This window comes from Lemur catta, chromosome 6 (genome assembly GCF_020740605.2).
Source record: "Lemur catta isolate mLemCat1 chromosome 6, mLemCat1.pri, whole genome shotgun sequence".
Lineage (NCBI taxonomy): Eukaryota > Metazoa > Chordata > Mammalia > Primates > Lemuridae > Lemur > Lemur catta.
Genome location: NC_059133.1, coordinates 37,742,846 through 37,887,024, shown reverse-complemented (window position 1 = coordinate 37,887,024; position 144,179 = coordinate 37,742,846). Strand labels below are relative to the sequence as shown.

General features: G+C 35.9%; 1 protein-coding gene and 1 pseudogene across 2 annotated transcripts; both read left to right on the top strand.

Annotated features, from left to right (window-relative positions):
- Window positions 1–7,482: 7,482 nt before the first annotated feature.
- On the top strand, window positions 7,483–8,084 carry LOC123640645 (annotated as a pseudogene).
- Window positions 8,085–55,448: 47,364 nt separating this feature from the next.
- ZDHHC17 (zinc finger DHHC-type palmitoyltransferase 17) lies at window positions 55,449–139,842 on the top strand. 2 transcript variants are annotated; one of them, XM_045553328.1, is made up of 17 exons: window positions 55,449–56,171; window positions 77,485–77,588; window positions 85,511–85,633; window positions 92,813–92,890; window positions 93,514–93,658; window positions 99,767–99,831; window positions 100,488–100,650; window positions 106,005–106,130; window positions 113,986–114,128; window positions 115,594–115,694; window positions 128,747–128,871; window positions 129,673–129,735; window positions 132,634–132,727; window positions 133,524–133,607; window positions 135,210–135,367; window positions 136,035–136,129; window positions 136,970–139,842. In XM_045553328.1, exons 1-17 carry the CDS (start codon window positions 56,079–56,081, stop codon window positions 137,106–137,108), a joined length of 1,899 nt encoding a protein of 632 aa, XP_045409284.1. In that variant the 5' UTR covers window positions 55,449–56,078; the 3' UTR covers window positions 137,109–139,842. The 2 variants fall into 2 exon arrangements, with proteins under 2 accessions (XP_045409284.1, XP_045409285.1); XM_045553329.1 differs by lacking the exon at window positions 55,449–56,171 and having other exon boundaries at window positions 77,489–77,593.
- The last annotated feature ends 4,337 nt before the right edge of the window (window positions 139,843–144,179 follow it).

The following is a 144,179-nucleotide window of genomic DNA, read 5'->3' as shown; positions in this document are numbered from 1 at the left end:
ATATATCTTCCAGTTTATTAATTTTCTTTTATGCTGTGTGTAGTCTTCAACTTAGCCCATCCATTGAGTTTTTAATTGCAACAATTGTTTATGTCTATATGGTTCTTTTTCAAATAAATTGTGTAGATTTATTTCTTGCTCACTTTTATGATTCCTTTCTTATTTCTTCAAATATTTTATATATGGCTTTTATATTCCATGTCTGATATTCAATAAATGGAGTCCTTAGGTCTAATGTGTGTGTTGTTTCTAATGACTTTTACTCATGGTGTTATTTTAGGGGGATTTGATTAAACTTATTGTGAGTTAACACTTGAGAGCTAGCAAGGTAGGGACTGTGCATTGAGAATGATTTCCTTCAGAGAGGATTTGTGATGTTTTGCTCAGAGCCAATGGAGTTACTTGACCTGACACCATTCAAGTTCCCTTTTGGGGTCTCTGTTTGGCTTAGGATTCTCAGCTCACTGCCCCTACCTTGCTGTTAGCCTACGACTACTTCACTCCAGTGCTGAAACTGGCATGTGCTTTCAGGGTATCAAGCTTTCCTTCCTGTATTGGAGCTTGCCAATCTTATTTTTGCCCATGGCATCTCCCCACCACTCTGCCCCATTCCCTATAATCCCAACAAGGTCTATTTTTTATGGAGGATCTAGTTGTTTTATATAGGGAAGTTCTCATAGAAAATTGAGTTCCTTCATTTTTATTCAAGGAACCTATCATAACCCAACATTATATTATCATACACAATTAGTTTATTGTTTTATGATTAGTCTCCCTTAGTAGAATGTATTCATGAGAACAGGGACTTTGGTTTGCTGCTATAACTCGGGTTACTAGAATATAGTGCTTAGTACATAATAGAGCCTGGAACTTAATAAATATTTCTTGAATATTAAAATGAATAAATTCTATTCATAAATTTATTAGTATCAGGTATTAATTGTGTTCTCTACATACAAAGATGAATCTAACAAAGTTTCTTCCCTTGAGTACTTAATCTAAATAAGGGGTGTAAAAAGAATATGAAGGTAAATAAATTGAATAAAAAACTTAATATGGGCTGGGCGTGGTGGCTCATGCCTGTAATCCTAGCAATCTAGGAGGCTGAGAGGGGAGGATTGCTCAAGGTCAAGAGTTCAAGACCAGCCCAAACAAGAGTGAGACACCATCTCTACTAAAAATAGAAAGAAATTAGCTGGACAACTAAAAATATATAGAAAAAAATCAGCCGGGCATGGTGGTGCATGCCTGTAGTCCCAGCTACTCAGGAGGCTGAGGCAGGAGGATTGCTTGAGCCCAGGAGTTTGAGGTTGCTGTGAGCGAGGCTGACGCCATGGCACTCTAGCCTGGGCAACAGAGCAAGACTCTGTCTCAAAAAAAAAAAAAAAAACTTAATATGGTCTGAATGTTTACATACCCCCAAAATTCATATGTTAAAACCTAATCCCCAGTGTGATAGTATTAAGAGGTGAGGAGGTTATTAAGTCATGAGGATGGAGCCTTCATAAATGGAATTAATGCCCCTATAAAAGAGGTTTGAGAAAATTGCCATGGCCCTCCTAGCGTGCGGGGACACTTAAAAGGTACCATCTATGAAGAATGGTCCTCACTAGACACCAAGTCTGCTTCACCTTGATCTTGGACATCCCAACCTCCAGAACTGTGAGCAAAAGTTTCTGTTTTTTTATAAATTACTCCATCTAGGGTATTTTGTTGTAGTATCCTGAATGGATTAAGACAGTACTATAGTGTACATACACACACATACATGAATAAATAATATAATATCAAGGGATATAAGCTATATAGATCCAAAGCCTATATGCCATTTTCGGTAGTTTTTACCTCGTCATGTAAGTTATTATGAGCCATTTGTAGAGGAAGCAATATGATCAATCTTATGCTTTAGGTAAACCCTGGAGGAGTATAATAAGTGGACCAGCACAAGCAAGATTGAAGACAGGGAAAGAAGATAGGAGATTACAGCAGTTCATGCTTCATTTATTCAAAAAAATTTTTGAGTGCCTGCAATAAACCATGCACCATTCTAGGCACTAAAGGAATACCTGTGAACTAGGTAATTAAGGTTCTGCTATTACAGAACTTGCTTTCTAGTTGTCTAAAACAAAATAAGTAAACAAATTAATACATGAGGTAATTGCAGATAGTGGTAGGTGCTATAAAGAACATAGAACAGGGTTGTTGGAAATGGGGCTGTCGGTGGGGCAGGGGTGGTGGCTACTCAGAGAAGGCCTCCCAGAAGAGGTAGCATATGAAGAGAGATCTGAATGACAAGAAGGAGGCAAGCCAGAGGGAAAGAACATTTTGGGTAGGGAGAACGGCAAATGAAACCCTACATTTTGTGCTTTCAAGGATCAGAAAGTAGACCACTGTGCCCCGCGCCAAGTTAAGTGATAAGAGAGCATTTCTTGAGCTTGGAGAAGTAGGCAGAGGCCAGACCACCTAGGTCCTTATAGGCCATGGTTAGGAGTTTGGATGTTGTTCAAAGTGCAATTCGAAGGTCTGGCGAGTCCAAAGCAGGGGGTTAGGGACTAGGAGGTGGGGCAGTGGGGGGGAAGCATAATATGACTTAAGTTTTTAAAAGTTCTTTCATGTTATTGCTCTTTGAAAAATGGTTGGCAGTAGTCCAGGAAAGAGGTGGTATAAACTATTGGAGTGTGCAAGATATGAAAGAAGACTCTTCCCTTTCTACACTTAACTTCTTCTATAGCTTATTCACCTCTGAATCCCTGATGCAACCTAGTGCCTGGTACACAAAGAAGATGAAGTGCACATTTGAAAAATGCTTAAGTGAACAAATGGCTACAGGAGGATTCTGTTCTTAGATTGTATCAGCTGGTAAACTCGTTACTTAAAGGATAATGTTAAGCTGTGGACTCAGTTACAATGTAGATCAATTAAATTTGGGGATGTTTCACAGTCACAAATCATGGTTACATTGTAATCATGGCAATTGTGGTAATATCATCTGCTTGTTTCACAAATGCCTTCTGCCAGAGCAGAGTTTGGGTAATTCTGTGTATATGATACAATACAAATCTGTCACCACTACTAGAAATTAATTGCAAAGAAATATGTACTGTGTTCGTTTTGCCAGTAACGTTATCATCACATGCAAGAAGATAACATATGTTTGGGGAATTTTTACTGCTAATAAGTATTAGGCTTTAGAGATGATTACATTTAGAATTGCCAATGGAATATTCCATTTATATAAAGCAAACTAAGAAACTTGGTTTCTATTTAAAAAATCATACTTCTAGGAAACAACTACTCTTCCAGAAAAGTGAGAGTATAGAATTCTAGTTAGGAATATGGCTTTGGAGTTCAACATATCTGAGATTGAGTACCAACACTGCCACTTTTGGGTAAAGAATTTCCTCAACTCTGATTTTTGGAAAATAATATCTGTGTTCAGACTTGTTGTGAGGATTGAAAGAGATACTATCGTTTCTTTAGGCTTCTCAGCATCTAAACTCTTTCTACGGTATATAATTCCCCATTTATGAGTGTTAGGTCAGACAAAGATCCTCTCACCCGATAGATGCTGATTTTTCCCAGGTTTCCTTGCAGTGAGGGCAAATACATATAACCTTGGCTTTATCATTCAGCTGTAATTAAGCCAAATTTTGATGCAGGAGTTAGTGGCACAGAAGCAAAAGGCCAGGAACTTTCTAGAAGCAGCAGTGGCAGAGGTGGTTTATTGGTTTATCTTTTAAAATGGTCCGTTTGTATCTGAATTATACCTTGATTAATCTAAGATTCTTCCCTAGACTGTAAAATCCTTGAAAGCAAAGATTATCTTGTTCACAGTTGAATTATTTTCTGGCATAGAGCCTGACACAGGTGTACCCAGCTTATTCATGAGATAGAAATACCATCTTGTGAATGTGGCTGGGGTCAGGTAGCCCTCTAGGTTGGCATTATCTCACCAAAGTAGCTTGGTCCAGGATTGGTCCTCAGCTCTATTGGCCTAAGAACTTGATATTAAACCATAGTCAAAGGTGATCAGATCACTCTGTTGGAGGTAGACTCAGACTAAATAAACTTGTAAGAGAACAATGTATAAACTGTATTTATTTTTCACTAAGTTATATTTCACTAAGAAATATTTTCACTTATATTCACTTAGAAGTATAACTTTGGGTGGTCTGAAATGCTGCTCATTTACTCATTTAATGACTATTAAGTATTTACTATGTGCTAGCTACTATTATATCTTTGTATAAACAATGGACAAAACAGACAAGATTTCTGCTCTCTTTCTCGCTAGAACTTATCATATATAAAAAACTAAACAAACAAAAGATTTCTATTCTCATGCAATTTGCAAAGCTATGTCAACAAATAAATATTTAATTGTAGATAATGATAACTGTCATAAAGAAAAATATAGCAGGATAATGTAATGAAAATTGTTGGGAAGGAGTGTGTGCTGACACTAATTGGATGATTAGGGAAGGTATCCCTCAGGAAGTTACATTTAAACTGAGACCTGAATGAAGCTGGGAAAGAATATACCAGGCAGGGTAACCATTATACACAAAGGCTGCAAGGCAGAAATAATTCCGAGGAGTGTTTGAGGAATAAAAAGTAGGCCAGTGTGTTAGGTAGTCTCTGAAATGACTCCCAGTGAACTCAGGCTACTGTGTTCATACCCTGGTAAAATTCCTTCCCCTTGAGTGTGGGCTGGATTAGTATGTAGCTTCTAATGAACACAATGCAGTAGAGATGATGGAATGTCATTGCCAACATTAGGTTACAAAAAGATGGTAGCTTCTGTCTTGGGCACCTTTCTTTTTTTTTTTTTTTGGCTTTTCCATCTTCTTGCTGTGCAGAAGAAAAGGGTTAACATACCAGTCCTGAGATTGCTATCCTTAGAAAAGCCAGCTTGTAAGGTTGGCCTTGGTTGGCATCTGGGAACTTGGCTGGTAAATAGTTCTCTACACTAATATAAAACCTTCCCTAGATGATGAGAGAGGCTCACTGTACCTCGACTGTGCAAATATATTGGCTTATGCTGAACACCTGCTTCCCTCCTGGAAGTCTGGAATTTTGGTATGTGCTAGGCAGAGGGTGCCTGTGTGACCAGCCCCAGTAAAACCTTTGGGTGATGAGCTTTAAGAGGCTACTTTGGGCAGAAGCGTCACATACGTTGCCGCATTTTTGTTGCTGGGAGAAGAGTGTGATCTCTGTTATCTCTCATGAGGGGTAAGAGCATAAGAGAACCTGCAAATGGATTCCTGAAGACCCCACCTGGGCCTGTTTCCTTTATAATTCATCTGTTTATCCTTACTAGTATACATTGCTTCGATAAATCGTAGAGTGAGTATAACTGTACAGTGGTTCCTGAGTCCTTCCAGCTCACCTCTGAAGGTGGGAGTGGTCTTGGGGGCTCTGAACACACTTGGGGACCCTGATAAAGCAAGCTGCCATGGGCTGCCCTCTGGAGTGGTCCATGTGGCCAGGAACTGAAGGAGGCCTCTGGCCTACAGCCAGCAAGGAGGAACTGAAGCCTTCACTCCAACAGCCCGTATGGAAAGAAGGTTGACAGGAGTGAGCTTAGAAGCCAGTCCTGACCCTGCTGAGCCTTCACATGAGACTGCAGTCATGGCCAACACCTTGTTTGCAGCCTTATGAGAGGGCTTGAGCCAGAGGCACCACCTAAACAGGGCTTGGATTCCTGGCCTACAGAAACTGTGGGATAATATATGTTTATTGTTTTTAGCCTCTAAGTTTTGGAGTAATTTGTTATACATCAATAGATAACTAATATAGCCAACATGGCTGGAATGTAGGAGTCAAAGGGAATGTGATAGGTGATGAGTTCACAGTGGCAGACAGAGCCCAAATCATATAGGGCTTTGATGTGTATGGGAAGGAGTTGGATTTTATTCCATTGGGGGATTTGGAGCAGGGAAATCTGATTAGCACATTGTCTCCTTTAGGCCAGAAGTTTTCAACCTTGGCTGCATTTTAGAATCACTAAGGGAGCTTTTCAAAAATGCCTCTGCCAGGCCCCACCCTCAGAGATTCTGGTTGAATTGGCCCTGGGAGAGGCTCCAGTATCGTTATTTTTTAAAAGCTCCCCAGGTAATTCTGATGGGCAGCTCAGGCTGAGGACCAGATGTGCTTTAGGGCAGCAGACCTGTGTAGGATGCCAGAGAGGCTTGCTTGCTGGATATGGTATCAGAACTAAAGGAAAGTGTCACATGTTTTTAATAATGAATTATTATTTCAAATTAAATAGGCCTGATATATCAAGGATGGTGTGCTCTCTTCTGATCAGTGCTGGAGAAATTGCCACAATCGCTAACCGCTGGATTTTCCCTTTCCGTGATAACTATCATCCATCCATTCTTTTCACACAAGGTACAACACTGTGGATTTGGCTTCAGTTTTAAAGACACCAACACAGTCATAGCAAATATAAATTTTTGGCCTTAAAACTCTTTTGATAAATTCCAACCAGTGACAACAGAATCTTTTGTCTTATATATTTTTTAAAAAAGGACAAAATTAACTCTTCAGCCAATTTAGTTTTCTTCTAAAAAAACTGGATCTAATAATCTATATTATATGGATCTATAATCAATATATACATGCAAGAGGACAAATTAGAAGACATGCCAGATGCTTCAACAAATCTCAGTTTCTCAACCCTTAATCCCCCATAATGAGAGCACAGACACTAACACACCAAAACAGAACACAACAAATGAAATGAAACAAAACTTTTCATGGGACTACAGCAATTTTGGATTTTTATGTGTATTGTATTTTCAGTCAGTTATCTTTTATATTTTGGGCCAAAGAAATTTATCTGAATCTTAGATTCTGGCACACTAAAATTCTTGATTGAAATATAATTTAAAATTTTAATGAAATTTAATTCAACTGAAATGTGAATTTAAACATCTTGATTTATAATGCTTTATATTAAAAATCTAGTAGATTTTTGAGGTAGAGATGAAAATAATTACATTTGTTTCACCTTCCCTGTCAGTTTGGGGCCTGAACAGAAGGGAGATTCAAGTGGGGAAAGTGCTGATGGGGTTCCTGGGACTGGGGAGGGGAACACACCCTTACATTTATGTTGAAAAGAAGCAAAGATGGCAGGCTCGTAAGCATTAAATCCCAATCATCCATTCATTCAGTAAACATACTGAGTGTATTGTATGCCAGGTGTCTTCCTAGGTGCTAGGGATAGCTCAGCAAATAATTTATACAAGCTCCCTATTAAATGAAGCTTTTCATTACAGTGAGGAGTGGAGAGCTGTCAGACAATAAACTAATAAATGTCAGGTAGTAATAAGTACTATTATTATAATAAAATAAGATGATGTCATTGGATGGTAGGAGAGGGTACAGGATTGTCACTTTTATTGGGTTGAATGTTCTATCAGATACAAGAAAACTGATGGTGCGCCGCGGCCTCTCTTTCTCTTCCGGTCCCAGGCTCTTCAGCAGCCGCGGGTTACGGTGTAGACATGGCCAAGTCCAAGAACCACACCACACACAACCAGTCCTGAAAGTGGCACAGAAATGGCATCAAGAAACCCCGATCACAAAGATATGACTCTCTTAAGGGGGTGGACCCCAAGTTCCTGAGGAACATGCGCTTTGCCAAGAAGCACAACAAGAAGGGCCTGAAGAAGATGCAGGCCAACAACGCCAAGGCCATGAGTGCACGTGCTGAAGCTGTCAAGGCCCTCGTAAAGCCCAAGGAGGTTAAGGCTAAGATCCCAAAGGGCATGAGCCGCAAGCTCAGTCGAATTGCCTACATTGCTCACCCTAAGCTTGGGAAGCGTGCTCGTGCGCACATTGCCAAGGGTCTCAGGCTCTGCCGGCCAAAGGCCAAGGATCAAACCAAGGCCCAATCTAAGACCCAGTCTAAGGCCCAGTCCAAGGTCCAATCTGTGGCTTCAGCTGCAGCACCAGCTTCAGTTCCAGCTCCAGCTCAGGCTCCCAAAGGTGCCCAGGCCCCTGCGAAGGCTCCAGAGTAGAGGCCTCTGTCTGCCAACATGAGGACAGAAGGACTGGTGTGACCCCTGGGCTGCTGTCTGCATGGGGCCGGGGTCCTCCTGTACTATTTGTACGAATAAACCTGAGGCAGGAAAAAAAAAAAAAAAAGATACAAGAAAACTGAGCCACAGTGTTTTAAGTATATTTTAATTGCCAATTTTTAATATTTGGCAGATTTCACAAAAAAAAAATCCAGATTTTTACCTTCTCTTGAAAAATCAGATCATTATGCTGGACAGATACTGCTATATGACAACAGTATTCTTTCAATGGGGCATAGCCTCTCCTCTTTTTCATAATCCATCCTTTCCTAACAGAGCTGCTTCTGTCCTTCACAATACCTTCCTGGCTTCAGAATCCTGAGGAAGACTCAACCCCCGGGCTAATAAAAGACTAAGGGCACAGATAGGGTGTGGAATGGGATTCAAGGCATGCAGAAAGCCATGAGCTACGGAGCTATGATGAGCAGGCCTAGACACCTACATAGACATCCAAGATCACTTTTTGCTTGGTCCCAATATGGGTTTATAATGGCATAGAGAGTCCGTATTTTAAAAGTGTACAGAGTGGACTAGAAAGTTTAGTATGGGCCAGGCACAGTGGCTCACACCTGTAATCCTAGCACTTTGGGAGGCTGAGGTGGGAAGACCACTTGAGCTCAGGAGTTTAAGACCAGCCTTAGCAAGAAGGAGAACCCATCTCTACTAAAAATAGGAAAATTATCCAGGTATGGCAGTGAGCGCCTATAGTCCTAGCTACTCATGAGGCTGATGCAAGAGAACTGCTTGAGCCCAGGTTGCAGGGAGCTATAATGACACCACTGCACTCTACCCAGGGCAACAGAGCAAGACTCTGTCTCAAAATAAAAAAAGACAAAGTTTAATATGATGGAAAGAGAAATGAACCAGTGGTCAGGGTCTGCCACTAAATAGCTATATAATTTTACACGGTCACATGCTTTTACATGATTGTATGTTTTTCTAAATTTGTGAAAGTAAGTTATTTTAACCACTATTTGTTTCCACTCAGATTTCCCATCTATTAGATTTTACCCAGCATCAGACAGCATTGGAATGAATGGGCATTTTTAACTCTAGCTCAGGAAAGTTGAGTTGGGAATATGCCACCTTTACTGCAATGTGGAAAGCCATTTTGAAATGTTTCAATAGAACTAGCCAGAAATTAGACTGCTAATTTGGAAATACATGAAGGGTAACTTCTTTTGTTAACTTTAAATTTATTTACTGAAGAACTGAGAGAAAATTCTGATTAAAAAATAAATGGAATATGAAACAAAAGGGCTAAAGAAGAACAATAGCATCAATGGAAATTATCCTGACATTGAGAGGCAAATGGCAGCAAATTTTTTTTCAGAGTACAACATAAACAGTGACTCAAAAAAGAGGAAGAAACAAAGTTCCTGGATTGTTTGATACTCCATCTAATGGAGAGGAGTTGATCATATGAGAAAAAATTTAAATTTTTCACTGATTTGATATATTAGGGTATTAAGTATGGAATGCCCAATTTCCTTAAGTACTAAGTTTGACAGTTGATATCTCTGACATGTCACTTTGACACACACACACACACACACACATATATATATTTTGTAAAGGTATATCCTCATTCTTTCAAATGCATGTTTTGGCTTATGATTATTTTTCAAAAATTTTATTGCAGCAATTTTTGTGAAACCATGTATAAGTCAAAAATTTGTGTTATTTTTTAATATGAGTTCTGTCATGAACCCAATGCAGCACAGACAGCTCAAAATATCAACAAAGTGTTTGGGAAGGATGTGGCTCATGAATGTGCAGTACATAGATGGTTTGAGAAGTTTCATTCTGATGATTTTAATCTTGAAAATGAGCCATGTGGGTGACCTGAGACCAAGGTGGATAATGATGAGCTGAAAGCTATAGTGGAAGTGAATCCATCTCAACCCACGTATGAATTAGCAGCAAGATTTGACCTTACTATTCCAACAATATTGGACCATTTGAAACAAATTGGGAAGGTAAAGATGCTGGATAGATGGGTTCCGCATGAATTAAATGAGCATCAGAAGAGAAATCATCTCAAAGCTTGCCTTTCTTTGCTGTCATGACATAAAAACAAACCATTTCCATACAATATTGTTACATGTGATGCAAAATGGATTCTTTTTGACAATTGCAAGCATTCAACACAATGGTTAGATAAAGATGAAGTGCTGAAATCCAGTCCAAGACCAAATATTTGTCCAAAAAAGCTAATGGTGTCTGTTTGGTGGTCCAGCACTGGTATTATCCACTGCAGCTTCATGAAACCTGATCAATTGATTACAGTGGATGTCTCCTGCAACCAGTTGGATGAAATGATGAAGATGCTTGTCATTAAGCAACCGAGATTGGCCAATAGATACAGGCCAATCCTCTTGCAAGACCACATGTCCCAAAAAACAATGCTGTTCAAACTACAGCTGCTGGACTGGGAAACTCTCTGTCATCCACCGTATTCACCAGACCTTGCACCAACTACCTACCACTTCTTCCAGGCTTTGGACCACTTCTTGCAAGGAAAAATATTCATTTCTCAACAAGCTGTGGAAAATGCCTTTCGTGATTTCATCACCACTCACTCTCCAGGCTTCTTCATTGCTGGCATAAACAAGCTACCATTAAGATGGCAAAACTGTGTTGATGGTTTAGGTGTGTACTTTGATTAATTGTACTGCTTCTTGTTTGAGATATAATAAACTAAACTTTTGATTCGAAATCAGACATTTCATATTTAATGACCTAATGGCTTAATAGGTGAAATATAAAGTTAAAATGTGTGTTATAACAGGGGAATGTTTGGAACTTGGAGAACATAAAGGGATATTCCTGAAAACTGAAGTAAAATCTGATGAGTTTTCTATAAGGACACCATCATCGCCACCTTGTTAGCAACTAATTTATTAATATGTAAATTGCTGTAGCTGAAAATGGCATTGTTATGTATCTGCCCACATCAGGCTATAAAATTGTAGGCATCAACAAATTAGACAAGCATAACAAGATTGTAAATGTTTTATCACCTAATGTTTAAATGAGGCTTTATAAACATGAAGGCTTTACAACTTTCTGCAAGATGAAATGTTTTGTTAAAGTAGTAAAAAAGGAAGTAATGGAAAAAGTTATGGACAGCATTATCATAGGAGAGCTATTTACTTTAGAAGCCTCAAGAGAATGAACATAGAACTTCTCCATAAGTATACGGAATATAAGAGGAAAGGAGTCATACAATTCTATTTGACCTCAATGTAAATTTTATGTTAGAAATAAAGCAAAGTTATCCCTACACTAAAATTCTGGTTTCCTTTTGAGAATAAAATTGAGAGAAACCTTGTAATGAATTAGATCAATTGCAGCAGAGACAGGCTAGCTGGGCATTTACTAGACATGTCCCAGCCTCCATTGCAACTGGATATGGCTGGGTGACTGAGTTCGTCGATAGAGTATGAGTTGCAGTGATGTATGCCACCACCATGACTGGTGCATGAAACCCTCCCATGTTCTTTCCCTTCCTCTGGCTTGATGTGGAGGAACATGGAAGTCTTCAAAGTCATGTGCTGAAGATAAACAATCCACAAGATGAGCTGGGTCCATCCTAGAGGAGAGCCATCTTCTATTAGGAACATTTATTTTGGACTTTGTATCTGTGAAAAATAGATTTCTACTGTGTTTGAGTTATTGTGCATTTTGGGGTTTATTATAGCAGCTAGTGTTACCTAAACTAATATAGCAAGGATCTGTAAATCATTTCTTAGTGATAATGGTACAGTTCAGAACAGGTTACCTCAAGGCTTCCCCACAAAAATTACTGCTTTGTCCTACCTTTATCCAAACCTCCTATACAATCCATCCCCAGTAATGGCGTAGGTCTTGGCCAAGGGTGTAATTGGGTAGAATAATATTTAATACCTTGAAGTCCTGAATTAATTAGACTGGATTGAATACTGGGTCTGCAATTACTAACTGCATGGTGTAGGGTACATTATTTAATTTCTTTATGCCTGTTTCCTCAGCCATTAAGTGAAGATAATAACCCTCAGAGTTTGTTGTAAAAATTAAAAGAGGTGATTTAAGAAAATCTCTTGGAACAACATCCCCACAAAGTATGTAATACTTTGGTTAGCTGTTATTAAGATCCTGTGAAAAAACAAAAATGTCCTTGCATTTGTCTTTTTCCTTCTTTGGGTTCTCCTTTTCTCTTTGTATTTCTCTTTTTAAAGTCTGACCCTTTTGGATTCCATGGTAGAGTTTCTACAAATTGTCTCTCTGGAACTTTATGAGGCTAGTGCCATAAATGGGGCTCAGGGGTGTCCAACTCTCTTGGTGGTCCACGGGAAAGTAGACATCTCCCAAGCTATCTAGGCCATCCTCCAATTCAGGAAAAGGAATAATCTTGATTCAGCCTAAGCACAAGTTCCAATGAAGCTTAAATACATAGCTCCAGAAAGGAATAATGAATGATTTTGCAACCTAATGATGGTTACTGTGTCTTTGGTAAGTATTTGATTCAAGATTCCGAATTTTGGCATCTTGCTATCTTTTGCAACCTAGAAGACATGACTACCACTCAAAAAATATCCATTTTTAGTCTTGGTGACCTCAACTCCAGAGAGTTAGATAAAAATGTTAATTTAACTTATAAATGTAGCTAGTACCAATTGAATACTTACTGTGTGCCAGGGACTGCTCTAAGAACTTTGATATATTCTTTATTGCTTGAGGTAAATACAAATGTTGACTTAAAATCACAAGATATTATAAATTTGGAAAAGAAAGCTTTATTTCTTCTAAAGCGTTGTGGCCTGAAGGCTGGTCATCCCACAGGCCGGAAAGCATAGCCTCCAGCAGGAACTGAAAATGGGCATGAAGGAGCAAGGGTGAGAGAGGAATTTATGCTGAACTCTTTGGCTAAGTATACATCTTCAACAGGTTTTAGGAGGAGCTATGAATATTCATGAAGGGGTGTGTGCATGCATAGTAAGCAAACATGCATTTTACATATGTCCCATGTTCACTTTGGGGTGGAGACTTAACATTTAAATGCATTAAAATCAGGCTCTATATATCAAAAGGTGAAATGGAGGACATAGAGGAATCCTGTGCACAGTCTCTGTGAACCAGCTAGAATCAGTCCTTGGTCCGTGGTTTCTTATCAGAAAGGAACGCTGATCAGTTGTTGTGTCAATACTGCAAAAAGGGAGGGGAGTCTGACTGTAGCAGCAGGTGGTTGGTTGGAATCAGCAGTGGAGCAACTCTTTTTAAAGGGCTGATTTCTGTTTAACCCTTAGGAAAGACAGTCTAATGGCATTAGTGAGGGAACGGGTATAATGAGTTGTGTCCAATCTCCCAGTCTGTCATGTCTGGGAACTCAGTTTTTAGGGTTTCTCTGGTTCCCCTTGGAAGAGGGGGTCCATTCAGTTGTTTGGGGGGCTTTGGATTTTATTTTGATTTCTCAGAAATATTTTTTCCCCTAATCCATGATCCTTCCCACTGTTCTCTGTACACTACTATTGATCCAGGTGATCAGGCCAAAATCCTGAAGGTACCCTAGATTCATTACTTTTATTACACCTTATGTCTAATTCATCAGCAAATCCTATATGCACTACCTATAAAATATGTAATTCCACCACTTCTCACTTTTTCATGGTCACCACTTTAGTTTAAGCCTCTGTATCTGTTGCCTAAGCTTTGGCCGTAGCCCCCTAATTTTCCCTGCTTCTTCTATTGGTATATTCTTTACATAGCAGTGAGAGCGATCATGTTAAAATGCGAAACAACTCATATCCCATCACTCCCCACCTCCTCACCCTTCCAGTGGCTTCCTGTGGGGGATAGGGTGGATGGGCATCCAGCATCCATTTTAGTCTTCTAATGTGCTTTCACATCCCGCAAGTGCTGGAAAATGAAAAATTGCATTTGTTAGGCTCTCTTGCAGCTATGGCTTGGGATAGGTCTTAGGTTTTACCAATTAGATTAGATACACATATGAGAGACTGGGAAGATAGAAGTGGGGTAGAGGCCATATTCTGTCTGCTTTGACTATTGTTGCAGGTAAGCATGGTCACAGAATCATTATTAGGTTGGGTTGATTAAGAGACAGTAGTGGTGGCAGTAATGAGGGCTTCCCATTCCCTGGGTCACAGCCATGGCATATGTTCTTTAGATCACTGGTTCAGCTGCAAGCTCTTCATTGCCCATTTTCCTGATGTGGCAGAGGTAGCAGCTTCTCTAGCAGCCTGGCTGGGTGGTGGTGTCCTGGATCTCATTCCTGGAGGGTTGGAGCTCTTGCAGCACTTTCAATGATTTCATAAGCACTCAAGTTCTCTGCATCAGATCTCTTTCAAATTAAATAATGAAAGTATTTTCTTGCTCTTGTGACTGAATCTTAACTGATACACTTCTAATCACATTCAGAATCAATCTAAAGTCCTTACCAAGGCCTACAAGCCCAATATGATCGGCCCTTAGCTACTCTCTTTCTCTCTGACTTTGCTTAAACCACATTGCACTTTTGCATTTTTGTTCTTCCTTGAATACACTAAGCTTGCCCCTACTTACAGCTTTTGTACATGCTGTTCTGATTCCGCTGGATCTATGACATGTCTCATTCACTTTTTTTCCTGTCTCTGCTCAAATATCACTTTCTCACAGAGGTCTTCTGTGACCACCTACCTAGACTATCATTCCCTGTCACCTTGTCCCTTTACCTTTCTTTATTTTTCTTTATTATACTTAATATCTATCATAGTGTATATTTGGTTGAAGTCTATCTGCCCCATTGAAAAATAAGCTTTCTGTTAATTGCTCTATCCTCAGAGGGTCAAACAGTTCTTGGCACACAGTAGGTACTTTATGAATATTTTCTGAGTGAATTCCCATGAGATCTGAGGCAAAGAATGATTAGGTACTTCTCCAAGCTCAGACAATAACTGGCAGAGCTGGGGTTTGAACATAGGGAGTCTGATATGGGAACATTGGCTCTTACGCAGAACACCACACTGCCTCCCTAGTGTAGCCAGTCTCCGTTCAAGTGTTCATGTACTTTGTCTGAGAAAGACCAGTAATACTGTTGGAGAAAGAAAAGGAATAAATATGCTTACAATTTTGCCTGTCCAAGAGGGGGGTGTCCTGACCCATAAACACAACTGTCTGCCTGTGAGGCAGGCACATCCCTGTGGTGGAGACAGGTGGCAGAACAAAAAAAGAGATGGCTCAGTTCCTCTGCCTGTGAGATCATCCAGCTAACTCCACCCACTTGGCCTGATTCTAAACCCATCCTTTCCTCTGCTTCCGAACCTCCAAACACACGGCCATGCCCTCAAAATGACCTTTTCCCTACTGGGCACCTGCATATTCTCGGTTGTTGTGGCTTCTTTTTAATCTCACAAGGGCTGGTTTCTATTCTTCACCCATTGTCCTTATTCATTTCCCCCTTTTCCCTTCTTTCTCTTTTTTCTTTTCTGTTCTTTCCTTACAGTTTTACAAATAAATCAGTACAGTGCTAATTTTACACACTTAAACATATTAATTTAAATCCAGAAATAACAGAAAGTGTTAACTTCTTAACAGTTCCACTCTGGGTCACCAGGGAGGGAGGTTGATGGCTTTGTATAATATCATTGGCCCCTTATGTCACCAGCCTAGGGTCAGGGTCTCCATCATTTCCTTCATACAATGCCAGCAGTGTGGCTGCCTGCAAGTCCCTGAAGCATAGTGGAGTGAGCAAAGCTCTGGAGTCAGACAAATCTGGGCCCAATACTGGCCTACCTCTTACTGGGGTGTCCTTTGCCAAGTTTCTTACCTATCTCAGTCTGTTTTTCTCGTCTATAAAATTAGAACTAAAAAAAAAATCTTCCTTGCAGAATTTTGTGAGGATTAGAGAAAATGCACATAAAGAATCTGATACAAATAATAAAACACAATAAAACTGCAAAAGGAAAGCAGCTGTTTTTCTCTTCACCCCTCCATGTTAAAGCATAATAACATGAAACGATTATTTAATGATTGCATGTGGAATTAATTTGCACAATTCACTTTCTGAACATATATGCTTCCTACTGGAGATTGTATTACTTTTAAAAATCTTTGTTCAAGTGCCTGTTGCAAGGTATTTTCATTTAAATATGATTTAAATGAACACTCTATTTTATTTTGTATCTGAATTTTCTAAAAGCTAAGACTCTTATAAAGACAAAATAGATTTTTTGCCTGAATTTAAATTTAATCACATAACACTGTGTTATTATAATCCATTTATATTTAGACTGATATGCTTCACTATTGTCTCCTCCAATAATGAAGGCAAATGAGTCAAAATATATTGCATAAGGAACTGTCCTATTCTGATTACCATGACTTCAGTGTCTTCCACAAAAAATTTTTAATTGTTAATACTCAGTGCTTATTAGGGTACAGGGAAATGGGTGCTCTTAAACATTCTGATGAAAGTATAAATTGAAGCAATCTTTCTGAAAGCTACTTGGCTTAGAGAGTTCCTTAAAAGTTCATACCCTTGATTCCAATAATTCTACTTATAGGAATCTAAGAAAATAATCAAGGTGTGCTTAAGTATTTTTGAACAAAGATGTTCATCAAAGCATCACTTTAAAATAGAGAAAAACTGTAAACATCCTGAATGTTCAAAAATGGAAGAATAATTAAGAAAAATGTTAAAAATCATTTTGGAAGAAATAATTTATGGCACAGGAATATATTGGGATATTAATTATAAGTTAAAAAGGCAGAAAATTTAATAATATGTAACAATAATATAAAATATATAAGTGTATAATAAATATAAATAAATATAATGTAATATAAAATAATAGTTATATATATACACACACACACTACAATCCCAATTGTGTAAAGAAAACACTGTACATAAAATGCACACAAAAAGGAATGACAAAAAATACAGGAAAATGTTAACTGCATATGTCTTGGGAGTAGGAATTTTATTTTATTTTCTATAATTTTCTGTATTTTGTAGATTTGCTATGATAAAAATGTTATTTTGATAATCAGGAAAAATGTTATAAAACAGAGTAAAAATAGATGTAAGCGATTTAATGTCACCTTTAACTATAGACTTTAAGCATCAAACAGCAGATTGGAGTAGCCTGCAGGCAACTCCTAAGCTTTGTGTAAGTCCTGCTCACTGTAGGTGCTTCCAGTTGCATCTTTCTGTGACTGGGAGAAAGTAACTGGTTCCTGATGTTATCACATGCGAGGCAGGATGAGAAAGGTGACAGTGCCCGTGGAGTGCCAGTCTCTTCCAGGCTCAGTAGTTCCCACCCTGCATACCCCACTGAATAGTCTGCCTTCGTATCTTCACTCACGCCTTCCTTACTCTTTCAACTTCCCTGGGATCCACTAGTGTCATGCAACTATATGGGGCGCTACAAATATGCAGACATATTTTTTGCCTTCCTGGAGCTCTGGTGGGAGAAACAGAGAAGACACCGTAAAATAACAGGCCAACTGCCACAAAGAGCTGCAAGGGCACAGAGGACACTTTAGCCCAGACTGATTACCAGGGAAGGTTTCTTGGAGGACTTGATGTATTAATATATTTCAAATTAACTCCAAATGCACACATATCTCTTACCCCTGTGGTCCCACAACACAGCTTAAAAATTATTTTACTTGTGCGTAGTCAATTCCATCTCCCATTCTGCTCAGGGTGTTCTAAACCTTCCTCACTTTCCTCACCCAGCTCACAACCTTCTCCCCTCAGCAATCAAACCCCACTTTCAGGAAAAGCTTGCACTCTTCTTTTTTGTGTGCCAATCAGAATGACATAATTGCCACTTCTCCATTTCTGCCTTTGCTACTAGGAAACTCAGTGTTAAAATTAGAGCTCAACTGCTGTTTTATCCCAGAATCTCTGTCTCCTAAATGATTTGTAGTTTTTAATAACAATGCAATTTTGCTTTTAAGACTGATGCCATCCTGTGTCAACTACCTCAACTTTTTCCCAAACCCATTACATTTCTATATCTTTAGCTTTCTTCTGTCCTATCCTCCAGTCTCAGAGGAATTCACTCAAATTTATAAGTACTGCAGGTGATCTCCAATGGAGGTTTTTGGCTTGGCTTCCTATCCTCTCTGTAATCTTGCAATTACTGTCTATAGACATACAAATAACTGTCTAGGGGGCAGACAATACTTCTCCTCCCTGCCCTAAACATCTCCATGGCAAAAGCCAGTTTTGCAGTCATTTGTTAAAATAATTTTAACATTCCTTTACTACATACAAATTTATGGTTCTCTGGTTTTGAATGGGTTGCAACATCTTTACAATTTCCTCAATAAATAATATATAATAATAATCTTTGACATGTCTTCACTTTATTTCTATGAGAGTCATGATTTTACCTGTTTAAAAAATTATTCTTCACACTTAAATGCGTTTTTGAAAGATAAAGTCTATATTTTCTAGTTCCACTTCCTCACTTTCTATTTTACTTTTTAGTTACCCATTGAAATCTACCTTCTGCACACTGCCCTCCCCCAAAAAACTATCCCTTACACTCAATACTATACTGAAACACTCTGAAAAAAGTCAAACATAGAAAACACTTCTTAGTCTTATCTTTCTCTCATTTGCTGCACTTGATGCTATTAAAACTGAGTAATATTTACTGGTAGGAAAGACAGACTGTATCTCATGGCCTCGTTTGAGCAACCAAAATTACTCCAGCCACAGATGTTTCTGACTGGTTCCTGTTTCAGTGTTTTATGTGAATTCTTTATTTTTTTCTTTTTTCTAAGTCCTGGGGGAGGAAGCTGGAATTATACAGTGCAGATGTCTATGTAACCACAATTGTCTCTCTCATTCTGTACTTAAAAAAGTGCCTCATCCTGGTAGGGAGAACTTCCTAGTTATACAGCTGAACAACTCTGAAGCTTTATATCTTCTAAAAATAGTGTAGTCTTTTCCCATACTCTCTTGCAATATTGCTCTTAAAGAAAAGGAAAAGAAAAACCCTTTAGTTTTAATGACTTTTTGCAGATGAATTTCCCCAGAGCTCAGTTCTCAAATCTATTCCCTATCTATACTCACTCTTAGGTGATTTCATCTAATCTCAAGGTTTTAAATACGGTCCCTACACAGAAGACTATTAAATGTGTATCTCCAGCCCAGACCACTCTGTCAACTGAAGAATATGATGAGGTTTATAATTGGGAAAGCAGAGCTTTATTTCTCATAAGGGGCTGCACCTGTGGGTGGTCATTCTGGCATGCTGGAAAGCTGAGCCCCCGCCCAGGGAACACTTGCTTCCAGGGAAGGTCAATGGGAACAGGAATTTACGCTGAGGAGTATGGCTAAATATACATCTTTAACAAGCTCTAGGAGTCATGAATATTTATGAAAGGAGAAACATGCACATGCGCAATTGAGCTTCATGCGCCTTCGTAGGTTGCATGTGCGAGGAAGGGTGGCCTTAGCGTAGTCCGCTGGTGGAGTTTTCGGCCCTCTGACGTCAAAAGGTGAAGAGGAGGACACGAAAACCCTTATTGTGCGTCCTCCATAGCCTGGTTAGGACCACCCCTTGGTTGGTGGCCCCTTATCAGGAAGGAGGCTGGTCAGTTGTTGTGCCAACACTGCAAAAAGGAAGAAGTGGCATTAGGCAGTTGATTGAAATCAGCTGTGGAGCAAGTCCTTTCAAAACGCTGGTTTTGTCACTCAACCTTTCCGTGCCTCAGTTTTCTTATTCATAAAATGAGGTACTGTTATGTACCTTTCTCATAGCCTCGTAGTAAGGACTAAATAAGACAATGCATATAAAGTGCTTAGAACAGTGCCTGGCGTAGAAAGTGCTCAGCAACTGTTAGCTATTCTTGTGTATAGTGGGTACTGTGGTCTTTGTTCAAGACCCCTCATCAAACACGTGCACAGCTGTCTGCTGCCAACTGCACCCCACCCTGGGAACTGCCCTTAGCTTCAGAGACCTGCTTCAAAGAAATGTTTTGCGTAGCCCCCAGCCCCCTTTCAGGATAAAGGACTGGCTAATGCAAAGATACAAGGGTTCTGCCCCCTTGCCTTAATTTGGAGCAACTCTAAGTGTCATCTCAGCCCTTTAGGATCAGCGGAGTCTTCGGGGGCAACTGCATTGCAGGTCAGCTGCAATGCCCAATCCTGCCTCCCTCCCAGATGTATCTGCCAAGAACACTCCCCAACAGACTTGATGCATACAATTTTCTGTCTCAAATTCTACTTCCAGGGAACCCAATTGAAGGCATTACATGAATCTCTCAACAATCCTTATGGGACAAATATCTAAATCTTTAGGATAGTGCATGAGGTTCTTCATGAAATGACCCCATTCTCTTTCTCTTACCCTCATCTCTCACAATTCCCATCCTGCACCTTTTTCTCTAAGGCACTTTCCACAGTGTTCACTGCCTTGCTCAAGTTTGGTACAACATACTTGTAATTTCTTCCTGGCTTATTTCTGCTCATTCTTGCAGACTCAGGTCTTGTCTTCTAGAAAATCCAAATCCAGGCTTAATCCGGTCTGAGAGTCTCTCCTCTATGCTCTTATAGAACTTCATGTTTACTTTATCAAATTACTTACTATATTACATTAAAATTGTACAGAATATTAATAATATGACAATGGACTGATAGTTATTATAAGGAGATCTACTAATTCAGCATATAGAGAATTGCTTAAAGATTTATTGTTTGGGGAGGAGGAAAAAAGAATAAGTGTCAAATTTATTTATCAGCTACAAGTCTTATTTATTTTATTTTATTTTATTTATTTATTTATTTATAGAGATACGGTCTCGCTCTGTTGCCCAGGCTGGAGTGCAGTGGTGTGATCACAGCTCACTGAAACATTAAACTCCTGGGCTCAAGTGATTCTCCTGCCTCAGCCTCCCAAGTAACTAGGACTACAGGCACGCACCACCCCTCCCAGCTAAATTTTTTTTTTTCTAGAGAGATGGGATCTCATTATGTTATCCAGGGTGGTCTAGAACTCCTGGCCTCAAGAGACCCTCCCACCTCAGCCTCCCAAAGTGCTGGGATTACAGATGTGAGCCACCACATCTGGCTTTATTTTGTTTTTAATCAAAATTAAGTCTTTTACTGGTCTTATCCACAAGAAAGTTTTGGCTCTCAGTATTACCAAACACTGTTCTCAAAGCAAGATAAAGTAGTTTCTAAGGAGTGGATCTTGGAAATAAATATGTCTTTGCTTGTGGGGGTGGTGGGGCCGGGAGGTTCAGATGATGAGATGCAAACCCCTACTTTTGATGACAAGAATAAAGTGAAGACATCGTATGAGGATGGAGTCTTGATCATTGATTTGGGCAGAAGTGGAATGGATGCTTTATGTCACCAGCATACAGGTTCTTGCTAACGTCACAGAAAGGAGTTTCAGGACGCGCACACAACCGAGTGATGGTGGCAAGTTTATTGAGTAAAAGCAGACAGGCTTAGGATAGGCTTGTGCAGAAGCGAAAGTACACTCCCCAAAAAGGCAATGGGCAGGCTTGAAAAGAGCAACTGCCCGAACCCTGAACGGTTGCTGTTTTTCTTTGTTGAAGTCAAAGAAGGCTGGGTGGTCAGTGTTTATTCTGTTCTTATTCATAGTTCCCATTTTTCCCACAAGGGGTCAAAACCACAATGTTAACTTATTACAATTGTGAAATAATGGGGGAAAGGTCATTTTGTACCTGTGCAACGCTGGGAAATTAATGGTTCTTTTCTTCTCAGGTCTGTTCATTCAACTGCTGTTTGTTCGAGCCAGTTAAGTAACTTTTCTGTTCCCTCCTCCCTTGCTCGTGCCTAACTGACTACCTGCTCTAACACTTATAGTTGGTATGCTATCTTCTTCCTTTTCTGATGATGTCCTAAAAGGTGACCTAACCTCTGTGCCCTATACAGAAGCCTTGGTGAGAATCAAAGGAGTCTAACCTTCCTTCTTTTGCCAGTCCATTCATCCTAACAAAGAATGTACAAATGATACTTTACTGCCTTGATTCCAGGGGATGGAGGATAGGGGAGGTATTTGGTAGTGCTTCCTTCTCTTTTCCTTTTCTTTTTCCCCTCTTTTATTTCTTTATTCTTTTGTATGTGTGTGTGCATGTGTCTGGTATTAATTTGGTAATTAAGGCAGATCAAGGAGGATTGGCTTGAAAAGCTTGACACATCCTTAGTCTTCTGGCTCAGAGGCACTGCAGAACTTTCGAGCAAAAATGTGACCTCCTTGGCTCTTTGCTCCAAATGGTAGAACACATCTAACAGCAAATCCAGGCACTAAGAAGCTGAATTAGCTATCTTGGTCTCCAGTTCATTGGCCCATTGACCCAAAGTGGGCCAGGTGCCCGCCTGTGGTCCAGTTAGTTATGGCTAGAGCATTGAGTCACAGAGTAATTATGGGGCAGCTCTCACTGACATAATGTAGATGAAGTCAGCAGAGACAATTTCTGAAATAAAGGGACGAGGAGCAGAGAATACTATAGGTATCCACTGCATTGTTACAATTGTTCTTGCAGAAACTGTTTGAGATGTTTCCACAATGTTTATCAGATATGAGTTAAAATGGAAAGATGTACTCATATCAAATTTATGTATTTCTGTTTCCTCTATATTTATTTTTTATTTTATATTTATATGTAGAGTCTCTATATTTAGAATATTCAAAGAGACTCTAACTTCTTGTATTTCACATGGCAAATCTTGCCCTTTGAGAAGGAATATATGACTTGGTGAGTTGGTGGGGAAGTTTTGTTTGTTTGTTTCTTTTTCTCTAGATTAAGAGAAAACTGCAGCTATAATACATCAGGAATTGCATGGTTTGGCAGCTGATGTTTCTTTATCTTTCTGCTGATTCGTGAACTTTCAATATCTGATTTTTGGTAAATGTAAATTAAAATTTGCTAATTATCTCTATGAATATATATGCTTAGTGCCTAAGTCAGCCTGGCAAGTAGTAAAAAAGCATCACAACCATAAACAAAAACAAAAACAGTCAGATTGCTCTCTCTCCTGCTAGAAAGCTTATAGATAATAAAATAAAAATAATACTCATCTTGCTCAACATGAGCAGGTGTATTCTTCCATCAAGAGTATCAGACTGGGACTTACAGTCTTTATGGTCTAGTTGCTACTAACTAACTGTGACACCACACAAGTCACAGTAGGCTTCAGTTTTCCCATTTATAAAATAAACTGATTAGAATAGATGTTTATGGTTCCTCCCAACTTTAAAAATCTCATTCCACTAATTGTGAGTTTCAGAACTGGCAGGTAATTATTTGCAGAACGAATACTATAAGGGCAGGAGAGAAAAAATAGTAAAGAATGTTTAACTCCCCAAAATACAACCAGACAAACTTAGCAAAGCAAAACTCGGTTTACTAGAAGTCACTGCAGTCAGGGAGAACAGAACCTCGATGGAACCGACAGGGAGGAGTCGGAGAATTGTATAAAATCTGGGAAGTCTGGGCTCAAGGGGTTTATGGCAGGTATTGAACAGTGAGGGAAAGATTGGGACTGGGAAAGTTTGTGACATAATAGTTTAGGGTTGATAGGCATAGTGAAGTGAGAATCTTAAAGTGAGTCTTGATACGTAGACTGTGGTTTGATAAGGGAGTTTTATCCAGGTAAGCAGACTTCTCTCAGATAATGTGATTTGCAGGGATTTCCCGAAGCAAACAGTGAAATTATTTATTGGCTTATGATCTTATCTTCTCTGGGCAAATTTTCCTGGAACAAATAACGAACTCATGTTGACACAGGTGGTCTCTGTTCTTAGGCCTTGTAGCTATAGCTATAAGGTATGGGTGCTGGTGGCTGCAGTTCTCACGAACGTTGAGTTGATATAGAAGAAAATAGCCTGTAGCAGAGAAATATTTGATGAAAGCTCCACTTCTGACCTGTTTTGAGTTCCATACTCAAATATTCTATCTCTTATTTGATATTTTCTCTTGGACATATTATATATTTCCCAGATTCCAAATAGAACAAATAACAGATTCCAAAGACAACTCCCCCTGGTATTCTCCATCTCAGTTAACCATCCACCCAGTTATTTAAATCAAAAACTTGTGAGCCTCTCCTTCCCTCATACCCCATGTGCCATAACAAGTCTTGTTGGTTGGACCTCAGAAATATCTAGCAAATTCAACCACTTAACATCTTCAGTGTTAAATCCTAGTTCAAGCCATCCTTATCTCTTGTCCCGGCACAAGAGAGTCATTATATTACAATTTGTCACACTGGTCTTTTTGTTTTCCTGGAATGTGCATATTTATTCCCACATCAGAGGTCTTGTCTACCTTGTATAGATCACTATTCCTCCAGTGCTTCCTATGGCTCCTCCTCATAGTTGAAATCTCATTATTGAAATCCTTTATTTTGTCAGAGAGGATTTTCCAGAATCGCCCTAACTAAAGTTGGCATCTCTGCCCCATCACTTTATCCCATTGCCACATTTTATTTATTTTATAGTAGTTGGCGATTTCCAAAGCTGTATTATTCCACACTTTGTTTTCTTGTTTCCTGTTTGTCTCTGCTCAGCGAATATGAACTCCATCAGGGGAGAGATGTCACCTACTATCTACCAGGCTCTGTGTCCCTGCTGCCTTGAACAGAACCTAGCACATAGCAGATTCTTAAGAAATAATTGTGAAATGATTCAAGAAGAAATTTTCAGCAAAAAATGAACGAGTGGATGGATGGAAGTATGGATTAATATATGAATTATTTAAAAAGTAATGACCATTTAGTGATAGTACAGTCAAAGATGCTAAGTATATAATCTCTCTATCCTTATTAATGGCTTAACTTACTTATCTCATTTAAATTATGTTAAATGTCACTTTCATCTGGTGAATCCCAATGTTAAGTAATGAAATTTTTTTTCATGATGGAACTGAGTACTATCAAATTCATAATATGTATTTTTATTGGACTACTTAAAGAGGCCAGAAAAGGAGAATTGTTAATGATGAGAGGCTCAGGAAACATCTGAATGTTTAACTAAGTAGCTTAGAGCTAAAACCAAAATTACCAGGAAAGCTTGCCTTAAAATTTAAAAACCTCCCCAACGTAATAGTATATATTTGTTTATTTATGCAAATGCTAAATGTTTAAATAGCTTTCTAGGGGTTCACAAGTATGTTTAAAACACTACTTCTTTATCTCAGAATAGCAAAATTGAATTTTAGTGATTACAATAAAATACACTAAGTTTCATATGCACTTTACTCGTGCAACTTAAAGGGAGTTGGTTTTCAGGTACTGGTGGGGAGAGGCTCCCCAGGTAGTACTCTGGGAAATAAACTTTGGCTTACTTAACATTTGGTATAACTCAAAGTCCTTGAGTTATACAAGCCATGAAAGCATGGTGTCACAGTGCCAGAGGGCGAATGCTAGTGAAGGTCTAGGAAATGAGCACAAGGATGGGTCTGAGAGATGATGGGGAATTTAAGAAGCTTGTCCACTTCATATAAGCTTCAATAGATTGAGAGCATGTTTTTTACTCTGCAGACCTAGGCCAGAAACTCCTTAACACATATTCATTCAGTATCTACTATCTTCTAAGCACTGAGCTGGCAATGAGAATATAAAGATTAAAAAAAAAAAAAAGCAAAGCCTTAGTCCTTGCCCTTCAAGTTTGTAGTAAGTGACCACACAATTGGAGACCTAAACATGGCCTAAATCACCTGGGGCCTCACACCCCAACGTGTAGGGTTTGAATTTTATTCTGAGAGCAATGAGAAGCTGTAGAAGGCTTTAAGCGGCAGAGTAGCAGAGTGGCATGGTTAGATTTTCATTTCAGAATAGTTGGTCTATGGGAATTTCAGAGCATGATTGTAGGTAGGAGGTTGGTAGTGGAGGTTAGAGGCAAAGAAACTGAGAAACCATTTAGAAGGCTGTTGCCATAAACCAAGCCGTGAGCTGATGGTGGCCACAATTAAAAGACCCACAGTAGATAGGGAGCTACTCCAGTGGAAATACTAAGGGTATAGAATTGGCAGAACTCAGTGAATGATTTCTTATTTTTATTTGTTTTAGAGACAGGGTCTTGCTGTGTGGCCCAGGCTGGCCTCAAACACCTGGGCTCAATCAATCCTTCCACCTCAGCTTCTCGAGTAGCTAGGACAACACTTCCAGTAAATGATTTGATAAAAGGGAGTACTAATCAGGGAAAAGGAGGAATGGAAGTTGAAGACAGTTTGGCAGAGAAAAGATGAAAGTTCATCAGGAGGATTTTGGCTTTTACTTATTTTTGAAGCTTTACACTCTGTAGTTTTTGTATTTCACATTTATTCCAAACAAACATTTAAAAGAAATCTCTACTGTAATTAATTTCTTCCAAAAAATCTTACTGCTACTGTAAAGTATGTTTGTGATTAAAACTGTTGCTGATTACAAATCTCCTTATTGTTCTACGTAACATTTTAAAGTAAGTTAATTTATTCAACAAAAAGATTGGTAAAGATACCCATACTTTACATGAGTACACTACGTAAACTCTATGTGGCCGGCAATGTGTAGTTCTCAAATTTTAAAAGAATGCTCCAAGTGTGAATTCATGGGTAGTGGTGATAAGTCCACCCACACTGGTTTTATACAGACAAACCCTAAACTATCCATATTAGAAATGTTCTAACCATAATCTTTTCTAATTACTATGTTCTTTAAAAAGTACCATTCAATTAGACAAATAATTACATTCAGACAATTCTTTCAAATTTCAGCTATAAAACAATTTAGTCTCTAGGATAAAAAATAAAATTATGACTTTTCTTCTCAAAGAAAACAAAGAAAGGAAACTGATCTTTCTATTTTATAGAAAAAATAGGTATAGAAAAGTGATCAATATTATTATTTTAAATATTTCCCAGTAGACTTTCTACACCAAGCCATGATTATTCAAAATAAATCTCTGGTCACATCTACTTACATTGAGCAGAGTTTTTACAGTGTATGAATTATTTCAGTTGGCATTTTATAATGCAATGACTTTATAAGTCCTTGTTCATTAAAAAGATTTTCTAAATAAATGTTCAGATATTTATGTAACTAGTGTATAGCTAATACATTAGGGCAATAATGAAGTGAAGCTCATAAACTTGGAAATAGGGTTGTCAGTTAATTATAAATTTATAAAATCTATAAGAAATACACTTAGACATATGCAATATCATCTTTCAAAGACTGTCTTATTGCCTGAGGAAGCCCTGGGTAGGGTCTAATTGATTGCATTAATATTTTCAAAAGATAGGCATTAATAAACATATACAAATATGACAATAAAGGCAAGCCACATCCCCAATATTTATTTAATTTGTCTCAATCCACAGAGAGTGCACAAAAGGACTCAATCTACAGCGTCCTGTTGGGCAGCTCCAGAATGTCGTGTGGGAGGACCTATGGGAGACAACCCCCCACACCACGCGGAGCTAGGAGTCTATTTTGAAACTGCATTTGCAAATAAGCACACTGATTTCATTTCAATTTCACTGTTATTTAGCTTAATTTAGGGGTGATGAAGGAGATTTGGGAGAGGCTAATGGCCTCTCAAGCCATCCTTTGGTGCTACCATTGGCTATTCCTGTGTCGTGCTGGAGAGCTGCATGTCTTAGAGATACCTTGGGGGCACTGGAATTTAGAAGAATATGCCTCTTCTAGATTAAGAAAAAGAAAAGATAAAAGAATGTGCTTTGGTTTACGACACCTGCTATAGCAGTTACTGGCATGACACTTTTACAAAATGATGCAATCTTTCTGAATTTCAGTTTGCTCACCTGTAAATGGGTATAATTATATCTCGATCAGAGGTTTAGCTATGAGGATCAAGACTCAATGTGTAAAAATTCCTAGTACATAGTATAGCAAGCACTAAATAAACGCTAGCTATTATTACAATACCTTAATGTATTCAACACTGAAGTGATTGTGTCAACCAAAAAATATTTCTTGAATACCGTATTAGTTTCCTATTGCTGCTATAATGAAATATCACAAATTTACTAGCTTAAAACAACATAAATTTATTATCTTATAGTTCTGGAAATCAGAATTCCAAAACAAGTCTTACTGGGCTAAAGTTAAGGTGTTATGAGGACTGCATTCCTTCTGGAGGCTCTATCTGTTTTCTTGCTTTTTCCAGCTTCTCCATACTATCCTTGATTTGCAGCTCCCAGCAAGGAATCATACCATGTGGACCCCAGCTTCTGCCATCAATCTTCTTCTCGGCCTCTGACACTTTTGCTTTCCTCTTATAAGGATCCTTGTGATTACATTGGGCCTACTGGATAATCCCAGATGATCTTCTCATCTCAAGATCCTTAAGTTAATCATACCAGCAAACTCCTTTTTGCCATGTAAGGTAATGTATTCACAGATGTATTTGTCATGGTTCTCCGGAGAAACAGAACCAACAGGATATATATAGGGGTGGCTGTAAAGGGGGAGGGAGAGATAGAGATGGATAGAGATGAGAGACAGAGAGAGAGAGATGGACAGAGAGAGAAATTGGCTAATGTCATTATGGAGGCTGGCAAATTCAAAATCTGCATTGTGAGCAGGCAAAATCTAGACCCAGGAAAGCGATGGTGCAGTTCCAGCCCCAAAGCCAGCAAGCCTGGACTCAGGAGAGCCAATGGTACAGGTGACATCCAAAGGCTGAAGAATTCCCTCTTGCTTGGGGAAACCAGTCCTTTTGTTCTATGCGGGCCTTCAGCTGATCAGATGAGGCCCATTCGTACTATGGAGGGCATTCTGCTTTACTCAATGTTCAATGATTTAAATGTTAATCTCATTAAAACACTCTCCAATCTGACACATAAAATTAACCATCATGACAGGTTTCAAGGATTAGCATGTAGATATCTTGGTGGGGGGGACTCATTATTCTGCCTATCCCAAATATCTATCCTTTGATACCCATATATTGAGCCTTGTGCTGCGCTCACCACTAAGACTACAAAAACAAGGTTGCCCAGTTTCTGTTTCTAAGGAAATCACATTTATTGGAGAGGATTCCTAAGTGATAACTGCAATACAATGGAGTAGGTGTAATGATGCCATTATGCACAGTACACCGTGGTAATACAGAAGAAAAGCAAGTAACTCAGCTTAGGGGTGGGAAGTGGAGGTGGGGAGGGAGGGCACGACAAAGAAAGCTTTCCAGAGGAGACGACGCTTAAGCTGAATTGTCAAGGACATGTGGGAGTTAGGAAAGGGAAAGGCACTGCAGGCAGAAGAGACAACCTGAACGCAGAGAAATAACTACTTCTCTAGGTCTGATTCCTCACTCACCTAGCAGGTTTCTCATTATAACTTAATTTTCTGTTTTCGTCTGTTTTGTGTTGCTATAACAGGATACCAAAGACTCAGTAATTAGTAAAGAAATTTATTTCTCATACTTCTGTAGGCTGGGAAGTCCAAGATGCCAGCATTTGGTGGGGGACTTCCTGCTGCCTTGTTGCATCATGGCATGGTGGAATGAAAGAGGGAGAAGGGAAGGAGAGAGAGAGGGAGACAAGAGTGGGAGGGGGCCAGGACAGGGAAGGGGGGAGAGAGAGATTAAACCTGCAGCCTCAAGCCCTTTTATAACTGGCATGGATCCATTCATTAGGGTGGGTGGGGCCCTCATGACCTGAACACCTCCCAAAAGGCTCCACCTACCAACACTGTTGCATTCAGTATTAAGTGTTCAATGCATGCCTTTTGGCAGAAACTTTCAAACCATAATACTTCTCTTGAATTTTTTTTTTTTTTTTTTTTGAGACAGAGTCTCACTCTGTTGCCCGGGCTAGAGTGAGTGCCGTGGCGTCAGCCTAGCTCACAGCAACCTCAGACTCCTGGGCTCAAGGGATCCTTCTGCCTCAGCCTCCTGAGTAGCTGGGACTACAGGCATGTGCCACCGGGCCCGGCTAATTTTTTCTATATATATTTTTAGTTGTCCATATAATTTCTTTCTAATTTTAGTAGAGACGGGGTCTCGTTCTTGCTCAGGCTGGTCGCCAACTCCTGAGCTCAAACGATCCACCCACCTCAGCCTCCCAGAGTGCTAGGATTACAGGCGTGAGCCATAGCGCCCGGCCTTGAATTTTTTTTAATAAGGAAAGAATATGTTGGCCAGAGAACTCAAGTGCCCAGGCTTTTTTTTTGGGGGGGGGGTGGCAATAATATTTCTCAGTGTAAACAAACAGATTGACATTAAGATGTATATACCAGCCTTTGTGTTGTGGTAGGCATTATTGGTTTCTGACCACACAATCATCTTGCCCTTACTCCTTGCTAAAAAAATCCAATCTTGTTCAAAGATTTGGTGACAGTATAGTCAGGGAAACTGGGTCCCTCCCTTAGCCCCAGGGGACAAATTGTGAGTGTTCTAATTCAATGGATACATTCATTCCCTTTTCTTGTGATTAGTTTATGGGAGGTCAGTGAAACAGTTATGGCCATTGAGATAAAAGACAAAAGAGAAGCCAGCTGAGCAGCTTCTGGAAAGTATTTTCCTTCTTGATAAAAAGAGAGATACATGTGGAGAAGCTCTCAGCCCTTCTTCCTTGCTTTTTGAACATGATGATGTGATGTTTGGAGCTAAGGCAGCTATTTTGTTACCATGAGGGGAACCATTATGACACACCAAGCTTGAAAGCAGAAAAATGAAGAAGCTAGAGACTAAGTGACATCATTAAGTGTGACCAAAGGTTCTGGGAAGAGGCCAATGAAGATTCTATGTTGAGTGCCTTCAGAGATTATCAACAAAATAATCAAGACTTTCCATTATCTAGATTGACCTCCTTTCCATTGTTTATGTTAAGAGAGCATCTGTCTGTGTATCTTAACATGATCTAGTATTCCAGACTCCGCAAGAATGACAGAAGAAAGAAAAGTCCATCCTGAGAAAATGTGTATTTATTTTAAACGTTTTCTAAATTTTATCTACAAACTGCTAAACTTTGGACTTAGAAGTTAAGGAAAATTACCTCATCTAACACTGTACCCTCTTTTTCCCTCTCTCTAAATTTTGGAAGTTTCTTGTTCTAATCAGGTCTTAGGTACTAACAAAACTCTTTTCCTTGTATTTTAGCACTCTCCCATTGTATTTGAAAGAGTTCAACTGCACAAAAAATTGTTTAAAAATATACAGAGATTTTCAAAATTAGAAACAATATGATTACAGTTTTCCTTTAAATTTTGGTGTATACTTATACATATGACAGTATATTCTCCCTGAGATTGTCTAAAAGTAAATTTGAGTTTTATACACATACATCTTTAAAATCATGGCCTTTACTATTTAGAGTATCACATTAATAAATAGTTAATGAGTAAAGAACTAGAGAGTATACATAAAATGAGTTTTCCTTTTTTTCCTGGCCCTTTTCTGTGAGAATAAAATGAATATCCCGTTTAGTACCCTTTCGTTTTTTAATCATTTTTTATTGCTATTAAAGTACAGTAAATGTTCGGCACTGTTACTGTGCATCCTTGCATTATATGTTGATTTATAGCACATTTAAGTAGCAATTATTCTCAGTGTTGTGAAGTGCTTGTGCTCTGCTCACTCAACATGCAAAAATTCAAATTACAGTACATTAAGATGTCAATGACAAAAGGGAACATTCTAAAAATAAAGTGATTTTTAAGCATATTATAAAATGACTAACTCCTCCTCTACCAGTGAGTACATACTCTACATTCCCTCAAATGCTTCTTAGAAATCCTTATGAAACTAAGAGGACAAAGAGGCAAACTTCTAGTTACTTTATGTTAGTGGGATCCTGATTCTTCAGCATTTGTTATCATAGCATTAGACTTACTTTCCAGGCGAGTTTGAGCCTTGCTATATCCAAAGATAAACTAACGTACACTCTGTTGACTTTCTTGATGACCCTTCATGACCATTTTAGGCTGAAGCAGAACATCTGTCCTGTATCTGTAGGCAAGTCTTATGGTGATTCTCAGTTCTCACTCATGAACGAAGGGAGTGTTCAAAAACTACTACTTCTATGTGTTGATAAAATTAACTCACCTCTTCTTTGCCCCCATTGTAGCCTTGAAAAATTTCTCTCAAGTGCCCATGTATGAGCCAGGAATTTCACTATCATTTTCACAGTCTTCTGAAGACTAAGGTATTTGGTAAAACACTCCCTTTTCTGGATGGCATACGAGAGTGTCATTTAAGGCAAGTCTGATTCCTGGAGAGCCCAGCCTTTTGGATCGCCTAACTCAGAGCAGAGCTTTATTAGTTTATTATTTTAAAAACTATTTATTGAGTGCTCACAATGAGATGGACATTAGAGATATATTAGTGATCAAGACAAAACCGGTTCCCTGTTCTGAGTCTCAGCCTGGAGGGAAGAGGACAGGGGCGAGGCAGAGTGTAAGGGAAAGAAAATAGCTAGCGTGGACTGAACGGCCACTGTGCTCGCTACTGTACTGTCCGTGTGTGATCACATTCACATCTCCTAGAAACCCTGTGGGGGAGGTTATTTTTATAATTACCCACATTTTACAGATAAGAAGCTGGGACTTAGAGGAATATGTAAGTCGCTCAAGACTGCAGGGCTTTTAAGTGGCAGAGCCAGAAATTCAACTCCAGTTTGCCTGAATCCAAATTCTATCCACTTAAACACTACACCATAATGCCTCTCTATTATCTCATGGTGAAAACTACCAACAAAAGAAAAAGGACTTTGAGTTTGTTTTTTCTTTTTTCCTTACTTGAAAATAAAATGCTTTCCTCCGTGGTTGAGTTTAAGCACTTTCTCCATGTTTAAGCACTTTCTCCAGGTGTGGCAACATCATCGAGTGTCTTTGGACCTATGTGCTACCCTTTCCATGGATAGCAAGTGGATTGTCATCTTCAAGTAAGCCAGCCAGAGAGGCCTCTGGAGCATAGATTAGATAGATACATAAATACAAGATGCAAGATATGGATGTGTATGTTTGTATAATTATATATAAAATTTAAAAAGTTGACAACATATGTGAACTGGAAATTTCAGCAAAGAAATGAACATCAAAAAAATGAAATGCTGGAAATGAAAAATATGATATCAAAAACAAAGAATTTATTTCATAGGTTTAACAGCAATCTTGGCACAGTTGTGTCAAAGACTACTGAAAAGGATCAAGGAAAGGATCACTGACCATGAAGACATTTGGGTCAGTAGCTTAAATTAGATATTACCAAATTAAAAGACGAAGGGAAATGAGAGATTAAAATAAAAAGACTACAACATCCAAGACTTTTGGAGTAATACTAATGCTCTAAAACATGTAATTGGAGCTCAAGAAGGAGAGATGGAGGAGTGGGAGAGTTTCCAATAACATCTCAAAACTTTTGAAAGACATCAACTGACTTCAAGAAGCCCAGCCAACCACAAGCAAGATAGATACAAATAAATTACACATATGTATATTATAGTCAAACTACATCTTTCAAGTGCTGAAAGAAATACAAAGTAAACCTAGCATATACCAAAATGTTTCCTCAAAAAGAAATACAAAATAAAGATATTTTCAGATAAAAAGTGAGAGAATTTGTTGATAGTTGACCTAAAGTATAAGAAATGCTGAAAGAAATTCTTTGGTCTAAAGGGAAATGCTATTAGATAAAAGCCAGATCATCAGAAGGGAATAAAAAGCACCAAAAGGCCCAATGTATCTTTTTTATACTCTTTATTTCATGTATGTGCATATATATGTTTCATATATGCTTATATAGACAGACTTCTGTACTCTGCAAAAACTGGCAGAAAAATCTTATAGAAAATAGGGTCCCATTTATAAAGACAAGAAGAAAACCCACAAAATAATTTACTCAATCCTTCTAGGAGTCCTTATGATTTCAGTTTAGGCATCAGCAGGAGTCCATTCACCCTGGAATCCTGAGTTCCAGATATAATTGGCTCAAATCCTCATTCCCATGCCCTGAATTTTTGTTTTATGCTCTGCATGATTGTGTGTATTCCTTTATCTCTGCTGTGACATTGACACAAGCTGGATCCTAGCCTATGGCTTTCTGTTTCCCTCTCTCATTCCAAATTAACTTTGAGTAAAAAGACTATCAAGTAGCAGAAATTTTGCTGAAGATAGGAAACTGTATATCCCATTTCAAATAACTGGAAATTGTAAAACATTCCTGTTGCTTGTTCATCCCACCAAGGTTTTCTCACTGGCCACTTCACCCACTCTACTGTCACAAAAGCTTTTCTTTTTGCCCTGCCACTTTTCTGATACTTTTTCTCTTCTGTTCTCGTTCAAGAGGTAAATTAAACTTTTTAAATGTTCTCATGCAGAGCAATTTAGCCACCCCTCTCACTACTTTCGCTCCTGTGAAGTTTCATCTTTTTTCTAGAGCAGCTTCGGTGCATAACTCCAGGGGACTTGCTTACACTGTAGTCCATGTTAATGGTGCATCCTGGAGTTGTGCAGTGCACAAACTGAACAGCAGTATTTGGAGGCCCTACCTCTACCAAGGCATTTTCCTAATCAAAGACTATTTTGGTACTAGCTATTATACTAATAATCTCTCACAAAAACTTTTAGAGTTTTTAGGAGATTGAAAAAAATTGAATAAGTGGAAAGCTATATTATATACTTGTACAGGAAGTCTAATATAAAAATGTCTATTCTTTTCAAATTAATCATGGGTATAATAAATTCTAATTCAGATGTGAACAGGTTTTTCTATTTCTTTGGTTTCTGACAACAATTTTGTAACATATTTGAAAAAATGAACAGGAGAGAATAGCAAAAATAAATCTTTTGGAAAAAATGAGAACAAATATTAGACCCTATATTGAGCACTAATGCATCTCTCTGTTATTGCTATAGTTATCTAATTAATCAGCTTCCTATCTATCTATTTTTGATCTATCTTTTGTGAACATCTGAAGCATTTCTTTTCAGTGAAGTTTGATGTCTTCAGAAGGGCATTGCCCCACTATGCATCCCATGTGGTTTTTGTGGAGCTGCCAGTCATAGGACTCCACACCCTGGCCTATGAGTCACCATGCAACATACAGGCTGGCCAATCAAAGTAAACCATCCTCTCAATTATAATGCTTGGTCCAGGAATAAGTAAATAACAAGTTACTCAGAGTTTTCCCTGGAAATTTTCAAAATGAAGCTGAGAAAATATACCCTCTTTTAGAAAAGATAACTGGGATGATATAAGCCCAAGCCTCCTGGCAAATAGGTTTTCTGCCAGTGGAAAAAGCCCATCTGTTCTAGGAGAGAATGAAGCCAAGCAGAAGTAAGCAAACATGAGAGGGTGAGAGAGAAAATCCTGGAGGTATTGAATTCCAGCTTGAATTTCTGAAGCCCTAGAACTTCTCTGGTTTCGAAAGATTTTCTCTTAATTCTCTAAGTTTCCCTAATATACTTCTAATAATATAGACATGGATATAACTATAGGGAGAATTCTTTCTCCCTTTTGTCCACCCTTTCCTGTTTAACACCCAAAGGAGGAAAGGAAGAGACGCCACCCTGATTGGCAGGGATCCCAGACAGGTTTTAGGATTATAAGTTACTATTAGATAGTTTCACTCTTCGCTAATGATAGTGATGGTGATGGTGGTGGTAATAGGGGTGATAAGAGTATTAGTATTTGTAATAGTAGCAACAGCAGGAGCTCTCTGCTCTCTGGGTGTGCCAGAAGGTACTTAGGCATCCTGAAATTTCTGCAGATATTACATGCCTTTAGGGTTGAAGTTGGCTCAGTGGCTCAGGAAAGTGGATGGTACAGAAACCATAATTGGTATGGAAAAAAGGATTCTGAGAAGACAAATGGCCTTATGCCAACTTTGAGGGAGTCTTTCCAAGGGTGGAACTCTCTAAAATTTGCCTTTACTAGGAACAGTGGAATTCCCCTTTGTTTTGGGGAATATCTAGACACACCCCATCTTGGCTTTAAGCTACCTGACTTCAGTTGTATATTTCTCTGGGTTACCCTACATTACCTAAGGATAATAAGGCCTCCCAAGTGTGCCATACTGTTAAGACAGCTCAAGATTCCCATTCTTCCTAGCATAGTTTTCTGTCATTCCTTCTCATCATGTCACCTGGATATTTTTTCCTCCCCCTTCATTTACGGAGTTTGTACAAGTCTCTGAGAAGTCTTTCTTGTCATTCATTCATTGATCCATCCATTTAGTCAAATCTATATTTAATGAATACTACTGTGTGACAATCACTGTGTTAATTGCACCTCAGGAGCTTTTAGCCAGGTAGAAAGACAGACGTGGAAACACTTTAATAATTATTAAACCCATCCCCATTTAGCAGGGGCTTGCTATGGTTGGTCCAGCAATCTTTCCTCAGCATTTCAGTGTTTCCTGCCCCTTCTTCCCTGTGTTATACATCTAGTCTCCTTTTAGGGATATAGCAGGGGACACTTAGCTCAACCTTCTAATCATAGGTAAAATCTAGCAACTCCCACCCTCCTTATTTCCCTGCTTACAAAGCAGGGGGAAGTACAACTGCCCCCATCATACCATATGATGCTTTCCTCTGCAGTCTTAGTGTACATAATACTAGGGCCCCTGTCCATTACTCCAGATGGCTGGGCTTCCTGTAGGGCAGAGGTAGGAAGTGGGGAAAATTCCATATCCCTGATCCTGCAAAATAGCTCTAACTGTCCTATCAAAGATGGCAATGGAAGGACAAGAGGAAAAAATAAGGACTTGAAGACAAGGTATAGAAGTAGTTTTACTATTGTCTATTAAAAATATAACACAATACATACAGTAAACTTGATCTTATAAAATAAAATTTAGTAGTTAATTTACATTCATACTAGTAGTGTCTATATAGCTTAAAAAGTGATTAACCTTCACATTTCACTTTTATACAATTTTATTTGTCCTGCTCTCTCATACTTCAATTCATTATCATCTTAAAATACCACCTATTACGAGACCAGCATGTAAGCTTTAATTACCAGTTAATTTTATAGCAGGGTTTAACTACATTTTCTATTGTTTTATGGATTGCGTAGCAATGCAAAATTGTGATTGAATTAAAAAATACTTTATTAACTAGTATATGTTTATATAAATAGAAATAATTGAGAAATAAAAAGAAATTATCCTGTTTTTTCTTCTTATTTTAAATTTCACTCCCCAGGAGTTGCTACCATTTTGTATACGTCATCACAGATGTTTAAGCATGTACATTTTTCCCCCACAAATGGGCTTATGCAACACATACAAACACAGTCTTATAACTAGCTTTCTCCACTTAACAAGCCCCCCATTCCATATAGATATTTCATAGTATGAATATACTATAGTATATTTAACTGTTTCTCTATTAAAATTCAATTAAAATTATTTTAGATTTTCACTGTTACAAACATTGCTGCAATAAATAACTGTAAAATATGTTGTATGCTTATGTGATGTATCTGTAGGGTAAATTTCTAGAAATGGAGTTGCTGGGTCAAAAAGTAGATGTATTTGAAATTTAGATAAATACTATGCAAATGCCATCCAAAAAGCTTGTAACAACCTGTGCTCTTACCAGTAGCATGTGTCTGAGAGCATCTGTTTTTAATCTTTGCCAATCTGGTAGTAGAACATAGTATAACATTGTTATTTTAATATGTATTTCTTTAATCATGAGTACAATCTAGCACCTTATCATATATTCATTAATGATCCATATTATTTTTTCTGGACTGTATTCTTTTTATGGCTGGATCTTTTTTACATTGCAGATAATTTCTGGGAAAGAGTATACATAGTTTCGAATTTGACATCAAGACTCCTGAACTTTTTAAAGGAGACAATTTCGAATTAGATTGGCACCAGGGTCAAATATTTAATATAATGAAACGATTTTTGATATGAGAAAAGATATTCGGTTCTCCTGGGTCCCCATGGAGCCTCCCCTTTTCCACAGTGCAGAGCACTCTTCTTCCTGTGTCTGCACTGTCATTCTTTTTTTTTTTTTTTTTTTTTTGGAGACAGAGTCTCGCTCTGTTGCCCGGGCTAGAGTGAGTGCCGTGGTGTCAGCCCAGCTCACAGCAACCTCAGACTCCTGGGCTTAAGCAATCCCACTGCCTCAGCCTCCCGAGTAGGTGGGACTACAGGCATGTGCCACCATGCCCGGCTAATTTTTTCTATATATATATTTAGTTGGCCAGATAATTTCTTCCCTATTTTTTAGTAGAGATGAGGGTCTCGCTCTTGCTCAGGCTGGTCTCGAACTCCTGACCTCGAGGGATCCACTCGCTTCGGCCTCCCAGAGTGCTAGGATTACAGGCGTGAGCCACCGCGCCTGGCCTGCACTTAATACCATTCTTAATACCCAGGAGCTATGGTCTCAGAGAGTCACATCCTCTTTAAATTCACATCCTCTTTAAAGTCACATCCGCTTTAAATTCACATCCTCTTTAAATTCACATACTCTTTAAAAAGCTGCACAACAATATGGTTTATTGTAGCCTTAAAGCTCAAAAATATAAAAATCATAGAGGATAGGTTGGCTCAATGCCAACAACACAGAAAGCAGCTTTTCAGAGGTTATATAAGAAAGAGGTAAGAAACAAAATGATTATGCCATGTGTAAAACTAAAAAGCTGGGATTGGCCCAGATCTCAGGTGCAGCTGTGAAAGAACCAAGAGGCAGTTAGTTAAATGCAAAGAGAAAATCACTAGTAGTGGGGAGAGTTTGAATACTGGAATGCCATTTATAAAGATGAAGTAAAACACCTATTGACTTTTGATTAAACTCAGGCTAAATAGATCTCCAACACAGAGAAGATCCTGAGTATGACAAACAGACTGTTTTTGTTTTTTGGTTGGTGGTAGCTTTTAGCTGCAAGCTCAGGGTCTGACTCAAACTAGTTCAGGCTAAAAAAGAATTCACTAGTTTATGTAAAAGGAAGCTGAGCGATTAACAATTTTCAAGTATCAATGAGTCCAGGGCTGACTCACTGGGCTCTGTCTTATCCTCCTGCTCTTGCCTGCTTTTCTCTGAGTGTGGGCTTCCTTCTCAGGGGGGCTCTCCCTACTTGGTAGAAGAGACAGCCACTGGCAATATACACATAAATAAGACATCCCCTTCATTTTTTTCAGTTAACAAAAATTTATTAAGTCCATTTCCAGAGAAATCTATTTCTATTCTCTTTACTTCAACAACTATTTCTATCTTTTCTTGGCCTATTTTCATTCACTTTCTACATGTGACCATTGCAGTAAATTCCAGAGTACGTGCAATTTTTTACCTTTTCATTTTATGCTTTTATTTGCACTCACCCAAGAATGTAATCTTTGTATTTTTATTGATGGTTGCCTATTTTTCCATTGATTCAATGTACATTTTTAAAGCATAGTTTTCATTTGGAAATTATATGGTAGCTTAGAGTGAAAGAGCTCAAATCCTAAACAGGGTGTTCTGAATTATCATCACAGGAAAAGGAAGTGCTAGATTACCTAGAAACCTGCACTTGGTTTGCTTCAGATTGTTTCTCTCCTGACTTCTAGAACATTTATTGGCAACCTACTATATAGCAGTAGGCATTATGCCAGGTGCCAGATAGATAGGTAGGTACATATAGATAGGTAGATAGAGACAGATATAGAGTCATACATATGTATACGTTCATATATATAGATAAATATCCATTTCTTTGTCTAAAATTTAAAATTTTTATTTTGACATAATTTCAGACTTTTGTTGCCATAACCATACAAAAAATTGCCACATCTTTCACATCTTCAGATTACTCAAACGTTAACATTTTAAGACTTAAAAAAAAAAGTGACAGGTTCAAGTTACCAACTTGCAATTGGAAGGAGGCTGTGAAAAACAGAAAGCCTCTAAGGCAGTATTTAAAGAGATGCTTGCCTTCTGCAACTGAAGCGCAGACTGTGCTGATAACCAGCCCCAGGATTGAACTGTGACATAGCACAGCTACAAAGGAGATGGGGCACACTGCCTTGACAAGTCTTCTATGCCAAAGTCAAGGCCCTTGTTGGGAAAGAATGGAATCCTGAGACCTGTTATGATAGTATTTCATTTAGGTGAACATGCCTGAGAATTTCCATCCCCAGATGCTTCTGAACTCAGTGTTGGCACAAGTAGCTCCCTCGGCTTTGCTTGAGGAGAATAGTCTCCGCTCATCTGGGGAGCCTGCAAATCCCTCAGTTGAGGCAACAGCATATACCTAAACAAAGAATGGTAAAACCTGGCTAATATTTACCCGGTACGGGAGTGGGTCTTGAAAGTGTTAGGCCAAGGAGCGCAGAATATAAAGCTGGGCAGGAGAGAACATGTTGACATTGGAAAACACTTGAAGTTTCATTACATGGCAACGACACGTGGAGCTGGTCCTAATATCTGCTGGGGTGGCTCCTTGAAGCTTAGACAGGATGAAGGCCTATAGCAAGTGAGGGAGATATTCTAGAAGTGTCTTGACTGCCTTAAGGAAGGGGTCTGAAGGCTCAGGGAGGTTAGAATGTTAAAGTAAACTTATAAAATGAGACCTGAAAACCCAGCAGTTGACTAAATTCCTTGGAAGGACTCAGAGTACATACCCATTTCCAAGGCAGTAAGAAATACACTGGAAATACAGTGATGCCACTGGCATCTTCTAGAAGCTCAGTGCTGCCTATCCACTGTAGTTGACAATAAGAGGTGCTGGACTTCCTAATATCAAATAGATTGATAAGAATACAAAATAGCAGAGCCCAGATGGTAGCACTTGACTGATAGAAGGAAAGTGTATATAATTACAATAATGGGCTGCAAGGCCAGAGTGGCAACCAGAATGCTTTCACCCACAGGGCTCTGTGACAGCGACTAATAGACCATAGTGTTTCTTGGGGCACGTTAAATGAACATCCACCAGGGTATTATTTGACCTATATGTATAATGAGAAAACGTTGACAGCTGGTGAGCAGAAGGCTGATGCCAGCTGTCTCAATGGGAAACTGCAACCTCTCACCGAGTTTACAGATCTATGCAAGTTCTCAGACCTAGAGCTCATCAATTCAATGGGGAAGCTGAGTAAAGACCCTGCAATAATAGCACAAGTATGTACACTACATATTCCCCAATCATTCCCCCCAAAAACATACATCCATACTATGGTTTGGATATCTGACCCCTCCAAACCTCACGTTGAAATTTGATGTGTTAGAGGTGGGGCCTATTGAGAGGTGTTTGGGTCATGGAGGTGGATCCCTTATGAATCAGGGGTGAGTTCTTACTGTATTAGCTCTTGCCAGAGCCTGTTAAAAAGAGCTTGGCACTTCCCCCACCCCTTGCTTCCACTCTGTGTGATTTCCTCTTCACCTTCCACCATAAGTGGAAGCAGCCTGAGGCCCTGACCAAATGAAGATGCTGGTGCCATGCTTCTTGTACAGCCTGCAGAACTGTGACCCAAATAAAACTCTTACCTTTATACCAGCACAGCCTCAGGTATTTCTTTATACCAGCACAAAATGGACTAAGACAACCCATTCATGGAGAAACTGTACATTGAGAAAAAGGGAACATTCAGACATTTCAAGGCTTGTTTGATATAGGGTCTGAGCTGATACTAACACCAGGAAGCTAGAAGCACGATCATATCCTCCAGATAGAGTGGAAGTCCACAGAGATCAGATGGCCCAGGTTCTTCTCACAGTGGTCTAATGGAGTCACAGACCCACCTTTTGCTTATAGCCTTAGTTTCCAAGTGAACAATTGGAATGGGTATACTTAGCAACTGGTACAACTCCTACCTTGGTTTCTTGACTTGTTTAGTAAGAACAGGAAGGACCAATGGAAGCTCCTGAAACTGTAAACCCTCACTGGCTAAGATAATGAATCAAAAGAAATACACCATCCTGAGAGGAAATACAAGGATTAGTGGCACCATCAAAGACTTCATGGATGTAGACATACTGGTACATATCATATTCCTGTTCAATCACCTATTTAGCCTGTTTGGCCACTATAGAAACCAGGTTCATCATAGCAAATGATTGTGGATTACTGTAAACGTAACCTAAAAATAGCCCCAATCACAGCTGCAGTGTGAAGCATGGCATATTAACAACACAGCCTTTGGTGCCTGGTATGTGGTCACAGCTCTGGTGAATAAGTTCTCAATCCCCATTAGTAAAAAGGAGCAAGAGCAGTTACCTCGCAATAGCCCTTATCCAACAAAGCTAAAGCAACTAAAGCCTCCAGTCCCTCCAGGATGAAGAACTGGACAACCCACCAGGTAAACAACCTGGGTCAAGTAGCGGTGGAAGAAAAAGGATGAATATGAAGTATGTCCTTGAGAACAATTACAGCATCAGGAGCTGTTGCTTGTTCCTCTAATACTCTTGTATTAAATCTTCTGTAGGAATGCTGTCAGCTACCACCTTGAAGGCTCTGTGATAGACTGCAGATAATGAAGATTACTAGCAGATCTGAATAGTTTACACTGGGGAGTATATCAGACCTCTCCTGCCCATTTCATATCCATGGCTACCAGCTGAGCCAAGATGACATCTGATAGCTGCTCTAGGTATCTTTTGCTTTTTACACTGGGGCTCCTCTACTGTGCAAACATGGAAGTATGAGGGACTGAACACTCTCTGGTACAGCCATATATCAATAGAGGATGAAATTATTCCTTCTTCCGTGTCTCAGCAAACAATTCTAATTCTGGCTCCTCAGAAGCTCTTCAGCAGGTCCGAGACCCCATCGCCTATAACGATAACCAGCTCATTAACGTGTCTTATCATGTTTTACTACTGGTCTCCTACCCACAACTCTTGCTCCCTAGGATCACTTCTCCAAATAAATGAATATGAGGAAGCCCTTATCTCAGGCTGTTCTTTTTAGGGAACCAAGACAAAGACAAAAAAAGTAGATAGAGCCCCAGACATGGTTCTATAAGGCTTTTCAGAGGAAATAACACTTGAGTTAGGTCTTAAAGCTACACCTAAGAAATTGTCCAGGTAGACAAAAGGGAAGAGTGTTCCAGAAAGAGGTAACAGTATGGACAAAGGCAAAGAGGCAGGAAAAGTCTTGGTAAATTTAGGGAATTTTAAGTGTTCATAATTGAAGGAGCAATAGAGTCATGTGCTTGAGGTAGAAGGGGATGCTGGAGAGGTAAGCAGGAGTCAGACACAGAAGTTTTTGTGTGCCATGCTAATTGGGACTTGTTTAGTAAACAACAAGAAAACAATTACTTTAATCCTTAAACCAAACTTTCTGCCTAGCTTGAAGCAATGTGAAAACAAGCTCACTTTCCAATATTGAGACATGACCTGCTATTACCTATGAACATTTAAAGATGAATCTGTTCTCAGAGAGCCGATTGAAATTTCTAGAGAAAATATGTGGTAACATAAAACAGACATTGTCGACTGACTACCTATCTATTAATAAATCCGTTTCTTCTCCACCTCTTCATCCTTGCTAGGAAGAGCCCCAGTTTTGTTTGTGCTTACTTACTGACCACATAGTCTTATATTTGGGGGGGAGATTACCTGCTTCAAGTGATAGATAGTCTAAGCCAGAGATTGGTACACTTTTCCTGTAAAGGACCAGACAGTAAATATTTCAGGCTTTGTGAACCATATGGTCTCTGTTCCAACTAGTCAGTTCTGCTGTTGTATTTTGAAAGCATCCTTTAGGAATACCTAAACTTTATTTATAGACACTGAACTTTGAATTTCATATAATTTTCTAAGGTCACAAAATATTATTTTTTAATTTTTTCCAACCTTTAAGAATGTAAAATTCATAGCTCACAGGCCATACAAAAATAGTCAGTGGGCCAGATTTGCCAACCCCTCATCTAAAATTAATCAGGGTGGTCTCATTTCCTTTGCCAAAGACTGTTTTTAGCATGGACATGTAATTAAATCCTAACCAATGTGACTTGCACATGTTCCTTAATTCAAAAAAGAGGCAGATGAGAAGGAATAGTCCTTTTATTGCCTATAGTTGCTGCTGCATGATGAATAATGCTGAGAGCTGCTGCAGCCATGTTGAGAACATGAGGTTTCTTGCCTTTATCTGAGCATAGCAGAGCAGAGGAAGGAATCTGACTGAATGTTCACATTTCCATAAACTGTTTAATTAACCTGACTCTAGACTTCTTGTTGTAAGAAATAATAAAGGTCCTTATCATGTATGCCAATTTAGTTAAGTTTTCTGTTACTTAAAGACAAAAGTATTCTGACTGACATACAAGGACCCAGGAGAATACTACGTAAGCCATTAAATAGAATAATAAATGCTGCCATGGAAAGATATCTAAAATAAATTCCTAAGTGAAAAAAGCGAGGTGTGGAACAGTTTGCATGGTTGGGATGTCACGTTTTAAGTATATCTCTGTATATATCTTAAGATTATGAGAAGACTATGATTAACTCTGATTAACTCTGGGAAACGGAAGGAATGGGGAGGGAAAAGAGGCTTTAATTGCATACCTTATTATTAAAAAATTTCAAAATATGTGCAATTATTACTTCTAGAATTTAAAAACTGATTTAAAAATATACAAAGAGATGAAAAAAATTATTGACTTTCTAGATGGGCAGGTATTTTGAATAGGATTCTATGGGAATATAGGAGTATGGCAACCCAATGCTGATGCCTAAAATGGAGTAGGGCCATAAATTCAGATAAATGATTTATCTTTTATTTTATTTTCTTCATGAGGTATCTTTAGCTATACTGCCTTCTCTCTGAGTGAGGCTTTGAAGGGTATAATCTAAAATAGAAGAGCAGGGAATATCAGATACTACAACTACAACAGTTTAGCTCTTCTTATCTCTCTGAAATACAGAATCTAATGGGCTGTCTCTGGGTGTTAGTACTACGTCAGGTCTCATTTACCATCTGCATTAATGATTTAGAAGTGGGAAAAAGGGTTTTTACTGATGGAAGTTCTTTCTAAGGTTTCAGTAGTCAGATTTAACCTGTCTGGGAATGATTTAGGTAAGGAAGATAAAGAGAATATTAAGAGAATTGAGAAAAAAATAAAAGAAGACTCACAGTATGAGGGATTTAGGATAAAAATCAGGAAGAAATTTCTGATAATAAAATTGTCACAGACAGAGAACAGAGCATAGGTTAATCGCAGAGATTGTGGACTTTGCATTATGACTGTTTAAAAGGAAATTATTATCTGTCTAGGATGGTCTTATTATTATTATTAGAATTATAGGGATGAAAGAGACTTTGAAGTACACCTATTCCAAACCCTTCATTTTACAGATGACAAAACTGAGGTTGAGAAATTAAAGTGACAAAGATCACACAGTTAATTAGCTGTAAAGCCAGAACCAGTACTCAGTTTATTATTATAGTCTTTCTTTTACACTACATTTGCTGAGAATTACTTTGTCTAAAGCAGTAGGATAAACTAGTAGATGAATTCTCAAAGTCCTTTATAGGTTAAGCCCTTTAATCAAGAACTAAAGCTATAATGTATCACAATCAGGGACTTTCACCTGGGGTCCTTGGACCATGGTCAGGGAGCCCCTGAACCCTCTGATATTTATGCAAATTTGTGCATGTACGTATGGAAATCTGTAGGTCCCCATTGCCCTCCTGTGTTGAACCAATCTGACAGCAAGTACCCCAAAAGTTGAATTTGAGATCAATTTCAGAGAATGAAATTAGAAAAAATCATGCTATGAATGAGGCAACCAGTTATAGAAAAAAAAAATCTCAGTAATGAGAGGCAGAGGAGTTAAGGGGACTGTCAGGTTCAGGGACTTGGAAATATTCTCTAGAACATTTGATTATATCAGCATATTAAAAGCTAAGCAGTTGTGGAGGAAAACTCTCATGTTTGGGGAATTTCTGAAATGTTCAGGTGGCCATCTATATCACAGATTTTCTCTACCTTAATACCTGTTCAAAAAGAAAAAAAAAGGTCTAGAAAATTCACTGAAACAGCAACCAACAAAAGAAGGGGCATACCCTGAAGTTAAGAAAAGAAAAATAAAAAAACCCTGGCAGGGACACAAAGGCATAATATTATGAAACAAAGCAGAGAAGAATGAATGGGCTTACATCCTAACTGCCCTCTCATCCACCTACCCACCTCAAGCTATACTGATAAATTCTGAGATTCACGTGATGTCCCCAAGTTTGTACAGAAGCAAACCTAGCGAGTCTCCTTAGATTTTTCGTTTTCTCACTGTACACTATTAGAAGTGGCTGCAAGAAAGGCTGGTGAAATAGGGAGAGTGATCTGTGGGGCTCTTTCTGATGAAAGTAAAGGCTCCAGGATACTCACTAAAATAGGGAAACTATCTTTTCTGTTGTTGTTGTTTTTCTTTTCTTAAATTTTTTTTCTTTTGTTTTTTGTTTGCTTTTTTAGGCAAACTAAAGTCTCAGGATATTCTCCTATGGGAGAATTCCTAGGGGAATGAGATATAATTCTCACCTAGATAGAATAAACAAAAACTTAGCAAAGAGAGCAGTACCAAGGTTTTCTAATGTAGCTTGTATCTTACTTGTCGAAACCAAGCTTCTCTCTCCCCAACCATTTCCTTGAGGTATAAAAAAGTAAACAAAAGATGAAATACTTTGTCCTTAAACAGAAACTAAGAGTGGAAACCAAACTGGACTCAGGTATGGAGGAAAGAAAGTAAAAACGTCACCCATTCCATATGACAATGAATGGAATGTCTGTCTGAGCTAGCCAAGCCTGGGCAAGATGAGAAGAAATGACATGGCAACTATGCAAGCAGAGTCCAGCCAGAGTACTTATGTAATTTTGTTCAGGTCACAGAATTAAGATGAGAGCAAATCCAGGTAGTCTGACTAGCCTGGGAAATCTGGGTAGAAAAATGTTTTGACTGACTAAACTGTCTCCTAAGTAAGCTGAGTCAACTATAGTTAGATTTCCAACTCTGTTTGATTCTTACATGTAAATAAGCCAAGGAGAGAAGAGCCCTGGGTCTTAGGGGACATAAACCAATCAGGATACATCCCTCCAATGATGGACCAGGAACTTGGGGAAGGGGTCAGGGACAGCAGTGCTAGGAAACATTCTGGAAGTGGTCTGATAACAGTCTAGGCCTACAACAGTTACTGTATACCTATATTATCCTAATGAAGTCCTGACATAAAAGTTTACTCTTAATATCCTCCTGACCAGGAGCCTTGGCAGGGGTCCAGCATAGCCAAGTCAAGGCCTCAGCACCACGATGGTTGCCCTTTCCTTTCCTAAGTGAAGCATATCTGAACCGTGAGAGTATCCTGCCCTAGAATCAGGTGACCGTCAGGTAGGTGGGGCCACCTCCTTGTTTCACACCAGCCAAATCAATAGCCTCTCTCTCTCTCTCTCTCTTTTTTTTTTTTTTTTTAAGACAAAGTGCAAAGAACACCCACTTTGTTCCAAATATGGGTTTGGGCTGGTGAAGACATGTGGAAGTTAGTCCTGTAGTCCCATAGTCATTCTGAAAACTATAATAATGTAAACTATAAGGCAGCAAACAAGGGCAAGCAGGCATAAGCAGAGGTGTGGAAAGGACGTGGAGTTCACCGAGAACACATTTTGATTTTTCCACAATTTCCCCAAATTGATACAAAGGGTTATAGCATAAAGCTTCTCTCAACTGCTTTCATTGCCTGATGGCAGCAGTCCAAAATATTTACTTTTAATATGAATTAATTTTACTTCCTCTGAAAGCTATGCATTAATTATAAGCACTATGTAGATAGCCAATTATAAAAAGTCTTCTGCAGTTGTTGAATTGTCATAGAAAAGCTAGCAAATAGTGTATTTGACATTTTATTTCAAAGGTAATCTTAAAGAAACATCTTTCTGTCCAGTCATGATACATAATCAACTAGCATGTATCAACCTTATAGCCTATTAGCTGTTGTCTGCATATTTGATTTCAGGAATTGTTGATGCATCATTAGTTGTTTGCAAACCACCCAGTGTGTAGATGTCTACAGACTCACCGGTGCAGTCTCATGTAGCCATGATGTTAACTTACAGTAAAGGGCTAACTCACTTATAAAAGGGAGATAATAGTATCTAGCTCTCAGGCTTCTCATGAGGATTAAATAAAATAATGTACATTAAGCACATGACTGGCACACACAATGTGTATCAGTCAGAGCCCCTACAGGAAACAGAATTTCCTCCACATTGTCCAAATGAAGAAGTGTTAGTGGGAGTACTACTTACCACGATGTGGTTAAGGGGACAAACAAGGGATGGTGGGCACCCAGAGATTAGCAGTACCCCTCAGGCTGAGGGACACAACATGGAGAGAGTGTTACAGAAGTCAGATACAGCAAGAATCACACAAAAAGGACTCCTAGGTAAGCACTGTGGTCTAAGAGGGATGAGGCTTCTTATAGAGATGATTTGTCAAAGCAGGGGAGACTGGGAAGAAATATCCTGATCTCTTTCTTTCCTGTCCTCCTATCTTCTGCCAGTGCTTCCTATTGACCAAGCCCAAACAACAGCCAATTTGGCAAGGCAGGTGCAGGATGCAGTCCTTGGTGATCAATCTGTGAGTGCACAGAGGCAGAAAAAAGAAAAGAATGGATTTGGGGAAACGGGGGAAGGGAGAATGCTGATTAACCAGCATATATTGATCCATTTTGTATTTTAAACCAAAACATAGTATGTTGATCTTAACAAAGTAGTTATAACTTTATCTTTTCCCCCCTAGGGGACATACATTATCTGAAATTTTGACCATACATAGGTTCATACATGCTTTCCTTTTTTCTTACCTTTTTCATTTATAATTCATTCACTGAACAAATAATTATAGAATAACTACTTTGAGAAAACAATATGTTAAGTATTATGTATAGGATTGGTATTCTTGTCCTCATGGAGATTATCATTTATAAACCACTCATATCAATTAATGTAATATCATTAAAATAATACAATGACATAGTAAAAATTCCCAGCAAAAACTTTTCATTTATGTAGAAGGAAATAGTACTTATAAAAATACAGATTTAGGCCAGGCGCGGTGGCTCATGCCTGTAATCCTAGCACTCTGGGAGGCCGAGGCAAGTGGATCGCTCAAGGTCAGGAGTTCGAGACCAGCCTGAGCAAAAGTGAGACCCTGTCTCTACTAAAAAATAGAAAGAAATTAACTGGACAACTAAAAATATATAGAAAAAATTAGCCGGGTGTGGTTGCGCATGCCTGTAGTACCAGCTATTCAGGAGGCTGAGGTAGTAGGATTGCTTGAGTCCAAGAGTTTGAGGTTGCTATGAGCCAGGCTGACGCCATGGCACTCTAGCCTGGGCAACAGAGTGAGACTCTGTCTCAAAAAAAAAAAAAAAAAATACAGATTTAACATTTTAAATGTTCCTAGATTTGAGCAGCATTTTTTGGATCATATACTCATTTGACAATCTTATGAAAACTGTAGACTTTCTCCCTAGGAAAAAAAATATACATGCACATAGGGCTTTCACTGATCACTTTCTCAGTTGGGAGGAGAGGGTCTCAAGCTTGCTTATTTGAGCCTTTCTCAGAAACTCTTCCTTTCTCCCCATTTGCAGGTACTCAGGAGGGCCCTTTGAACTTACAGTTGTCCTGGAACATGGCAGATGGTGAGAGGCAAAAGGCAAAAAGTAAAACCTAGTTGGCACTGTCTGACATGGCCACACCTTGGGTTATTTCTAAGGAGTAGTAAAATGATGCAGTGCTGGTACAAAAGAGAAATTTGCCCCCCATGCACAGAATGAGGCAAGGCTCTGGGTGCTGGGCAGTCTCTGATCCAGGAGGCTCCTGAGGAATCTTGCTCTTGCTGGGGAATCTTCTCTTCTTCTCTGAGTGCAGTCGTTATTTCCTAGAAGCAGGATGTGCTCTAAAACAAATTCAGATCCAGCAATCCACACTCTTGCTACCCAGACAATCTCCTCTCCCCACCTTTTAAATCTATACATTGTTGTTTCAAATCCTCATTATTTCTCAACACAAAGTTCCATTCTCTTCTCTTTCATAAGGATATTGATGGCCCTTGAAGGCTGACCCCCAAGTTATTAGTACCGATAATCTTTTCAGGGATGTGAACAGCTCAACCTTCAAATTTCCTGGAAAGGAGAAATTTGCACACCACACCTCCACCACCCCCTACAAAAATAACAACCAAATTAATTACACATTTCTTCTATGGGAGAAAAATTTATGAAAAAATAACCAGTTCCATTAAGTCAGGTTGAATGTTTTGATCCTGTTGGATTCTTGTAAACATAAAACTTTGTAAATGATTTTGGGAGTTTCAGGCTTTATACACTGTATTATCTGTTGTTGTATAAGAAATTATCTGAAAACTTAGCAGCTTAGGAAAATAACCACTTATATTTTACACAATTTTAGTAGATAAGGAATTCAGGTATAGTTTAAGTGGGTGGTTCTGGCCTAAAGTCTCTAATGAGCTCATGGTCAACACGTCAGCTGGGGCTGTAGCCATCTGAAAGCTTGACTGGAGGTGGAGGATCCTCTTTTATGGAAGTTCACTTACATGCCTGGCAAATAAGTGTAGGTTCTTGGCAGGAAACCTCAGTTCCTTGCCATGTAGACCTCTCCATAGAACTGCTTGAATGTCTTCATGATATGGCAGCTTGCTTCCCCCAGAAATAGAGATCCAAGAGAGAATGAGGCAGAAGCCCTGATGCCTTTTATGACCTGACCTCAAAAATCACACACCATTGTTCTGAATACCTTACTGGTTCCACACATTAGCCCTACTCAGTGTGAGAGGGTACAAAGGTATGCATATCAAGAGATGAGAATCATTGGGGGTCTTCTCAGAAGTTGGCTATCTCACATGCTAATTCCATATATTTCCTTTAATTCTCTAGTCAGGTTTTGTCTACATCACTCATACAGAATATGAATGCAGAAAAATTGTCCTATCTTAAAATAGGATTGTAGAGTACTGTTATGTGTGCTGGCTTTCTCTTGTCAAAATAGTAACCCCTTGCCTTAAGAAAACAATCCCATTTATGACTGTATCAAATAGAATAAAATATTTAGGAATAAATTCAACAAAAGAGGTAAGAGACTTGTATGCTGAAAATTACAAGTCATTGATGAAAGAAATTACAGACACAAATAAATGGAAATATATCCCATGTTCATGGATTGGAAGAATTAATACTGTTAAAATGTCCATACTACAGAAAGTGATCTACAGATTCAATGTAATCCCTATCAAAATCCCAAAGGCATTTTTTCCAAAAATAGAAAAAAAAATATTAAAATTCATATGAGAGCACAAGACCCTGAATAGAAAATCTTGAGAAAGAACAAAGCTGAAGGCATCATACTTCCTGATCTTAAAATATGTTACAAAACTATTATAATTAAAACAGTATAGTACTGGCATAAAAGCAGACATATGGCCCAATTAAATATAATAGAGAGCTCAGAAATAAACCCACATATTTATGGTCAACTGACTTTTGACAAGGGCGCAAAGACTACATAATGGGGAAAGGACAGTCTTTTCAACAAATGGTGCTGGAAAAAGTAGATATCCACATGTAAAAAACGAAATTAAACCCTTATCTTGTGCCATACATAAAAATCAACTCAAATGGATTAAAAACTAAAATGTAAAACCTGGAACTGTAAAACTCCCAGAAGAAAACATTGGTGCAGAGCTTCATGACATTGGACTTGGCAATGATTTCTTGGCTATGACATCAAAAGTACAAGCAACAAAAGCAAAATTAGACAAGTGAGATAACATCAAACTAAAGAGCTTCTGCATAGCAAAGGAAACAAAGCGAAAAGGCAACCTACAGAATAGCAGAAAATATTTGTAAATCATACATCTGGTAAGGGATTAGTATCCAAAATATACAATGAATTCCTACAACTCAATAGCAGAAAGCCCCAGGTAATATGATTAAACAATTGACAAAGGATTTAAGTAGATATTTCTCCAAAGAAGAAACACTAATGGTCAACAGATATATGAAAAGGTGCTCAACATCATTAATCATCAGGGAAATGCAAATTGAAAACACACTGAGGTATCACCTCACACCTGTTAGGATGGCTACCATTAAAAAAAAAAGATAACAAATGTTAGCAAGGATGTGAAATTGGAACCCTTGTACACTATTGGTGGGAAACACAAAATGGTGTAACCACTATGGAAAACAGTATGGCAGTTCCTCAAAAATTTGAAAATAGAACTGCCATATAACCCAGCAATCCCATTTGGTTATATTTCCCAAAGAAGTAAAGTCAGAATGTGAAAAAAGATAATATGCACTCTCATGTTTACTGCAGTATTACTCACAATAGCTAAGATATGGAAACAACCTAAATATACATTGATGGATGAATGGATAAAGAAAATGTGGTTATTCTCCACCTCAGCAAGGGGAAAAAAAAGAAAAGAAAATGTGGTGTATGTATACAATGGAATATTAAAAAGAAGAAAAGGCTGGGCAAGGTGGCTCATACCTGTAATCCTAGCACGCTGGGAGGCCAAGGCGGGTGGATTGCTTGAGGTCAGGAGTTTGAAACCAGTGTGAGCAAGAGCAAGAGCAAGACCCCATCTCTACTAAAAAAAAAAAAAAAGAAAGAAAGAAACAAGAAACAATTAGCCAGGCATGCATAGTAGCATGAGCCTGTAATCTCAGCTACTTGGGAGGCTGAGGCAGAAGGATCTCTTGAGCCCAGGAGTGTTTGTGAGGTGGCTGTGAGGTAGGGTGACTCCATACCACTCTAGCCCAGGTGACAGAGAGAGACTCCGTCCCAAAAAAAAAAAAAAAAAAAAAAAAGGAAATCCTGCCAAATATGACAACATGGATGAACCTGGAGGACATTATGCTCAGTAAAATAAGCCAGTCATAGAAGGACGAATAGTGCATGATTCCACTTATGTGAGGTATCTAAAATAGTCAAACTGATAGAAACAGAGAGAAGAATGGTGGTTGCCTAGAGCTGAGGTAGGGGGAAACGAGTTGCTGTTCAATAGGTATAAAGTTTCAGTTATGCAAGATGAATAAGTTCTAGAGATCTGTGGTACAACATTGTGCCTATATTTAATACTGTATTGTGCATTTAAAAATTTAAGAGGGTAAATCTCATGTTAATTGCTCTAACCACAGTAAAAAAATATGAAATGGACCAAATAATTCATTGAGGATAATTACAACAGAAGAAATATGGGGTAGAGGCAAGAGTAGTAGATGGGGAAGATTCAGGAGGCTTCCAGACGTGATTCTGCTACCACCTACTTCTATAACTTTAAGAGGGTTTCTTAAATTCCCCAACCATCATTTCCCCATTTGTGAATTGATAGAGTTGGACTAAAACTCTATGATCTCTAATGTTGTCTTTAAATCCAGTAGTCTCTGAAGTTACATATGAAATTGTATTTATATAACAATGCTCCATCACTTCCAATCTGTCTGCTTCTAAATCCATTTCACAATTCCTCTCTAACAAGGTCTATTTTTCTCTGAATTTTATTCTCTTTTAGCCACTATTCTGCATTCCTCTATAATTCTATGCCATTCTTTTGCCAATCTACCCAATCAGTGCACTTTCTTGGCTGTCCTTTACAGTCCCCTGAATACATTGTCTCAAATTTGAGCTATAGATAAGAGCTCTATAATTACCAAGAGGGACTCTGATTATATCTAAAGAATTTTCTGGTCCATACGGAACCCAGCCCAAGCCTCAACTTAAACATGTTTTCCCAAGAATGGCTGCTCTTGCTCTTGATTTCTTTCTTCCTTCAGTCATTCATTTAATAACTATTTATTTCAGTCTTAACGGCAGTGAGCAAGGCAGATACTGACCCTAGATGAGTTGTTTCAACTTCTTTTCAGCTACGTTTAGTATTTTCTTTATGTTTAAGTTGAAGCATTCTCAGATGTCACAAATAAAAATGTCCACAGACGCCATGCAGGTAATGAAAACAAAGCAGGCCACAGGACCAATGGATAAGCAAGAAGGCTTAGATTGCTCATGTTTTCCAGGTGAACTAGAAATCTAGATTTTAAAGTGATACCTGATTTATTGAATGTCAGTATCTAATTAAAATATATTTTGAAAACTACCAAACTACCATGGGGGCCAAATGAAACATTTTTGCTGGCTGAATTTGGCTCTTGATCCTTCCACTTTGGACCTCTGTGAACGTGGGATCACTGAGAAGGCTAAACATCTCCATTTTATGAATGCTCCTAAAGATGGGTACCCATGAAACATTTTCTCCTGTTCTCCATGCCTAGTTTCTCCACTCCTTCACTTCATTCAATACCTTAGTGATGCCATCTTTTAACTTTTTCACTAAGTTTCCTTTCTTTACTCCCATCTTCTATTTGCAGTAAATGCATGAGGGTAAGGAGGGGCAAGATTAAAAATCGAAATGTTGAAGTGAAAATGACTTCTATCCATGTTCACATGTGTCTGAAAACAATTCGGTGCTCCAAAGGCAGAACCCCACTTCTGCCTAGTTTTGCATGATGATTTCTACTTTGGGCCAGAACTAAAAGAATGAAAATCAGCTCGGACTGAAAAGAGAAAAAGCAGCTGTGCTGGGAGGACAGACACAGATAAAGCCAGCTGCAAAGTTAACAGAAAACCTTCTTTTCCCCCACTGCCATGAAACAGCTATAAAATGCCATAGCCTCTTTGAGTGATTACTGGTCTCTTACCAACGAGCCCCAGGTCCACTTTAGTATTTTCATTTATTACTGGGGTGCCCAATTATTAAATTGTCCCAGCCTCATGACAGTATCCAATCCCTCGTTAATCCCCGCTGTTCCTCATAGCGCTGCAGAAACAGCGTCCAATCCAGAACTGATTCCTGCTCTCTCTGGACCCTCCTCAGCTTCCTTTGGCGGGAACATAAACCTTACAAAGGCTTCCTCCTCCCATTCCCACTGGTATTCCACGCTTTCTCTGGAGTGACCTCCCTCCTGATTTTAAGTCTGATGTTGTCGGACCACAGGCTTCTTTGTGGTGGTCTTTGGCTGATTTGGCTTTAACAGTAGACAGATTGTTAGTACCGGGATCTCTAAGAGATCACGTTCCATGATCTCTGCTAAATCTTTCTGTGAGCTGTTTAGAGCTACAATTTTTAACAGCTAGAAATAAAGACAAATGCCTTCTAAAATTGTCCCATCACCCCATCTAGCAAGCAACCCCCCCATACTAGCCCTATAATATCCTTTAAAAAATGGCTTTAGTCATGATCTGGTTCGCATTTCAGGGAATTTAGTTTAAATAACTTCAGTTCTGTATTCCCAGGTTATACCAAAACGGAGCAGATGGCGGTGTGTGGGCTTTGAGCTCGTAAATTTTTTATGTGGTAGTAATTCAAGACCAATGACGGCAGGGTGGGATTGTTTAAAAAAGGTTTCTCTAGGAGGAAGCCCCAAGTTGCATCTATGTTTTTCCGGGTGCCCCCCGGAGGCTTAGGTTGCGGGGTGACCTTTTTGTGCGTGGAGGGAAGGGGTGTTTCTTTCGTCTTCAGGAGGGATGCACGTCTCGACTCGAGCTTGACAGTACCAAACCTTCTCCCTGGAGCCGGCGATGGCTCCGCCCGGGTCTCCGGAGCCGGGTCCTGGCGCAGGAGAGCTGGGCGTGTGGGCGTGGGCCGCCTCGGCTGCCTAGATTTGGACTGCACGGCTCCGAAGCTCGGTTCTTGCTCCCAAGTGGCCGCAACATTTCCCAAGCGGACATCTCAGCGCCCCGCCGCCTCCGCCGGGCAGCCCGAAACGCACATCTGCCTCCGGCCCGGACCCGCCCCCGAGCCGCGGCGCCCACGCCCAGAGCCGTCCGTCCGCCCCAGCGCAGTGCAGCAGACCGCGCTCCCGGCCGGGGCCGGGCCCCGCTCCCGCGCACGCGCGCAGAAACCCGCGCCCTCCCAGGGGGAGGGGGTGCAGGGGGCGTCACGGGGGCAAGGGAAGAAGGAGGCGGCCGCGTCGCCTCTGGCGGGGCTCGCGCTCGCGCTCGCCCTCGCCCTCCGCCTTGCCCGAGCCCCGCGAGGGTGAAACGCTTTCTCCCGGCATGCAGCGGGAGGAGGGATTTAATACCAAGATGGCGGACGGCCCGGATGAGTACGATACCGAGGCGGGCTGTGTGCCCCTTCTCCACCCAGAGGTGAGGAACCGCGCCGAGCGCATTCCTTGCCCTGCGGCTCTCCAACCTTTCTCCCCCCGACTCGCCGAGGGTGGCGGCCTGCGTGTGTGGGGTAGCGGGACGTGCCGAAGTTGGGAGGGTGGGGAGGCGAGTCCAGGCCCGAGCGCGGCTGCGAGCGGATAACGGGGGAGGAGATAGCGGGGCGGGCCCGACCGGGGCGGGCTTTGGGACGCAGTCCCTGGCTGTGCCCGAGGGACAGAGGTGGAGATGCTGATGGTTCTGCCCTGTCCCCGCGCTGCGTGCGGTTGCAGAGGCGCCGGGGGTCCTCGTGCTGTTTTGGAACCGCGGCTTAGCCTCTAGTCCTGCTCCAAACCTTTCGAGGGCAAGGAGGAAGCGCGTCTGGTTTTGGTTTCTTCTTATTTCCTTCGCCAGTGTGAATGACGGTATCTGTCCTTCCATTTAGCTCACCATGAGGGGACAATTTCTTCTGCATAGTGGTGTCCTTCCAGGTTATGCCACAGGCAGCACCTCGGGGCACCTTGTGTCAGTTGTCCTTCTTTGAGCATTTGTCCTTAAGCGATTAAAAAGATAGGTCAAAACTTTTGGGTATAGAACTGTGCTTACATTAGCTTGTCAAAGTACTGTTTTTTAGGAGCCAGGGGAGGACAGTGCAACACGTTTCCCATCACAACATGAGTATCTTCCCATGTAAGTAAACAGTGCCCCGCTCCAGGATCACTCACAGTCAGTACTTGTTTACCTCCTAGTTTGTAGCTGAGCTAGTGCTAGTTAAGGCCTGGAAGCAATTCTTGATGCATTCTGGTTTTTAATGATTCACAGTGATCTGTGGATGGGGCAGCGGCACAGCTTCCGTCTAGTTTTTATGAGGTTGAAGGATGAAGACAATCATCACGTTGGGTGAACAAACATGGAAGTCTCTACCTGGTCGCTTTACATTACAATGATTCTATTTATTTCTGGATTTTGGTTTGTAGCATGCTCGTATTTTTGAGTAAAATGTGAATAATGGCGATACTCTCTCATATGTTAGTACTCAGCTACCCTCCCGTTCATCACTTTGGTTTATCAAAAGCAGATGGGGTCAGTTTCTTAGGAACATATGCGTGGGCCAGTCTCAATAGAAAAGGCTACTCTGGATTTCTGACAAACAGTGTTGTACAGTAAGACTAAACTTTTTTTTTTGACCAAAGTGATAACATTATCAGAACTGGCATTGGAGATTTCTCTTTTGGTTCACACTTAAGCCCTAAAAATAAATATATCAAGAAGTAGACAAAGTTTTCAGATGATGCCTTGAAAATGTTGCTAAGGGAATATTTCTATTCTTATGGTCCTGTGGAAATATTTCGAACACTTAAATATTTATTCTGTGTATTATAACATACTATTCTTCATAAATCTTTGCTTTGTAAAATAGTATTTATGTTGTTTGCTACTTTAAGAATAATTAACCAGGGATTGCTTGGTATAATAGCATAGCCAGCAGGCTTGAAGTTTTGAGGCCAGGCTTCAAATTGCCAGTTAATGGATAGGATATTACTACAAAATCAACCTCCTCGTCATTGAAAAGTGGAAATTGCTGTTAATGGTATATTCCATTCCTTTTTACCCAACAAGCACAAGGTCTGATTAGTTTAAGTGCCTTGGATCTTAAGCTCGTAACCACACAGCTGAGATCTTTGTACATTTTTTTTTCAATTTTTTTTTTTTTTTTTTTGGGTTAGTGTCTGCACCTGGTGTAGTTCTGCTGCTGCTTAGTGTTCTTGGGCAAGATACTGCTCTGAGTAGCTTCATCATTTCTAATAATGGGATGATAATGTTTAGCTAGTAGACAATAGTGAAGATTAAGTGAGATAATGTATTTTTGTTGTCAAATAGGCAGTGTTTTCAGTCTCCTTTAGAAAGAAACCTGCTCTGTGTCTTGGTGAGCAATGAAATAATACTACTTTTAATCACTTTTTGAAGGGTCAGACAGGCTTGGATTCCAATTCTGAATCTGTAGTAACTACCTAAGTGACCTGAGAACAGGTACTTAATTTCTTTAAGCCTCGATTTGTTCATCAGAAGATGGAGATGTTAGTTAGTTTACAGGACTCAAAGGGATTAGGTGAGACTATGTGTTGAGGTTCAAGAACTGGCACATTGCAGGTGCCTAGTTAATGTTATTTCTGTTTCTTCTACCAGAAGGAGGGAATTGTTACACAATTATCTTGATTTTGGTGAGTGATTTAAAACTTATGTGGGTTTTAATTTAGTGGAATAAGGTCTTGCAGAAACAAGTTTTATTTTACTTTTTATCTTCAGATTTAACACTGTCACAAAAATAGTTTCTCATTAAATATTCGTTAAATGGATGAATTATTTGTAGGATAAAAAAATGAGCCATTGCTTAAGTCTCTTGTTAGTATGCTGTCTACTCTTAAAACCTTAGGATTATGCAATTAGGGGAACCCTTTTTAGAGGTATTTATGGTAAGAGAACCTTACTTTTTAATGAATTAAATCATTCATTCATTTAATTACATCATTTGTTTATGATGTTTGGGTCAATTATTGTGTTGGACTCTGTGTGAGACTTCAGGATTTTTTTGGTACATTCAATAAGAGGCACTGTAGGATACTGGTTAAGAGCCAAAGCTGTGGTAACAAACCAAAAATCTAGATTCTGCCGCTTACTGTTATCGTGGTCAATTGACATCTTCCTCATTTGTAAAATTGGATTGATAGTGCCTACTTTTAGAGTTATTGTTAGTGTTAAGTAGGATAATGTTTACAAAGCAGTCATCACAGGTCTAGGCGTGTAGGCTGCCGAGCAAAAGCTTCTAAAGGCCCTGGCATATAGTAAATACTGAAAGAGAAGCTGCTGTTACTTTGTTTTCTGTTAAAATGGTGATTATTTGTTTTATCCTAATGGAAGAAATTAAAGACTATTTGGAAAAAGATGAACTGATTATTAAGGGATTAGGGTGCTAGCCCTAGCTTTGTGACCTTGAGCTAGTAGATACTTAAGTGCTCTTAGTTTCTTTGGTTTTGCGATAAAGAGCCTAGACTAGATTATCTCTAAGATTTCTTCAAACTCAAGTGTTCTGATTGTAAGTTGTGATTTTTTTTCAGGATAATCACCTAACCACTAGGTACATAGCACTGTGCTAAGTTATATAGGCTAAAATAAAATAGGATAACATGTTTTCCAGAAGGTAATAATCTAGTTGGGAAGTGACATGCACATGAAACACTTGACAGAATTCAAATAGGTGCCAAATTAATAGAGTCAAGTCCTGTCATTTAGAATGGTTAGAAAAAGACTTGGGTAGAGGGACATAGACCACATGTTGGTCTACTGGTCCAGCAGACTTGCTGTAACCAGTCTTCTGTTTTACTGACTGGTACATCCTCAGTAAGTTGTCGCAGCTCTTTCGTAGAATGAGATCACAGTACCCCCTTCTGCCAGAGTATTGTGGGGGCTCTCTATTTCAGAAAGATCTGACTCAGCTTTGAACTGGATTGCCTAGATTATCTAAGGCTTTCATCTTTTGCTTTCTTCCTTTTTTCTCAATTTCAAAACTTCTGCTACTGCCTTTTTTCTCATTTTTCTCTGTCTTTTTAATGGTAATATTTTTTAGATCTCACATTCATTTTATCCATATTCATGTCTAATGGTTTTTTGTTTGGATAGTAAACCGAAGTATTACTATGTCTACTGTCTTCACAGATTTAATAGTGTCTACTTTTTGAAGCTTTTTTTAAGTGAAAATAATTTCACCTTTTTCCATTACTTTTTTTACCCTATTATGTATTTAGAGATTTATATTTGTACATATATATAAATAATTTACTTTCAGGAAGCAGATAGAAAATTACCTTGAAAGTTGTTTTTTCTTAGGTTACCGGCAACTCTTTTCTTTTCAAAGCATGTCTTTTTGAAGTCTTTAGGATCTGATGCCTTCCTTTTAAATTCAGCAAAAATGCTATAGGTCATATAATTGTAATTTACATTTTAAAATACTGTATCTTAGACATAATAACCACTGAGCCAATATACATAAAATTAAAGTACAACTAATTGATGACCTCATGGATTATGGCAAAGCCAAAGTTTAAAATTATTGACATATAGAACCAAAAAATTGTATGTGGTCTTGAGAAATGCTATTTTCCTCTTTTGCCTTTTTTGTTTTATTTTGCTCAAAATTTTTATTTAATTTGGGGGAATCATCTCAGAAGTACTTATTAAGACTGGACTGTGGGGTGAATGGATATGACAGCATTTAGGTTAAAAACGTGAACAATGGTTTTAGGATGCTTGGGTTCAAATACCAGTTCTGCCTCTTACTAGCTATGTGACCTGGGCAAGTTACTGAACTGTGTCCCAATTTTCCAAACTAAAATGGGGATATAATAGCACCTACTTTATGACTGTGTGAGGATTAAATGAGATAATACATGCTACGTTCTGTGTCTGGCACTTAGTAAACACAAATATTAGCTATTAATGTTGTGGTAAGCAGTAGTATCTCAAATTGATAAGTCAAGCAATAGTAGTATGTACATATTAGACATGGAGGCAGCTGACTGAGTGGCTAATTAATACTGGTTGTCTCTGGGCATTGAGGAGAGAAGATAGGCGGATGATGACTGTATTATTAATATGAGCCTTTTTTTCCCAATTTGATATTCTTAAAGATGTGTGCTTTGATATGGAGAGTGTTTATTGAACATCATTCAAGTGTAGTCTTGACCCTTTGCTAGACCACAAAGTAATGAGATTCACAAAATAACAAAAGAGTGACTGTAGACCTTCAGATACCTCAGGATAGATGAGGATTGAGTGTGGGTGTGTACTTTTTTAAAGTTAAAAATGAATTGTTGTCCCCTTTTCCTCTAGAGAGTATCCTAAAGGTTATAGTAAGGTAGTCAGGATTGAACAGTTAAGGCATCTTATGATGTATTGTACTTTTAACAGAACCCCCAACAATCATGTAATCTAAAGAGGTCTTTTACTATCGAGGTTATATAAAATTCTCTATCAAAGCATCATCTGGTTGTAGTATTATTTTGTGATTAGATTTTATTACAGATGAATAAGAGTAAAATATTAAATATTTTAACTTTGGAGCTTGAAAAATTGCGATTGAAAGCAATACTATATTTATAAAATATGCAAATAAAATTTTTACCCAATGTAATAATTATTCAGACCTAGGCTAAAACCTTTTAAAATTCTTTGAAAGTAAAGCTATAGGCAGCTAGTATGATAATACAGTGAAGCATCAGCCTTCTGTGAAGGAGATACTGTGAACTTAATATCCTGAGATACAGAGGGCTAAACAGAATGCTTTTTTGTTTTTATTTCAATCCCTGTTGAAAATTTGCCAAGGGAATTATCCTATTTTCTAGGGTTATACATACTAAATATTAAATATAATAGAATCTTTCTTTGATAATCAGAATATTGTATATAGTGTCTTAGGATCATCTTTATGATTAACAGTGATTGTAAAGGATATGAAGATGATAGGGCTAAATGTGCCGAAAGCAGTTTTTGTATATATGTCAAATGCCTTGTGCTTTTATCCATTATTTATTCTAGGAAAAATCAAGTGAAAAATAACTTCTGATTGAGATGTTACTATATTTACCCTTGTTTAGTTTTTTCCTCGTGTAAATGACCATAGATCTTGTTTAGTTTTTAGGAATAATTTTCTGATCGTGAACATTCATCAAATTATGAGACATAACCAAAACTGATGCACAAAACTAGTAGTGTCTCAAACTATCCCTGTTCTTGTGGAAAAAAAATAAATCCTCCTTTGAGCTGAAGACAGAAGCTGCTTGTTGTGTTAGTTAGAATCCTCTGGTTGCAAATGTCAGCAACTCTGCTGAAACTTACTTGAGCAAAAAAGGGAATTTACTGTCTCAAATAACCCAAACTTAGAATGGCAGAGATACAGTTGGATGAAGGACAACTGAGCTGAGTGAGAATGCCACCAAGACTGTCTCTCATTATTCCTCCTCCCTCCCTCTCTGCTTCATTTTCTCCTAGTGGAGAGCAGTTTCCTTGTAGTGAGGACATGGATGCCAGTATTTTTTTTTTTTTGGCCGTATATTTTAAATCTGCACTAACCATTAGAGAAGGATTGCATATCTTCCCCTATTCACACTGAAGAGTAGCATTGGGTGGTCCTGATTTGGATTATGTGTTCATTCTTATGACCATGGGTGTGTAGCACTGTAATTGGCCAAGAGGACTTGGTTGGACTTGGGGGAGGAACAGCTGGGCAGGCAAAACTATTTCTGTCTCACACACTCTAACGTGAAGAACTGTTTATTTGCTTTGTTTCCAGTCTTCTGTTTTATTTTTTTTTAAATATATTTTAAGTGATGTTGTAATTACATTGAACTCAGTTATTCTTCACAATAAGGTTCCAGTTGGACTACTGAATAGTATTGTTTGTGAATGATGTAGACCAGGAATTGACAAATTTTTCCTGTATAGGACCAGAGAGCAAATATTTTCAAGTTTGTGAATCATATGGTCTCTGTAACAACTACTCTGTGGTTGTTGTATGAAAGCAGTCATAGACAATATGGAGATGAGTGGGCAAGCTGTGTTCCAATAAAACTTTATTTATAAAATCAGTTAGTGGGCCAGATTTAGCTCATGGGCCATAGTTTGCCAACCCTTGATTTAGACAATACATAGAAACTCCAACAAGAGATTTATGTTAAAATATGTGATATCTCAACACACTGAATTCCATTAATTTCTGGTAGGGAATAACTTCGTAATGCATTTATTTAGGAGGTGGGTTGGGTGAAGTAAGAATATATCTATGTGTATATTAGAATCTTATAGGGAGCTTTGTTAGAATACATTTCCATACATAACACCTCAAAGTTTCTAATTCAGTATGTGGATTTGTGGCATGTGTATTTTGAAAAAGTACCTAGAATGATTCTGATAAACTCTCCTACACTTTCTCCCCTACTTTCTGATACCTACTTAATATGTGGGAGAAGTTGTATTGTAGAAGAAGGAAGGAAGCTAATTTGACATTTAATATACGAGGCATTGTACTGAGTGCTTTGAATGTTATCTCTTTAATCTGATAGATAATGTAATAATTGCTAACACTTATTAAATTGTAATTATGAGCTAGGCACTAACCTAAACAATTTTACATATATATTCATTTAATTCTCACAGCTTTTTATACCTATTTCACAAATGAGGAAATGGGAGCATAGAGAGATTAAGTAACTTGCTGATAAGTGACAGAACTGAATTTAAATCCAAGTTACTCCTATTTTCATAGCACAGTACAGTGTGATAGATATGATATAGAGTTGATTATTATTTGTTACACACTAGCTGGCTGTGGTTACAAATGTCCTCATTTATGTTTTGTTTTAAATTTTTTTGAATAGACTTTTTTTGGAGCAGTTTTAGGTTCATAGCACAATTAAGCTGAAAGTACAGAGTTCCCATATACCCACTACTCCTTTTTTCCATGTAGTGAGGACACAGATGCCAGCATTTTTTTTTTTTTTTTTTTTTGGCCATATAGCTCAAGTCTTCACTATCCATTAGAGAAGTACTGTGTATCTTCACTTCTTCCACACTGAAGACTGGCATTGGGTGGTCCTGATTTAGATTATGTGTCCACCCCTATGACCCTGGGTGTAGCACTGTAATTATATTAATATATTCATAACCCCTCCCGTGGATATTCTGCACCAGAGTGGTGTGTTTGTTATGATGAATGAACTTAAATTGATGCATCGTTATCATTCGAAGTCCATACTTTACATTAGGGTTCACTGTTGGTGTAATACATTGTATGGTTTTCAACATATATAATAATGCTGTCCACCGTTATATTGTCATATGTAATAGTACCACTGCCCTAAAAGTCCTCTGTGCTCTGCTTATGTCTGTCCCTCCCCCAATCCCTGGCAACCATCTTTATACTGTCTCCATAGTTTTGCCTTTTCCAGAATGTCATATAGTTGGAATCATATAGTATGTTGCCTTTCAGATTGGCTTTTTTGACTTAGTAATATTCACGTAAGGTTCTTCCATGTCTTTTCATGGCTTGATAACACATTACTTTTTAGCACTAAGTATTATTTCATTGTCTGGATGTACCACAGTCTTGTTTATCCATTCACCTACTGAAGGAATGTCTTGGTTGCTTCCAAGTTTTGTTCATTTACTTTTCACAGTAGTTCTGCAAAGTATTTATTATAGAACTGTTTACAGTTTAGGAAACAGTCTTAGGTAAAGTAATTTATTCAGGTTTACATCATTAACAGTTGGCAGAATTTGTTTTAGAACCTGAACTCTTTGACTCCCAAACCTATAATCCTCATATACACTTTGCCATATAAAGTAGTAGGTCACAACACAATTTATTTTTTACTTATATTTTACAATATAGTAGAAAAACTTTATCCATTACTATCAATTCTTTCTTGTTATTAAAGGAGTTAGAGGAGGATTCATTTCTGGCAGTTGCTTTAAGGCTACTTCTTTTAGTAACCCTTTGACTTGAAATAATAAAACTCCTTTTTAAAATTTTCTTTAATTCAATTTTTCTCCTACTTAGTATAAATTAATAAGGTAAAAGATACTTTCATTAATCCTGTGAAAGGAGGTGGTTTCCATTGAGATAATCCTAGGTGTAGATGGTGTTGGGGATGGATACTCTGGGTATTAAACCTGTGGTATTAGCTGTTGAGAGGACAGATAGTGCTGGTTTAATTTGCAGGTGCTTCAAGTTTAAGCCTTTTTGAAGAGTCCCACTGTATTATTTTTCAAACTCTTCTGAGTATTTGTTTCTGGACCACATTCTCCTACTTAATAGAGCTTTTGTGGTTACATTTCAGAGAGAATAATGTAGTTCAAATGCCACAGCCAGCAGTTAGTGACTATATGATCTTGGGCAGGTTACTTAACCTTTTGGGTGCCCCAGTTTTCTTATCTGGAAGATGGGGATAATAATAGCATCTACCTCTTAGGGTCCTTCTGAGATTAAATGAATTAATATACCATATTTTGTAGATTTTAGCATGTATATATTTTAATATCTCCGAAAATGGAATTTGTGACTTAGTTAATGGTGCCTGTTGCTTTGGCCAAGTTGCAGTAATGATTATTTGTCACTTCTTGTGCCTGGACCATCTTTGTGGTTATTCCTGATGGCATAGTTGCATACCTGCAGCCTCCATCTTAGTTAGCAATCCACTTAAGGAACATTTCAGAAAGGAGTATGATTCCTAGTTGTTTCTGAAAATTGTTGGTAGCTTCTGGTAAGATCAAGAAAATCATCCACATTTGTGGAATGTGTGTCAGTAGCTTGGAAGGAAATCCCAGAGATATAATAAAAGTGACAAAATCTTTTAAGAAAGGCTGTAAGCCAGTATTCTTGGTGGCTCATAAACAGTATTATGATGAAAAACATAGGGATTGACAATTCTAGGTTGAACAGTGATTCAGAAGAAGCTAACCTTGAGTATGAAGAAGTTTTAGCAGTACAATAACTGATTCGTTTCTCTGCTTTTGATAGATTCAAAAGAGTGATATATGATAAAAATCTGTCTATAAAAGATCTTTCAATTAGTATAAATAATCCTCCAATTTGTATAAGTTACAATTCTAATTGATAAGAAAGCATTGGATGTTCAGTTGGCAGTGTTTCTTTCTTAGTGATACATACAGTATTGGTATATGTTCCAATCAGTGGCATCTTTGAGTCTATGAAATTCTGCCTCTGAATAAAATTTAGAATAGTACCTGGCAAATAGTTAAGAGTTAACCATTATTTGTTTTATAATCTTTACTTTCTTTCTGCAGCTCAAGATTATGAGAGAACATGTATACCATTGTTAATCCTGTTTTTACTGTGGAGATTTTATCTCCACATGTACTTTCACTGAAATTATAAATATTAATCTTCATAATTCTGTAAATATAATCACGAATTATATACAGTGCTTTCTGTGGAAATTTTGCTTTCTCTTTGAACACCTGTAACTTAATTTCAGAAGCCCCCATTGTATAAACTCCCCTCCCCCCGCCGTATTTCTGTCTTTTTTCCGGTGGATAATTCAATGTAATAAAAACCAAAAAAAGGGGCACACTTGGAAAAAAAAATTTGACAAACTAGAATCTAACATTGTAGCATAGCAGACCAAATATAAACTGAAACTTTCTGAACTATTATTATACTAACATCTGATTTATTGTGTATTGTTGAATAATTTATGAATTTTCGAGGTACCAGAAATTTAAGTCTCAGCACAGTTTTTTTAGCCTTAAAAAAAGTGATGAATGATTACTGTCAAAAATTTAAATAGTACAGAAGGGTATATAGAAGGTGAAAGTCTCACAGTTCCTTACCCTCAATACACACAAATTTCTCTCCTCAGAGGTAACCATTACATTTAAGTACACTTAAATTTTCTATGCTTACACATTTAAATGTATATTTTATATACATGCTTATATACATTTGTTTTCATTACATAAATGGTATTATATGTTATAAAATTTGTATTTTTTCTGTATATAGTTTGGACATAGTTTTATTTTAGCACATAATGGTGTTTCCCATTCTTTGTAATGTCTGGACCTGCATTGTCCAATATGGTTGCCACCAGTGACGTTTGGCTGTTTAAATTAGTTAAAATGAATAAAATTTTAAATTCAGTTTTTCAGTCATATTAGTCACATTTCAAGTGTTTATCAGTCATATATGGCCACTGTTTTAGACAGCACAGAATTACATAATGTGTCCATAATTGCAGAAAGTTCTATTTGACAACATTGGTCTGGAGATAGTTTCTTTAAAAATTTGTATTTATTTTTAAAATTTTTTTCCTGCATAACTTTTTTATTGAGGCATTCAATTCATGATAAATTTTAAATATTTTAAATGTTCAAGTTGATAACTTTTCTTTAAGTTAAACTTTGTTTTTGAGATGGGGTCTTGCTCTATCACCTGGGCTAGAGTGCAGTAGCATGATCATAGCTCACTGCAACCTCAAACTCCTAGGCTCAAGCAATCCTTCTGCCTCAGCCTCCCTAGTAGCTGGGACTACAGGCGCATGTTACTGCATCCGACTAATTTTTTTTGTTTTGGTAGAAATGAGGTCTCACTCTTGCCCAGGCTGATCTAGAACTCCTAGCCTCAAGCAGTCTTTCCACGTAGGCTTCCCAAAGTTCTAAGATTGCAGGTGTGAGCCACTACTCCTGGCCTAAACTTTTTATTTGAAGATAATTGTAGGTTCACGTGCAATTGTGAGAAATAACACAAGAGAGATTCCATGTACCCTTTACTTAGGTCCTTCCTGTGGTAACACCTTGCAAAATTGTAGTATATCACAACCAGGAAATTGATATTGATACAGTCAAGATACAGAACATTTCCATCACCACAGGAATCCTTCCTATTGCTCTTTTATACCCATGTGGTCATCCCTCTAGCTCCCAATGTCTTCTTAACCCTTAGCAATCACTAATTTTATTTTCCATTTCTATTATTTTATAATTTTAAGAATGTTATGTAAGTGGAATCATGTAGTATGTAACCTATGGGATTGGCTTTTTTCATTCAGCATAATTCTTTAGAGAGTCATCAGGTTGTGTTTATCAGTAGTTCATTCCTTTTTATTACTGAATAATATTCCATGCTGTCGATGTACCACAGTTTGTTTAACCATTCACACATTGAAGGTTATTATCTGTATGTATGTGTGAAGGAAGGGTGGTTCCAGTTTTTTGTTATTATGTATAAAAACTGCTTTAAACGTTTGCGTGCAAGTGATTATGTCAACATAAATTTTCATTTCTCTGGGATAATTGCTCAAGAGTGCAATTACTGGGTTATCTGGTATAGCTATATTAATGTTTGTAAGAAACTGCCAAGGTGTTTTCCGGAGTAGCTGTACATTTTAAAGATTCCAACTAGCAGTCTATGAGTGATCTTATCTCTCTACACACTCGCCAGCATTTGGTGTTGTCACTTTCTTATGATTCTTATTTTTACAGTTTCTTTCTAATTTGGTCTTGAGGTCTCTCCAGAGAGTGTCCATAAGCCCAGTAACCTCAGCCTCTAGCAGAGCCTGGCGTAGGGTTGGGGTTGGGGGTAGAGTTAGGTTCCGGTGTGTGTGTCAGGTGAGACACTTGAGAAAGTGGAAACAAAATGCGTGAAAAAAGAAATTTATTAATTTATTACAGGTCCCAGTGAGGTTAAGATTAAGGAAGGAGGGGAAGGAGCTTGGGGAGAGGAAAGAGGGGACATCTGTGGGACTGTGCCTTTATTAAGATCCATGAGCGTGATCACTTAGGCTTTCCTGCGGAGGTTGTGGATTGGCTGCTTTAAAGCAAAACTCATGAAGGGGGGAACTTATTTACGTAACTTGGGTGTTGTCCTAGCTTTCTGAGACTTAGTTGGCAATGTGGCCAGGACTTGTGTATGGGCTGTTTGGTAAGAGAAATTGTCCTGTCGTTTGGGAGGGAAACAAGGGGGAAGGGAAAGTGACTTCCATAAGGTTATCAATCTAACTAGGAGGTATATTAAAAGAATGCTAGTCACAATCTTAGAGGTGGAGGATAAAATTGAGAATTTCAAGTGAAATATTAAATTAGACATAGACTACAATGCAAGAGTGTCACTGATTCTCACGTAGGCATTTCTACCAAAATACGGTGTTATTCATTCCCTGGAATATATTTGAATAAAGATGATTTAATTACTTTACATATAATGGAGAAACACTAAAGACGTTGTCTATTAAAAATAGAGGAAATACAGGGAAATAAGCATGTATTCTAATTTTTTTCCAGTATCACATTTGATGTTTTTGCCAACTCCATACACCATTGAAATGAAGAAAAATGCATTTTTTTTGGCAGGAGATTTGATTGTATTCTTAGACTATTCAAAGAAATCATCTAAAATCAGAGATTATATTTTAACATTATGGCCAGATATAAGATAAATTTGTGAATATTAGTCATAAAACCACGTAATAGTTATAACCACCTTCAAAATGAAAATGATTTGTATAGATCAGTTTACATGCTGTTTACCAAAATAAACAACTCTCAGAAGTAGTCGTGGTAAGCTAGGTTTTGCCACAGTAGCAACCCTAAAATTTTAGTGGCTTAGCTGGACCCAATGGCATGCACCTATAGTCCCAGCTACTTGGAAGGCTGAAGCAGGATATTCGCTTGAGCCCAGGAGTTCAAGGATGTAGTGTGTAATGATCGAGCCTGTGAATAACCACTTACTCAAGCCTGGGCAACATAGCAAGACCTCATCTCTTAAGAAAACAATGTTAGTAGTTCTTGCTACATACATTGTGAGTTGAATATAGCTACTCTGGAACTCAAGAATGATTTAGTATCTGTACTTTCAAGAAGATTGCCAGTCTCCATGGCAGAGGGAAAGAGAGAGTGGGAAATTGCATATTGGCTTTTAAACCTGTTCTCTGAAAGCAATAGTTCCCTTTTATTAGTATTCCATTGGTTAAAAATCACTTGGTCAATCACTTGGACGCACTTATCTTTCAGAAGGCCAAAGATGTACAATCCCATCATGTACCTGAGAAGAGAACTGGAAATACTTGATGAATAGAACTAATGATTGCGGAAATATTTAAATATAAAAATGGAGACCAAAAAAGTCCAAGGAAAAGATTAATATATATAAAGAGTATAATCTCTGAAATATATTGAAAGCCTAAATCAACAATTCTAACAACGGAACAGAAGTCTTTAGTTCAGTATGAAAAAGGTTGATATCTATTCTTGTACGTACATAAAAGTCTGATTCATTCAAATATATTAAACAAATTTCAGGATTTAAGTACAATGAAATGACCAAAGGATATGAACAGAGAATTCTCAAAAGATGAAATAGAATAGGACAATATATTTAAAGTTGAAATTGCAAGTATTACTTTATTTAAATAGGGGAGAATTTAAAAATAACACCAGTGGCAATGAATTCATGGAGAAATAGTCAGATATTGCTGGTGGGATTATAAATATCCTTTTTCCAAACAATTTAGATGTCATCTCAAGAACCTTAAAAATACTCATTTAATTTAAGAATCCCTGTCCAGGAAGTTTACCTTGGTTAAACAGAAGAAATGTTTAATAAATAAAGTATTTTTCATTGGTGAGGAAAAATCCATCTATTTATTCTTTCATTTCCTTTAAGGGCACTACCATTATGCCAGGCTCTGTTGTAAGTAAGCACTGGGGGTACACACAAATGATTAAAATATAGTTCCTGTCCTGTCATAGCTTAAAGTCTAGTGGTGAAGATGATGTTATAGGGGAAGACATAGACGAGGAATGCCTGAGAAATAACATCTGAGTTTAGTTAGGACCTTTAAGAACAACCTAAATGGTCAGCAATTAGGAAATGTTTCAGAACATTTCAATATATCAGTATATGCAGTGGTTCACAGCAGTACTTATAACTATGTGTAATAGCAAGAGGATATAAAGTATATGAGTACTATTAGTACAGACTATAAACATGTAAACATTTGGACAAATAAAGATTGTATAGCAGTGTGGAAAGAAATGTGCAAAAAATAAGGTTAGATTAAGAATGTTTCTTCCTCAAAACACATAACTTCAGTCTAATAATGAAAAGAAAAACATCAGATGAATCCTATTTGAGGGTCATTCTGTGAAGTACCTGGCTGGTTACATTCAAAATTGTCAAGGTCCTCAAAAACAAGGAAAGTCTGAGGTAATGTCACAGCCAAGAGGAGCCTAAGGAGACATGACAACTAAAGGCAATGTGGTATCCTGGATGGGGGTCCTGGAACAGGAAAAAGGACATTACAAAAAAACTAAGGAAATCTGAAAAAAGTATAGACTCCAGTTAAAATGTATCAGTATTGGTTTATTAATTGTAACAGATGTATCATACTGTTAGATGTTGATAATAGGGGAAACCGGGTATAGGGAATATGGCAACTATCTTTGCATTGTTTTGGTGGGGGTTTTTTTTTTTTTGCATTATTTTTGTAAATCTAAAACTTTCTAAAAAAATAAATTTTTTATTTTTAGAAAGATAGGAAGGTGAGAAGCATGTACATATAGGCATTTGCTTAAATGTTCACCAAATGTCTGTGGAAAGAAAATAGTATGCCAAATTTATATATATTGTTACATACATGTGGATTAATGCTAGAAGGAAATGAAATGATAAACAGTTTTTAAAGAAACTAGAGGTTTATGAACATTTTCCTAGTCTAAAAATTTCCTTTATTTTCGTCATGTCAAACTTTCTTGATGGAAGCAAAAAGGTGAATTTGATAGTTTGGATTCAGGCAGTGGTGATACTACAGCATAAATAGAGCCTATGTCTCAAGTTCTAACAATTTATTAGAACCAACAATCATATACTATTAGGTAGGGATTGGGACCACAGCACATGTTTTTTTTTTTTTTTTTTTTTTTTGTGGAGACAGAGTCTCACTCTGTTGCCCGGCTAGAGTGAGTGCCGTGGCGTCAGCCTAGCTCACAGCAACCTCAAACTCCTGGGCTTAAGTGATCCTACTGCCTCAGCCTCCCAAGTAGCTGGGACTACAGGCATGCGCCGCCATGCCTGGCTCATTTTTTCTATATATGTTTTTAGTTGTCCAGCTAATTTCTTTCTATTTTTAGTAGAGATGGGGTCTAGCTCTTGCTCAGGCTGGTCTTGAACTCCTGACCTCAAGCGATCCTCCCGCCTTGGCCTTCCAGAGTGCTAGGATTACAGGTGTGAGCCACCGCGCCCGGCCACAGCACATGTTATATAAGGAACCTGGTATTGACTGAAAAAATTGGTTTGGTATCTTTCCATTATATATTCCTAATTAACCAAATCATTTTTGTCCAATCTTCAAGATGGTGCATCACAGGAAGATAAATAGACCACATGTTCTCACTCATATATGGAAGCTAAAAAGTTGATCTTCTAAAAGTAGTGTGAAATAGTTGTTACTAGAGGCAGAAGAGGAGAATAGCCAGAGAGAGGTTGGATAACGGTTACAAAAGTACAGCTAGATAGGAGAAATAAGTCTTAGCTAGTGTTCTATAGCACTACAGCGTGACTATAATTAACAGATTTTGGTATATTTTCAAGATGCTAGAAGGGAAGATTTTGATTGTGCCCAACACAAAGAAATGATAAATGTCTGAGGTGATGGATATGATATGCCAATTACCCTGATTTGGGCATTACACATTATATACATGTACTGAAATGTCACACTGTACTCTCTAAACATGTACAATTATGTATCAATTAAAAATAGTAGCGAAAAAAGATGGTATAAGTAGGTTAGTAAAGGATTCTGTCTTGAGTGTAGTGCCATCTGCTGGCACTGTTAACTAATTACATTTAAAGAGAACGTTATAATTTTGTAGTGGCAACTGGTTTTCCTTGCTATTCATTGTTCACTTGATTATGTAGGTTTTATGCTTATGCTGTCTTTTTATTATAAACAATAAATATTCCTTTTTAAAAATCCTTATGGTATCCCTAGAATTTAGCTCATTGCTACCTGAGGTTTCCTTCCTTACCAAAGTTTTTTGCCTGTTTTTATGGCTGTGAGAAAATGCCTTTATTTTACAAACCGAATTCGGGGTGAAAGAGGTTTTTTTTTTGTTGTTTTTTTTTTTTAAGTGCTCTGTATATGTGGCTTTTTTGTTTTAAGAAGTTTTCACATTTGGTACATCAATATTAGGTAGGACTTAGAAGTAAATTAAGTACCCATAGAGACTGTTTCTCCTTCCCTGTCTTCTTAACAGCAACACGTTATAATGCTGTAATATCTTACAAATTTAATGGAGTTAAATCTGAGCAGCTCAAAATGATGTAATTCAGTTCATTTAGCTTTTTGGTTCAGAATCCAACCTCTTGGAATGATACCTGACAGCTGGCATTTATATAATTCAAGTCGTGAGCACATGGTTAAGTCCTTTTGGCTTGCTAATCCACCTGTGTATATGGGCTGTGCAGGCAGATAACATGTGTTACATAGGTAACATGTATTATTAAATAATATGTACCCTAGAATCTTGAATTAGTTTGTCCTCTCTCTGGTTTAGAAATGCATTTATTTAATTATTTGAGAATTACAGCATCTTTACATGTATGTATTTGTTATTATATGTTGCAGTCTTTGAATTATCTTCATATCCTTCATTTTTCAAATGTGTTATTTATTCATGCTTTTCTGAGAGCTTTTTAACATTAGACAATTACTGCCAGTATTCTTTATATTTAAATGTTTGGTCTGGCTGGAAGTTATTCTGATGTAATGAGTGAGGTGGGAATCTACAGGAAGAGCCCTTAGGCAGACCTGGCCCTGCCACTGGATATTTACCCTGTTTTACAGTAACATTCAGGAAAGTCCCAGATCTGTTTTGAACAAGTTATTATACTTATACCTGGTAAACACCAGGCTCATAGCCAAAGTCGCTAGGACAGTCAGGAGAGTCCAGGTGGCACAAAGTCTTCCCAAGAACATTAGGGTGCTTGCTGCTGTTGCCAGGAGAATAGTATCCTAGACATCTGTGTGTTCTCGTGGGGAACATGGGGAACCTGGGAAGCCCCCACTTGGGAGCATGCTGCCCTCAATTCTGTTTTGTGTGACCCCTTATTTTCAGACATGTTTCACTATCACTTGCCATTAAAGAAAATTTATATCCTCACCTGTATTTGTTGTCATCTTTGCATCGAGCGCATCACCTTTCCATGTTGGAGCCTGCTGAATTTTTTCTCCTCAGTGGCTCGGCAGCTGTCATTTATACCATTTGTTGAATAACATGTCTTTCCCTTCTGATTCTGATTCTCATTTTGCAAGCTCTATTCCATTGCCCTGATTGCTTATTACTAAAAACCAAACAAATAACTGTATTGTTAATGGAAAAAAAACAAATTCTGTAAAATAAAGAGGTTCGTTCTGAGCCTATGAGTGACCATGGCCTCAGGCCATGGTCTTAGGAGGGCCCAGAAAATGTGCCCGAGGCACTTGGGTTATAGTTTGGTTTTATACATTTCAGGAGACAGGACTTGGAGGTGAAATCATTAATCAGTACATGGAAGTTATACATTGATTTGGCCTGGAAAGGTGGGACGTATGGAGGGGGGACCCTTGTAGGTTATAGGTGAATTTGGAGAGTCTTCAATTTATAACTGGTTAGAGAAATAAAGCTTTGTGTAAAGGCTTGGAATCAGTAGAAAGGGATGCTTGAGTTAAGATGAAGGGTTCTATCTATCTGTCATGTAATGCTATACCAGAGTCAGATTGGAAAATAAGCCACATTGTACCAAGTAAATAAAAAAGCCCCATTTAATGAGATTTTATGGTTTGTAAGGTCTGACTTAACCTTTTCCTCATGTGGTTTAAGGTCCTGTTTGTAATTTAATATCTATTACCACAAAGAGTCTGTTTTGTCAGGGTTATGATCTCTATTTTAACATTAATGCTAATCAGTTGTAGTGTCTAAACTCCAGAAGGAAGGGGGTATGAGGTGTATCTGACCTCCCTTTCCATCATGGCTGGGAACTGTTTTAAGATTTTTTTCTGGGGTCCCTTTGGCCAGGAGGGGGTTTGTTCAGTCAGCCAGGGGCTTAGCATTTTATTTTTAGTTTACATTATAGTTGGGGCAAAACAGGTAGATGTATAAATTAGTTTTAAAATGTTACTGGAAAAAAGTCTAATTTCCATTAACACGGGGAAGCTCACATTTGGCAATGTCAGTGAGACAGAATGGACTGTAGAAAAACTGAGAATAAGATTTAATCATTATGTTCAATAAGTGAGGTGTCCCGAGGGATGAAAATAAAATTCAAGTCATGTGAAAGCTTTACGATAGAAATCCTCAAAAACGAGATTTATTTTTATTTGATGAATATTCATTATTTGTATGTAAAAGCAATATATTTGTCCTTAGTAAAAAAGAATAGCAGTTTGCCTTGGCACATTTCAAATTGAAACAGTTTTTAAAGTTATTATTTCCTCAATATTACATTGTCATTATTATTGAAAGGCTCTTGCTTATATTAATAATATTTCACTAATTTTTCTTCCCCTTTGTCCTTCCATTCTGGACTGTAAAGTCCTTGAGGGCAAGAGCCTGTATTTTGTATACATTCACAATGCTGCTGTGAGCCATAGTGTAGTCTGGCGTAAAAAGAAAAAGCAGATTCTCATGCTGCCTGAATTTAAAATGTTGATGTTGGGTTTGTGGTAGACTTTTTGGGGGGAGGGGCATTGATTTGATATTTGAAAGATATTCCATTAAAATTTTTTTTGGCCAGATGCAGTGGCTCATGCCTGTAATCCCAGCATTTTGAGAGGCTGAGGAGGGAGTATCTCTTAAGGTCAGGAGTCTGAGGTTACAGTGAATTATGATTACACTGCTGCACTCCAGCCTGGGTGATAGAGCAAGACCCTGTCTCTAAAAAAATTAATAAAATAAAAATTTTTTTTATCTTGATTACTGAGTTTTTTGACAGCCTCTTAAACTTTGTACTCTCCTTACCCCGTCCTGGTCCTGGATCCCCAGTACATTGTAGAGAGCCATATAGCAGGCTCTCGGTGTATGTTTTCTTGGGCATATTATTACATTCTACTTGAAAGCTATGACCAGGTTTTTCCTTTTCAGGTGTATTACAGCCCTATAGATGTTATAATTGAAGGTTTAAAAAATGATTGTCCCTGTGGTTGGAGAGAATAGCATCAGAAAAGAAAATTTAGAAAGTAGGAAGTTTTTCTCATTTGAGAAGTGTCTTTACCTCACTTCACTTAGTAGTATAGGGCGTGGAGAAGTTGAAACCTAGAATTCAGTGGAGAAATTAAATAGGAAAGGTTTAAAGACAGTAAATGGATATCTTATATATCAGTTTGCTTCATCAGTTATTCAGAATGTTGCATATACCCAAAATACTACACCTGCCCATGTTCTAGAATAACCAGTTCTATTTTATTAGAGTTTGGAGCAGTCTCTTAAAAAATCATTTAGTAAAATATCTGCAGTATATCGTGAATCTTGGCTTAAGAATGATGTCTTTTTCCTTTCTTCTGCTAATGTGGATATATGGTTACATGGTATTCTAATATTGACTATACCATTTTCATAAGGAACTAAACATTTACCTATTGAAAGGTTATATACTAAGCAGAATCTGCTTTTGTGAATTTTTTTTAATTGCCTTTTGTTGAAAATATTCAGATTGGTAATCTCCAAATTTATGGTTCAAACAAATTAGCTTTGGAATTGTCTATACAATTTCAATGGCTAGGGTAAGGTAAAGAATATCCTTTTTCTTCCAGGAAAATGCCCTACTTAACTTTGCATTATTAAGTATCAGTGGTAAGTGATGTGATCAGAAGCAAGAGAACATAAATTTTTCTAAGGATTACTTTCCAAATATTTTGTGATTTATCCTTTTATTTATATTTATTTATGCACTTGTCTGTGAAAAATACCAGAAACATAGCAATTTGAATGGATGATATTAAAGCTGAACATGCTCAGTTTTTCTCTGTTTTCACAAAAAAGAAACGTGATTGTATCTTAGGTGCTATATTGGGGAAGTTGACTATATATAGCAAATTTTGTACTTTAAATAGAAAATTGCACACAGCATATAAACTTTGAATGGATGTAATATTCTGTGAAACTGTCATGTAATTAAATTTTTATATGAAAAGTTAGTTTTCTTAAGGGTATTGACATTTTTAGAACTATTTAAGTGGATTTACTTTGAAATTGTAGATTGTACTCCATTGTTCCTAATTCACCTAATGGTGGCCCTTAAGCATGGAGTTTAAGAAAAGGTAATATCTGTGAATAATATCTATCCATGGTTCCTTCCAAAAGGACCTTAGAGTTTATTTGGGAAACAGGACCGTGCATGTGATGAAAGTTTAAAAGTAGAATTGTTAGAGCTGGGGATTATGCTAGAATAATAGAAAAATAGGTCTAAAAGAATGAGTTGATTTGATGAAGAGATCGGAGTTCTGTGATGAATTTTTGTTGCTAATTTGTCACTAATTTCTAGTCTTACAGCTTTTTAATTTTGAGAATGTGTACAAGGAATACATACTGTTTGAATATACTTTTTCTTTAAGAGTACAAACTTCAGAATAAGATAAAATTTGATAACTTAATTATTTCAACAATTAGCATTCTTCAAACAGCACAAAAACAGTAGTATAAAATATTGAAATATTTTCTGTATCTGCTTTTTCACTTCTTGCCTGTGTGTGATTTTTTTCTTCAACAGGAAATCAAACCCCAAAGCCATTATAACCATGGATACGGTGAACCTCTTGGACGGAAAACTCATATTGATGATTACAGCACATGGGACATAGTCAAGGCTACACAGTAAGGTTTTTGTTGTAATTGTTTTCTTCTTTGGCATCTGTTAGTCTGAATAACAGTCTTATTACCTTGGGAAAAATGTCTATATCTCCATTAAATAAATTAATTTCTTTTCCATTAGTTACTTGAATATGTCTGTTTGCTTTTGGTACTTGCTAATCTTTCCAGAAGTTATTATGTCCTAAGAATATTAAAATTGGTTATGGAGAATTGAAAAACATTGTTGGTATTAAAGCATTTTAAATGGGAAATATTAGTGCATATCCAATATTCTCTTCCCTCTCAACCAGGTATACAGATTAGAAAGAAAATGTAGTCAGTGTCTCATTTACTTATTTATTTAACTTGTGCTGAGGGAAATATCACAGAGTTTAAAATATTATCTTCAAAATGCCAGATTATATCAGTCTTTGAAATAGACCAAGGGAAAGGGTAAATCTAAGGATATTATAATGCAAATCATATGGAACTTGAAATATAACATATTTTCATCTACAAAGAGGAGAAACTAGTTCATAGGGTCTTTAGCTTTAAGAGTTGTCTGAAGTTCATTGCATCTAGCAGCGTTAATAGTCACAGTATAGTAACTTAGGGTGTATGTTTTTTCTGGTCTTTCTGGTTATCTGCTATCTACTTCAAGAAGAAAGGATGAAGTGGTATCTGGTACACCAGTAAATTAAGTAAAACTGAGTACTTTTTGTTTTGTGAAGCTATGAAATAACATTTTTCTAATATAAAGGACTCTGTGCTTTTAGCTTCTTAATATTATATAAAGTGCTGGAAACCTTAACACTTACTCAATGCAAGCCAAATTTCAGAGTAATGTGGCCTTCATTAAAACTTGTTTAGGATGCATGAATTACTTAGCATTCTTAACAGTATCCTAGGAAGCGCTTCAGACTTTCTTGAATGCTTGTAATTGTATGCAAAATGTTTTGTGTTAGAGCATGTTTCTTGGTAGAGTCTATAACTTTCATTACATTCTCAAAGGGGCCTATGATCCCCATAAAAGATTAATAACAGTTGATCTGAATAAGTTGACTTAAAGTGATTTCATTCTTTGCACAGGCTTTGAGTGCAACAACATAAATTCCATGACATCTATAAAAAATTGATTCTGTTTTCTTTTTACTTTTTAGTGTTCTTCAATCCTCTGAATATGATTCTGGTTGTTTTTTTTTTTTTTTTTTGTATGTTTGCTTGTTGTTAGGTTTGAATAGGCTGCATTATCTCAATACACATTCGGTATGCCTAATCCGAAATGCTTGGGAACTGTTTCGATTTCAGATATTTTTGTATTTTGTAAATTTGCATATACGTAATGAGGTATCTTGGGGATGGGACCAAGTCTAAACATGAAATTCATTTATATTTCATATATGCCTTATACACATAGCCTGAAGGTAATTTTATATACAGTATTTTTAATAATTTTGTGCACTTCATAAGAGGTCAGGTGTGCAATTTTCCACTTGAGGCATCATGTTGGCACTCATAAGTTTTAGGATTGGAAGCATTTTGGATTTCAGATTTTTGGATTGAGGATGCTCAACCTGTACATACTTTCTATTAGAATAACATGTATATATATTTTTTCACATTTAAAGCAACAACAAAAACAAGACAAAACTCTAAAATTTGTGTAATTACAACCTAATTTATTTTGTTTATAGTCTTCCCTTCCTCACTTGGTATTTGCTTGGAAATTGTTAATTATTTATAGTGGAAAGAAGAGGCACAATACTAAATTTTGATATATAAGTTCAATTCATTTTTAAAAATACATAGGTCTAAATTTAGTGCTTTCCCCAGTTACAGTTAGGCCTTCATATGTTACATAAATAATTCATTCTGTGAAATAGCTGAGGCTTTTTGACTGGGGTGCTAGATTTAGCAACAAACAAACAAATACCAGGATGCCCAATTAACTTTGAATTTCAGATAAGTAAATAATTTTTTAGTGTAAGTATTGCACATATTGCATGGTAACCGTATTTTTGAACCTTTTATACTTTGTGAAATACAAGTTTGACTATCTTTTATATATTTTGACTTGGGATACTATCCATTCTAGTCTTGCCACTTATCTAAATTTTAACTGTTATTCCAGAAATTGGAAATACTCTGAGTAGAAATAAATAGATGGTGTATTTAGAAATAATCGTTGGTGTTATTTTGCTCTCCAGTATATGCACTATCATTTTTCTGCTTCCTTATATTTCTGCTGATCTCTGCATTTCTATTCCCCTTTTTCTCTCCCAATTTTTCTTCAGCCCAATTTATGATCTGGGTCTGCGGTTGGAAACAACCAGTAATTGCTTGTGATAGCTGGCTTGGTGAGGGGTGGAGCAGAGAGGGAGAAGGTGAAAGAACAAGTTTGAGCCTTTTGACCAGTTAATGATAGCAGGAGTAGTTGGCTTGGAATCTTCTCTATTAAGAGAAGACTCTACTTTTTGGTAATCATGAATAGAATAATCATTTAACAGAATAATTGGTATCATATTAATATGAAAATAGCTAATACATATAAAAAAATCATAACGCTTAGTATATAATAAATACTTTATGAATGCTGCCTGTTATCTTTTGATGACAGTTGCCAGAATGAGAACTGTTCTCATATTTTCAAAGGTTATTCCTAATCAGATTGCTCTAGCACCTTTGGACTCTTGATCTTTTTGTTAGGGGCTGTTTTCTTATTTCTTTGTATTTGAACATTTATAATTATCAATAGTGTTTACTTTATTACTTATATTGCTCCTAAGATATAGGTTAAAAATGCTTTTTTTGGATTGTTTAAAAATATTTGGAAATTCTATAAACTTGTCATTTGTGGTGTGTAGTTCACCTTATAAACATAAAAAACAAGCTTTGGAAAATATATAAAAGTAAAGGAGAAAAATGTGATCTGTATTACCAGCTTAAGAAACACAAGTAGCAATTTCATATTTACTTTAAAAAGGAGATTTATTTATAAATTTTAAAAAGTGTTGAAGAGTTTCCCCTCCTTGAACCTACATATTGAACAACAATTCTCATTGTTCAACTGGAACAAAACCTCAGTAAGTCTATATTTTTTTAATTGGAGCATTTAATTCATTTACATTTAATGTAATTACTGATAAGGTGGGATTTACATCTGCCATTTTGATCTGTTTCATATATGTCTTTTGTCTTTTTTGTTCCCCATTTCCTCCATTATTGCCTATTGAAGATCCCTTATATGTGATGAGTCACTTCTCTCTCCCTTCTTTCAAGATTCTGTCTTTGCCTTTTGACAGTTTGATCATGATGTGTCTAGGTGTGAGTTTCTGAGTTTATCCTCCTTACAGTTCATTGGGCTTCCTGAATATAAAGATTATAGGTCTTATTTATCTATCTATAGATCTTGGAATATAGATTAATGTTTTTCATCAAATTTGGGAAGTTTTCATCACTATTTCTTCAAATAATTCTTTCTGCCTTTTTTCTCTCTTCACCTTCTGGGACTCCTGTTATGTTTATGTTGGTATGTTTGGTGATGTTCCACAGGTCTTTGAGGCTTTGTTAATTTTTCTTTATTCTTTTTTCTTTTTATCAGACTGGGCAACCTCAATTGACCTATCACTAATTTTTTTTCTTCTGCCTGCTAAAAGCTGCTTTTGAGCCTTTTAGTGAGTTTTTCATTTTAGATATTGGACTTTTCAACTCTTGATTTTGTTCGGGTCTTTTTAATAATTTCTTTATTGATATTTTCTATAAGGTGAGACATTGTTCTTATATCCTTTAGTTCTTTAGACATGGTTTCCTTTAGCACTGTAGTGTTTTTCTTGACTAAATGTTCCCTCCGATGCTGAAAGCCTTTAGTTAGTTTCCAGAGTTCTGGAAAAGTTGATTCAGATAATTTTTGCTGGCTTTTTCTTTGCTTTTGTGGAGGGACAAACAGCCCACTGATGTTACTTTTTTCATTCTTGAATGGATGTACACTCAGAGACCAAAGTACACTTGTGCCAACTGTGTTTATAAACAAATTACACTGCTCCGCATTCATTTTAAAGAATATTAACTTTGAAAGTTTATAGTTATACTTTACTAATTACATAAATTACCAAAATTTAAAGCTTTTTTCTTTCAGTCATTTCCCTCGTAATATAATGGGTAGGAGGATACCATTGTTAAGTTGTTAATAATTACTAAGCAGATATTTAGACATTAAGTAACTTTTGTATTTTTTAGGAACTTTCTAACACTAAGCATCATAAACACATACTAGATTTTATGAGACTTAATGAGTGGTTCTTCCTGTTTGACTATCCATGTTTTGTTTTTGTTTTTTGAAAGCTTAGCCCATTTTTCCTCCAGTATTATTACATTTTTGCTTGCTTGGACAGTTAAGTACTTCAGGTCCCAGACTCTAAAAGACTTTGCCTTCACATCACCAATTCTGCACACCTATGCATCATCTCTTTTTTCTTTTTCTCAAAGACCAGATTCTCTGTTTGCTCCTTTTGATATCTCCTTTGTCTCCTTTGTCATTAATCTCTTCCACGCTAATATTATCATTTCTCATCAGGAAATAAATATACTTCAGCATCTTCCATCTTATGAAAAAATGCCAACCACTCTACCAACCCTTACATACCATTCTAACTATCCTATTTCATGAAAAGTATCCAGGTATGCTGTCAGCAATTTCTGTTTTTAAATCATTTACTTAAGTTCTGAAACATAACTGTCAGATTAAGCAGGTGCTTACATTTTGCTATAGTTGCTACAGGTTGCTCGCTAATGTGTTCTTTCCTTTACCTCCCCCAGAGAAACCTCCCTTGAAATTGCTATGAATCATTCTCATTCACATTCCTGTACATTTCATTTCTATAAACATCTTTCTCTGTAAACAAAATATGCTGCTACAATTTATGCTGGCAATTTATATTAATATAAGTTGTATTCTCTACACATCTTTTTGCAGCTTGCTTTTTTATTTTTATTTAATTTTTTATTTTTAGGGTTTACAACATTACAGAGGTATTTTGTTCCAATTTCTTTTTATTTATTATTATTTCAGCATATTGTGGGGGTACAAAAGTTTAGGTTACGTATGTTGCCCTTTCCCCCCCAGTCAGAGCTTCAAACGTGTCCATCCCCTAGACAGTGCGCATTGCACTCGTTATGTATGTATACACCCATCCCCCCCACCACCCCACATCTGCCCGACACCCGATTAATGTTATTCCTGAATGTGCTCTTAGGTGATGGCAGCTTGCTTTTTTAAAAAATATAATTGCTTTTGTGATTTATCAGTGTTGATAGATAAAGACCTAATTTATTCTGTTTAACTGCATTGTGGTATTGTATTATTCCCTACTGCGGGACACATAAAGCTGTTTTCTTTTTTTTCATTATTAAAAACATTGCATCAGTGAATGTCCTTGTACTTGATTTTTACTGTACGTAAGCAAGAGTTCCTCTACGGTAGACATCTCAAGTGGAATTTCTGGCTTGTGTAGTATATTGTTTTTCAGTTTTATTAATTATTGCCAAATTGATTTCCAAAGTAGCTGTGCCAATTTATACTTCCACCTGCAGGAAATGACTTCTTCCTTGACTGCATTCTTGCAAAATCCTAGTTTTATCACAATTAATAATTGTTGCCAGTTTGATGGTTGTGAAATGGTTTTTCTCTGTTTTCATTGGCCTTTCTGTGATTACAAATGACGTTGCATAAATATCCTATGTTTCTTGGCCTTTTGGGTTTCTTCCTGTGTGAATTGCTATTTTAAATCTTTTACTCATTTTTCTGCTGAGTTGTTTTGTCTTTTTGTAATGGATTTGTAAAAGTTCTTTGTATATCCTGACTATCTAATCCTTTATTGATTAAGAGATTGGCAAATACCACATTGCTTTTATTGTCTTCTGTCATTGAGTAGTTTTTATTTGTGAGCAAATGTATCAATCTTTTAAAATTTAGGTGCTTCTTTTTATAATGTCTTGTTTAAAAAATCTTCCCTACCCAAGATCATAAAAATAACCATATGGAAGGACATGGAGATGGCATTTTTGGAGTTCTTAGACTGTTTTATTACTTGGCTTGACTGGTGATTATGTGGATATTTATATTCAAAATTCTACACATTTTTAATAGTGTGGTATATGTGCCATAGCTTATAATAAAATAATGTCTTAAAAACATCTGTATTCTAAAAGTTTTTTGATTTTTATCTTTTTATATTTGTGTGCTTATATACAATCTTAATTTAGGAATTAATTTTTTTTGTATGGTATGAACATGGTTCTAGTTTCATTTTTTCGACATATATAACCAGTTATATCCCAACCACCATTTATTGAGTAGTTCATTCTTTCTCTATTAATTTATAATACGTCTCTTTTATGCACCAAGCTGCCACATATGTGGTCCATTTCTAGATACACTTTTCTGTTCCATTTATTGAATCTTGTTGAATCTTGAGTACCACATTGTTTTATTCACTGTAGCTTTCTTCCTAGTTTTCAAAAAGGGCTTGGCTATTCTTGACCTCTTACTCTTTCTAAATGAGTTTTAGAGTTCCGTGTGTAATACTCATTTGGGATTTTAATTAGAATTCTCTTGAATTTGTAAGTCAGTTTTGGGGAAATATATATATATATTTGGCCTTTAAGTCTTTAATCTTATTTACAGTGAGAGTAGTATAATTAAGTATGCTTCATCATTGTTATTGTAGGTCTTGGTTTAGTACTCTAATTTATTTTACTCGGATACTTTGTTTTAATGATTTTCTTTCCTAAGAAAAAGGATACAAAGAAACATGATTCCAAAATGGAAGAATTACTTTATAGGTGGCATCTACTAAATCAAAATTATTACCTTTTCAGTATTATTTACTAATTAACACATTGACTACCACACTAGAAAAAAAATTTTTTTCCTAGGGGCCGCGGTGTTTTATCACGGAAATAGGATAAAAGCTTCAAAAACAAAACAATCTTTTCTAATTTAATGAAAAATTTGTTACCTTTTATTGTTTTCTCTGTGTAAGTTATTTGCAATTAAATTGTCAATATTATTGTAACAATAAGAACATTAACAAGTGAGATTCTCATGAACCAACTGCAGGGGTTTGCCCACTTTTTAAAATTTTTGTGTCATATATTTCCGATGACCTAATATTTTGATTATGATAAAGCTGATGGTGGTTGTGGCTTGATGATGGATTCTTGGTGGTTTATTGTACTATTCTCTTTTGTTTATGTTTGAAAATTTCCATAGTAAGAAATTAAAAAAAAATTCTTGCTGCCACACAATGATGGAAAACAGGAAGGGAGGATCAGGCTCTCTGGTGAGGCTTCTCTCTTTTATCAGATACAAACATCTTTTCTAGAACTCTCCCAGTAGACGGATGTCTCATTGGCTTGAACTGAGTCACAGGACTCTTGTCCCACCCCACGTCTCACTTCAGCACACCTTTATTTATTTGCCTTCAGGAGTATCAAAGCTAAATTTGTAAGTAGAGAATCCTGGGGCTTGTAAAACATCCTTTCTTCTTGATTTTCTTCTAAATCATTTATATGCTCCTTGTTACTGATTTTTGTGTATTTAATAATTTTTAGCTTGTGTGTATTTTTATAATCTGCCTCAAGTGTTTGGGGGAATAAGATAAGTGGTTATATCAAGAGAGACATGTAGCTGATTGAGTTTTATTTCTGATATCTTTTTCCCTTTCACCTGAGACGTAACGTTCTTATAAATAAGAAATTTTAGAACTGTAAAATGGATTAGTAAGAGCTTTTGGAATATTGATATCTTAAAAGTAATATTTTATGTTGAGAAATACATTTAATTTCCAGTTATTAAAATGAAGCATTGTTTTCTTCTGAAAATGTTACTTTCAGCTTTAATTTCTTATTCAATAGTAGTAACAATGCCATATTTTTTTCTTTTCAAGATATGGAATATATGAACGCTGCCGAGAGTTGGTGGAAGCAGGATATGATGTACGGCAACCAGACAAAGAAAATGTTACACTCCTTCATTGGGCTGCCATCAATAACAGAATAGATTTAGTCAAGTATGTGTTTTCTGTATTTTTAATTAGTAGTTGGTTTTACTATTAATATTTTTATAAAATTATTGGAAGTAATTGTCATAAAAACAAATTTCTAAAATTTGTGACTTTTAAAATGTAGATTTTATGTACCTTTTTTCCTGAAAACATTGCTTTTAACAATTTACTGTACTGACTGCTTTTTCACGTATATTTCCTTTAATCTTCTTGAAATAACCCTATGTGAAATGTAACAATTACTACCATCCTACTGATGAGGAAATTGAGGCACAAAGAGGTTTAAATGTGCTACCCAAAGACACACGGATAATAAAAGTTGGAGTCAGGGCTTGAGCTCAGGCAGTTTGACTTGGTATTCACATTCTAAATATGGATTCTGTGGCGAAAAGCAGCAAAAGAAAAGCGAGGAGTTGAAATGACAATAGGTAATAATAATCTGATTTAATAATTCACAGCAGCATAAGTGATGAATACTTTATATACTAAGTGTAAACAGGTAGTTAAGAGTCAGGCTGATAAGAAATCTTTTTTAGTAAGACTTGTTTAGTAGTTTTTGACATTTTAGACATAAAATCTTTAAATAAAGACATGAATCTAAAGTGAACTGCTTGCAGATGTGTAGATACGTGCAGCACAGACTCTAAAGGCAAATAGTACATTAATGCCAGGTAAAAGATTTTGTCCTTAGGTTATTAAGCAAAGATTAAGCAAGTAATAACTAAAGCATTGAATTCTATGAATCACTTTCTTCAAGAGAGTTATTTCCATTTCTTTGTTCTTCTTGTAATCTTAACCTTCCCTCTGCCTTCAATATGGGTCTCCTGATACCTAATTCTGTGTTGGTCTGAAAATGTTTTTATTTCATCTTTGTTTGTGAAGGAGATTTTCACATGGCATGGAAATCTAGGTTGGCAGTTTTTATTAGTTTTATTTTTGCTTTTTACATTGAAAAGATTATTTCACTGTTTTCTGGCTTCTGTCACTGTTGAGAAATTGTCTAAGTATTACACTTCTGAAGGCTCTTTTTTTCTGACTGCTTTTAAGATTTTTCTCTGTTTCTTGCTTTCTCAAATTTCACAATGATATATCCAGGTGTGAATTTCTTTTTATTTACCCTGAATGAGATTGCAAGGAATTCTTGATTCTTTGGATTGGTGTTTTCATCAGTTGTGGAAAAATCTCAGCCATGGTTTCTTCAGATATTGCTTCTGCCCCATTCTCTTTTTGCTCTCCTTCTGTAACGCCAGTTATGTTAGACCTTTTCATTGTATCCCTGTCTCTTACCGTTTCTTCTGTATGTTCTATCCTTTTGTCTCTGTTTCATTTGGGAATTTCTTGTGATCTGTCTTCCAGTTCATTTACTCTCTACTTATGTATAATCTGCTGTTAAATTCATTCATTGTGTTCTTAATTTTTAAAATTTTGTTTTTCATCTTTGTATTTTTTTCAAATCTGTGTTACTTAAATCATTAGTTGCGGAAAATTTCAATCTTGTCTTACTTGAATGTAGTAAATACAGTGATTTTATGATCTGTATTTAAGAGTATAGCATCTGAAGTCTCTGTAGGTCTGTTTATGTTGTTCATGTGCCTGATTATCTTTTGATATGTATTAGACATTGTATTTGAAAAATTATTTGTTGAATAATTTGAGGCCTAAGTTGCAAAGATTCCCATTTGTTTTTGGCAGGCCCAACTTAATTTAATTTCAAGACTTTAGATTTTCCAGATCACGCAGGTGACTGAAGACCATGCTAGAGCCAAGTTTACTTCTGGTTCTTCCTTATTCCTATAGTGCAGTTTTTGGGGGTCCCAGCATTATTTTTGCTTTTGTCTTCTTAGCTTTCTTCCTGGCCAACTCTTCTGCATCAGCAAATTGTCTCTAGGGCAGATTGTATCTGAGTGTTTTTCCGACTTCAAGTTTTAGGCATCTCCCGAATCTTGATCAGGTAATGCTCTTAAGGCTTTGCTTTTTAGGAAATTTTTTTTATATTTTATTATTTTATTGAGCTTTTTTAGTTTTCTTTAATGGGAGAGTTGGTCCAAATTCTCTATTTTTTTAATCAAAATGGTACGTAAACAATTTGAAAAATCAAGAAGTGCTTAAAGGCATACAATAAGAAGTGTTAATCCTTCCCCATTCCTTGGTCCTGCACCCCAGAAGTAACTATTTTCAATACTTAGCTGTTTCTTTCAGTATTACACTTACACGTTTATATTGCTACTTTTATAAAGTTATTTTCTATACACAAATGATAGCAAACACTTCTCTGCTTTTTTATTTAATTTATATATCTTCAAGATTTTTCCTATCAGTACAAATAGAGCTGCATCTTTTTTTAAAAATATTCATATAATATTCAGTTATATGGAGGTACATGAATTTATTTAATGGTTTCCTTATTGATGGACATTAGATTGATTCTGGTGTTTTTTGCTATTACAATGCTGTAATTATGTTCACATAGTTTGCATATATTCATTTATATCTGCAGAATTCTTAGGAGCAACAAGGAAAGACATGAATTTTTAATTTTAATAGATATTGCCAAGTTTTATGCTGTTGTTTCTTGATTTATCAGTTTTTAACATTATATTTGTTTTTATATTTTGGGATAACTAGATGTCTTAGACTACCTCACCCACTAATACTTTTTCTTTCATCCACTAGTATAGTTTTAGTTAAATCACTATACCATATTTTAATTGTTATGAGTATGTTAATATTATGCACTGCTAAGCCCAAAAGAATTCTGTGATTATCTGTCCTTTTCTGTAGAACTTTTGATTTTGTCTGAAGCAACAGTCATTTTTTGTTTTTTCATTTGTTTAATTTTCAACATATTATCATGAATTCTTCCCATAGTCTTAGAACTATAAAACCCGTTCTGTATGCAAATTGGATCAAATTGTTCTTTTTTGGTGGAGGAAAGGGATAAAATGATTGTTAGATTTCTTTACCTTCGTGCTTCAGCCCAGACTGTTTGCTCATTAGGGCTACTAAACAACTATTACCTTGAGGTTTTCCTTTGCCATCATCCTGGGAAATCCCTTTACTCCAGGGTTGGTCTCTGTTTCCCTAGATCTCAGGTTTTTGTCTCTGTGGGTTTGTTCCCTGCTTTGGTAGAGTACACTTTGTGATAGATTTCTGAGACAGTACTTTGGGGGAAAATGTTTTGAATTTAATCTTCTGCCCTCATACCCTATTGGTTGTTTGAGCATAGAGTTCTAGTTAAAAAATTGTTCCCTCAGAATTTTGAAGCATTATTGTATTATTTTCTTGCTTCAACTGTTGAGATGTGTGATCTCTTTCTATTGATCAAAAAATTTATAGTTGTTTTTAAAAATAAATAGAAATCCATAGAAAAAATACAAAATATCTTGAAACTGTCTGCCTTATAAATTGCTCCAAGCTAGTAATTGACTAGTGAGGTTATGGAATAAATCCAGTAAATTATAGAGTGGGTTAATAATCACAGTGTTACTGCATAAATTACATCTTCAGGTGGGTGAACTTAATTCTTACACAGTTTAGCAAGTTACTGTGCTAAAACAGTATGGAGAAGTGTCTCTCCTAACAGTGACATTGTACCAGGATGTATTAAAGGAATTTACTGTAAGCAAAGAAGTTGGTTCACTTTTGTAATGATGAATGATAAAATTTAAAGTAGGTATACTTTGGAGAGAAGACCTTCACCCTAGCTGGGGTTAAGTTTATATTCCTAGTGTTTTCCCATGATAATCTTTTAACAATTTCTAAGCTTTTACCCTAATATAATAAAATAGAAGTGATTCGCTCACGCCCTTGTCTTCAGTAGTCTCTTACTAAGATTCTTCATCAACAACACTTAGTAACACTTGTGTCTGATTTCACTTTGATTCCAAGTCAAGGCTTTATTAAAGAATATGAGGCTTTATTAAAAGATATGGAGCTTATAATTTTCTGAGAACACATTATATGTGTTGCTTATTCTTCTTTCCTGGGAACATTTAAGATTTTTTTCTTTACTCCTGACTTGTGAAAGTTTACATTACTGTGCAATTATGTGTGTGTGTGTGTGTGTAAATAAATGCAGTTCATGGGCATTTGGTGGCCACTTTTAATCCGAAAACTTGCCTTTTTAGTTCTAGGAACTAGAACTAGTTCTATACAGTTTCCTCAATAGTGCCTTGCCTTCATTTTCTCTGTTTTTTTTTTTTTTTTTTTTTCTTTCAGGAACTCTTGTTTGTCAGATATTGGAACCAATGAGAGTGATTATCTCATTTTCTTAGCTTTTTTCCAACTATCTTTTATACTCCAATATAACCATTGTACTTTTGGGGAGAGTTTCTTAATTTATGTTCTAATCTTTACCTTCTTTTGAATTTCTAATTTTATGTATCACATTTTCAGTTTTCAAGCATTCATTTTTAAACCATTTCTTTTTTTCTAATACTTTCATTTTATATCATAGATATGTTATCTTTTAGTTCTTGGAAGATATTGTAATTTTATTTTCTTAAGTTTTTCTTCTCTACATTTAGTTTGCATATTTGGGGCTGCTTCTGTTTATTTTGATTTCCTTCTTCTATATTTGAAGCTTTCCTCAATTACCTGGTTATATTTGACCATTCACACTGCGGACAGAAACATAACAAAGTTGATTGGAAGTTGTGGGACTTAGGTTCTACAACAGGAACTCCTCAAGTATCAGTTTCTGGAGGTTTTTCTCTGGGGCTACTCAGTTTCACTTAGAGAAGAATCATCTAATCTTTTTGTGGGAAGGAGCTCAGGATGTGTCTGGCTGCCAGCTAACCTGAGTAAGGAAAGGAGTCTGGGGTTCTTGTTCACGGTGTACACTTTCATTAAATTACGTTTTGGCAAAGGCTGAATGGTTAAGTATTAAAATCAACGTGGGACTGATACTGAAGTCAGAGATCACTATCATGCAGTGAAATTTAGGGAGACAAAAATCAATGTGGACTTTAAAAGAAGAGTTTGAATTATAACCGCCATTCTATCAAAAACTTGAGTAGTCATTAAGATTTAATGAATGCTACATACAGTACACAATGCTTTTCTAGCACTGTCAGCTGCTTGATTGCTTTCGTGTCACTAAAATGGTTATTTGTGATGCTAAGTAAATCCTCACTTTCAGCAAGGATATATGTTAGAAAACACAATTATTCAGCAACATATTTATATTGACTTTCAACTAATGCTTCTGCTGACAGCCTAGCTACTTACTACTTTCTTTGGAGGTAACAATTACCCCTAATTCCTTAGTCTTTCCAAGGCTGTATAACATATTCTGGCTGGCTTTTCATCAGTGTCCCCTCCAGAGACATTTGAGTTTCAGCTGTTTGGTTTTTATCTTTCAAATATTTGTTGATATGTTTTGTTTTTTGATGACCCCTTCTTGAAACCTAGGATCATTAGTACTTGCTAGAACATTCTTTGATAACCTCCTTAAGAGTAGTATTTCAAGGGGGCTCGAGTTTAAAAGTAAGAGTCATACGATCTCTTCAGAAGTGTGTAGTTTTGAACTAGGGTCTTATAGCTACAAAAAAATAACATTATAAAAATATAGTAATTCTCTTCCAAAGTTTACAATGAAAAGGTAATAAAAGTTATTCTTTTTTTAGTATGCAGGAAAAATATATTCCCCTAGCTTTGTGAAAAAAAAAAAATTTGTACTTTAGAATCAGTTTGGAAATCACTCATTGGCATAGCCCCAGAAATGATATAAATTTTGCCATATATGAGTAAAAATAACTCAGAAACAGTTGACTATAGAGAAGAGAATGAAATTGCTTTAGCAAAATCCCAGTTTAGGATTTTTAAGAAAATATCATTTCCTATCAAAGTGGTTCTTTGGCTGAGCTGTACTTCTCTTTGGGTTCTAACCTAACCATTCTCAAAAAACATTTTCAACATTGCATAATGTCTACCAACCTTAAGAACCAATTTAGGAATAGTTAAATGTTTGTGTTCTTATTATAATAGTATGATATCCTGGAAATATTATTAAGTTACTTTGAACCAGTCTGTATGATAGAGTTGGCGTTGGGCCCTTCATTGCACAATGCTTTAAAAGAACCAATTTAACAAATACATATTTGAAAAAGAAAATTTCTAAGGCTGGGCAAGGTGGCTCACACCTGTAATCCTAGCTCTCTGGGAGGCCGAGGCAGGAGGATTGCTTGAGGTTGGGAGTTCTAGACCAGCCTGAGCAAGTGTGAGACCCCGTCTCTATAAAAAATATAAAAATTAGCTGGGTGTAGTGGTGTGTGCCAGTTGTCCCAGCTACACAGGAGGCTGAGGCAGGAGGATAGCTGGAGCCCAGGAGTTTGAGGTTGCAGTGAGCTATGATGACAATACTACACTCCAATGTGAGACTCTGTCTCAAAAAAAAAAATTCCTGAATTAAGCATAAAAGTATGTTATATTAAGTGTTTAGAACTATGTACATTAAAAGTGAATGCATTATTGCATTGTTCCAAAGCAACAATCGCTTAGAACAGCTTAAGCGCCTCAGTGAGATATATATGTCAAGTATATGACATCAAATGCCTCAGAATCATTTATATTCAAGATTCATTGCCTTGATCAATCCCAAAGAAAGCATTATAATAAACTGCAAGGTCCTGTTTATTTTAGAGGATATCAAGATGTTATATTAATATATTAAGCAACGAAGTTGCTGTTTCCTTTTCAAGCATCATGGCTTTACAGACACAACAGATAACAAGACATAATAAAGAATATTTTTGCTATAATTTACAATTTAGAAAATTCTTTCATATATGTTGTTTGATTTAATCTATAGTAATCTTATGAGGAAAGTACACCTTAAAAAGCTGAGCTACCCAAGGTAGACCATGTCTTGCCTATTCTAATTACAAGATTTTTATATTCTCCTACTCAAAGCTTTGTGGTTCTCTACCTTCTTTTTTACATGATTATTTGGCATTTCTGTTCTTTTTTGTAACTTTAAAAAGTTATTTTCCTTTTACTTCTAAAACAAAAGAAAGTGATGTACTTGGTATAAAGTTTTCCTAAATATGTTGTTTAAAACTATCATAAAAGATTGTTTATCTTCAAAGGCATAAACTAACATGATGTCTAAAATGGAAAATTTTTATTTTTCTCATAATTTTTTGAAATGAAAGTTGTCTAAATTATTAAAATTTTTTCTTATAGATACTATATTTCGAAAGGTGCTATTGTGGATCAACTTGGAGGAGACCTGAATTCAACTCCGTTGCACTGGGCCACAAGGTTTAAATAAATTTGCTTCTGGATTTGTTTTCCCTTTGATTGCGTTATTAGTATACAACTAAACAACTTTTTAAAAATGATATGCTAAAATGAAGGAGAGAACTTATTATGCCAATAGTTAATATCATTAATATGGTAATGTATTGCTGTCCAGTGTTAGACCTTCATTGGAAGCAAAGTTTGTTGTCCAAACTCTTTTTAGGTTAGGGAATTACACATGCTGATATTCTTCCAGTTACCTTATAAGATTGGGTTACACTTTGACTGTAATGCTTTTGCATCCTATATATATTTGTGATTTAAGAACTAGCTCAATTCTTGGGAACTTATTGGTTACTTTCTATACATAACTGAGATCATATTGGAATAGAAATAATAGAATATACTAATTATATATTTAAAGAAGTTATAAGTTTCTCCATAGATTATCAATAACTGTTTTTCCTGTTAAGATTTTTAAGAACCATAAAATCCTAAATGTCTCTTGACATACATCTATTTTAAAATAACTTTTTAAAATGTATATGTAATCTTCCCATCATTACCTTATTTAAAAAAGCTCTTTCCAGAGGATCCTGTTTGAAATAACCCTATATCTAAGTGTTTGTTCTTTTATATTTTAGACAAGGCCATCTATCCATGGTTGTACAACTAATGAAATATGGTGCAGATCCTTCATTAATTGATGGAGAAGGATGTAGCTGTATTCATCTGGCTGCTCAGTTTGGACATACCTCAATTGTTGCTTATCTCATAGCAAAAGGACAGGTAAAAAAAAAAAATCGCAGTGGTGTGAATTTTAATCAGATGTTGTCCTTCATGGTTTAAATGCCATATATCATTGGTTACATGTGTAACAACCTGGTGATATTTAAATAGTGCTTTCTGATGGATGAAGAGAATCATATAGTTAGCTTGATATTGAACTATTTAATGCACTTAACATAAAAATAAGAAAGATAATCATGAACCAGATAAAAAGCCATTATGTTGAGTTTTTATTTCTGAGAGTGATGGAGATAAATTCCAGAAAGTTAAGAGAGAAAATTTAAGTATTTATTTTTTCCCTTAATTGCATTTTTTGAATATGTCATCTGAATTAACCTAAACTTTTTTGAACTTGTTGTTTTTTATATTAAATACCTCTTGAGGGGGATAAATTTTTTAAGATAAGTTTTTCAGTTTCTGCTGTATAAAATAATGCTGCTGCTTACTTGTCAAAAAACTTCTCATGATTTAAGTGACTGTTCTGATTTTTCCTGAATGTACAGTGACCATAATCACATTAAATATTACCAGTTTATATTACCATGTTTTTGTGATAAATGTATTTTGTTAAAAGTAATGTCACCCACTTTTTCTTCCATGTGTTTTTCTGGTTACATTTAAACATTAGTTTTTATAACTAAGGATCTCATCACAAGTATAACTATGATAAACGAATTTATTGCTATCAACATGTATTTATGATTATTTTAATTTAAAATTTTATGCTGATTCAGAATTTGTATACTGTTTCTTTTAATGAAACCTTTAAGGTATTTGTTGTTGGCAGTATCAAGTAGTGGTGGTGTGTGTTGTGTATTATAGCTTAGGAAAAGAAGCATAGACTGATTAATTGCTGGGAAGGAAGAATTTATTATTTATTACTGTGTTAACAAAATACTCCCAAAATCTAATGGTGTAAGAACAACACCAACCATTTATTATATATATCACAATTCTGTGGACTTGTCTGGGTGGTTTTTTTCCTTGTGATAATGGCTGGTGCCTGCAGTCATCTGGGGGCTTGACTGGGCTGGAGGATTGGCTCACTCACATATCTTGCTCCTTGATAGGAATGGCTAGAAGACTGTGCTTAGCTGGGATCCTGGGACAGCTAACCTCTCTCTTTTTCCATGCAGTGTCAGAACTTCAGCTTCTCCACAGCACCACTCCATGTGGTCTCTCTAGTAAGGGAACTTTCTTACAAAGTGGCTTAGACCTACCAAAAGAACAAAAGTAGAAGCTATTCTGCCTTTTGAAGTCTTAGGTCTTGAACTGGCATAGCAACGTTTCTTCTTCATTCTGTCAGTTAAAGTGAATAACAGGGTCAGCCCCTATTCAGTGTGGGAGGGAACAATACAAGCTTGTGAATACCAGGAGGCAAGGTTCATTGGGGGCCATCTTTGGTGACCAGCTACCACAGGGGATTACCCTTGTTGTCCTACAGTTTCTTCTAGACCAGGGATTGAAGCAGATGTACTGTAGCATATCACAGTGTCTTTAATGGCCTTCTGTATTGCAGGTGTAAATTTACAAGACGCATTCACTTTTTTCTTTCCGTTTTTAACTGGGAAAGAAAGGTAGTGTAAAGTTTTGAGCCTTTGTGGTCTTTTTTTTAACTTACTGATTTTGGAGTTGGGATGATTTCATTAATCTTTTTATGTCTGGTATAGTATGTAGGCTATAAAATTCTCAAAGGGCGGGATTTCTACTTGTCATGCTTTGTGTACAAAAAAATGCATAGTGATGATGGTAAAAGTCTGCCAAATAGTTTTCTTTTCCACAAGTAAATTTTTTCTGCATATAGAAATAACACGTTAATTATAAAATATTCAAACATAATAGAAGAGTATGACTTAGAAAATGAAATCCCACCTCTTCCCCCCCACTGAGATTACCTATTATAGTTTAGTATATATTTTTCCACATTTTTTTCAGTGTACAGGTTGAGTATCCGTTATCCAAAAGTCCAAAATTCGAAATACTCCAAATTTGAAACTTTTCCAGTGCCAGCCGTGAAGTCACAAGTGGAAGATTCCACACCTGACACCTTTGCTTTCTGATGGTTCCATGTACACAAACTTTGTCTCATGCACAAAATTACTAAAAATATTGTATAAAATTACCTCCAAGCTATATGTATAAGGTGTATATGAAACATAAATGAATTTCATGTTTAGACTTTAGTCCCATTCCCAAGATACCTCATTATATATATGCAAATATTTGAAAATCCAAGAATATCTGAAATCCAAAACACTTCTGGTACCAAGCACTTTGAATAAAGGATACTCAACCTGTATACACTAATATTTTGTAAAAGACACTCTTCCAGTGCATGTTGCATCATACTTTGAATCGAGTCCAAAGTTCTTCTCTGCGTTAGTCTGGCCCTAGATACTTCTTGAGCTCCTCTTCTGTTACCTGCCCCTCATCACTCTGCTTTAACCACACTAGTTTTCTTGCTATTCCTTGAGCGACTCTAACATGCTATTGTCTCAGGGCCTTTGTGCTTGCTGTTTCTTTTGCTGCTGGTATATTCTTTCCTCAGATAGACACAGTTCTCTCTCTTACTTCAGTCAGATGGTTGCTCAGATTTTATTAGTTCAGCTTACATAGTTCCTAATTATAAGTAATAACAAAATCAGTTTATTTTTATTTCTTTTTTCCCTTCCTTGTCTTTCACTGACTTTAGCCAATAGTATTGTTTTCCTTAGTGTTAACTTTGTTCTGATAAATGTAACTACCTTTCTATTACTTGATTTTTTTAGCTTTTGATAATATCCTTTGACTCATAACTATTGCAGATGAGGCTCTCCGCATACTTTCTTTTCAACCTTTTTCCATTTTTCCCCATTTTTTGTTAATTGTATCAATTTTACATTTTAGGGCATATAACATTTCCATTCAGTTTTGTCATTCTGTTCTTCACAATTGTTTTATTTTAGTTATACTGTTAAATATATTCAGTGCTCACTACCAATTCTTTTGGATGATTTTCAGGAGAAAAAGGGGAAAATGCTAAGTTATGGAGCCCTGTTGATCATGGAATTTCCATAAGCTTTTGATCTGGGCTTGTTAATTCTTCCTAATAGAGAATACTCATACGTCCAGGCTGAACTTGGAAAAGAAGTACCAAGTTTTAAATCCCGACCCAAAGAGAAAAGGTTGAATTTCATTTTTCTTTTAGTACTCTAGAGATGTGCCATAATTTTACATTTTTATTTTATTTATTGGTATTTTTAATACTATCACTTTTTAAAAAGGATATGAAAAGACTCAAAACGAAGAAGAAGAAGAAACTTAAGCATAAAAATTTTCATGTTTGCTTTAATTAGACATAAAATTTGGTTGAGCTTTCTTGAAACCAGGATAATAAGGAGTAAAATAAATTATAGTACCTACCTCTCATATTAAAAAACAAGGAAGTTTGTCATTTTGTCAGAAAACATTTTTTTCAAAGTGACGTGATTATTAAAAAAAATGAACCTGTATGTTAGAAATGTTGAATGAGGTTACAGAAGATACTCCCAACATTATTAAAGTAAATCTAGAAATGGATTTGCAATGGGTAAGATATAACATTGTATTATAGTATTCATGGAGTGGGGCTAAAACTAATGATATCTAAAGAAATATTCTAGTTCTCTAACGTAGTGGTTCTTAGGGGTTTTTTTCCCCTCAGTACACTTGGATAATGTTTACATTTGAGATGTATTCTTGTCAATAACAGGGACTCACAAAGAACTGCTGCATATAGATATATGCATGTTTACAGTAATTCTCTCCTCTCTACACCGATTGCTAAATTAGGTAACACAACTTGGATTAGAACCACTTGTTTAATGTAATCCAGTAATGGGACATGGGGAAGGGAACAAGAAGAAACTTAGTATTTATTGAATGTCTGTTATGTTCCAGGCTATGGACTGGATGCTTTATATACGCTATTCTATTTAATCACCACAGGGGTTTTATGAAGTCATTATTTAGATTCACAATTTTTGATGAGGAAGCTGAGACTAAGAGTTTGAAGTAATTTTTCCCACAATCTCATAGCTATTAGGTGATGGAGTTAGGAATTCAAAACCATGTCTGTCTTATTCTAAAGGCTATGCCTTTCCCAAGCCTGGAAGAGTCTTTTTATTTAACAAATTTAACAGATGTTTTTTGCTTTTTTTTTTTTTTTTTTTTGGAGACAGAGTCTCACTCTGTTGCCCAGGCTAGAGTGCCATGGCATCAGCCTAGCTCACAGCAACCTCAAACTCCTGGGCTCAAGCAATCCTTCTGCCTCAGCCTCCTGAGTAGCTGGGACTACAGGCATGTGGCACCATGCCTGGCTCATTTTTTCTGTATATATTTTTAGTTGTCCATATAATTTCTTTCTATTTTTAGTAGAGACGGGGTCTTGCTCTTGCTCAGGCTGGTCTCGAACTCCTGAGCTAGATCAATCCTCCCGCCTCGGCCTCCCAGAGTGCTAGGATTACAGGTGTGAGCCACCGCGCCTGGCCTTGTTTAGGTTTTTGAGACGGAGTCTTGCTCTGTCACCCCAGCCAGAGTGCAGTAGCATCATCATAGCTCACTGTAACCTCTAGCTCACTGCAACCTCAAATTTGTAGGCTCAAATGATCCTCCTGCCTCAGCTTCCTGAGTAGCTGGGGACTAGAAGCGAATGCCACCATGCCAGCTAATTCTTGTACTTTTTGTCGCGATAGCTCACTGTAACCTCTAGCTCACTGCAACCTCAAATTTGTAGGCTCAAATGATCCTCCTGCCTCAGCTTCCTGAGTAGCTGGGGACTAGAAGCGAATGCCACCATGCCAGCTAATTCTTGTACTTTTTGTCGCGATGAAGTCTCACTCTTGCTCAGGCTGGTCTCAAACCCCTGACTTCAAACCATCCTCCCACCTTGGCCTCCCAGAGTATTGGGATTACAGGCATGAGCCACCACACCTGGCCAACAAATGGTTTTTGATCATCTACTTTGCTGGGCATTGAGAATACAAAGATGGATTTAATATCATTTTTATCCTCAAAGAACTCCTAATTCATGAGACAGATGCTTTAGGCATAGGAGATAATTCAGATTCAAGTGAATTAGGAATGGTAATTTTAAGGCAGTGAAAGTGATAAAATCAGAATGTCTTGAAAGGAGATTTAGATAACTAGAGAATAGAGTTTGGGTTTAATAGATTGTAGTTTTAATTCTAATTTGCTAAAAAAAATTTAAACAAAAGGAGGGGAAAGACAGTTCCAGGGAAAGCAGAAAGTTAGGCGGAAGAGAAAAAATAATCATGGTTTATTACATGGTTTGGCTAGCAGTAGTATTTATACATAGTTATAATAATGTAAATATCAAATATTTGTGTAACCAGAAATATCACAGATCTCTTGAGAGGAAGGAATAGGAAACGTACGTATTTATGATGGGTCAGGGAGAGGAAAGAGAGAAATGCTCATTTTTCATGCTGAGGAGTCTCGGAAAATAATGCCAGACTGAAAAATCAAGAAGTAGCAATTCAGTCATCTTAAAGATATGGAGGTAAATACCAAAATAATGACCTTAAAAAAAGGTGAAAATAGTGGGAAATTAGGGCAATTCCTTTAGCACATTGCTTTTTCACCCTAAATTTTGCAGGAATTATTTAAATCTAAAAATGTACATCTATAACAATAAAATAAGAAACAATAAACTTGAGTTTATTAAAAAGTCAGATCTTCTTATTCTTTATTTTTTAATGCATAGAAATAAACAGGGTTTGTTATTCCCTCCATGCATTAGAATAACCAAATTTTTCGGAGACTTATATCACTTAACCTGTCCTTTGTGCCTGGAAGATCAGAATAGGTTAAAATCTTTAAATACAAAACATTGAAAGACTGATTAAAATATCTTAAAAGGGGAAACTATAAAAGCATAATATATGTCAACCAAAATATTTAGTGGCAATGATTTTAAATTTAAAAAAGAGAAAGTTTCATGAATCATCCTTGATTGGGTTGTATTGTGTTGACTTCTTCTATTCTGTGTAAGTTAGATTTTTCCACGTAAATTTGGTTAGAAACTTAACGAAATTTTACTGTCTGACCTTTTCCTTTTTATTCTATCAGGATGTAGATATGATGGACCAGAATGGAATGACACCTTTAATGTGGGCAGCTTATAGAACACATAGGTATGTAACTGTTATGAAATGCTTATTCAGATCATTTTCAGCCATAATACAACATGAAACAAGTGATGAGAAAATGCAGTTAATATTATGCTTACTAATATTTACAATTTTTATCATGACTATATACTATATAAAATAAATTACATTTTTGAATGTTTTGGTGTCTCCATGCTTACCTCTATCTCAGTTCATTGTAGTTTCCTTAATCTATTCCTCTTTTAACAATTTCTAAGACTAAACAAGATGTTACCTTCTTTTAAAAAGTAATTAATTTTTTTGTGTGATTATGTGTTGGCAAGTTTAATGTATTAGTAAATTGTCTTAAATCATTTTTGGAACAATCCAGATTTAAATTAAAACATTTTTTATTTTTTAATTATATAGCTATTAATGACATCAGTTCCTAGATCAAAAGTAGAAAATGTCAGGACCAAGTATTCTGTTCTTTGGAACTCTATTATTTTATATGGTATTGCACATACTTAATATTTCATATTAGAATATTGTCTCATTACGAATTATAAAATTCTTGAGTAGGTTAGAAGAGTTCCAAGTTGGAATTCAAATACAGCCACAATCAGTTTAGTATCTGTAATGATTTCTATAATTGAAATTAGGGTTGTTGTTGTTGTTTTGTTTTTTTTTTTCCTTTTCAGTGTGGATCCAACTAGATTGCTTTTAACATTCAATGTTTCAGTTAACCTTGGTGACAAGTATCACAAAAACACTGCCCTGCATTGGGCGGTACTAGCAGGGAATACCACAGTCATTAGTCTTCTTCTGGAAGCTGGAGCTAATGTTGATGCCCAGAATATCAAGGTAAAAATATACTGTATTGGTGATGCTGTATGAAATGTGGCTGCTAGTATATGAATTCCTTAATAGGTTTTTCATAGATTGTCAAAATGTGAAGAAACTTACAAGGTGGACCCTTTGCTTCCATGTATTAATTTTTTTGGAAGATGGGGTCATTTACTTTCATCTTGTAGTACTGCAGTAATTTTGGGGTTTTAGTGGCCTTTTCATTAGTGAATTCTTACTGGTTTTTGGAAATTAAATTAATCTGTATTTTTATAGATGAAGGGGAACAGTTTTCTGGTTTTTTGAAAAAGATCATTACAGAGAATGCAAGTTTGTAGTTAAGCCACACTATGCATCATTTTAGTAATTCTTTGACGTGGTTATTTTATCATCTTATTTTTTTTTAAGGTCAAGACTTTTAAGTTTGATAAATACCTGTATGATGTTTATAGGAGAACTTCTCCCCCTCTAGTGGTGGGCTAATCTAGGAAAAGCATACAAAATTATCCAAATTATCCAAGAGCCAAGCACAGTTAACACTTAACACTCTGAGTATTTACAAATTTGTACACATTTTATGAATACAGGTGAGAAAATTCTATTGGTAGTCTCAAATTTTGGTTGCGCAGTAGACTCTGTGAAATGACTTTAAACATCATCTTTTAATAATGTACATTTTTAAATAACTGTGCCCGTTGACAAATCTTCTTTAATTTTGACTATAATTCATAGTTTTTTCCGAGTCATGTTTTTTAAATTTCTAAGAGATATGTGCTAATTAAGTATGAAGGAGGTCCAGGCCACATACTAATCTGAAATTGCCAATCAAAAAGTAGGCTATCTCCTGCTGGATCAGGGCATATTTATGTTCCAATGAGTAGTTCTTCCTCGATTCAGTTGCTTAAGAGAAGGCTGAACTACTAAAATAAAATAGTTTAGACTAATTCTATGCAGCATAATTTATTTAACATTATATTCAATTTTTAGAAATGAGTCTAATTACAAATATTAATTTTAGTTAGAAGTAAATATCTAATATTAGAAAGTATCAGAAATTAATAAAATCATTTATTTTCTCTCTCTGTTTTAAAAATTTCATGTCTTCTTGTCCTTATCCAAAGTGATCAGAATGGTCCAGTGTCTGCCATTAAATACAGGAAAAGAGGGAATTCAGCATACCATAGTGCCTGACATGTGATGGACACTCAAGTTACTGACTGAATGAATGAAGATTTGTGTAGTCTTGAGCTTTAGCTAAGCTAGTTTTCATTATTCTACCAGAATACCTCTCTACCACTTCAGAAATTATAAAGATAAATTTTTACTTTTCCAAATATTTTAAAATAAGATGCTCTGAAAAGTTCATAACACTGGGATTAGTAAATTAGCTGATCCCAAGCCTAAAGGTTAAGGTAAGGAAGGAGGGGTTTGACTAAACCTGATCACTATCCAAATAAGAAAAAATTAGTGAGATTACCTCATGTTTTATTGTCTGAATTGCTTTCAAGTGTTATTTCTCTTCCCTTTGCTACCAGACAGCCATTTGTAAAGTGATCATGTACCAGGAATATATTTCATTCAACAAATCCTTGTTCAGTGATGGGAAGTCAGAATGTTTAAGACAGATAAGGTCCTTATTCTCTCAGAACTTACATTTTATTGAGGAAACAGGCAATGAGTAAATTTTTTAAAAAGGCAAATGTAGAGTGACAGGTCTGGGAGGGCCCTATAAGGTGAGAATGATTTGGGAATGCCTCTGAAAAAATGATATTTGCTTTAAGGATTATGTGATTAGAACGGGTCAGTTATGCAGAGATTGTGGGAAAAAACTTTGCATGTAGAGGAACATGCAAGCACAAGGTCCTAATAAGCAGGAGTAAGCTTGCCATGTTTGAGGTGCAGAAATAAGGATGGCTTGGCTACAGTACAGCGAGCAAGGGAGTAAAGTCACTTGAGAAAGGCAGCTGCCAGATCATGCAATGCCATGATAAGGAGCTGCAGCTGTATTCCCAGTCGTAGGAAGCAGTTGGAAGGATTTATATAGAATGGTTATATGATCTGCTTTTTGTTTTAAATATTTTTAAGTGATTACTTTGGTTGATGTATAGAGAATGCATTGAAGAATTAAGAAAATGGAAAGGGTAGAATTCAATTAGGCTGTTAACAATAAATCAGGCAAATGATGATGTGAGCTTACTTAGCCTAGGATTGGAAGAGTAGAGATGCAGAGAAATGAATGGAGTTGGTGATGATATTTTAGAGTAGAAATGAAAAGGTATATTAGATATGGTGATGAAAGAAAACATCAGTGATGACTTAGGCTTTGTTTTGAGTATCTGTCTTGTGATAGCGTATGTTGAGGTTGTGAAGGCTGAAGGAGAAATACTTTTTTGGGATGAAGATGATAAGAATTGGTTCTGTTTTGGCAATATTTAATTTGAAGTGGTGCCTTTAGTTATGTGGAATATTAAGCTAATTAAGTAAACTTAAATTGCTGCAAATATTGAAAGGGAAACATTTGTTTAAAATGAAAAACCAACCTAGATTTTTTGCCCAGGGATTTGACAAAGTTTATTCATACCTGTACATTCTTCCATTTTTTTAAGTCTTAGGAAAGACGGTCTTGTTGATAATAATGAATTATGACAATAATATGTAGCCTGCAAATCTAGATAGCTATAAAAAGTTATTTTCTTCAAAGAATATGAAAAATTATACTTTGAGTTATACTAATATATAATTATTAGTTGATCCTATATCTTCTAAAATAACTGTTTTCTAAATAAGATTAAGGTTAAATTTCTTAGAAATTTATCTTCATAGTAACTAAAGATTTACCCTTATAAATTAGTTATTTGAGTGTATAATATACTCAGATAACTTTTTAATGTATTAAAAATGGTTCTTTTGTCAAGTAAGATAGAACTTATTTTGAAGACAATTGATGTTAAATGATAGATAATTTAAAAATTGTTGTGATCCTTAGAAGGATTAGGAATAGCCACATATCCTAGATTAGAGATTTTTACTCTGGGGTCCCCCAGTGGACTTTGATTGGGGGAGGTGGGTCCATGGACCCCAAACATTGCTAGAAAAAAGTTACGTATGTCAGTTATTATTCTGGGGAGATTATTGGCCTCTATCAGATATGACTCAAAGGAATTTGGGAACTACAGCCCCAGATAATACATAGAATAAACTTAAATCTTTTCTTGTTATGTCATAGCATTAGGGAGAAAAAAAGTGATTTGGGATACTAAGAATAAAAAACAAAACAAAATTATGGCATATATAATAATCCCTTTTTGTGTCAATATCTCATTTGTAAATTTAAAAAAATAATATTTTATCCCTTAACATGTTTTTTGGTTATACAGGTGAATTTGGGAGGGACAATTAATCTCTGAGCGCTGCCCAAGCATTTATAATGTTTTCTTTCTAAAATTATCAAAGCACATAATCTTTAGCTTGTACAGAATATACAATTACTGAGATTTGTTACTTAATATATTGAAAGAGCTCTTATATGCTTTTCTGAAATGAGGCAAGAAACTGTTTTCAGAAAATAGTTGTTCATTACCTCTTAAATACCTGACCTAGATGGTCTCCAGGAATGATTTTCCTTAGTTTTGACAAAGAAATTCAACCTTACTTAGGCAAAATTTCAAGTGACCTTCCCCCTGCCCCCAGCCATAATGTTTATCTCACCAAAACCTTTGAAGAATTTCTTTCTTTACCAGTTACGTAGTCTATATACTCCATGCAGATTTTTGCTGATGTTGCTGTTTTTAGTATTATTTATTATTTTGGCCGAAACATGGAGTGATCAGAAGCCTGGTTTTAATATGCTTCCTTAAATTAATTGCTATTTATTTTACCAGCTGAATAAAAGAGCTATACAAAAATAGTCAGATGACTGACTAGAGGAGTAGTTGAAAGATTTTTTTAAAGCTCCCTCAATCTTTTTGTCTAGGCAATCCTTAGGTGTCACATGGCCCTCTAGTGGAAGGGATGCTCAGCTGGACCGAGGCAACTGCAGGATATTCTCTGGGAGTTGTTACCCAAGGGATTGCTTTTATTCAGGTAATCTTTATAGTTTGGATTAATTAGCTGGTTCTGACAACTTAGGTGGTGAAATTTTGGAATAGGTGAGGTGATATTTTAAAGTAAATATCTCTATTTGTGGAAGACTCACCTAGATTAGCCCATTCTTATTAAACACCATTGATCTTTATATTAAAGAATTGGTTGGGCTTTTTGTTGTTACTGTTGTTTTGTAATAGTTGTTGCTGTTGGTGGTAGTAGTGTATTTTATTTTGTTGTTTATTTTTAATTTTTAGGGTTTTTTTTTAGATAAACTACTCCAGGCTTGATAAGTAATCATCCCCTCATAAGTAAGGTACCCTAAGGCTCCTTATTCCTCTATTCTTTTTCATTCGGTCTTTTGAGATAAAATTTCAGTGTTTTTTATTTTTTAAAGGTAAATTTTGAATGATCATCTATACGTTCTTGAAATTTTGGCAAACATTTTTAATTTCACTTTTCTATTTAAAGAAGTAGATAAATAATGTAGGACATTAAATAGAATGGTATTGTGTCTGGCTAATTTGCAAAAGGATAAATAAGATTTTAAGTTAGTTAAGGCAAACAGAAGTATAGATCTACAATTGGGAATGCTTATTTCTTTGTCCCTTAGTTCATTTAATACATTTTAGTCCTATTAAACTTCTTGTCATTCTTTTTCTTGAGGTCAAAGGGAGTTTCAAGTTTATAACTTGAATGTCACTATTTTTTTTTATCATTTCTTTCATTCTCTTTGGAAATTTCTGGATGGGTGAATGAATTTAGGCTATGTCAAGAATACCAATACATTATAGGAGAAGTAGAAGTTGACTTTTCTTTTTGTTCTCTATTCCTTTCTGAAGACTCTTATTATTGCTGAAATAAAACTGAGAAATTTCTGGCAATTTGGCATTATGGCAAGATGTTTTATAGCAATAACTAATACTAATGAAACCTTTAAAGAATATGAAATACCTGGTAAACTTAATGACAGCCTCTGATCCAGCATGTACTAAAATACCTACTTTTTGATTTGCTTTCTAATATGTTGAAATGCAAGCAAAAATAGAATCTATAGAATAAGATGAGAAAACATATTTTTTAATTGTACTTTGAATGGGAAAGCATAGTAAGAAATATGTAATGATTTAGGTTCTTTCAGTTATCAACTTTACCCAATGTTAAAACAATGTTAATGGATTAATAGTGCCATCAATTTATTTTTATGGAAGTTCTTTAAAAGTTAATGATAAAGACATTCTGCTTTTTCTTTTATTTTTAATGTGAATTTCTTCTACTTATATTTTCAGGGCGAATCAGCGCTTGATTTGGCAAAGCAGAGAAAAAATGTGTGGATGATCAACCATTTGCAAGAGGCAAGGCAAGCAAAAGGATATGACAATCCATCTTTCCTTAGAAAGCTAAAAGCTGATAAGGTAAACTCATGACTAAAAATTTTCAATATATTATCTTTTAAGTAAGATTTTAAGTAGGCACACTTAATTAGCATGACTATTTACAGCCTTTAACTTTGGCATTTCCCAGTGTAATTTTTAAAATATTATTTCACCCAGAGTAAATGAAGGTAAATAGCAGAGTTTCTCAAGGATCTGCTTACTTGGGTAGTGACTTATTTGGGTTGTCTAATAATTAAGAAGGATGGCAATATATGAAATTATTTAAGTCTCCATAGGCTACTAATATAAATTTTAGTTCATTGATTCAACTGGCTTTTTTTAATGAATAGGTTAAAAATGAGTATTTTTCTGGTATATATTCATTTGTTAGTATGGTAATAAATTGTGAAACATCTTAGTCCTAATACATACTCTTTTTAAAAGGTGAAAAATTAATACAATCTGAAAACAATTAGAAAACTATTTCAAGAGCTCCTAGATTTTTAAAGTTAAAAAATTTTAAACAGGCAGATTAATGGTTAAGTAATTCTTAAACTGCTTCATAATAAGTTGGAGAGAAATCTGTAAATTAGTATTTCTCAACATTCTGAAATCCATGATCCCATTTCTTAATGATGGAAATCTCACATATCCTCCTTTTTAATTTTGTTTATTGATTATGTGAAAATAAATCTTGGAAGATGGAGTAGATGTACTTTTCCCTATTCTTTCCACTAAGAACTAAAAACCCTGGATGATATATACATTAATACAAACTCTGAAAGGTGGAGAGAAGGCAGAGTCGCTAGGGAACTCAGTACCTGAAGAATGACAGGGTGGTGAGTTCCCTGGGTTTTCTTTTTGGCTCATATATCCTAGACTAGGAACTGACAAAGGTGGCAACTTAGAATCACAAACAGATACAGACAAAAAAAACTCAAACAAATCCAAAGCACCACAGAAGAGACAGCCTAGCAAGACATAAAACTTTTAGGAAATGACTGCTTTGCTATAGGCAAACACCACAGAAAAAAATACAGCCCACCCTAACTCATAGCCACAAAAACCCATTGGTGAGCCTAGAGTTCTCTCCTTGCCTGCCAGGTGGTAATGAGGTGCCTCCACCTGTCTTCTGGGGTGGTATCAGAGAAGTCTGAGTAGGGAGTTGGGACTTGCTGCTTCACTGGCTGTTAATGAGGTCCTAACCCCCTCCCCACTTTCCCATATCATTGGAGACCACATGGGGGACAATAATGAGGCACTCTTATCCCTCCCAGCCAGAGAGGTATCAGAAGAGGTATAGTGGAGAGCTGGAGGTCCCACCCTTGCCCAGCAATAAAGAGGAGCCCTCTCCTCAGGTGTCAGTGGAGGCTAAATGGGGGATCCTAGACTTCTATCCCACCTGGCATCCTTCCCCCACACCAAGCCATATCAGAAGAATCCATCTAAAAGAGAAGGTTCAGATAAGATCCAGAGCCTCATAATGACCAAAATGTTCAGGTTTCAATTGAACATCACTTATCATACCAAGACCCAAGAAGATGTGAGACAAAATGAGAATCAATAGATGCCAATGTCATGGGGACAGAGATATTAGAATTATTTGACAAAAAAGATTTTAAAGCAGCCATCATAAAAAGGCTTCAATGACTAATCATGAACATGCTTGAAACAAATGAAAAACAGAGTACTAAGCAAAGAAATAGAAATAGAGAACTAGAATATAAAGAACCAAATCAAAATTTTAAAACTGAAAAATACAGTAGCCAAAATAAACTAATTGGATGGGCTCAACAGCAGAATAGAGAAGACAGAGGAAAGAATCAGTGACCCTGAAGATAGAAGAATAAAAATTATCCATTTTGAACAACAAAAGGAAATAAAATAGAAAAAATATGAACAGAGCCTCAGGGACCTGTGGTTATGACAGAAGACCTAAAATCTAACATTGATGTGATTTGGTAGTCTTGGAAGATGAATAGAAAGAGGATGAGTCTGACAAAGTGCTCAAAGATACAGTGGCTAAAAAAAAAAAAAAAAAAAAAATCCCCCAATTTGGCAAAAAACAAACCTACAGATGAATGAACTATAGACCAGGCATGGTGGCTCACACCTGTAATCCCAGCACTTCGGGAGGCCAAGGTGGAAGGATTGTTTGAGGCTGGAAATTTGAGACCAGCCTGGAAAACATAGTGAGACCCTGTTTCTACAAAAAGTTTAAAAAATCAGGTGGGCATGGTGGTATATGCCTGTAGTCCCAGCTACTCAGGAGGCTGAGGCAAGAGGCTCTCTTGAGCCTAGCAGTTCGAGGCTTCAGTGAGCTATAATTGTACCACTGCACTATAACCTGAGTAAAAGAGCTGAGACCCTGTTTCAAAATGAGTGAAAGAAAGCAAGCAAAGAAAATAAGAAGAAAGAATCCCTAAAAGGATAGACTTACACTTACAAACTGAAAAGCTGAGCAAACCCGAAATAAACTCAAAGAAATCCTCACGGAACATATACTCAAACTTATGGCAACTGAAGACCCCCCCCCCCCAAAAAAAAAAGAAAAAGAAAAAACATTTTTGAGATCTCATAACCAATAAGGGAGAAGCAATTCAAATGACAGTGGATTTCTCATCAGGAACCATACAGGCCAGAAGGAAGTGGTACGTTTTTCAAGTGCTGAAAGAAAAGAGCTGTCAACTCAGAATCCCATGTCCACTGACAATATCATTTAGGAGTGAAGGGGAAATCAGCATTCTCAAATCAAGGAAAACTAAGAGAATTTGTCACCAGCAAACATACCCTAAAAGAATGGCTAATCAAAGTTCTCTAAACAGAAAGGAAATGACAAAAGAAGGAATCTTGAAACATAAGAACCCAGTAAGCAAATTATAGGTGAATATAATAGACTTTTCTTCATTTCTTGTGTCTTCTAAATTATGCTTGACAGTTGACCCAGAAATTATAGTACTGTCTGATGTGGCTCTGAACGTATGTAGGGAACATATTTAAGAAAGTTATAAGTGGGGCAAGATAGAAAGACATAAAGGGAGGGAAGTTTCCCCTACACGCTTCACATATAATGATATAGGAAAGTTGAAAGTAACAGTATGGGAAACAATATCAAAACTAGGCAAAGGCAGTACAAAAAAAGAAAACTATAGGTCAATATTCCTCATGGATGTAGACTCAAAAATCCATAACAAAACATTAGCAAATAGAATTCAGCAATACAGTAGTTGCCCCTGATCTGCAGGGGATATGTTTCAAGACTTTTACTTTAGTGAAAGCCTGAAACTGTGGCTAGTACCAAACCCTATGTATACTGTTTTATCCTATACATACATACCTATGATGAAGCTTAATTGATAAATTAGGCACAGTAAGAGATTAACAATAATAATAAAATAGAACAATTATAACAATATATTGTAATAAATGTTATGTGAATGTGGTCGGTCTCTCATAATATTATACTATATTCACCTATTTTTGGACCACGGTTGACAAGTAACTGAAACTGTGGAAAGTGAAACCGCAGAAGGAGAGGGAAGGCAGAATACTGTATATAAGAAGTTTTATGCTATGACTTAGTAGGGTTTATTCCAGGGATGCAAGACGAGTTCAATATTTAAATGTTGGTTAATGTAATCTGCCATGTTAACAGATTAAAGAAGAAAAATCTCATGACTATATCAATTAGTACAGAATAAGTGTTTAATAGAGATCAATATCTACTCATGGTAAAAACTCTCAAAAAAATAGGAATAAAGGAAGCTTCCTCACCTTTATAAAACTTAAAACTAACATATAATGCTTAGTTATAAGACGAAATGCTTTCCCCTGGATCAGGAGCAAGGATATTCCTCATTCCTGCTCTTCTTGAACATAGTGATGGAAGTTTTACCAAGTATAATAAAGCAAGAAAAGGAAATTAAAAGGCATATAGCTCAGAAAGGGAAAACATAAAAGTGTCCCTTTTTGTAGTTGACATGATTGTCTACATAGAAGACCCCAGGGAATCTACAAAGAAAACCTCTTAGAACTAATAATCAGTTCAGCAAGGTTACAGGATGTAAGGGAAGTGTGCAAAAAACTATTTTAATTCTATATATTTGCGATAAACATGTGGACACTGAAATTAAGAATATATCGTGAGTTAGAATGTCTCAAAAAAATTGAAATACTTAATCTAACCAAAAATATAGTGTACTTGTATACTGAAAACAAAAAATGCTGATGAAAGAAATCAAAGATAGTTTGAATAAATGAAGAAGCCTACTGTGTTTATGAATTGGAAGACTCAACATGGTAAATATGTCAGTTATCTCCAAATTGATATATAGATTTAATGTAATTCCTATCAAACTTCCAGCAGGAGGTTTTGTATATATTAACCAAGGTTATTATAAAATTTATATGGAAAGGCAGTGCACCTAGGATATATAAAACAGTTGTGAAAAAAATTATGTAATTTCTAGACCTGTTATAAAGCTGCACTAAAAGACGCGTGATATTGCTAGAGGGATACTCATAAATCAATGGAACAGAATAGAACCCAGAAATAGAACCACACAGAAATGCCCATTGACTTTTGACAGAAGTACTGCAAGCAATTTAGTGGAAGAAAGATAGCCTTCCCAGCCATTGGTTCTGGAGCATTGGGACATCCATAGGCAAAAAATAAAATAAACCTCTACTTAAACCATATACCTTATATGAAAAATGACTCAAAATGGTTAACAGGCTTCAATGGAAGATGTAAAACTATAACACTTCAGAAAAAATCATCAGGATCTAGGGCTAGGCAATGAGTTATTAAACTTGCCATAAAAAGGAAACATTGACAAACTGGACTTCATTAAAATTTAAAACTTTTGCTCTGTGAAAGACTCTGTTATTAGGAAGAAAAGATAAGGTGTAGACTGGGAGACGATTGTTTGCAAGCCATATATCCAACAAAAGACTAGTATCCAGAATACTTAAAGAACTCTCAAAACTCAACAGTGAAAAATCAAACAGTTCAATTAGAAAATGGGCTAAAGACATGAAGAAATATTTCACCAAACAAGGCATACAACTGGAAGATAAGCACATGAAAAGCTGTTCAACATCATTAGACAATAGGGACCTGCAAATTAAAACCATAGTGACTGTGGTTTTACCTGTCATAGTGACTAAAATAAAAAGTTGTGACAATACCAAATGCTAATAAGGATGCACAGAAACTGTATTAGTCATTGCTGGTGGGAATGTAAAAATACAGCACCCTGGAGAACAGTTTGGCAGTTTTTTAAAAAACATTAAACATGCAATTACCATGCAACCCAGAAATTGCAATCTTAGACATTTATCCCAAAGAAATGAAAACTTATCTTAGCTCAAAAACTTACACTCTAATGTTTATAGCAACTTTGTTTGTAATAGTCCCAAACTAGAAACAACATTGATATCTTTCAGTGGATGAATGGTTAAACAAACTGAAGTACATCTATACCATGGAATACTTCTCAGCAATAGAAAGGGATAAACTAATAATAGGTGCCATAACCTGGAACAATCTCCAGAGAATTATGTTCAGTGAAAAAGCTAATTCCATGTATTATATGTTGTATGATTCCATTTATATAAAATTCTTGGAATTACAGAAATGGAAAACCGAGATTAGTGGTTGTCAAGGGTTAAGGAGGGATTGGGAATAGGAGGAAAGTTGGCTACACAAGGGTAATATGAAGAATCCTTTTAGTAATGGAAATATTCTGTATCTTGACCGTATCAATGTCAGTATCCTGGTTGTGATATCATACTGCTATTTTTCAAAATGTTACCATTGAGGGAACTTAGATGAAGGGTGCTCTGGATCTGTCCATGTTATTTATTACAACTGTGTGAATCTATAATTATTTCAAAATAAAAAGTTTAATTAAAAAATAGGTTTATGAATGGTAGAATCTAGGTGGTGGATATGCAGATATTCACTGCTAATATTCTTATAAATTTATTACATAGTTGAAATTTTCCATAATATAGGAGAGAATAGCTTTATCTTTATAGCAGTGTATCACCATTATATCTTTACAGTATCATCTTATGTATGTTAAATGACAGTTTGAAAAAAATTTAAACAACAAATCTGACCCAAAAATCCTACACACAGGTATTATCCAAGTGAAATTTATGTTCACACAAAAACCTATATGGAAAGGATTATAATGGCTTTATTCATAATCACCAAAAACTGGAAACAACCTTAATTTGGTGGAAAAACAAACTGTGGTACATCTATGCAATGGAATACTACTCAGCATTAAAAAAGCAACAAAATCCTGTTACATAAAACAGCATAGATGAATGTCAAATGCATTCTCGCAGTGAAAGAACCCAGACTTAAAAGGCTATATTTTTTATGATTACATTTATATGGCATTCCTGCAAAGAAAAAGTTTTAAGGACAGAAATCTGATTAGTGGTTACCTGGGGCTGGGACTGTAAGGCACTGGGGAATTTAGAGGCTTGACAGAACTGTTGTATATCTTGATTTTGGCGCTAGTTATATCATTGTATATGTTAGTCAAAATTTAGAGAACCGTACACAGGAAAGGGTAGATTTTACTATATATAAATTAAATATATTTTTTAATTTTTAATATTTTAAATTTTTAAAAATGAAAAAGTGTGGCCAATGCTGAGGGAGAACAAATATCCTGACTAAAAATAAGCCAAATTAAAGATAATTTTAGAAAATCCTTTTTAAAATGACACTATATCTGCCTTTTCTCCCTCTAGTACTCCATACCCTCTCTCCTCTGAGCTGTAAATCTCTAATGTCTTGATATAAAGTTCACAGACAGTAGGAAAAAATTGGATTAGTTATTTTAATGTGGCATAAAATTAAACTCTGAAATTAGTGTTTAATTATTAGTCTAAGTTAAAATTACACATTTAGTTTAGAAAATGAATTACAGTGGCCAAGTTGGGAAAGACATAGTCATTTATATGAAAAAATATTTATTTTACTAGAAGCCAACAGTTAGAAAGGGTTCTTAAAAACGTATAATATAATCTTAGCCTTGAGAAAGATAAATGTTCAGTGAAGAAAGCAATATTTATACTCTGAGCCTTATTAGACCACAGCTGGAATATTTTACATAGTTTTGTCACCTAAGGTAACTCAAGAGAGAGACTTGATAGCTGCCTGTAAGTTTTTGAAGGGCTTAGTTTGTTTCACTGTTAAAAAAAAAAATTGTGATTGATGTTACAAGGAGACATACAGGTTTTACACTTACAAGTGTGGACTTTCTAACAACCAGACCAGTAGAGAAATGAAATGGAACTGCCTCTGGAGTATTGAGCACTCTGTCTTGATACATGTTCAGAAGTACATATCTTCAGTCTATGGATTTTAAGAGCCTGTAGATTGTTTGATTTTATTCTTTGTCTCATTTTAAGATTTTAATATGCTGTTTATAGTTTGAAATGTCTTCTCCAGGCTAAGCATCCTCAGGTTTCCTTATCTGATATTGTTCTTTTACCTTCAGTCATTCTGATTGTCCTTGTCTCTCTCTAGTTATCAATCCTCCTGTTAAAATGGGCTGGTATTTGTCATGAACTGTTTTCTAGCCAGTCCTTGTGTTAGCAGGTAGTCTGCTGTCTTCTATATTTGACCATAGAACCCACTCCTATAACATCTATTCTCATTTTCCACAATTTTAACACAGATCTTTTAAATTGGTTAATGCCCGTCTCCAGAATACAGACACCAGTACCTTGCATAGTACCTGCACATAGTAGGCAAATTTGAATGAATGAATTTTACCCCGTTGCATGCCTTCACAAAGGTAACAGTGGTTCAGACTGAGGTTGCTTGAGACATGCGAAAGTTTTCTAATTGTTTATTTCTGTACAGGAATTTCGGCAGAAAGTAATGCTAGGAACTCCTTTCCTAGTTATTTGGCTGGTTGGGTTTATAGCAGACCTAAATATTGATTCTTGGCTCATTAAAGGGCTAATGTATGGTGGCGTTTGGGCTACAGTACAATTTCTTTCAAAGTAAGTGTGTTGTTTTTAACTACATCTTCAACTGTATATGAGAATATAATTTGTACCATGCTGTATAAAATTAATGTTCTGTATGTTTAGAATGCTGCCTTTATGTAGTATGTTTGATCTTAATTTATTGTTTAAAGAATTTTGAGACGTTCATATGTGAAATCTTTGAGATTTTTTAACATTGTTATTAAAATGATTCTGAAGGTTCTTTAATGACAAAAGTCTAGCATATAATTTTTAAGACTAAAATCCAGTTTTAGAAATATTTGAAGTATTTCAATGGAAGTAAACTTGAGTCTCTTGAACTCTAAATGTAATATACATATTGTTTGTTTCTAGATATTTATAATACTTAATCTCACCTTTCTATTGTAATTATATTTTCTTTGGTCATAGGCAGTAAGCAGGGAAGAGATTTGATTTTAGTAGCAGGGTAAAGTCTAAGCATGATTATGAAATAGGCTTAGTTTGATTTTTTTTTTTGAGACAGGGTCTCACTTTTTTTGGAGACAGGGTTTTTTAAATTATTTATATATTTTGTTGAGATGGGGGGCTTAGTTTTAAAAATTCTTTTCTTCATTTTTTTTCTTTAAGCATTATGACTATTCGTTGCCTTTTCCTCTTGTCCTTAGGTCACACGGCCCTAAAGTTGCCCCAGCTAGCAAATCTAGACAGATGTCTACAGTTGAGAACTTCCCATCTAGTTTCCCTTCTTTTAATACCTTTTTTTCACCTAAATTTTATAAAAGCATTCTGAAAATAACTTATACAGAGATGAGAAATATTGTGCTAATGTGTTAACTCTCAAGAAGGGGCTTAATTCTAGTTAATTAATCTCAATTGTTGTATTTCTAGGAGCTCTAAGAGATTTTATCAACAGGAAGTCACTAAGACTTCTTAGTATACACGGATAGTTGATTCTGTTTATTTAATAAAATTTACTAGTGCTTATTTTTTCTGAATTTTAAGTATTGTAAACACAAACCTTCAATTTCACTAAATTAGCCACTTCATTGTATTTGAAAAGATGTGCCTCAACTTTATCTGGAGTGTGTAGGTAAGGAGAAATAATGATGAAGCAGAGGAAAACCTGAAGATTGTTTGTACTTATTTGTACTCAAAGTATAACACATCTTTGGTGCATAATATGCTGGATGATAGTTACTATATAAAGTAAATTATTGACTTAAGAGAATAGGAGTACACTGAAATTCTGAGGTCAAAGAGTATATGAAGTATATTAATTCTTGGAGAATTAAAAGGAACTTCAAAAGCTTGCTGAATCATTCAGCTGTGAACTCATTTACTATTGATGACTATGAAAAGTCTCAGTATTTAAGCATCTTGAACTCTGGAATCTAGTTAAATCAGTGCTTACTATACAAAATGTGTGTAATTTTCATTTAAATATTCATTTTTACAATGAAATATAGGGCTTATAATTTATAAAACTTTTGTTTTGCAGATCCTTTTTTGATCATTCAATGCATAGTGCATTGCCCCTTGGAATATATTTGGCAACCAAATTCTGGATGTATGTGACGTGGTTCTTCTGGTTTTGGAATGATATCCTTTGGTTATAAAGATCATACCTAAACAGATTTTGCTTGTTATTTAAACAAACATTAATAATAATTTGACATTAGGATTGAACTACTCATGATTTGCTACATTACAACAATATTCCTAGAAAAATGAGTGAACTAATATAAATGTTTTTAAATGTTTCATTTAAAGGGTTGTTTTGAAAGCTGCTTTTAATAACGTAAATAATAATAGCTACCACTTATTGAGTCTTTAAAAAGCACTTTTTAAAGTACTCATTTAATCCACATCCCATAAATTAGTATTGTTATTTCCATTTTATAGATGAGAAAATTTAGGCTTAAGGAGCCCAAGGTCATTTAGCTAGTCTCTGATGAGGATGGGACTGAAACATGTATTTATCTAACTCTAAACATATCTAACTATAATTTTTAAATTTTAGTATCAGACTATTTTTTCTAAATATTTTCTTAATGTCACAACTTTCTTTGTTGCAGCAGGTAAGAGTTCATATTCTTTTAAAAGTATTTTGTCTCTTTTGCTTCCTGAAAAGCATACAATGCTGTATCCCCAAACATTTGCCGACTCTAGGAAATTATCAGTGTAGTATACTTTTTAAAGGTAATGTAATTTGAAATTGTGTGTACATGTGTGCATATCAGAGAAATAAAGCCAATATCAATTTTTGATCTTTTTACACAGAAAAATTTCAATCAGCAAGACAGACTGATTTATTATAATAAAGGTACATGTTTTATGAATGTCTGATAATTAAATCTTTTTTCAAAACATTGCTATAAAAAGTATATAAGAAATGTTTTGAATGGTATATAATTTTTGGTGACTTGTCACTATCTATAAACAATCTTAGTACCTTGTTTCAGTTTACAACCTTACATATTATAATATTTTTATAAAGTGGCCTTGTGTTTTAGTTGAAAAACAAAATGTGCTGATTTTATTTTTGATACTTGAAGCACAGAATAAATACATTTATAATTTTTATATTTTTATTGCAGTCAATTACCTTCAGAAAGTATAGTGCTTTTATTAATAAACATTTTCTTAGTGAAAGTATCAAGTTCTTCCTCATGGCAGTTTTCACTAGTTAATTCTGGCCTTGTATTATACTTTGACATAAAAATTATTCCTCAAGGATATATTAAGCATTAGAATTGCCATATTGGAGCATTTAGTGAGTAAAAGAGATCTGCTTGTTTTCATTACCTCATCTATTTTAAACTTGTAAAAAGCACTGACCTCTGAAATGACTTTAGTATTCCAGACATATTTTCTAGCTTTGTGTTTCCTAAACTGGACATTAAAATTTGTTTTCAAGAAAAAAAACTAAGATTCACATCTGTGAATAATTTTACCCTGTTGTTATTCTCCTAATCTGTGGATAAGTGCTGAGTAGTGAGAAATTTAGTAAATAATAAATAACTTAATAATGAAAACTTAATGCTAGAGAGTATTATATAGTATAATTTGAGTTTTTTTCTTTTTTTCTCTTTATGTGGAGATAATATAAAATAGCTATGCAAGTTTCCAAAGTTGGGGAATTGGGAATATGAGACAGAGATTTTGAAGGGAAGGCCAGAACAATCAAGTCTGTTTAACTTGTCTTATTTGAAGAATTCTGCTTTTAAAATGGATTGGTATATATTTCATTTTTTAAATTCATTGAGTAAATTACATTTGTTAATTTAATTTTTCAAATAAAAATTGTAGTATGAGAATACCAAGCTTTATACTTACCTATCTGTAAAAGAGGGATGATAATAGTACTGTCTCATAGAGTTCTTGAGAAGATGAACACACCTAAGGACACATTTGACATGTAAAAAGTGTTAAATAAGTGTGTGTTACTTATGCATGACTTTTAAAATGTAATTTAGTTTATAGAAATGCTGTTGGTTTGTGCATATTAATTTTTGTAACCTGAAACTTAATCGATTCTATAAACCTTTTGGTGAAGTTTTTAGGGTTTTCTAGGTGTAAGATCATATTGTCAGCAAGCAGAGATAGCTTGACCTCCTCTTTCCCAATTTGGATGGCCCTTTTTCTTTCTCTTACCTGATTGCTCTGGCTAGGACTTCCAGTACTATGCTGAATAGAAGTAGTGACAGTGGGCATTCTTGTCTTGTTCCAGTTCTTAGGGGGAATGTTTTCAACTTTTCCCTGTTCAGTATGATGTTGGCCATGAGTTTGTCATATGTGGCTTTTATAATTTTGAGGGATGTTCCTTCTGTGCCTAGTTTGTTGAGGGTTTTTATCCTGAAGGGTGCCCGATTTTATCGAATGCTTTTTCTGCATCTAATAAGATGATCATATGGTCTTAGTTTTTACTTCTGTTTCTGTGGTAAATCACATTTATTAATTTGTGTATGTATATTGAACCATCTCTGGGATGAATCCCATTTAGTCATGGTGGATTATCTTTTTGATGTGCTGTTGAATTTGGTTTGCTAGTATTTTGTTGAAGATTTTTGCATCTATGTTGATAAGCGATATTGGTGTGTAGGTTTCTTTTTTTGTTGTGTCATTTTTTGGCTTTGGTATCAGGGTGATATTGACTTCATAGAATGAGGGAGGATTTTCTCCTTCTTGATGTAGAACAGTTCAGTAGAATGGGTGCCAATTCTTTTTTGTAGGTGTGGTGGTGGAATTTGCCTGTGAATCCATCTGGTCCAGGGCTTTTTGGGGGGGGGCATTTTTTAATAAGGTTTCAATCTCATTACTTGTTATTGGTCTGTTCAGGGTTTCTATTTGTTCCTGATTCAAGCTTGAAGATTGTGTGTTTTTAAAAATTTATCCATTTCCTCTAGATTTTCTAGTTTGTGTGCATAGAGATTTTCGTAGTATTCATGGATGATATTTTGTATTTCTGTGGTATCAGCTGTAATGTCTCATTTTTCATTTCTGATTGAGCTTATTTGGGTTTTCTCTATTTCTGGTTAATCTAGCTAGAGATGTATTGATTTTGTTTATCTTTTCAAAGAACCAACTTTTTGTTTTATTGACTTTTTGTATTTTTTTTTTTTTTTTTTGGTTTCCAATTTGTTTAGTTCTGCTCTGAGATTTGTTATTTCTTCTGCTAGTTTTGTGTTTGGTTCATTCTTCTTTTTATAGTTCTGGAGGTGTGACTTTAGATTGTTAATTTGTGATCTTTCTGTCTTTTTGATGTAAACAGTTAAGGTGATGAACTTTCCTGTTAACATTGCTTTTACTGTATCCCATAGATTTTGAATGCTTATGTCATGATTGTGGTTCAGTTTGAAAAATCTTTTGATTTCCATCTTAATTGCCCAGGACTACCTCTCTTCATGACCGCACCCTCTTTTCTGTTGCTTCTACCATTTTCTTCTTGCAACTCATGCAACATATATAATTAAAACTGATTTAGATTAGTTTTGAAAAGTAGAACTACAGTTGATTTTCATTATTCTCAGTAGTTATGTTCTAGAAAGTTGCTGCAAGCACTAACTCATAAGAGAAAATACTGAACCATTGTTCCTAAGGGAAATACAGGGTTAGGGTCCTACAAGGCAGGTCACAACATTTTCATCAACTGATCAGTATATAACCTTGTTTTACATGTGTTTCTGTTTTAAAAAACCTTATTTAATACACATTGAACTCACAATCAAGAACACTAAAACTTACACCTAAATGAAGCTTATCTAACCCATATATTTTCTCTGTAAGGCACGTCACAGCCTCCTTGTGCTTAAGAACACTAGATAGCACTTCAGCATTGCACTTCAGGGCCCTTTTAAACAGCAAAATCAACTGAAAGCACAAAAAATGTGGCATTAAACCACGAAAAGGATACTTGTTTACAGTATGAGAACTAAAATAAGAAGTCAGAATGTTGCCTTGTTGAACCTCAGCTGAGAATGGGTGCATTGGTTGACTCAGATTTTCCACTGCCTTGTTCATGTCCACTGAATGAGTGAAAAAGTGCCGTGAATATTGATTTTTGTGGTTACAAATAAATTTTAGCAAGTAGGTGTGAGGATTAAGTGCATGAACTTTGTTTTGGTTTCCTGTGATAACCCAACTTAATAGGTTACTTAATAGGTATTTTTATGGTAATAGTGACTTTTACATTGATACTATTTGTTTTAATAAATAAGTTTTTACTCAATGTTCATTAAGTAATGATCTCCCGATACACCTTATATTTATTCAGTACTTTTTGGTTTGTAGTTTCTTCAGATATATTATTTTTCTTGGTACTCAGAATAATTCTTTGAGATTAACTGATGCAAAGATTGAGGCTCAGAGAAGTTATATATTTTGCTCATAGTCACAGAGGTAGGTGTTAATAATTACCAAGAATTTGTTGTAGGACTCAGCTTTCTGACCCGATTCAGTGTATCTTCAGATGTCCTTATATTATATTCTGCACATACTTTTAAGATCGTAAAACATCCTGGAAATCAATTTGGCAACCCATAGAAAGATCTTAAAAAATACCCTTGATGTCTTAATCATATATAAATAATCATATGATCAAAGATTTATTTGCAAGGATATTTCTCATAGTGTTATTTGTAATAGGGAAACAATGGACACAATCTGAATATCTAACCGAACTAAATAGGGGGATGGTTTTATCAGTTATGCTATATATGGAATGGTATTAAATAACCACTAAAATGGTTTTCTAAGGCTTAATCATATGGGCTCATATATAAGATAGGATGAATTAAAAATACCAAATTATATTTACAGAGTGGTTCTAATTTTAAAATGCACAAAGGAAAAGAGCTAGAAATGAGTATATGTAAGTTCAGCAGTGGTTATCTCTGGGTATTGGACTAATGAGTGATTTTGCTTCTTATCTATTTATGTATTTGAAATTTTTTTTCATTGGCTGTGTTTCTTTTGTAATAATTAAACAACTCTAGAATCCACTGACATAGCCAGTATAGTCAGTGGTTTATAGCAGCAGTCCCCAACCTTTTTGATACCAGGGACCAGTTTCACAGAAGGCAGTTTTTCCATGGTAGGGGGATGGTTTTGGGATGATTCAAGCACATTACATTTATTGTGCAGTCAAACTTCTCTGCTAATGATAATCTGTATTTGTAGCTGCTCCCCAGTGCTAGCATCGCTGCCTCAGCTCTGCCTCAGATCATCAGGCATTAGATTCTCATAAGGACTGCGCAACCTCGATCTGTCGTATGTGCAGTTTACAGTAGAGTTTGCACTCCTATGAGAATCTAATGCTGCTGTTGATCTGACAGGAGATAGAGCTTACGCAGTGATGTGAGTGATGGGTAGCGGCTGTAAATACAGATGAAGCTTCGCTCACTAGCCACCACTCACCACCTGCTGTGCACCAATTCCTAACAGGCCACGGACCGGTACCAGTCTGCGGCCCAGGGATTGTTGACCACAGTTTTATTGTGTTGGCACCACTTTTGAAATATTGGTAGTAGGTTATTAGGAATTTTATATCTGAAAATGTTATTTTTCAATCTGATTTTAAGCCAAATTAAAGCTTCTCTAAACCCAAAAAAGATGTGAATAATGTCTAGAATCTGGGGTGATGATTACATACATAAAAATGAAGAATGTGCAGAATTATCATTTTCTCCATTCTCTTATGCATTTTCCTTTTATGCATTTTTCCCTGTGGGTTACTTGTCAGACTTCTCCAATTTTCTTTGTGTCTTTTCCAGTTTCCTTTTAATACCCTCAGCTTTTTAATACTTATTTTCAGATATCCAATCATCACCTTTCATGAATTCCAGCATTATTGCTATAAATATTTATATATCTTTTTCATGCACACGTTGTGAAGTCATTAAAGGTATTCTCTTATTTACGTTCTTAATCATGTACCTTTGACTACTGTAAATGAATGATGTGAGGGGAGGGATTAATATCTTCCTTTTTCTCTACTGGAGAGCTCATTGTTCCAGCATACCTTTTCTTCACTGAGTTGCATTCTCAACTTTGATATTTATCAAGTTTCCTAGATACTTTATTCAATTTATTGATCTGTCTGCCTGTACTATTACTGTAGAAGCTTATTACTATGGCTTTGTTCTTAAATTATGATATCACGTAAGAGCAGTTTTCCTAACTTTGTTATTTCTCAGAGAAGTCTTAGCTTTATTTTTTTTAGCCTTTTGCTCTTCCATTTAAATTTTTTAGAATCAGCTCTGTAAGTTCCAAAAAACCCTAATGCAATTTCGATTCAAATTCTGTTTAGGCCGGGCGCGGTGGCTCACGCCTGTAATCCTAGCACTCTGGGAGGCCGAGGCAGGCAGATCTTTTGAGCTCAGGAGTTCGAGACCAGCCTGAGCAAGAGTGAGACCTCGTCTCTACTAAAAACATAGAAAGAAATTATACAGACAGCTAAAAATATATATGGAAAAATTAGCCAGGCATGGTGGCACATGCCTGTAGTCCCAGCTACTCGGGAGGCTGAAGCAGGAGGATTGCCTGAGCCCAGGAGTCTGAGGTTGCTGTGAACTGGGCTGACGCCACGGCACTCACTCTAGCCCAGGCAACAGAGTGAGACTCTGTCTCAAAAAAAAAAAAAAAAAAAATTCTATTTAAACTGTAGATTGATTTAGAGAAAGTGACTACTTTTTGATGTTTAGACCTTTGTTTTTTTAATCAAGTGATAATTTTTATTTATTTAATTTTAAATATATATATATATTTTTTTTAAAAAAGGTCTCACTCTGTTGCCTGGGCTAGAGTACCAGTGGTGTTATAGCTCACTGCAACCTCAAACTCCTGGGCTCAGGTGATCCTCCTGCCTCAGTCTCCCAAGTAGCTGGGACTACGGGCATGCGCCACCATGCCTGGCTAGTTTTTTCTATATATATTTTAGTTGGCCAGATCATTTCTTTCTATTTTTAGTAGAGACGGGATCTCGCTCTTGCTCAGGCTGGTCTCGAACTCCTGACTTCGAGCGATCCACCCGCCTCGGCCTCCCAGAGTGCTAGGATTACAGGCGTGAGCCACCGTGCCCAGCCACCCTCTACTGATCTTAATTGCATTAGCTAGATGTCAATACACTGTGGAATAGACACAGAATAGGTATTCTTCTTTTGTTCCTGATTTTAAAAGGAATCCCACCATTGAGTGTGATGTTTATTTGTATATTATAGGTAACCTCCATTCCTGTCCCCCTCCTTTTTTGGCCTTTTGTGAGTTGTATATAGGTTTTTATTTAATCTTTCAATATTAAATAATAATAGATTTTTCTAATATCAAACCATTTATACATATCTAGAGTAAACATACTTGAGCATAATGTCTTTCTATACATTGCTGGATTAAATTTTTTACCAGTTTTATATGTTATATTTGTAAATTAGATTTCTTATAATTTTTTTAATGTCTTTGTTATGTTTTGATACCAGCATATCATCCTCATAAAATAGTTGGAGAATTGTTCTCCTTTTTATATTCTTTAAAAAGATTTGGGTTAGTTGAAATTACTGATTTCTTAAAAGTTTATTAGACTTGGCCAGGCGCGGTGGCTCACACCTGTAATCCTAGCACTCTGGGAGACCGAGGCAGGTTGGATAGCTCGAGGTCAGGAGTTCGAGACCAGCCTGAGCAAGAGCGAGACCCCGTCTCTACTAAAAATAGAAAGAAATTATCTGGCCAACTAAAAGTATATAGAAAAAAATTAGCCGGGCATGGTGGTGCATGCCTGTAGTCCCAGGTACTCGGAGGCTGAGGCAGGAGGATTGCCTGAGCCCAGGAGTTTGAGGTTGCTGTGAGCTAGGCTGACGCCATGGCACTCACTCTAGCCTGGGCAACAGAGTGAGACTCTGTCTCAAAAAAAAAAAAAAAAAAAAAAAGTTTATTAGACTTTGTAAAACCATTTTAGCCTGGGGTTTGCTTTACATGAAGTATTTTTTTTTGTTTTTTTTAACTACTCAATTTCTTTGTTATTTACAGGTTAATTTTATAATTTATTGAAGAATTTTATAATATATGGGTTATTTGACTCAACTTTGTACTTAACACATTTTAGGGATTTGTCCATCTCTTCTGTTTTCAAATGTCCTACATTTTCTCTGTTTTTTAAGCTCAGATGCTATTTCTCTTTTCTTATTCCTTGTATTAATTAGGGCTGTCCATATTTAGTTAATCTATTTTATTAGGTTTTTCAAAGATACAACTTTAGGTTAACTCCTATTTATTTTCACTTTCAATAATTTTGATTTCCTTTTGTCTACTTGTTCAGTTTTTTTCTTTAACGTCTTAATTAATTTAATCCTTTAGTTTTCATTAAGATTCAAAAGTAACACTTTAGGCTGGGCGCGGTGGCTCATGCCTGTAATCCTAGCACTCTGGGAGGCCGAGGAGGGCGGATTGTTTAACCACAGGAGTTAGAGACCAGCCTGAGCAAGAGCGAGACCCTGTCTCTGCTAAAAATAGAAAGAAATTATATGGACAGCTAAAAATATATATAGGAAAAATTAGCCAGGCATGGTGGCGCATGCCTGTAGTCCCAGCTACTCGGGAGGCTGAGGCAGGAGGATCGTTTAAGCCCAGGAGTTTGAGGTTGCTGTGAGCTAGGCTGACGCCACAGCACTCACTCTAGCCCAGGCAACAGAGCGAGACTCTGTCTCAAAAAAAAAAGAAAAAAAAAAAAGTAACACTTTAGAAACATTTAAGGTTAAAAAGTAACACTTTATATACTATTTTAGCTTAATTTTATACGTAAAATCAAGCTTATTAAGTGGGTTACTCAAATCAGTGTATCTTTACTAAATTTTTACCTATTTGCACTATCATTTATTGAGAGTTGTGTTAAAATCTCCCACTGTGTTTGTCAGTTTCTTTTTGTGGTTCAGTTTTTGTTTTACATATATTGGAGTTACAGTGTTAAGTGGGTATAGGTTTAGAATTATTTCTTTCTAATGAATTGAACCTTGTATTGATATGCAGTGATCCAAGGTAAAAAGCATCAACAATGAATATTTTAAGTAGTATTTGCTTTAAACCTTACTATGACATTAAATTTTAGAAATGTCTCTTGTAAACAGCATATTGCACATAGGAATAGAGAAATCTCAAAGAATGGATATGACACTTCTAAACCAATTTACCTCTAGATTTGTGCTTATTTATTATGTCTGGTCTCCAAGGGGTTCTCTTACTCTACTAGCAGCTCAGCAACACATTATAAAAGATATTAAAAAAAAAAAATTTACTCAGGAGGACATTCTTTATCATTGAGATTGAAAAACAACCAGTATGTTTCAGAGGATGTTAATCACTGTCCCTCGGATTTTCTTAATATACAGTATGTCTTTTCAGTATGCGGTATGTAAAATGGAGATTTTATTTGTATATTGTGTATGTAATATGCGAAAATGAAGGTTTTCCTTCATTTTTTCCTGAAATTTTTCTCTATTACAATCTCTGACTTCTTTTCTGTTTCCTACTTCAGGGATAAAGTTATCCGTATGTTGAATTATCTTTGACTATCATCTGTGTTCGTACTCTTGACTCTAATTATTGTTTTGTCCTTTTCCTCATTTACTATGATTGTCATCGTCTTTTTACACTCCTTGTATTTATCTTTATAAATTTTTAGTTTGTCTGTTATGTAATGATTTTGTTTCGTCTCTGTTTTCTTATTTGTAGAATTACCCTTTTCGTGTGGTTCTAATTGTTGTATCACCTTATCTCTAATCTCTTATAGGACTCATAATTATGAAACATTTTTGGTTAATTTGCCTTTGTCCTTAGGTTTTCAGACTAGATTCTTTGCTTTGTGAGTGTTGTGCACCTTTTTTCTCATTTGATTTTTTTTTAAGTATGTTCGCAAAGTTGTTATACCATTTCTTTTCATCTTTCATCATGTTCATTATTAACTTGGGCAAATTTATTCAGACTTTTTTGTTTTCTCTGGTGTACTGTGGAATAATTCTTGAAGTTTTTCTCATCCTCTGTGGTACTAGGATATCTCTTCAGTGCAACAGTTTGGCTAAATTTCTATCCATTTTTCTGTAGCCTGAGGAAAAAAGAGAGCTCAGTTGGAAGTTCTTACTCAGGAGTCTGGGTTTAGCTGTCTTAAGATCTTGTTAAAAGTTCTGCCTGAGGTTCCATTCTGACTAGCCTTAGAGATAGAATGATGTTGGAATTATCCCCCACCAACCACCCCCTCAATTTAATTAAGTTACCTTATTAATGACAAGCCTTGGCATGTCTTTGATACTTAGTGGAAGCCATGCAGTGGTATTCAGGGACGTATGTTCCTCAAAGGATTTTCTTGACTTGTTAAAGTTATCTATTCACCATTTCAATTTTTTCTCTCCAGTTGAGTGGGGCTGAGAAGTGAGAGTGTGTATTAATGAGTTAACTCAGACCGCCATAACAATATACCATACACTGGGTGGTTTAAACAGCAGAAATTTATTTTCCCACAGTTCTGGAGGCTGCTTGCTTGAGGTCAGGGTGCAGCATGGTTGGGTTCTAGTGAGGGCTCTCTTCCTAGCTTGCAGATGACTTTCTTGCTGTGTCTTCACATGGTGAGAACAAAGAGTAAGAGAATTCTCTCTTTTCCTCTTAGAAGGCCACAGTCCCATTGGATTAGGGTCCCACCCTTGTAACCTCATTTAACTGTAATTACCTCCTAAAAAACCCTGTTTCCAGATGCATTCACATTGGGGATTAGGGCTTCATCATATGAATTTTCAGGGGACACGATCAGTCCATAGCAGAGTGCTATGGTGGGATTGATCAGAGTACTCATCTGCAGTTTTTCATACTATTGATACTTGTACAGGTGGAAGCAGGATTAATAGCTGCCCCAGGCAACTTGCCTTACCAGAATCATTTTCATTCCTTGGCTTTCAGTTTTGAGCTTTATGGTATAGCGTGGATTGTTCCCCTTCCAAAGTTGTTGCTAATATTTTTGGAGGCAGTTGATGTGTTTGATTTACTGTTTTGGTACATTTTGTTGGATAAAGAAATTTAGTGTATGAATTTCATTCTATACTCCTAGCTTGAAAGTCTAGTTAGATAAATTTCTTTAAGGTTAGAGCTGCAGTTCATACTAGGCTTCAGAATAACATCCAAATAGTTTAAAGGGTTAAATGTAAAAAATGATACTATAAGCATTTAAATGAAAACATCGATAATTAATATTTGTTTTATATTTAATTGGAGGGCTGTTTAAGCATAAAAGCATAAATATAAATTAAAACAATAAAATGATGCTTCTTTTGCCTCGACAATTGGCAACATTTTTTCTTTACTCACTGCTAATGCAAATGTACTAATCAAGCAGTCAGTGTTGCCAGTGGGGTTATAAATTGGTATATCTATCTGGAAAATAATCCAGCAGTATAAAAGTATGTGTGTATAAAAAATGTTTATACCTAAAGATAATGTTTTCCTAAGTCAATATTTATTAACCTAGGAAATTATTTGGAGAGGCAGAATAGCACAGATAATGAGGAAACTGGGTTTTAATACTTGCTTTGCCTCTAACTCACTCTGTAATCTTGGACAATTTAGCCTATGCCTCAGTTTTATCATCTGTAAAGTGGGGATACCCGGATTTATAATAGTGTTCTTGTGCTGCTTAAATGGCACATAGTTGGTAATTAATGTGTTATTTATTTTGTTAATCTTAATATTTAAATACATTATGATCTGATTATGATTTAAAATACAGAGTACCAAAATTGAAAGAAAGTTATCGTTAGCTTGTAGAATTATTGTTTTTGTCTTTATGCTGTTTTAGTGCTTTCTCATTGTCTCTAATAATCATATTAATACCAAAAACAACCATGCTATTTGTAGAGAGTGCCTATATCATATAAATTTTTAAAATTAGCTTGTCTAACCTATTGCTAAAGTTAAGTTCACACTACCATTTGAAGATATGTAATCTCTTTACCATTTAAGAGCAAGCAAAGAAATTCTTTAAGGTCATCTGATATTTAATTCTAGAATATCTCTTTCAAATATGTATTCATATATTGAGCTGCTAGCTGGCCCCCCCCTGCAAATTTAACCCAAGTTCTAAGGGCCTGACCTATTTATTTACATGTTAGCACCTTTTTGAAACTGTTGTGATAAATAAAGGTGCTGCCCCTGAATAATGCCAAGGTTCAGCATTCTTTTGCACACTTTATTCTCAAAAGCTGGAGTTGGAACACCTGAAAATTTGAATTCTGGCTCTCTGGTGGCTATACCAGTATATTTTGTAGAATAAAGATGGTAAAAGTTAGGGAAGATAGGGGACTGAGGAAAAAAGGAAAAGAGAAATAAATCACTTTTGAATATGGCTGGTGATAATAACTAATTCTTTTTCTTCTTCCTTTGTTTCTCCTGTATTTTAGGTGGTTATTTGGTGGTTTGGTATTTGCCAATCAGATATAGGATGATTTAATTTAAAAAACTGTTCTTTTTCTGTCTTTGCTTCATGAGAAATGTGAAAAGTGTGTATACATGATAATGTTAAAAATCTTGTGAAATTCTTGTATATTTGGACCCATATAAAGTCTTCAGAATGGTCTTCGAGTATACCAGCTGTTTTGTGTCTAAGAAATGTATTGCTCTAGCAATATTGCTTTATTTCTCAGTTATTTAAAATAATTTTTGATAAATCTATAAATGCCGAATACATTTCTTATATTTTTATGTGATAGAAAAAAAGTGAACCTAGAAACTCTTTCTGTTTTAAGTAAGTTTAAAAATATCTTTTTTGAAATTAAGGTCAACTTCAGTATGTTCAAAAAAGGCAAAGGGAAGAATTTTTCCTTTTCTACTTTCTTATAGTTAAAAGCAATCTTTGTTATCATTGTTTGGTAGATATATAAAGATTTTAATGCATATACTATGATTTTTAAAATGTCAGATCAGTGTACATGATTTAAAGTTTATAAAAAAGTCAGATTATTACTGTTTACATTTAGTTATAATGGGAAAATATTTTGATGAAAAACATCTTGTATATTTTTGGTTGGTAGGCATTTTCTTTTGTGGTAAAATTTTATGGATTATAAATTTATATATAATAGTAACTCATTTATCATTGCTTCTTTAGATTCCTTAACTTCAGGCACATCTCAACTTTTTATTTATCCATCTTCCATTCCTTGCCAATAGTGTTGCACTTTTCTACAATTTTGGAAAATCTTGGAAATCAGATCCAGGGATTATTAAAGCTACAGAAGAGCAAAAGAAAAAGGTAGCAAAATATAATCTAAGTCACATGGGTTTGGCTGTAAAATTATCAGTATTTATAGAATTTGTAGCAGATATTAGAAGAAACTGTCTTTTAGAATATAAAGAAGTTTTAAACTAAATTGAGATTATATATATTTTATTTAGTGCTCACCCTTGGTGCTCTTGTGAAGCCTGTCCTTACACTTCCATGACATTTAATAATTTCATGTTTCTCTCCCTTATAAGGATAGTGTGATTGCTTTGAGGGGTGAATGTAATATCTTAAACATCTCTGAAAATCCCCAGGAAATAGTATGCATTTAGTAGGTATTTGTTGAACAACCGTATAGACTAGAAGGCCAGTATACCATTCCAGTAACTAAATATTTATGTATACGATCCAGGGCACCCCTTTTCTGTAACCAAGGTACTTAGGAAAAACAAATTTATAATCTAAAGAATATTGTGTATTTGGAGAATTAGACTGGAGGCATTTTAGATTATTTTAAGACCTATTTTATTAAGTCTCTGAAAACAACAAACCTCGAATTTTTCTTGTCCACAGTAGATGAAGACAGTGGCAAATTCTTATGGTCTAATCCCCCTTTTCTGAGCTGCTTAGAGACAGCTACCCTTATGTTTTTCAGTATTTGTACTGTAATAAAATAGCAGAAGTAAATGAACAAAAGATTTTATTTCTTTTGAGCTGAAAACATGGGTAAATTGAAGATGAATATCATATTTATTGATTCATAGTGATGGTAAAAGAGTTGGTAAGCTTTGTTCGGTTTTGAATAAAATGACTATTTTTTTTAATTCACAGACAATAGTTGAACTTGCAGAGACAGGAAGTCTGGACCTCAGTATATTCTGCAGTACCTGCTTGGTAGTATTTTCTTCTTTGTTCTTTCCTCCCTCCCCTTCCTCCTAACAGTGGCATAGCAAAGAGAGTATGGGGAACAAGGAGAAAAATTTCTTTTGCTAAACACATTTTCATCCCGCCTAAAAAGTACCATTTAGAATGGCACAAGAGGAAAGATGGTCAACAGTTATCTCCTTCCCAATGTGTTTATTCTCCCTGATGGTAGACCTTGATTACATTTCTCATTCAGAGGTGCCATTTATTCATATTCATTCTCGTTCCTTTTCTCTTAAAATGTAACTCAGTAAAGTAAAAACTAAGTAATAAAGTATTTAAAATCAGAGATTTACTATGATTCCCTATGAGGTTGTTTTCTTAACTACATTTTGAGAAAATTTGTTCTTGTACTTAAAAGTCACAGTGAGAAAATCCATTAGACATTAATAACTTTTAAGACAACATGGCCTCCAAACAAGTTCAATTTGAGCAGTTTTTGTCTGTATTAGAGTGTTTATACAACTTTGAACACTATTTTATTATTTTTAAAGTGGTCATCTTCAACCAGGTCTGTAGGCAAAGATATATGTATGAAATTAAGTAGTATTTATTTATGGAGTAAGGTATAGTAATATTGACATTGTTTATTTTATTATTATAGATATCAGTTTTCTGTAGAATACTGTTTTAGTTATTTTCTGCTTAGCTTTTATAGTTAGTATTTGTGAACAATTTATAGGCTGCCACAGTGGTTAAGTCATGTTTTTGTACATGAAAATTGAGATATCCCCATATCGTACATGAAACCAAATGCTCTTTCATACCTTTAAATTATACATTGCAAGTGAACTGATGTCTTAACATTTTATTAATAATAGGTTCAGGGTTATGGTTTTGAAACAGAATTCTAGGTCTACAAATTCTTTTTAAGTTATTTCACTTAATGTTCTTTGACCAATTACAATTTTGAATATTCAGAATATATGCTGCTTTACTTTGGGTAGCAACTTTAGGATACTGACTAGATTCTTTTGTATGTTCAGGCATTATTTAAAAAGGTTTTTGTTTCTCTGCTTTAAGATGGGTAACTGCCAAGATTCATGTTGTTTTCTTATGATCTAGAATGTTTTGATACACTACTGTTTTGTGAAAATAATATTCTGTTCCACAAAGTCAAGTATGCAATGCTGATATACTTGCCATATGGCAAACAAATTATTTGTATCGTCACTAAATAGAGATAGCAGTTTCATTGTTAAGTAAATACCTCATGGCAAAAACAAGACTATTTTTGTCATCATAGTGTAACTATTTTATTATATATTATGTTATAAGCCATGTACTTTAGATAGTTCCTTATTATAAAATAAAGAGCATATCCTATGATAAAATGATTCAAATTAAGAGGTAGTTATCATTATATGGGAATGCTTCACTTTGATAAATAGACACATGTAGATCAGAGTTTTCTAAAAATAAATTACTTTGTAAGTCAGCCAAGGAGACTGTTATGTTCAGTAACCTTCAGAGCACATCGCTGCTTAACCGATCAGTCTGTTGAACAGCTTTTCAACTAGTGTTGCCCAAAGGGAAAATAGTTGAGGGTTGGAAGTATGGGTAGAAGTTGCTTGATATATCCCACTGCATTCCCCTTAGTAGATTTAGTCTCACATCTGTGGTGAGGAATAGCCCCCTTCTCTTTGGTCCACAGATCATTTTGTAAATATAAGAACTGCACAATCCACCTGTGCCTTTTACCTGGTACCTCAATATAGTGTATAACCTTATGCATAGTAACGACGAAATGGCAGTGCTTTTGTTGAAACACCAGTGAAGGATATTATAAATTTTATTTCTGGCATGAGTTAATAACTCTAGCTCTTATCATATATCCAACATTGGGACTGCCAGCCCTTTGAAGATCACCAATGAGTTCTTGTATTCACTTGGCTGATTTAGAGTAATGTAGGGTAAAAAACATTTCAAAGAGACATCATAAACATGACTTATTTATTGCCTGTCAGGAGCTGAATTATGGATTTTATGGTTTTTCGTCAAGAAATAGTGATTATCTAAACCCCTTTAGCATGTTCTACTTTCTTAGATATGGTCATGCATTTCAGCAGGGAAAATGCTTAATCTGAGATCTTGGTAGGCACTTTATTATTATAATAAAGAGAAATAGATGTGTACACTTACCGTTTCTTGCTGACTTTGTTAATTTGGGGAAAGATATGTATTAATGATTTTGAATTTTAAAAGCTTCTTTTATTCACTTCTAAGCTGATCTTCATTTTAATAAGAAACAGTTTTATTAAATAGCAACCAGTATTATGACCATTAATTATTAATAATGAGACATAATTTAGAAGCCTGGAAAGTGATATGTTTTTATTATTCAGAAATTTGGGGGATGTAAATTAAATATAGTATCATATAATATCAAATTGGTTTTTAATTCTTAGTAGTTACTTTTGTAAAGTGATGGTTCTCTTCCATTCTTAAGAGTTTGTATTCTGGAGAGGGGAAAAGGGGATGGGTATATTCACACCTAATGGGTGCAGTGCTCACCGTCTGGGGGATGGACATGCTTGAAGCTCTGACTCAGGGGAGGGGGAGCAAGGATAATAGACGTAACCTAAACTTTTATACCCCCATAATATGCTGAAATTAAAAAAAAATAAAAATATATTTATATAAAAATGTTTATATTCTGGAGTAGGCTTATCCTTTTAGTCTTTGTGGTTGCAGTTGAATTTCATTAAACAAAACAATAGTGATTTTTGTTTGAACTTAATCATTTGGAAACCTTGGTATAATGTTTTAAAATACACAGTTTTTTCAATAATTATATTTTGAGAAAATAAATGTTTGGCTTTTCTTAATATAATGTCTTTCATAATCCTTTAACATGCCTATTAACAGATACGGAAACCAGTAAGGTCCAAACATTGTGGTGTGTGCAACCGCTGTATAGCGAAATTTGACCACCATTGCCCATGGGTGGGTAATTGTGTAGGTAAGTTATACTGGAAATTTCCAAATATATCATTCACTTAAGTTACTTTAGGTAACTGATAAAGTACAATATTGATAATAGAAAGTTTATTCTGGCACCTGTCATTCCCCCAGTTATCTTCTGGTTGATAAAACAGCAAGTTAGCTGGGTAGGTGGGGGGTGTGGAATGTTACAAAACCAGTATCTGGAGAAGATTGGTATCATTTCTCTATCAGTTCTCTGATAGAGTGGTGCTGCTCTTCTCTGCTTTCCCCTTTGGGTAACAATGAAATTGATAGGAGGCAAATAATACTGATTTTTACTTAAACTAGAGAAAGTAAGGCAATAATATTTGACATAATGTATGTACAGAGGCACAGAGAAATGACAGATAAGAATTGTACACACTTCAGTGTTTAAGAATGGTGTAGTAACTAAGTGCTCTGAGAGATGGCCCTGGAGATTTTGAGTTGACAGATGGGAAACATTACAAAGATTATGTAACTGTTTGGGAGAAGCCTTTGAAAAGAAAGATAAAGTAGGGTTAGTTTAAACCTCACAAAGCAAAGAATAGGATTAAAGATCAGAATTGTGATTTGTTTGTTTTTGGGGGACTCCTTTGCCTTCAGAATGAACATCTTTGCAGTCACCACATCTTTGTGTGTAATTATAAGCATTCTCATTAAAATATTTTCTTGAAATCCATTTTATAAAATCATTATGTATGTGATCACACCTTTCATGGCATACCCCTCAAAAGTGTATTACCAGTGTTTTTTCTTAGCTAAAAAAATATTGCTTCTGTGTTGTTCTTTAGGTGCAGGCAACCATAGATACTTTATGGGCTACCTATTCTTCTTGCTTTTTATGATCTGCTGGATGATTTATGGTTGTATTTCTTGTGAGTACAATTTGTTTTTTGCCTTATTAAAATATAAATGTTTGCATACTCAGATTACTTACCATATTAACAAATTATGATAATGACAAGTCTTTTAACTAAAAATTGGTTTGGGACACCTTACAAAGCACAAAGGAAAAAAAAGATATAGATCCATCAAATATGTTCAACATTTACTATAAGCAACCAGTTATTATCAGTTGACCACCTTTTAATACTTGTGTCCTTTGAAAAATATGTGGGTTTAATAGGCTTTGAAAAGCTTCTGGGTAAAATACACTGACATTTTTCACATCACATGCTTGTTTTACTCTAGTAGTTTATAGATTAAGTGGTTGTGCTAGTTCTTTCTTTCTTTCCAAACAGTTGGGAAAATATACTTAAAGTTAAGTTTGCACAGAACATGAAATATTTTGAAAAGTAAGTTATAATTATTGCCTGTTAGAGAATATTAATATATAAGTTACCTTTTTAAGGATAAGATGTTCGTAATTCAGTCATGTGGATTTAGTATCTTAGAAGAAATGATGAGTTTTTATTGCGTTAAGAATACAATCTGGGCCGGGCGCGGTGGCTCACGCCTGTAATCCTAGCCCTCTGGGAGGCCGAGGCAGGTGGATCGCTCGAGGTCAGGAGTTTGAGACCAGCCTGAGCTAGACCCCATCTCTACTAAAAATAGAAATAAATTATCTGGACAACTAAAAATCTATATAGAAAAAATTAGCCGGGCATGGTGGCGCATGCCTGTAGTCCCAGCTACTCGGGAGGCTGAGGCAGTAGCATTGCTTAAGCCCAGGAGTTTGAGGTTGCTGTGAGCTAGGCTGATGCCACGGCACTCACTCTAGCCCGGGCAACAAAGTGAGGCTCTGTCTCAAAAAAAAAAAAAAAAAAAAAGAATACAATCTGGAAAGAATTTAAATTAAGATATTAGTTATTAGTTACAATGCTTCAGGGCATTGTGGTGCTTAGCATGTTAGATCCTAGTTTAAAAATAAATATTAGAAAGATGATTTCCTGGTCCACTTACCCTCACAGATATTGAAAATAATCAGTGTTATTGCCCCAAGAACAAAAGGAGGCTACCTCCTAAAATAGAGATAAATAGAAAGATTAGGTCACAGAGCTGACCTAATTTCTGACCCAAAACACCTCAGAGAGAATACTGTCCTGCCAATAACAGTAGTACTTTATGGCAGCAGCTTTCAAAGAACAGGAGATTTTGTATTAGAGAAAGCTCACCTCGCCAAGGTGATCCTGTTATGTTATATGCCTCCCACTCCCCTCCCGAAATCTCACTTATATATATCATCTTTGTGTAAAGAAGATTTAAAAAAAATACTGTGTGTTCGCAATACCAGTCAGATACTACTGTTTATTCTTAAGATACAGAAATATTTTTAAAGATTGGCTAACTGCTTTTCCATTTCTTTGTTATGTTTTTTCACTAATACATGTGGGGTTATTTAAGAGTATAAAATCATTTGATATTGAATGTCATCAATTAAATCTCGACTGTTAGATTATATTTTCTAAGTGATGCCGGCACAAATGCCTGGGTGATATTGGGTGATATTGAGTAAATGTGAATACTTCTGCTTTTAGACTGGGGTCTGCACTGTGAGACCACTTACACCAAGGATGGATTTTGGACATACATTACTCAAATTGCCACATGTTCTCCTTGGATGTTTTGGATGTTTCTGAACAGTGTTTTTCATTTCATGTGGGTGGCTGTATTACTCATGTGTCAGATGTACCAGGTATGTTCAAGTGCATTATTTGTTCTTTAGTGTACTAACAGAAAACTCTTTCAAAAATTCCCTCCTTGCTTAAAAGATGATAGTGTATCCTCTTCCTAACCATTTCTGCTTTTCAAGGATTAATTTTAGTTTTCAATGTACTTTTCTTTTCTACTGCCCTCTTCTACTCCTTCCTCTTCTCATAATAGCAACTTTTGATGTTCAGTACTTCTCTCAACAAAAATTTTTATTTCTGTTATTCCTGAGTCAAATACATCCAGTTGGATATTGTGTGAGCTTAGATTGATGATGCCATCAACTTCGTGTTCATTTTAATGGGTATTTTATTATCCACAGATATCAGTATTTATTCAAAAGCCTTCTTTTTAAAAAAGTAAGAATATTTTAAAAGCTCATTCTATAAGAGACTGATGGAGAAGTTGTCTGTGGATATAGTGTCTATCTGTCCACATGCATTATGCTAAATAACCTGTTTTCAAATATTTTTCCCATGGAACTGGCTACTTTTCATAAAGTCAAAATGATACCATATAAACTAGCTTGATGATCTGATGGAAAACCAAAAACAGACTTTATTTTTTTCTCCATCGTAGTTCTCTTGAGAATTAACTTGTTTTTACATTAAATATTCAGAACAAGTAATAATTTACTTTTTCTTACCTCTTAGATATCATGTTTAGGTATTACTACAAATGAAAGAATGAATGCCAGAAGATACAAGCACTTTAAAGTCACAACGACATCTATTGAAAGCCCATTCAAGTATGTTCATATTTATAACTTTAATATTTTCCCTTGTCATGCAAATTACCTTACTAACTGGACTCAGTAATTGTTTTGTGAATACATCAAAGAGAAATGTTGTCTGTAGGTAAGGCAATAGGATATGGAATAGGGACTATTTGTTTTACTTAGCTCTATATAAATAGCTTTTAAATCCTATTGAATTTAAGATTTCTGCAGAAGTAGCATTGGGTAGCTCAGTATGATACCATAACATAACAGAATTCATCACATTAATGTATATATTTGTGATACTCTTTATATATGTATATATTTTCTTTTTAATTTTAAATTTGCATTCAGTCTGGTGCTTAGAAACAGTAGTGTCCTAATCACATAAAATATTTAACACTTTGAGTTTCACTCAGGCCTCTGTCAACCCTCAAGCTTTTGTGATAATATTAATTATTGTATACTTTCAGAAAGGAAGCAAACCTTTTAAATAAAAACAAAAGGAAGTTAGTTGGGCAGTTTTGAGAATTCTCCCATAGGTACAATAATTATATCAGGTGTAAAACTGACTGCTTTTCCAAAGGCGTTATTCAAGTCCTAAAATTTCCTGAACTTTAAAATATAGTTGTGTCGCCCTTTAAGTTAGCAAAAGAGAAAAGGAGAAATCAGTGTTGGCAGAGAAGTGGAGAAATATGAATTCATATATATTTTGTAGAGTTACAAATTGGTTCTTTCTTGCAAGTAAACTGAGTTTTAGTTTAGAAAAAGTTATTTTTTAACACCAAAATTGTATTGAACTTGTGTATTAAGTCATTTGTACTAATTGACTTTTTTTCTTTTTGTTCTTTTTGTGGGGGATATTTTTAGCCACGGATGTGTAAGGAATATTATAGACTTCTTTGAATTTCGATGCTGTGGCCTCTTTCGTCCTGTTATCGTGGACTGGACCAGGCAGTATACGATAGAATATGACCAAATATCAGGATCTGGGTACCAACTTGTGTAGCAACATCTTTATCCTATGAAGCATATTGCTGAGTGGTGCCTGAAAATTGTGTCTGTCCGTGTCTCTCTCACACTCGAATCCACATCCTTTGAACAAGAGCATGCTATGTGTAGGGCTAACAGTGAATTTTACAGTCTTTTTTTCAACACTTTTATTAACAAAAGTAAACATGGACAGAACACACTGCCGTTTCTGGGAAGAATAAAGATCATAAGGAGAATTTTAATGGTTCTTAATGTGGAAATTCACAACATACTCAACTTTTCTGTTTTGTTCTCGTAGTACTTTTCACGAAAAAAGGGTGAACTTATTCTTTTGACAGACATGGTATACTGATCAGAAATGTTCTAACTAAAACTAAATTTATGGAATATGGCTAAATATTATGATGCAGTCTACTAAAAGTATTGCATCTAATTTCAGGAGAATTGTCTTATGTTGATTGACTAGTATTATGTACATTTTAGAATGTACATGTAAATACTGTGATGAAAATCATGTGGTTTCATTAGGGGTCTACTGTAATGTGTCTTCAAAGGCACAGGAAAATAACGTTCACAATAAAATGTGCTAACAATATTTTGTTTCTATCAGCTATTGCAGCGCTGATATATTTCTAGTTCAGTGAAATAATTTGTAGTAACCTTGTTCTGAGGTTTTATGGTCTGATAATGAATCACTTGCATGAGTATAGTAGGTTACATTATTTTGTTCAAATTTAAAAGCCCTACTAAGTGCATGATACACCACGTAGAATGTATACTAGCAGATACTATCCAGTGAAAAATAAATTAGAATTTAATTTGATGTTCAAGCGGTCCAATTTTTAAAAGAGTTTGAGGTGATATTTTCAAGAAAAGGCAGAACAAATAATGCAAAATTCTCAGTAATAGAGATAAATGGATATACTTCTTTTTAAATTCTGAGCTGCAAAATAAATTATAGATAAAATAATGGAGTTTACATAAAGAGGGAGCATGATCTCTGTATATAGCACATGTGAGTAAAAGAAATGCTATTGGTATATTCTGATTTCTAAAAAAAAATGACCTATCAGAAAGTAGAATTTAATCCCCAAGATTATTTCCATTTTCCCATTATTGAATATGTTTTGAAATTTGTTACTTCTTTCTGAAACAATTTCAGAAAGATTTTCTTATTGTTAAATGTGATGCACTGATCAATTTTTGTTGCAGCATTTCCATACCTTATTGGTAAACTAGTCACTGCTTCCATAACTGTTGTTTACAGAGCGAGATTTGGTTTAGTCATCTTAAGTGCTGTAGCAAACTGTGGTTCGAGCAACCTGTGGGAAACCTGTGAGAGGGAATGGGGTGGGAGAGGGGGAGGGAAGTGTGGTCAGACTGATGACAGATCCTAGACCAGTGTAAAGAATGTGTATCTGTATATAAATAATTTATCAAATAGTTTTCTCTTGGTGTCTGTATGTGTTAGTGTTTTTAAAGCTGCTCATTTCTTTTTATCCAACCAAAAAGAAAAGGAAGATAACTAATGAGCTTCTAGTGATGTTCAAAATTGCTGTTAATAGGCATTATACCCTGCAAGTTCACTGCATGTCTCATGCTTGGTAAAATTAGTATTCTCTGTAAAATGCAGATTACAGGTATTAAAGCAATCTAGTGGTATACTCGCCCCTTGCCTTAGTAAGAGGAGCAGTGAAAATGTATATAGTTGATGTTCAGTATTTCCAAGTACCATTTTTATATAATAGTTTATTTGACCATAAGTCACACATCAAAAAGATTACCCTTAGTGTATGTGAGTGTTTTAATATTAGAAAATTGGCATATGTGCTTTATTTTTGAAAAGGGAAGAGATGGGTGTGGGGTGGCAATAGCATTGTGCCATTTTGTCATAGAATGTATAAATTGGTTAACTTTACAAATGTTTCTGCTAGTTTTGACTACTAATTGGGGGAAATTTTAGATAATTTTTAAATTCAAAGTTATTTATACAATGCTAGAATTTGTTTTAATTTTTGTATTTTGAGCCACTTCACATGAAGACTCAGTTGCAGTTTTTATCAAATACATTTTTACCTACAGTTGAAGACTAGGGGGCGGTTTTCAGAGTTTGGATAAGAATGTTGTTACCATGCTCTTTCTTTGTGGTACAATATTCTTTTCAGTGCAAAAGAAATGTCTTTCAGTTAAATAGACAAAAACCTAGAAATTACATGGAAAATATTAACATCGTGAATGCTTTAGGAGTAACCATCTCATAGTACCAGTGAAATCTGTAACTCAGAAATGGTCAGATGGCCAGGAGCCAACTGTGCAGCAGTGTGCCGTCTGTTTAATTATTTGGTAGGTCCTATGTGTAGAACCAACTAAACCCAGTTCTAAAGTTGTATATGACGATGAACCATTTGGGAATAGTTCATATCATCTTAATTGGATACTTTTAGCAAATAGGAACTTAATTCTCAGCTCTGAACATGAATTACTTCGTTGGAGTTTTTGTTAATATTTTTGTTTCCAGGAATTTATTTGAAATACCAATAGGCATAAAACAGCATCATTATACTTAAGCTATGGATATTTTTATTTTATATTTTCTTTATTTATAACTGTGCCAAGTATTATTTTGCTACTTACTGTGTTACTCTGTGAAAGAAAAACCTGTAAAGTGTTTAATAAATTAGCTCTCCTTACATAAATTAAATCTGTCAAAATTTTGTAAAATATTAATCAGAATAAATACTGACTCTTAAGTGTGTACTTGTTTATGATTTCATTCAGTTCATTCAGGAAATTGATGAAACCATGATAATGGTAACTATGGTATGAAAAGATTATTCTATATATTTATATCCTGGTCAACTAGGAGTCAAATGGTGTGAGACTGTAGGAATTTACAAATGTAAAAGGTGGTGTTAGTATACTAAAAAAAATTTCTAATTCTGTGTGTATGCATGTGTGTGTGTAATTGTTTTTTTTTAAATAAAAAGAATACATTTTTCTTTAAGAATTTTGGATTCCATGGAGTTAATTAGGATCCTCAGGGACTGTATAAATCTCCAAGTTTTAAATGTAAGTATGTCTAAAGATACTATAATAAAATACCGCAAAATGAAATTTGCCAAACATTGATCTAATATTCATGGCAAAGAGAACTTCTTTATTTGGGAATTTAAAAAGGAAAAAATATGAAGGAGCCGTTTCCTGTTGTTTACATGGCTGTTTATGGTTTGAGAACCCAGTGGTATTAAACAAGAATATTTTCAGATTGGACCAATACTCTATTTATAATTATTTTGTGATACTGAAAAAAATGTCTCAAGAGTGGTCTAGAGCTCAGGTAGCAGTATTTTGAACAACCATATAAAATAAAGCAAGCCATCAGTTTCCATTCCAGTCAAGTACTTTCCTCTTCGTTGTCTACTTAGTTGTCTCTCTCAGTCCTTGCTGGATTGGTGGATCGTACCTGTGATATGGATGGATGTCTGGTTCTGTGAGTTTATGGAGATAATTGGAAACAAGTGGTACATACCAGGACAAGAAGTCTTCTTGTCAGAAAGTATACCTTGAGTTTCATAAAGTGCTTGTCATGAGTTTTGTTTGTTTGGTTTTTTTGGGTTTTTTTTTGAAGATAGAGTCTCGCTCTGTCTCCCTGGCTAGAGTGCAGTGGCATCATCATAGCTCACTGCAACCTCAAACTCCTCAGCTCAAGCGATTCTCCTGCCTCCACCTCCCATCATGAGTTTTCTATTAGTAAATATTTATATGACTTTTAAAATGGAAAAATCTGTAATTCCAAGTGGAACAAACAATGTCTCTTAAGTCAGCTAAGTCACAAAGTCAAGGAAACCAAATGTGGCTCTTAAAAAACTCTTTTGCCTTTGAATTGAGTATGAATTTTTTTGTTCAGATACATTTTGTTAGAATATCTCTGTTATTTACTAGGATTGATAAATATTTTTCGTAGATTTGGCAGTGTTTTTAGTACTCTGAAAGAGATTGGCTCTATTCAAACCATCAGAAAGTCTCATTGTTGCTGCTGCTATGTTTCTTGGATCTGTATGTTTACAGTTTTCATCAGATTTGGGAATTTTTCAGTCATTATTTCTTCAAATATGTTTCCTCCTTTTTCAGGAAACTCAAATTACACCTGTTAGCCCGCTTGAGATTGTCCTATAGCTCACTGATCCACAATTGGTTTTTTAAATTTTTTTCTCAGTGCTTATATATATATTTTGTTGCAATGTCTAGTCTGTCATTAATACCATTCAGTCTATTTTCATGTCACATTTTATAGTTTTCACCTACAGTATGTGTTTTAAACCTTTTTTTATATCTTCCATATCTCTACTTAATTTTGTGAAAATACATAGTAGATATAACTGCTTTAATATCCTTACCTGCTAATTTTCACATCTGTGTCAATTCTGGGTTGGTTTAGATAGATTTTTTGCTCTTATTATGGATTGTATTTTCCTGCTGCTTTGCATGCCTGGTAATTTTTGATTGAATGCCAAATGCTATGAATTGGGTGCTGGGTATTCTTGTAATTCCTGTAAAAATTCTAGAGCTTTGTTCTGGGATGCAGTTAAGTTACTTGGAAATTTTGATCCTTTCAGGTCTTGCTTTTAAGAGTCATTAAGTAGGACCAGAACAGTGCTCTGTTTAGGTAGGGCTAATTATTCCCCATTACTGAGGTAAGAGCCTTCTCTATGTTTCTACCCAAAACCCTAACGGTCACATTTCCGTCTCACTGATGGGAACAGACTATTCCCACTCAGCATGAGCACCAGACACTGTTGTTCCCTCTGAGCCTTTTGGATTATTCTTTCCCTGGCCTTGGGTAGTCACCTAACATGCATGTTCCACCAGAACTCAGCTGAAAACTAGCAAGGTGGGGTAGTGCTCTGTATAGTCCTAGAGTTCTCTCTGTGCAGCTTTCTCTAAGTCCTGCGAACTTCAGGCACCTTGGTCTCCCTGGACTCTCAGCTCTTTCTCCTGGGCTCCGGGTGGCTTCTAGCTCCACCTGTGTTCTCCCTTCTTGTGCTGTAGGCCTGGAAATTCTCAAGGCAGTAAATTTTGGTAGTTGTTAAGAATGATTTCATTTTTCCCCATAACTGGCCTTTGTGGCCTAATGACCAGAGTCCTGAACATTTTATCATGTAATTTGTCTTTGTTTCCAGTGAGTGGGTAAACCTGGTCCCTGTTACTTCATCTTGGCTGTAAGTGGAAGTGTGAATTAAATTTAAAAAGTGTTTTAATTTCTAATGTGGAAAATATTGATAGATATTAATACAAGTGTCATAAACAAAAGCTCTTTGGAGTCCTCAGTAATTTAAGAATGTAAAAAGGGCCTGAGATCAAACTGTTTGGAGAACCACAGGTCTAGATCAGTAATTCCCAAGATGTCATTGTTTCCATGGACAACTCATTCAGTGTAAGGCTCTCTTCAAGTTAGCACAGACTTTTCAACCATGGGATCTCAAGGCCTTCAATATGCTAGTATGCACTGTTAATCTACAGGGATACATATATACACATACATGCATACGTGTGTGCATTTTATATATACATAGCATCTGCAGCACTCCCTAAACATATTTGTTTAGGAAGATTTTTTGGAACTAGAGTTGACAGTAGTCCTCCTCAAAAATATACTAAACCAACATAAAGGGGCTGAAAATACATCAAATGGGTAGTTTTTAAAGTAAAAATATGTATATATTGAACATGCAGCACTTTAATATTGCATTTGGATTACTTTGGTGCTACTGCACCCACTTATATCCAGATGATCAAAGTGAATCCTTCCAGAAGAGTCTGGCCCAAAGCCAAATTCTTTTTTCTTGTAGAACAGCAGGAAACTAATTTTATAGTTTTGCAGTAGCTGTTTTCCCACAGCTCCCAGTTTAATCAAGAATGATTTTAAATATGAATGGTTATCTATCTTGTTTTATTTTACTAGATGGAAATCTCAGACTACCAAGCACCTGGCAACTTCACTGACATTATTTTTCCTCTCTGGACTATCTACTGGCAATTCCAATTCCAGTTCTAGCAACCAACTTACAGTTTGGGAAACATGGTAGGTATGGGAAATGTAGGCTTTTTGTGGGGAACAAGTTACTATATTTCCCATTGTTTCTCATTCTGGTTATCTCGTGCTGCCTAACAAACTACCCCCAAATTTGATGGCTTAATGCATTTTTGTTTGTTAATGTGGCCTCCCCATGTAGTCAGGGCTTTCTCAGAACATGGAGACTGAACTCCAAGTGTGAGCATCCCAAGACAAAGAGGCAAAAGCTGTATTGTCTCTTCTAACCTAGCCTTGTCCATCATATTCTCTTGGTTAAAAATGAGTCACTAAGGTTGGCCTTTATTCAAAGGGAGGGGAATTGGACCATCATTTGATGGTAATGTCAAAGAAGTCGTGAACATGTTTTAAAACTACCACATACAGAATCAGAAGTTATTCCATAACTTGTCTCCTTCAACCCCTTTTATTGCCAATTAACTATTTCTCAGCCTGCTTAACTAAAATGCCCTCCCACAATGGAACTGGTATACCTTATAAAACACCTGGAAAAGCTGCTCAAGGCTAAGGTGTAAAATAACCACCCAGTACATCCTCATTCAACTTCTTCCCATTATGTTTTGGTTTGTTTTTCTGATGTCATACCATACCCTCTTTAGCTTTTCAAAATAAGCAGTATAGTATGTTAAAATGGACCTTAGAAAATATTAAGATGTGTTTACAGACTGGGCTTCAGTTTCACTAATATACTTTATAGGCCAATTTCACACCTTAGCCTTGGGGGGAAAAAAGATTAGATTGAATATCCGGTAAAGAACTAAAGCTTCTGGGGGAATAATGAAACCATACCTTATACAGTCTAATGCTCCTTTTCTCCCGGAGCCAGCTGAATGTGCCTGGACAATGCAGCATCTTTGCTACTTAGGCAGAATTGAAATGTGTGAAAACACCCCAGTTCACAGGGTTTAGTAAACCATCATCGATCAGATTAGAGGGGAGAGTTTACAGTTGTCTGTAAGGGGCTATAATGATTTTTAGGTATAAAGGAACTCAGAC

Bases quoted from the DNA above. Each gene is read 5' to 3' on its own strand.
- ZDHHC17 (XM_045553328.1), top strand. From the start codon at position 56,079: ATGCAGCGGGAGGAGGGATTTAATACCAAGATGGCGGACGGCCCGGAT. The intron at 114,129-115,593 runs GTAAGTGTGTTG...TTTGTTTTGCAG, and splicing joins ACAGTACAATTTCTTTCAAA to ATCCTTTTTTGATCATTCAA. The intron at 129,736-132,633 runs GTAGTATTTTCT...GCCTATTAACAG, and splicing joins TATTCTGCAGTACCTGCTTG to ATACGGAAACCAGTAAGGTC.